The 144,179-nt window shown below is 37.1% G+C and overlaps 6 protein-coding genes and 1 pseudogene across 22 annotated transcripts; 5 read left to right on the forward strand and 2 right to left on the reverse strand.

Annotated features, from left to right (window-relative positions):
• The first annotated feature begins 3,666 nt into the window (after positions 1–3,666).
• Positions 3,667–4,147, forward strand: LOC148702777 (uncharacterized; annotated as a pseudogene).
• Positions 4,148–6,063: 1,916 nt separating this feature from the next.
• LOC103706318 (ARM repeat superfamily protein) lies at positions 6,064–72,754 on the forward strand. 6 transcript variants are annotated; one of them, XM_039124734.3, is made up of 35 exons: positions 6,064–6,385; positions 7,157–7,324; positions 7,423–7,512; positions 8,709–8,845; positions 8,930–9,020; positions 9,138–9,220; positions 9,321–9,427; positions 11,763–11,915; positions 13,285–13,349; positions 16,417–16,504; positions 16,647–16,725; positions 16,826–16,934; positions 21,557–21,616; positions 22,126–22,244; positions 27,604–27,985; positions 28,086–28,267; positions 28,377–28,449; positions 43,301–43,451; positions 43,562–43,731; positions 43,841–44,191; positions 45,838–46,005; positions 46,114–46,407; positions 47,844–48,020; positions 48,241–48,504; positions 51,636–51,734; positions 51,907–52,091; positions 54,359–54,694; positions 59,980–60,133; positions 60,324–60,434; positions 63,237–63,404; positions 68,502–68,628; positions 70,236–70,394; positions 70,493–70,599; positions 70,697–70,756; positions 72,321–72,754. In XM_039124734.3, exons 1-35 carry the CDS (start codon positions 6,197–6,199, stop codon positions 72,522–72,524), a joined length of 5,460 nt encoding a protein of 1,819 aa, XP_038980662.3. In that variant the 5' UTR covers positions 6,064–6,196; the 3' UTR covers positions 72,525–72,754. The 6 variants fall into 6 exon arrangements, with proteins under 6 accessions (XP_038980662.3, XP_088559339.2, XP_088559338.2 ...); XM_088703212.2 differs by lacking the exons at positions 6,064–6,385; positions 7,157–7,324; positions 7,423–7,512 and having other exon boundaries at positions 8,947–9,020; XM_088703213.2 differs by lacking the exons at positions 63,237–63,404; positions 68,502–68,628; positions 70,236–70,394; ... (1 more) ...; positions 70,697–70,756; positions 72,321–72,754 and adding an exon at positions 62,614–62,892.
• A 14,626-nt stretch (positions 72,755–87,380) lies between these two features.
• On the reverse strand, positions 87,381–92,682 carry LOC103706237 (10 kDa chaperonin, mitochondrial-like). Its single transcript, XM_008790287.6, has 3 exons — positions 92,401–92,682; positions 88,714–88,853; positions 87,381–87,702 (listed from the first exon to the last, which is right to left on the reverse strand). Exons 1-3 carry the CDS (start codon positions 92,503–92,505, stop codon positions 87,654–87,656), a joined length of 294 nt encoding a protein of 97 aa, XP_008788509.4. The 5' UTR covers positions 92,506–92,682; the 3' UTR covers positions 87,381–87,653.
• Positions 92,683–94,695: 2,013 nt separating this feature from the next.
• Positions 94,696–108,507, reverse strand: LOC103706236 (uncharacterized). Of its 8 annotated transcripts, none has more exons than XM_017842552.5 (9): positions 108,272–108,507; positions 106,034–106,201; positions 103,761–103,944; positions 101,763–101,942; positions 98,890–98,970; positions 98,634–98,797; positions 96,223–96,359; positions 95,284–95,399; positions 94,696–95,201 (listed from the first exon to the last, which is right to left on the reverse strand). In XM_017842552.5, the coding sequence occupies exons 2-9, from the start codon at positions 106,198–106,200 to the stop codon at positions 94,959–94,961; spliced, it is 1,272 nt and encodes a 423-aa protein (XP_017698041.4). In that variant the 5' UTR covers position 106,201; positions 108,272–108,507; the 3' UTR covers positions 94,696–94,958. The 8 variants fall into 8 exon arrangements, with proteins under 8 accessions (XP_017698041.4, XP_017698040.4, XP_038980665.3 ...); XM_017842551.5 differs by having other exon boundaries at positions 106,034–106,207; XM_039124737.3 differs by having other exon boundaries at positions 106,034–106,207; positions 107,889–108,279.
• Positions 108,508–113,040: 4,533 nt separating this feature from the next.
• Positions 113,041–122,361, forward strand: LOC103706234 (digalactosyldiacylglycerol synthase 2, chloroplastic-like). 5 transcript variants are annotated; one of them, XM_039124739.3, is made up of 6 exons: positions 113,041–113,412; positions 113,515–113,682; positions 115,859–116,241; positions 116,647–116,910; positions 120,645–120,994; positions 121,595–122,361. In XM_039124739.3, the coding sequence occupies exons 3-6, from the start codon at positions 115,960–115,962 to the stop codon at positions 122,106–122,108; spliced, it is 1,410 nt and encodes a 469-aa protein (XP_038980667.3). In that variant the 5' UTR covers positions 113,041–113,412; positions 113,515–113,682; positions 115,859–115,959; the 3' UTR covers positions 122,109–122,361. The 5 variants fall into 5 exon arrangements, with proteins under 5 accessions (XP_038980667.3, XP_038980669.3, XP_038980668.3 ...); XM_039124738.3 differs by having other exon boundaries at positions 113,246–113,412; positions 115,856–116,241; XM_039124741.3 differs by lacking the exon at positions 113,515–113,682.
• An 8,491-nt stretch (positions 122,362–130,852) lies between these two features.
• On the forward strand, positions 130,853–135,060 carry LOC103706233 (putative auxin efflux carrier component 1b). Its single transcript, XM_039124742.3, has 6 exons — positions 130,853–132,672; positions 133,208–133,496; positions 133,584–133,669; positions 133,832–133,989; positions 134,306–134,382; positions 134,674–135,060. The coding sequence occupies exons 1-6, from the start codon at positions 131,529–131,531 to the stop codon at positions 134,738–134,740; spliced, it is 1,821 nt and encodes a 606-aa protein (XP_038980670.2). The 5' UTR covers positions 130,853–131,528; the 3' UTR covers positions 134,741–135,060.
• A 5,752-nt stretch (positions 135,061–140,812) lies between these two features.
• Positions 140,813–142,708, forward strand: LOC103706232 (transcription factor bHLH106-like). The gene is made up of 2 exons (XM_008790279.5): positions 140,813–141,221; positions 141,786–142,708. The coding sequence occupies exons 1-2, from the start codon at positions 140,961–140,963 to the stop codon at positions 142,227–142,229; spliced, it is 705 nt and encodes a 234-aa protein (XP_008788501.1). The 5' UTR covers positions 140,813–140,960; the 3' UTR covers positions 142,230–142,708.
• The last annotated feature ends 1,471 nt before the right edge of the window (positions 142,709–144,179 follow it).

The following is a 144,179-nucleotide window of genomic DNA, read 5'->3' on the forward strand; positions in this document are numbered from 1 at the left end:
CCTCCATCGAACATATACAAAAGGAGGGCAGAGAAGATAAGAAAGAAGAACGCTTTTAACAGACTGAAAGACGACTTCTTCCTATTTTCTGATTACCACACTGACTTAGACACCGAAAGATCCCCCGCCATATATGTTCCATCCAGAGAATTTCTTTGCTCTGTGTTGTTTCGGGTCAGAGTGCTGCCATCCGACAAGATTGCGGTTGCAGTGATCAAGTGCCGCTCGCCTTCTTCAATTTTGACTGGAGCAACCGACCATCGAGCTCTCTAGCATCATCGCGCTTCTTGCCGCGGTGACTAGGGCTAGTCGGTTCTTAGTGGCAACACCTTCTATTTGCTTGGAGTTTTCAAAGAATTAAGATGAGAAAGTAGCTTCTCTTAGGATTAAAATTTTTATATTTTATGGAAGAGAAAAATCTCTATGGGATATGAGAAAGTTTAATTCCTATTTGCTAGAAATTGGAGTATTTTTTTCTAAAAGTATTTTTCTCATACCCTTCCCATCCGTGGTCCGGCTCGATTATTCCTCTTGGCTTCGTTGCGAACTCCGGTTTTGCTCAAGTATTCTTAAGCTTTTAGATAGGATAGATTTTTTTAATTAATAGCATAATAAGTATTTTATATTTTTTTTAAAAAAATAGATGCAGCAATTATTTTTGATCAACTAAATATATAAAAATTATTATTTTTAGACATTATGTGTGATAAATGCTTCCCCGAAACAAACAAGTCTCAGATATCCATGTACCATACAATAAGGGCATTTTAGTTATTTAACTAAAAGAGGCGCTTAAAACGTAATACCCGTTTGCCACCCCAGATCCATCTTTTCAAAAGTGAAAAGATCGCCGATTAGTCGCCGCGCTAATGTTCCATTCCACGTGGCACCCGACAGTCTACAGTTTCGAGATACTGCGTCTGCTGGATCTGCTCTCACCGGTCTCTTTTTCTTTCTTCAACAGATCATCTTAAAAGATACTCGGGGACCGTAGGATCAAGATTTGACGGACAGATGCCATGTAGAGAAGCACAGGTTCCATGCGGTTGATGGCCCTAACCACAGGGGAAGGATCTAATCACCAGCAATGTAGTCGGTTAAGTTTTAGCTTGCTTTGGCACGAATCTGACGCGTTTGGGTCCCCGGCTCAGCAATTACACGTGTGCAGGAGCCTCGTTTGTTATGGCGTGACCATTAGGCACGTGTACAAGCGGTGAGGACCATTGTAAGCAGCTCGTTTGTAAGCTCTCGGTTATCTCGTTTCATTTGAGCCTTTGAGGCGGTCCTGCAAGAAATGCAAAAAGGACCTCGCCAGAGCCCAGAATGTCAGTGAAATGACAGCCTTTCACTGACATTCTAGTAAATAAAATTTGACTGTTCTAGTAAATTTAATTTGATTTATAGCAGTAAGAGTTGCTTTCCTAATTATAATAGTGGTCGACTTGATATTAGCCAAACCTCATTGTTGATTTAATGTTGGCTTTTAACTATTAAGGGTGTCATAAGGATGACATATATTGCATATATTAATCGTAAGGATTTTTGATTGTGGTTTTAGTATTCTTGATCGATGCTATGCAAGTAAATGACAATCTTTCAATTTCCAAAAATTATATGAGGTATTTACAATTTGTTTTTCGAACAGTTCTACTATACTTACAGGTGACAACTTTTGTTTGAAATAGCTGCAAAGTATAAATTAGCATCCGCGCCGTAGGAAAAGAGAAGTAGAACTACTCCCACCAAATCGATGACCCAACGGGCTCCATAAAGGTGTCTCTATGTGCAATGATTAATCATAAATGTGCAAGTTAATGCATCTTTATAGTTCTATAAAAAAAGTGTGGGTTATTTGAACCATTCTTAGAAGAAATAATTTTTTCTTTGAAATAGCTGCAAAGTATAAATCAGCAAATGATAAAAGAAAAATAGATAGCAAACTAATGCTGCCTGTATGCTAGCATTTTGGTATGGATATTGTTACCAGTGGTTAATTAGGCAGATTGCTAAACGTAGCTCATCATATTCATGTCAGACTGCAACAGGACCCCATGCTGGATTTAATATTGGTTTTTAACTATTGGAGGTATGATAGGGGGATTTCATTTATTTTAGCTTCCGATCGAATTCATTGTAATTTGATCCGCTAATTCTAAATGGCTCATTTGATTTTGTTTGAAGATTATTTTAAGACAATTTCTATTTTATGTTGGTATCGAATGTTGGTAATTGGTGTTTATGTAAAAATTTGATCGATGCTATGCATGTGTGCAGTCTTGTTGGAGTTCACTTGTATATGAATTTTTGCCTTTGTTATAGAAGTTTGACAAGATGGCATGTGAATTTTTAAACATTTGGAAGTTTGGGATGTAGGATGATGACCTTTGAGGATGGGAGAACTTAGATGGATTTCATATTTCATTATCCATACCAGAAAATTAACTGGAGGTAAAATGGATGAAAATGAAGACATCATATGTTCAACTACTTAAATATAAGGTAACTCATATCCGCCCCTCATCTCTGTTGTAAATACGATTAATCTTCAATAAAAGCTGGGTGGCTCCTTTTGCCTCCCTCCCTTTACATCAAAAAAACTACTTAACTATAAGGATTTCTTAATATGTGTGGCCTAGAACCTTTCCCCTACCTGGCTAGTTTGGAGAGAAACTTGGACATGGTGGCTGGAACTTGTTTTCCAAAATGTAAGGTCGAACAGAGCTCCTTCTTTTATGAGAACCATATTGTGTTCAAACCTGCCTCATATTGTTGCAAAAGCATGTGGGATGGGGTTAGGAATCAATTCTTTCATTTGTACCCCATCTCTTGTCATCGATGGTTTTCTTGAGAAGAACTCTTATTGTCAATTGTGGAATTCAATATTTTTTGGACTTCATGCTCTGTAAAATTATAACCTGTTAGCTTTTACGTAAATCTGGATGATTGGTACAATCCAAGTTCCAAGATTTTGTTTTTGCCCTTAGTCATATGCTAACTGTGATTTTATTTTCTTAAGAAAATTGGTTTTATTCCCCTAAAAGATGCATTATTAATTCGAAGAAGAAAGTTTGTGAGATTATGTACATGAAATGTTGTGCAGCTGTCTATTCCAAAAATTGGTTTCTTCTCTATATATTGTAGAAGAACCTTGCATTAGAACAATATTTGATGTGGATGGTGCAACCACACTAAATTTTATGAGGGCTTTTAGTGCTGGACGACACTATGAGCTTTCATGTCAAAAATGCAGACTTTCTTGTCTCAAATCTACTTAAATGTCACGAAGATAGTTTGATCCAATTCCAGCTATCTGATAATGCCTTGTCACTGTGTATTCCTTATAAAAAGAGATATTAAGGTGGAAAATATGTATGCGTATCATGCTAGTAGGTTAAGCTCTAACAAAAATCTCTCTCTGGACTGCTTCTTTATATTTAATGTCTGATCCTGTTTATTTGGCAAAATGGCACTCAGGCATTATTAATTAAGTGGGAGGACTAGTGCTTGATTTGTGATAGACTTTTCTGTGTCTGGCAATTAAGGCTATGCGCATCATAGTTACATGGGAACATATGCAGAAGTACTAAGCTAGTTTCTTGATCTCAGGATGGAATCCAAAGACCTCAATCTGAAAACCAACATCCATCTGCCGCGGTCAATCCAGCAATGACCTCATGCTGAAAGAAGAAATCAGAGGATGCCACCTTTTTGCAAGACCTGAGAGATCATGTTGATGAGTTTATTCATGCTTCCATGGACAAGCACAAGACTTGCTTTAAGAAGACCATTCAAAAGGTAAAGTGGCAGTGAAAACTCATACTTCTACATTGTCATGTCAAGTAGCACTACTTATTTGTTTGCTTATTCTAAGAGAGAGCAAATAGGAATATTATTCGTGCATTTATTCCTCTTTTTTGATGTAGTAGTTCTGCATTTATTCAAAATCCCATTTGGTTCTTTGTTGCAGATGTTTGGAATGTCCAAGGTTGTTGCAGAAAGGACTGCAGAAGCTAAAGAGGTTGAAAGTTCTTTGTCCCTTCAGACAACCGTGTCTTTGTGGGAATCTGAAAGTTGGTTATGTTGGCTGTCTTGTTTCTTTACGTCCAACTTCCAGGGTGATAACGTTCTGTGCGTTTTTAAGCATTAGTACATGCAAGCAACTTGCATTTAAATTTTGTTGAGTATTACCATATGACACTTAATTTTGCTAGTTTCTTTTACTCGGTACTAATTTCCAATTAAGAGCTTGTTTGGATATTCTTATAGAATTGGGCTGACAAAAACAGAGCACAACAAAGCATGACACTTCTTTGCTGCAATTGGAATTTGGAGCAAATTACCTCATCATTCTAGAGTAAACTGCCTCCTTACAACCACCATAAGTTGGATTTTTTTCGAATATAGTCCCCACGCATAGCATTCAAAGACAAATACCTGAAACTGGTTATCAGGCTGGGACTCGATAAAACCTTAAAACCTTGGCAAGTTTAAAGGTTGAGGTTGCTATAGTAGACTAGGTGTTTTGTTCTTCTTCTTCTTTTACCCCCACAAGCAAGCCAAGAGGAAGAGAGCTCGATTACTTGTCTAGAGCAAGAGAGGAAGGGTAGATCTGAGATTGAGACAATCTATGAGAGAGAGGAGGGTGGAAGAGTTGCTGATGTGAGCTGGAACCTCAAAAAAACTCATCTAATTAGTATAAGTTACGGCAAATACTTGAAAATAGAAACCCAAAAGAAAAACACCCTAGAATTATTATTAGATTCCTTATTTAACTTTTTTCTTTTCAAAACATGTAAAGTCAATTTTAAACAATTTTTTTTAAATGCTTGAATTAAACATATAAAATGTAAGCTTCAAAAGTATTAAATATTATAAAATCAACTAGAGAAAGAAGTAAAAATTATACTCCATGCATCATACGGGTTATAAAGCTAGTGTATATATTATTTTTGAGGTTAGAGAGGGCATACTCTCCTTCCACCCCTCTCCCCCCAACAACCACATAGCTTTACCTACGTCTAGAAATACTTTCTAGTTTACTATTTTTTTCGATAGTATTAGGTATTTTTTTATTTTTTTAATACATATTTCCATATTGCAACCATTTTTTTTGATATATATATATATATATATATATATATATATATATAGAGAGAGAGAGAGAGAGAGAGAGAGAGAGAGAGAGAGAGAGAGAGAGTAACAAGGGGAGGACCATCAATGAAGGTTACCATAACCAAACACTTAGGCACGTAACGGAATCTCAACTCACAACCTGCTCCTAGATGGAAGGATTTAATTGTTGGCTGCAAACTTGCAGTCCATTTTAAATCTCAAAAGGCATTGTTGTCACCATTATCCTAATTCATCTAGTGGTATGTTCATCCTTATCTAATTCAGTCAAGCCATCCGCAATACATGAGTAATAGATGATTACGAAGGATCTCAATTTTACCACCAAGGTGGTAGCACGGTTGGAACGAGACTAAGATTCTACTGAAGTGATCCAGGTTCGAAACATACGGGTGTCGATTAAACGTGAGGACCAGATACTCCCTACTTGGTTTATCCGGTGGAGTCGCTATCTGATCCGTCGGTACTGAGGTGGCGCTAGATGTCGTACTCACATGTGGATAATGAACCTAGTGAGGAAAACCCACGGGTCAGAGAAGGTATGCGGAAACTTGTGGCCTGCATCAAACATTTTCTGATGGAGAGGGGTCCAGTAGGGGCTGCTACGCGGGTGAGGTTTCCTCTCCTCCTTCCTATTTTTTCAACCAAAGAAGAAGAAGAAGATCTCAATTTTAAGTTGTGCAATGTATGACACGAAGGATCTCAATTTTAAGTTGTGCGATGTATGACCGGGCCTTAACATTGTATGATATCTATGTGCTGCGTGATTGAACCTTAAATAATATCATACCATGGAATAACCCCTTACCCATCCCCGTCTCCCGCTCGTGCGCCGAGGCTCCCACGTGCAATCCTGGTCCCACCGAGGAGTCGTCCCCAGCCGCTCAGCCAGTCCTTCGTCAATTTTCCCTTCTTGGCACACGAATTTACGGTGTGCCATCGGGCAACCCCATAAATATGCCCGCCGAACGCCCAACTTTCGAGGGCTTCTCATCCAGCGTTCCATCTCGGTCTCTCCCACTATTCTTTTCTTGCAGCGGAAGAAGTGAGAAAGGAGGCGACAGAAATGGCGGAACCTTCTTCCTCCTCTTCGCCCGCGGCCGCGCAATCCGACGCGGAGAGGGAGGAGATGCTCGACCGGATGCTCACCCGCCTCGCCCTCGCCGACGACTCCAAGCTCGAGCCGTTGCTCTCCAAGATCCTCCCTTACTCAATCTCCTCACTCGCCTCTCCCTCCCCTTCCATCCGAAAAATGGTAACCTTCATCTCTTTTTTCGTGCTCTCTTCCCTTTTCTCTGAAATTATATTACTGTTTTTTATTTTATTTTTGTCACTCTTGCAATGTTGGGATGGGCTGTTGTTGAATAATTTCGTTCGATTTGGTCGAAAGTACGTTTTAGGGTTCCAGTTTAGGGAAAGATATTGGTTTCTGTTTTCCGATAGCGGTATGATTCCCATCTGTGCTGCTCTCGTATATCTTTTTAAAAAGTTAGTTCAATTGCTATTAGGTTCAGTTGAGCGCGTCTAGGTATTTGATTTTGAATAATTGGGTGGATTTCTTTATGTATAATTTATTAGAATTTAGGGATTTAAGTTCTTAACTCTCTATGCGTCCAACGCTTTGCTCTGTGCATAGGGCTTCATTGCTTTCTTTACAATCCGTGTCACCTTTGTTGTGTTGGGATTCACCATAGTTCCGTTTCATTTAAATTGTTGGAGGGGTTTGTTTTAGGGTGATGATTCAACAAAATACTGGTTTCTATTTCCTGGTAGCTGGGTAATCGCTAGAGTAATATGAATTGTGTTTATTTGTTTTTTTTTAGGTCACATATTTTTTGGAGATAACCGCTGTTTGGTTTTCTGGAGTATGTCCATGCATTTGATTTTTAATGATTGTTGAAATTCATTCATACTTAATTAATTTAAGGTTTTAAATTCTTAGTTCTCCATCAATTACGGTCTCACTTGTTGTTTATGTTCTCGATATAACTGAGTGCAGTCATGAATTTTCTTTGGTTTCCAATAGGTTTTGGAGATCCTGAGTCATGTCAACAAACGGGTGAAGCACCACCCAGAGATCGGACTGCCTATGTTGGAGTTGTGGAAGATCTATAATGAAGCTGATGCTTCCTCGATGGTTAAAAACTTCTGTATTGTTTATATTGAGATGTCATTTGAGCGTTTGTCTAGTGAGGTCAGTCATTTTCAATTTTATTTTTTTAAAATTATTCTGTGTCTCTATCTCTAATATGAACGTTCCCATTTATGCTTTAAAATGTCCTTCTATTTCAGGAGAAGGCAAATATGGCACCTGATCTTTTAGTTAGTGTTGCAAATCTTCCACTTCAACATCAAGGCATCATCTTGAGGATTGTTTCAAAGGTCAGATTGCAATCCCAATTCCCCCTCCCGTTCTCTTCCTTTTCCTTGATGCAGCAGTGCATTGACTTCACAGCTATTAAACTTCTTTGGTAGAATTGGTGGGCAGAAATCCAGACAAAATGATGGGTTAGATGCTTCCTTGACTAATGTCCAGCATCATCAGAGTAATCCAGCTCGTCACATGGGATTTTTTGGTAGCATCCAAAATTATACATTGTAGACATCCCAGATGTTTCCAGCATCTGCTTCATTGTTGGTCCATGACTTGGAAAATCATGATTTTTAGATTTACCTCTCTCGTATGTAAAAAAGATTTTTTTTTTTTGTGATAAAGCATTAAATGTTAAATATTAAATGTGATAAAGCACTGGTACCTGGGTGAATTGACCTGAGCTATCCCAAATAACCAGGTGCCAAATTGGCATCTCTCTGTATCACACAGTAGTCAGTACCACTGCGTTCTTCGGTTAGATGTTGGAGAACATCCTTTTCTTTTGAATTGGCATGGCATGATACTTGTATCATGCCATATATTGGCTGTCGACCAGCAAGGGTACTTGCACTAGTTTTTGAATCATTGGTTTCAGCAGCATTACTGAGTTTAAATAGGAGGTTTATAACTTTGCTAGTATTGGTCATGGTTTGTAGTGTCAGTGTTACGGTGCTAGATTTCAGATGTAAAAGTAGGCTATGGGTCAGTAAGATTGGGTCTTCAAAAGTGCCTGGTGGATTGGTTTGGGTCTAGTTGTCTCAACCTGATACCAGGTTGTCTTAGGTATGGGTAAAGATTGGAAAAGTTTTTATTCTAAGATGACTTGACCAAATCTGACCATTGCCATCCTTGTCCATCGCATCAGGAATAACAAACATACCAGTACTCCTACGCATCAGTGATTGCGAAATGCCAATTACTCTGCTTCCTGGAATCTTGTAGTGTTGGAACTTCTAATTGTTAAAGATCACCATAAGAGAGCTAGTCAAGTGCTATGGGATCATATGAAAGTGATAAAAGTTGAAACCAAGATTACAATAAAAATTCTTGTGGAAGCGTGTGTTAATTAAGATCTGAAGTGAAAATCTATTGAAAATCATAAGAATGTATTATATTTCTGCAATCCAGTTCCTGACCTTATTTTGTTCAATTTTTGAAATTCTCAGTTTGCATCTTATTATGCTTGATACCTTTTTGGTTGCAGGTGACCGGTGAATGCCATTCAAGTCAGGTTGTTGAAAATATTGGTGCGAAGTATAGAGATATCGGCGGTCGTAAAGATGGACAAGTTTTCATAGAGTTTTGCCTTCACACAATTTTGTATCAGCCACCGCCTCCAGGGTACGGCACTGGCATTACAATCTGTAAATTTTAATATCACATTGGTGCAAATTCTTTCAAATATGAATTCTATGTTCTTTCTAGTGTTGGATGCCCGACAGGTCTTTCAGCTGTTCAATCAGATCGTGTTACTGGGAAACTTCCATTGAAAGGTGACATGCTGATGATGAGAAAAGTAAGGCTTTTTTGTGTTTCTCAATCTTTGTGCTTTCAATAATTTGCAACTATCAAGCATTTCACTTTCTGTGCAAGAAATTTACTCATTGTGCTTACATTATAATCTCTTCTACAGCTTGGAATTTTGAATATCATAGAAGCTATGCAATTGGGTCCCGAGCATGTCTATCCTATTTATTTAGCTGCCTCCTCAGATAGGTACTTATTTCCGCGATAGTTTGATAAAGAAATGCTACATTATTACTCCTAACAGGCATTTTTAATTGCGTTGTGCTATTTGTTTTTTGTTTTGTTCAAGTCAAGAGCCTGTTGTTAAGAGAGGAGAGGAGCTCTTAAAACGTAAGGCTGCAGGTGTCAATTTAGATGATCCCGATCTCATAAAAAGACTATTTATGCTATTTAATGGTATGTGTTCTGTCATTTATTGACTGCTGCAAATTAATCCACAGCATATTTTGTTTATCCTTGACGCATATTCTAGAACTTGGTCTACTAGAAATGAATATACAAATTTATGATACTTGTTTCATTAAGATAATTGAAATTTAGTTATGAGGATACCAGATTTTTTGCATCTCCTTCCACTTGGATGTGTAAATTGAAGCCTTATGGTCAATCCCCCCAAACCCATGCAACTTGATGATTCCACTTATTTACAAAGATAGTTTTTTAAGACCTAATATGACAGCCTTCACACGAGTTTTGTCTGGATCTGCAGTTGTGTTAGGTGATATACTGGCAAGTTTTTGAGGTCAGGATGGGTAATATTCACTAAAATTACCCTTTTTTTTATTTATTCATTTATTGTTATTTGTTCTTCTGAATGAAGTTCACCAGTCATCGGAAAATAAGCAAGTGTTCCATGTGCAAATCTATAATTACAACAATAGCAAATCCTTTCTAATTTTTAAAAATTTCTTTTGTCAATCATATTGAATCCTTTTGCTATTAATTCAGACAAAGTCTTTTTAGATCTCTCCCTTTTCTGTTCAACTAAAAACTCGACATGCAATAGATTTCACAGGTGGTATATCTTGAGACTAGGTCCTTTGTTCACCAGTTCTCAAGAGACAGTTCTGAGACTGGATAAATATACAGAATTGGTATTTGATTCTGGGGTTTGGAAAGATCAGGATTATTCTCCTTTTTTGTTTTTTTAATCCTTATGTCACTTAAAAATACGAGGTAATTGAACTTTCAAGTGGCAATTCAAGGTTTTAAGTTTGGCTAACACCATCCAATTTTGGCTGAAATGGGTCAGTTTCATCTGAGATTGAATTGAAACTGACCCCCAGTATAAGCTTTTGGAAATTGACCAGGTTTTGGTTGTCTCGGCTCGTTTCAGCCAAAAAACATTTTAAAACTAACCATATATGCTTTTTATAAGCTCTATTTTGGTGTTTACTGTCATATCATTTCTGATAATTCTTTAAATATATAAGCTGCAGTGTTCCTTCTTTCTTGAGTTAAAGAAGGGGATAGATGATAAACATAACTTTTGATCAGCTAAGGACCTTGAAAGGACCCTTATTTATATATATATACTGGAGAAAGGAAAAGACCGTTATTATAGTACTTTAAAGATGAATGCAAACAACTAGATAGAAGATAGTACATGTATAGTAATAACATCTTTTTATATAAAATAAATATGACATTCTATAACTGCATGTAATTATCTGAATTGTTACTTACATTAGCAGAAAGAAATGTCCAAATTCATGTATTTGCAAATGCTACTAATAAAAATGATGAAAAAGCTCGAAATGCACGCAGCACAGGAAAGCTCTTAATTACTACGTACAACAAAATTTCAAACAATTAAAGTTCAAGAAGTAGATGATATATTCTCAGGTACAGAATACTAGTACATTTTTTGAATTTGCCTTATGATGCAATATTAACTTCGACATAAAACATAAAACTATTGTTCAAAACTGCATGAATAAAGATATGGGCACTCTAAATATGATGTTGTAACTTTTCTTGGTTTCTTTTATTTTCCTTAATTTGTTTTTGGACTTTTTTTAAAAGTTATTCCCTTTTTATGACCAAAAGTCTGGAAGTCACAGCAAAACTGTTGAGACTGCTGAAATTACTGACACCAAAACTCCAGAAGCTTGCCAGAGTTGCAACTGATTTCAAACCTTGTGGTGGAATTCTAGAAGATAACAAGGGAAGTAAATAAATTACTAAAAAGTGGGCAAAAGAATAATATATTAGGACGCTGCTAAACCGAGGTGTCATTCATTGGAATTATGTGAATCGTATACCGTGATTTGTGGTTGGATTGTGAACCTGTGGTTTGAGTTGAAATGCATTGCTTTGATATTCAGTCATGAAGCCAAGGTAGCACCTTTCTTTCTCTGACTAGACTGACAGGCATATGAAGGTGAGGCGAACATCTACAAAGTCAGGATGTTTATTTTTGGTTTGGCATATCAATATTTATATAGGTTCACACTTTGTCCACATGTAATCATGTACATTTCTCAGAGAGAATTGAACTGTTGTTTGGATACAGACATAAACATATTTCTTGTGGGTTTCATATTCTTGCTATTTTGCTTTTCACTTGTCTGGATTGAATATTTTGCCTACAAAGTACACCTTAATGTTTCTTTCCTTCAGTTTGGTATCACTTTTACTGTTAAGATGCTTCATGTAGCTGATCTTTGATTATTGTTTGTTTGTTGAGTTTTTATATTATAAATATTTGAATTTATTTCACTACTGGTAGGTACTGTTGGGGTTGAAAATATAGCAGTAGATTCCAGGGTTTCTCCAGCAAATTCTGCATTGCGAGTGCGACTAATGTCTGTTTTCTGCCGATCAATAACTGCAGCTAATGCTTTTCCTTCAACACTTCAATGCATCTTTTCCTGCATCTATGGTAAGCTTTTTCTTTTCTTTTCTTCCTTTTTTGTACCATGGATCTGCTTTTAGTTTTGCATATTATTCATTGAATCATTCTCATTAATGCAAGCTATTGATTTTTGTTCTGTGTTTCATCTAAGTAGCTGCATGGGAATCAATCAGTAGAGCTGGATATTATTTTGCTTTTCATTTATTAATTCTTCAGAAGTGGAAATGCTTCTTCACTCCACTCTTTTTACTGAGTCTTAACCCCTGATTTCTGTACAGTTCTAGTTTTTCTTCATTTTGAGAATGTCCTTAATGGGTTTCATGGAGGTCACAAGCAGTTGGACTCTGTTATGTGAGTGAGCCTCTTATGATCGAATACATCACATGCCCTTACTTGATTGAAAGCTATAAAATCTTTTAGAAGCAACATATCAAGAAACATAAAAAAAGAAAAAGATGAATTGAAACTAAGAACTCATTGCTATAATGATCTATGTTTATTCATATAGCAGTAAAACACCATTAATGAAGTTTTTGGGTTCTTCTAACATTTGAAATCAAATTGCCTATAACAAAATTTGGATGTTATGATAAAATTTGAAAACTGATGTTGCTTGGCACATGTCAGGATGCTTTAGACCAATGCTTCAAGTCTTGGTACTATGCCCTATACGGGTACCTTTTCAGTATGGCTTGGTATGGTATGGCAGCTTCTTGTATGGCCACATGGTACACTGTTGCGGCTGGCAGAACACCTTTACTGTGTATCATTATGTAGCATCTGGAGCCGATGTTGGGTTTGTATAGTATGTCCTGATTTTGCTTTAGACGGAATAATGGCAAGATTTGAGAAGCAATTTGCTTTTCTTGTTGTAAGCTCTTTAGGTGCTGACTGGTACTGTTCTTTTCTTTTTCCCCACTTGGAGATACCCTCACTAGCAATGTAATGTTGTATTATGCTTTTTTTCATTCTCTTTATTTTTGCTGTTCTCATGTTTCTTTTTTGCCTTACCATTCACCTGGATGAATGGAGAAACTTTACAGGAAAAATCTGCTTTAAATTTTAAAATGGGATTGGAATGTGAGAAAGGACTGTTAAATATAGAAAATGAAATTGAAGAAATGAAGAATTATTGTTGACAACTTTCTGAGCGCGGACAGATCATTATGTTTGAGAATTGACTTCTCAATTCTCACATTCGACAACGATAAATGTATCATGTACCTTGGCTTGAACATGATTCTCGCATTGCTATATTTTCGATATCATAGTCTTTGATTTTTTTTTTTTGGTTATAACTTGATTTTATCATAACAGTTGTCTTTTCATTGCTGATTATTTTTGAGGTTAATTTCCTAAGTTCTATTTGGTTCCTTTGAACTTCTTAATATGATAGGAAGTGGGACCACTTCAAGATTAAAGCAGTTGGGGATGGAATTCACTGTTTGGGTGTTTAAACATGTAAGGATTTGGTTTCCATGTATATATTTATTTTTATTTTATCTTTCTTTGCCTGTCAGTTTATTGTTTTTTGCTCTTTATTGGAGAGCATGTATTGATGCCTTATCGAAGGCAGCAGATGTGGTTATTAGCTACGAGTTAACAACATGTGGCAACTCTCTTTCTCTCTCTTCATCTATCTATCCATCTGTCATAAGTGTATGTGTTTTTATCTGAATAATGAATGCAGATCTGTGGTCAATACTGCAATTGCATGGTTAATTGGCTTGATAGTGGTATGTTAATCATGCCATTGGAAATGTAGAAGACTGCTTTAGGTATTACTATTTTCTTGTTGCATTCATAATTTAACTTTTCTGGACTTGTGAAGTGGCAACTTGCTAAACAGAAATTTAATTTTCGTGTCCTCGTATTTTACCTATTCAATTCAAGGTAGCCAAGGATTATAGTGCGTATATTTATTGTGCAATATCTATGGCAATACCATGCTGGTATCCTATATGGAAAAGTAGGAGTTTGTATTCTTTACCATTAGTGTCAACCTATATTGCTACATTTTAATCTGTGCTACTGCATCTCTGTTTAGTATATGTCCATACATACTGATTAGTAACAATATGTACTCGCACCCTACTTGTTTTACACCATGCCCAACCATCTAGAATTCTTACGCTCTTTTTCTTTTTTCTTGGATAGGAATTCTGGGTCGATCTATAAGTTAATGGCCCATTTCTTGAGCTGCAAGTTGACATATTTAGTTAAGATTTAGATCTCCTATGGGATCTGCAATGCAGTCAAAGATGGATTTTATCGATCTGCTGGTTGAGCTGCAAGTTAACTTATTTAGTAATATTTATATCTTTATGGGCTCTGTCGAATGGCAGTCTGTTTAGGATATTTTATGAGTCCAATTTGAGGGGACTCTGGACTGCTTTTGGACTCTGGACTGATTTTAGAGTTTCAAATGGACTCAATAAGGAAATTTTGCAGGGTCCACATGGCACAGAGGGACTGGTGTCATAGGTGGGAGGGAGGTGGTTGTTGAGTTGCTAGCCTAGCATTTTTTGGCCCAGCCAACTTTTCATGTGCACATAACTGGCACCCCAATGCATTTTCCTATAATTAGGAGAGCAAGTTGACAGGTCCAGTCTTTTATTAGTTCCTTCTGAAGTGTTCTAGTATATGCATAACTTGTGAGAGATCAATCCTCTTAAAAGGGGGAATAGGCAAGCTGTTTTCGGTAATGCGATGAGATATTATATAAGAAAGTTTAAGGGCTGCAGGTCTCTCTTTTCCCTTGTCTATGTATTTTCTTGTGGTATTCCTCTGTTCTTCTCTAAACTTTCTGAAAGTTTGTTCTTCATCTTCTTTCTACCTTCCCTTCTATCTATATTTATTTCCACCTTCTGCTGTGACAGGATTCTGCAGTATCAAGCAGAGTATTTGTGTTTTAGCATTTCTGAAACTAGATGAACAAAGCTGCTGCAACTTTCTTTACTCCAACAGTTCAGCAATCAAAATGGCAGCTATTTAAGATTTTAGTTGGGAAAGGATCGTAAATTTGTCAAAAAAATAAAGAAATCAACCTTTCATCAATGCTTGTAGCCACCTCCAATCTTTGGCTACATCATGACCCCAAGTGTCTTGGTGCTACAGTCTCCTGGAGTTTAAGATCCTTACTGATTCATTAACTTTATTAATATGACAACCCATATTTACATAAAAATATAATTTAATTGAACTTGAGGAGGAAAATTTCAAAGGTCAAGGATTTAAAACTCGATAGCAGTTAAAATATATGAAATCCAAACTAGTGGAAACAGAAATGCTTATGATGTTCAAATCAAAGTTGATGTTTAGTAGACAGCATGATAGTGGTTTAATCATTGTTGTTTTTCTGGGTCCATATTTTAGTCCAAAGAGATAGAGGAGGGCTTATCTTTCAGAATCAGAGCATAATGGATTAAGTGAAAGTATTTTTAATGGAATTGTGCAGTTTATGCGTGCCATCAAGATGCAATGTAAGATGTCAATAGGCGCATAGCGTAGGGTTTAGAATGTTGAGCAATAAAAATGGTCTAAACATAATACGAACATGGAGAGTATAATTATTTTGAGGTGGAGCAGTAAATCTAGGAAATGTAAAGAGAAATGAGTTAAGTTGTCTGCATCCCATCGAGGACCAAGTGGAGGTGAATCGGCTAAATGGTATCTTCGCATGCATGACAATAAGATGGAAAGTCCAACTCCCAACAGTCTATGGGATCTGCCTAGATTATCTATATGGCTCAAGCCAACGTACAGGCCATTGCTTTAACCAAACTCGTTCTGTTTGAACCTGAGTACTACTTGATGATACATATTGATTTTAGAGATATGGCTGATTGTCGGCAGACAAGTTGTCCAATTTGGTGTTTGATGGCAATCAACATACCAATGCACTGCCAATCAAATAGAAACATTCCAATAAGTTTGAATTGTTTGCTTGTACATTTGCAAACAATTTCTGTCAAACTAATCTTACATTCAGTATCTGCATAATGTACAAAAAGTGCAGCACACTTATGATTTTAAAACTGAGCTGCTTTACATCATATAACAAAGTTTTCCTTTTTTTAATAAAGTTGCCTTATAGCATTGGAGCCTTTAGGGCTTTTATTTTTTCTTCTACCAATTTACCCTGTTCAAGGTCTATTTGACCACATCCATCAATTTCATGGGAGCATTTTGTCTCCATCAACAGCTGCAAGCTTTGGTTCTCTTGTCTGGTTTCTTGTCACGTAAGCTAGGTCCCTGCCGTATCATGACCAGTTCAGACTGTAGTAATTGATGAGCAGTGTAGCTGAACATAGTCATTTGGACCTTACCTGCTTGAATTCCTTTATTAACCAAGAGCTTATAAGGAATACTACATGGTATTTTTTTTGTTGTCGTTATGCTGAATTGACTGACAATTTTCTACCATGCAATATCCCTTTAATTTTTTGCTATAGTGATTATTAGATCAATCTCCTTTGCAAGAAAAAGTTTTGGAACTGGAGAGATTTTCTTGTAATTCTTCATGCAGGCAGTTATGGATCAGTTGAAGCTTATGGGTCCTGTCATCTTGAGTGGGATTTTACGATCACTTGATGGTTCCTCAATCACGGAATCAGGTCAAGAATTTTTTATTTACTCTTATTTTTGCTTCTTGTCCCTGACACTTTTGTTGAAAGTCAGCTGCATGTCCGCTATATTATCTGCAAAAGACTCTAGGAAGTATTGTTCTTAATGCTTTTTTTTTTAAACTAATTTTAGAGGCTGCTGCTAGAGATGTCAAAATATTTGCTTATCAAGCAATTGGCTTGCTTGCATCTCGCATGCCTCATCTTTTCAGGCAAGTTTGCCTTTTAATTGTACTTTTATGCTTAGGTTACATAAGTTGCTACTGCAACCCAAAAATGATCTTACATCTTATCATTGTCCCTTTTTACCAGAGACAAAATTGACATGGCTGTTCGACTTTTCACTGCTTTGAAATTGGAGGATCAGTCGCTTCGTCTTACTATTCAAGAAGCAGTTACTTCCCTTGCAGTAGCCTACAAGGTACTTTAGTACTTCTTTAAGAGTTTGTCTTGTTTCATTCTTGTGGGTTCTGTTGCTGATATCATGCAATATAACTGTAGTTTTGTTACTTGTATTTTTTGTATTACTTGAAGTCTATGTTCTATGGGGGTTGTCTTTTCTTTTCTTTTTTTGTTTATGAAAGATGGAACCATACTTGTGATTGTTATTTTATATTGTCTTTGGCTTTGTGGTAGCTAACAAGTATAAAAGAAAGGTTCACATGTTAAATATGGTCATTCAAAGATTGTTACTTTGCCATTTGGGATCATAATGCCACCCACGAGTTGTAGTCTAGAGACTTTCATTGATAGCCAAATATAGTGCTAACAAATATTTGCTAATTACCATACAATCACTTATTTACAAACCTTTTGTGGGCCTCATAGTTTTCATTTTCCATGTCACGGATAACCCTTTTCGGTTATAGGGTCACCTTGTATTCTTGAACTGATAACCATTTTTCGTCTAACCTAGCCTCCTCTATCCCTTGGGACCAAGGGGTAGTACAGGAAGCCGAACTCCCCCTTCGCAACACCTACTTTTTTTCCTTCTTGAGAAGGGTGTCCTTGAAGCAAGAGGATTAAACATCTTATTCCTTGAGTTGACAAGATCAAAGTATTAGGTTTCCAGCCTAGCAGTTTATGGATAAGAGACGAGATTTGTCCATCCCCATGTATCTGATTCCTTCACCTATTAGGAAACCTGTAAGGCCAACTCCATTTTTAATTCCATTAATTACATGTCTATCAAAAAATTGGTTATGGTTTCAATAAAGATTTTTTTTTTCTGGAGTACCAAAAGCGAGCATGACGTTGTTATGAACATAAAGGCCCAATGTATGGAACTCGAGAAACAGGCTGGCCCAACTTAGATGAGATTTGATAGCTTCTTTATGGTCTAACGACGAATGATGAGAATCGATCCTGCGGATCGTAGATTCACAATCCATTGCCTTGATGCACTTCGTTACATCTGCCCTACTTTTTTTCCATTCATTATTGTATTTATTCTGACCTCCATAATTCGAAATAAAACTTCCTTTCAGCTCAGAATCAAAACATTCTATCCAGGGCAATCTTTCATTCAAAAAACACATTCCTTTCTTTTTTTTTTGATTCCAAGAAAAAAGAAACATGCCAAAAGAACTCGGCCTCCTCTATCCTCAACTTCTTCGAGAGCTTCTTGCAAGTCGGGCATATCAGCTGGAAGGACCACAACCTCCATTTTGTTTTCATTGACTTGTGTCTCTTGGGCCTCTCCAAATGGCCATTGAAGCTTCTAAGGTGTATGTGGGAATGTGGAGGGATTTCTTCAGACTCATTGGAGAAGTCTCCCAATGCGATCATCCTGAGGCTAGGCTAGATAGGCAATTCCATCTCTTCTGCTTCTGGAGTATCCTACTTTTATGTGATTTGTAGGGTTCAACAAGCAATTGAGTTTTCATGATCAAGGGTGTAGTACTGCTTATACTAGTGGTCCTTACATCTTCTATGTATTTCAACATTGATAGACTTATCTAAATGAATAGTTTGCTACTCCATATGACTAATTTTGCGATCTATGTGGGTACATTAATGACAGCATAATGTGTTAAATATACAGGTTTGTTATAAGGTGATATTGAATATAAAACCAGTTAATAATAGTAATACAAATAACCACCTCAATCGGCTGAAGGAGTCATTTCTCTCATATAATAGAATCCAGTTGCTTTAGTAAGGTCTGGACCAAGGTCCGCCGTAGCGGCACCGGTTGGCGTACCAGTACGGCAGTCGTATCGGCCGGTTTTCCAATGAAAAGCTTCCGGTACTGGATCCCATGCTGATCCGGTACCGGTCCGTACCAGCCGGTATGGGCCGGTACGACATACCTTGGTCTGGACAAAGTAAAAAAGAATTTCATCAAAATTGTTCACTCCTAGAAATTATACTATGCTCATAAAGTGCTTATCTATGTTCTATGTTTGCTTGGCTTTTCTTTGGTGCCTTGTTCTATATAGGATACGGCATTGTCACAATTATTAAGGACAAATTGAGAGAAGCATGGCTTAGATGGTTCGGACATGTACAACATACGTTGAGGGATGCACGTAAGAATGAATGATTTGATACATGTAAAAGAAAGGGGTGTAGAGGTAACCTAAAATCACATGCGAGAAAGTAGAAAGGAAGGACTTGATATCTCAACATCTTACAAATTGTATGGTCCTAAATTGAGTAGAATGGAGACATAGGATTCATGTGATGGACTCCAACTAGTTTGGGACAAAGGCTTAGTTAAGTAGTAGTTGTTCTTATGCCAGCCATGGGCCAACATAATTAACATACAGCATCTTGCACTGTTATTCTTTTACTTCCAACTACTTACATGGAAGTGCATAACGTTGCTCATAGCTATGTCATTAAATTTCTCTTCTTCTTCTTCTTCTTAGTGAGTTACATTGTTCTCTAGGGATATAAGGGGCTGTTTGGTTGCTTGCAATTCAATTACAGGTTGCAATTCAAAATGCCTGCAATTGGAATTGCAGTTGTAGAAAGGGTCCTTGTTTAGTTGTCTGTGAGTGAAATTGCAAATGCAATTGCAGTTATTTGGTTGGATGTTTGATATGAATAGAGATATGGTTACCCTATAATTGAGCTGGTAAGGTTACCCCCCTGAATCAGTGAACTTTTCACCTTTTTATTATATATTATGTATATTATATTATTTAAATTATAATAGAAAAATAATAATACTATTAAATTATCATTGCATTAGTATAAGAATATCTACTAAAATAATTGTGAATATAAAATATTTAATATTATAATAACTAGACATGTTATTTGTCATAATCATTAAAATAACTACTAGTTATTATATGTTATTTGTTATATGCAGTTATGATTATTATTATAATGTGAGATATAAGTTATAATATTATAATTATAGTATAATACTATAGTATTAATATTATAATAGTCTTATAATAATTTTATGTTGATAATATTATAATATTCCAGTAATTATAGTGATATCATAATATTATTGTAATATCCTAATAATATTTAGTATAATATATTTCACTACTATTATAAAATATAAATTATTATAAGAATATTATGTTACAGTAATAAGAATAATACTATAAATCTTATAACAGCATTATAATATTTTAGCAGTTGTTAGAATCATGATATTATTGTAATATTGTAATAGTAATAATACTGAATATAATATTGTTCTACTACTATTATAACAATAATGTAATATTATTCTAGTAATATATTATAACAATATCATATTATTATAGCGTAATAATATTATTATAATATAATAATAGTAGAGCATTATTATTAGTAGAATGATAATATAATATAGTATAATAATATTATACTATGGTACTAATATATTATGATATTACAATTTAATAGTAATATTAACTAAATATTATTATAACAATATTATATTACTATTAACATTACAATAATATAACACTAATAATATAATATGATAATAATATATAATACTATAGTATTATTATAATATTGCTGTTTATAATAAGGGAATGGTTGGAGTAGTGAGGGAATGCTTTTCAACGGCTTTCTCAATTACAAGATTCTATGCAGTTGGATATGTTGGCTGCTGTTCCAGTTGCAAATTTTGGAGCTTTTTTGCAGTTGAACTGCATACGAACACTTTTTTTGGGCATATGCAATTCAATTGCAGCCTATTGCAATTGCAGGCAACTAAATAGCCCCTAAATGCTTAATATTATCTCACCAACTTGTTTGACTCATCTTGATAGAAAAGTTTATGGAGGTCCTCACCAAACTTTCCCATTTCATTCACATCTCCTGCTAAAAGAATTTTTTCATACCAGTCCCTACTTCTATATTTGCAATTAATCCCTATCTTTTCAATATTTGTAATTTGATCCCCGAAATCTTGCAACCTATTGCTAACACATCCCTTAGGTTAAGTTAATTAGATGAGAATGGAGTATTCTACTTTTATTCTCCTAGCAGTGTTAACTTCACGTCTTTCTAGACATTTTTCCCTTAGACCTCATACTGAACGGACCTCTTAACCCATGCCCCTCCATTGTTGGTCTCCTAGTGGCAAAGTCCTGAGCATGAAGAGAGTGAAGTGAATGACAAAAGGCCAAATCATGAGTCTTACTGTTAAGAAAAGAGCATTTTTGTCCTTTTGGCAACCCTGGTTAACTTTAACCAGGTTATAGTCGATGAAAACTAGTTGAAGGATCGATTTGTACAAATAAAGAACTTTGTAAGGATTTTTGTCTTAATAAGAAAAAGACAGACTAATATGCAAATATGAAAGGTTATAGAGAGTAACCTGCAGAATACCCTATTTATCCTTTTATTTCTGGCAGCACCATTCTGCTACATGATATTAGATGGGATTTAAGTCAAACTACATGTTTGTCTTTAGTTTTGTACATTTTTCATATTGTAATTTACTGATCAGAGTAGTCAGGATTACTTTGCCTATGTATAATTTCATCATTATGTTATCATTCTTGATTACTATTAAGATATCCTCTTTTTAAGGAAATTTTCTTGGAAATATTTTATAAATCTTTCTTACTTGTACATTAGGGTGCTCCGGCAGCTGTCTTGAAGGATTTAGAGGCACTTCTGCTGGAAAATTCTCAAGTGGTAAGGTTATTCCTGGTTTAGTTTGTGCATGGATTCCTCATGTCATCATTCTTGCAAAACATTTTTTGAAGATATTCTGATATATGGTGGAGGGAAATTTTAATATTGGATTACAGCTATCTGCTAGTTGGTTTTCTTGATGTTGGAAACTTTAATAGCAGACATTCTGATATTCAGTAGATGGAAATTTTAAGTATTCATTAACATCATCTAGTTTGGAGGTTTCTTTAAATTCAACAATCACCGCAAGCTGTAGTAGGAAAGTGAATGGAATTTGGAAATGGTCCACATATGTATAAAGCCTTATCATGAGAAGTGCTTGTAGCGCATAAGACAGATGATGATCCATTTCTGGTCACTGTCTGAAGAAAATTGGACAGCACCAGGTGAACTTGTATGGGCAGTTTGCTGCTAGAACTTCTCTTAGTATTGTCTTTTGTAACTACTTGATGGCTAACACAATGATAGGCTATTTAATCTTTTCTAACCTTTCGTTCTATTTGTTAAAGGAACAAAGCGAGGTGCGATTTTGTGCTGTGAGGTGGGCAACATCTTTATTTTATTTGCAGCATTGCCCCAGCCGGTACATTTGCATGCTTGGTGCTGCAGATTCAAAGCTGGATATAAGGTCACTTGTGAATTTTTTATAACCACTAATTAGCTTGCCTTTTGTGCATTTGATTGATATCTGGATTTTTGTTCTTATTACTGTCTTTTAATATCTGGACTTTGTCTTTATTAGTCTTTTTTGATAATCGTTTTTGTGGGTTTCAGTTCTATTCTCTTTGAAATCCTCTTCATCGTAGGCTGTCTTTGTTTGGTGGGAGAGTACTCTTCTGTCACTGTGGTCATGTAATATTTGCTTAAAATGCTATTTCCTTGGTGAAAGTGCTTGCTTCCAAAGACTGGTATTCACATAATTAACAACTCAAGCCATTTCATTGACATCTCTTATCTGAAAATGTCTCATCCCTTCTTCTCTAACAGCGCTGTTGTAGTATATGATATCTATTGGGATTGAAATCAAACTACATATTTGCTTTTAATTTTATACATTTAATAGGGTAATTAACCTACCAGCTTGTTGTTGTTTAAGAAGAATAACAATCGGGGATGTTGTTATAAGTTTTAGTATGTGTGTAAGCTGTTATTCTCGAGGAGTCAAGTAATCATTTTCGCTGTGGTTCTCTTCATAAATGCTCTAAACAACTTTCAGACTGCAATTCAAAGCACTTTATATGGTTTTATTTTTGGCTCTGTGAGCATCCAAGAGTGGCCTCGCTGGTTGCTTATTGGATTGAATTCATCTAAAGTTGTCATTGGAAGAATTCAGCTCATTGTAAGTTTTCTAAGACATGCCAGACATGTGGCTTAAGTGTGGGGTATCTTTTCTTTTCTCTCTGCCTTCTGTCAGTGTGTGGGAATGGAAGCTTGTACTGTTCATATATCCATGTGCTAAGAACATTTGGCTCCAAATGCTTCCTAGTCAAAAACCATGAAAGACCTCTCAAATGAAAATCAGCATCATTGGTCATTATATATGACATTTAAAATACTTGGATACTATTTTTTTTTTATTTTTGAGGTCTCTTGCCTGTGCATCAAGCCAGCAAAAAAATGCACGATAAAATATAGCTAGTGACAAAAACATAACACAAATGTTATAACTTGTAATTCCAAACTGTTGATCTTGATCTGAATATTTTAAAACTTATGCATATCAAACTTAAGCTAATTTGGGTACACGGGCAAAAGACCTTAGAAATGCATGATTTTCTTTTCATTTGATGCGTTGGTAAAACACCTCAATGCATGATTTTTAATTTCTAGCCAATTCAAATGTCAGATCATGACCAACGGTGCTGATTTTCATTTTTGAGAGGATTTCACTGTTTTTGACAGGGAAGCATTTAGAGCTAAATGATCTTAGAAGCATCTTGGCCTAACTCCCTATATATATTATTTTTATCATCGATTAGTGTGCCTTTGGACACCTGCAGTTTGGAAATGCATGTAGTTGGGGTTACATGTGGTTGTAGTTGCTGCAGTTGAGACTGCATGCCCAAGATTTGGTTCAATGGGTTTGAAATTGTAGTAAAATAAAATCTGATGTTTGTTTGCCTGTAAATTAGAATTGTAACCATGGTATGCTGTACCGGTCAGTACCGATCCGTACCAGACGTACCGTACCCATACCGATGGGTACCGGTATCGGTACGCCAATGTCGGTACGCCTGGCGTACCGCATACCGTACCGTACCATACCGACACTCGGTACGCCTATAATAGTGCGGCACCGGTACGGAGTTCGGTACCGGTACGGCGAACCTCGATTATAACTATATTTGGTTGTACTATAAAAACAGCATTAGTTATGCCAGCACTAACCACAGTCATTGTTGTGACAAACCTATCATAAAGATGCCTTGAAAGCCTTTTCTAGTTGTAGTAGTTTGCCTTCTGGCAAATTTGGCCATAAGACAAAACTATCAAAGGGCCGCCAGGTGCAATTTTGCTTACATGATTTTGATCAGCTTATAGCAATCTGAACATTGAGTCCTGAAACTGGGGTTCGCTAACACCAAGTTGTATGTGTCCAAACACACCCTTAGTTGCAATCTAGGGTCAGATGCTATATGATAACCAGTTTGTTTAGTGATGCCCCGGTAAAAATGCAAATTGCAGCTAGATTCAACTCTCTTTCCCCTCTTTACTACTTCATGTTTATGCATTTATATTTAAATTAATATATTATATGTTTATCAGTTTTAACTTTTGGCATGGTGACCCACCCTCGGTTGACCTCAAAGTTTGACAATGTGGGATCCATGTACCCTGCGTGAACCAATCAGAGTCCAATTGTTACTGCTACTGGATGTTTAGACATGATCCTGTCTTTTGCAATTCGGTATCAACCATCATAAAATGCTGAAGCAACAATTTGGATATGATTTACCAATTGGACATTCAGTATGTAATTTAATTCTATATACCCACGGTGTTTGAAATAATTTTTATAAGTTTCATAATAGTGACCCAAACTATAAGGGTGATGCTTGTTGGTTATGCTTATGGTTCTGGCCTAATGGGTATGTCTTGCCTACTTGATTAGCTGTAATTTGTCCTATTTAATTTCTACAAATGAATATTTTATAAGTTTCGGTTAGTCAGGGATTATGTTGAACACAAACTGATACGTCAATTTTAAGTTATCTTTCTCGTCCATCTTACCCATCTTTCTTTTTCTTTCATGCCCCTTCTCTTTGCTTCTTCACCTTTCTATTTTCCTTCCTTTTCTCCCTTTTCTAGTTTCTTTTGTTCTTCTTAGAACATTATGCACCTATCTTGTTTGCCTCATCACCACCTAGGTATTTGAGTAACCCTCCCTGATCAACTGTTGGCTGACTTGGGAACCTTGAGCATTAGCTGCTGCTAAAATGTCAGCTGTTAATTAACTAGAAAAGTATGTTGCTAATTTAGATTTTGTCATTTATTTGCTAATCAATTCAATTTTGGTGGGTAAAAATTCCTCTGCCTCCAAATGAAATTAATGTGTCAATTGGTCAAAACCATGGACTGATGGAAGGTCACTTGTTTTAATGTTTAAACCATGATGAGAAGTTTGAGAAGCCAAACTTTTGGTACAGTTGGTTGCTAAAAACTGACAACTGGATTCTGTTATGCTGTCCTTATATCCTATATTTCCCTTATGCAAGCATGCGTGCAAATGACATGTTATTGTAGACTTCTTATTAGTTATCATGGCTATGCTGTTGTTGGAGATGGATGATTTTGTCCCCTTCTAGTCCATTGAGTGAAGTGCTGGGGGAAGCGGTAATGGCGATCTTCTGAAGGAGAGAGGGGACTTGTTGGTTTCTTGAAGAGTGATTTTGGTTGGCCTGAGTGTTGTTGTCTATTCTTCTGGTTCTACCTGAAGGCCAGGACTGCGATGCTTGTTAGAATAAGTTGTTGACTTCTTTAGCTTGCACGTTTTATCTATCTTGGTAAAAAGGCTTCGTTACACTCTCAGTCCAGCTGGTGGACCGTACTTCATGGATCTGTAAATTTAATGTTTCTTCATGCACAAGCTATGTTCTCTCTTGCTTTATGATCGCCCAGATTCTTTAATCTTTGCTTGGAACAATTAACTTGCAATGCGGATATTGTTTCTATTACTGTATACTTCATCTCACTCGTTGACCTATCGGTGGACTTTATCACTCTTCTTCTTCTTTTGCTTCTTCTCTTTCCTCTGCAATATGGTGGTAATGTGCCACCACCAAGATTTGAACCCTGGATCTCTCCTACAGGAAAGGTCTTACAAGCTCTTAGGAGACGAGTGTCAACTAACTGAACTAGCAGCTGTCAGCATCACTCTCTATTTTTGCAATAAACAATTAAAGTTACATAGACAAGGCTGAAATAGACAGTAATATGAGCAATGCCATTAGGTGATGGCTAAACAAGGACACAAACCGATGGAAATTGGCAGGTACCTTAGGAAAGGGCTAATCTAAAGAGATGGTTGTAACTTTTTTAATTTAATAGGTGACAAAACAGTTGATAGAGAAAGGAAAATTAAGGAATGAAACTTGCTTATACATAGTCACTTTGTGACATTTGTTCTTGTTTTGAAGGCCTAATATTCCTGTATTTCTTTTGAGGCTTCTATTTGTGGCATTTCTACCATTATGTCTATTTGACTGAACAACAATATTTTGAATTTTTGTTGCTTGTAAGGTATTATTTAGCAAAAAAGGGGTGCTTATGATAATAGAATTTCTTGCCTTCCATTATGCTTTTTGCTGTTCACTGCAAAATCTAGCAGTAGTTTATACCTGGAGGGCTTCTATTGGTTTTTCTTTTATTAGTAAATAAGCTAAAATTACATTTTATATCTTAGGCTTTATGTGGTCTAGCAACAAATCGTGTCATCTAAAATTTTGGTTTTAGGGTTTAGTCATAAGGCATAGCAAATTATTTTAGGCTTATTGGAAAATATGGTCTTTATTAAGGCCCATAAACTTGCCAGGCCCTTGTAGGAATTTAAACCTCACATATAGTTAGAAGTACACTTGGAGTCCTATCATGAGTGGGGCCATGGTACGCTGTACCATACTGAACCGGGTAGTACGGAACGTACTGTATTGTATCAATTCGGTACCAGTACACAATACGGATAGTGTACTGATACTCGGTATACCGAATTGCCCCGTACCATACTGTACTAATGTTAGTGTTAGCTGGCACTTGTATAGGGTTCGGTACCGAAACGGCATATCTTAGGTTGGTTTCATACATAGAAATCTATTTATACTTGGTTCAAGCCCCCCCCCTCTCTCTCTCGTCACAACTACAAAACCCTAAAGATACTCCCCATCAAGCCCGTGGTTGGAGAGTGGAGAAGGGCTTGGCCGTTTCTTGTGTAAGAATTGGAAATCATCAAGATTAATTAGCACCAGCAGGTATGTCTTAATCCCATTTTTTGTCCTATGCATCATCATGATAGATCCTGATAATACAGTTGCAACTTACATGATGTTCTAGTCTTTAATAATTGTAAGATGTTACAAAAAGGAAGCCTAAGGGACTTTTTGTGCAAAATCTGGTTTTGTTCCAACAACAATGTTGAAATCCCTTGGGTTACATTTCATCAATATTATCAAGAATTGACCAATGCTTTCAGTCTTCCTTCATATACTATTTCTTTGTTTGCATACATATATACATACATACGTGCACATGGACATCATGCATATGCACGTGCATGCATGCTACACCAAAGAAAAACCCACCTATCCTCTTACATACCCATACATGCAGACAGACATGCATTTGAATCTCACAGCGAGTCAGTTATGTTGTTATCCTTTGGTCTTAAACTGGATTATCCTTAGAGTTTGATGTTCCAGACCTTCTCTTTTTCATGCCAACTAGTTCAATATAAGTGATATATTTGTTCTCTTTTATTGTTTTCTACTTTTCAGGGAAATGGCTCTTGAAGGTCTTTATCTTATGAAAGATCAAGGACAGACATTTGGAACTGGTGCTGATCTCAAATATCCTGAGCTGAAGAAGATGCTAGACTATATCTGTAGCCAGCAACCAAAATTGTTAGATTCTACTGAACTAAGGGAAGAAAAACTTGTTTTTCCATCAAACACATATGTTGCCATGATTAAGTTCCTAATGAAGTGCTTTGAGGCAGATATTAGCATATACAATTCTGATATTGGTGCAGATATATCTTGTTCTCCGGTAGGAACAATGTGCCTGCTATTAGAACATGCTATGGCATTTGAAGGATCTGCTGAGTTGCATGCCACTGCATCGAAGGCATTAGTGGAAATTGGTTCTCATTTGCCTCAGGTTATCTTTTTTTTTTTTGGCTTTTCTGCTGAGATTTTGAGTTTTTCGTTTGCTCTTCTTTCAGCTGTACTTGCTTTTTAACACCTCTTTTCTCCTCCAGTTCATAGCATCACGATACGCGGATCGTATTGCTTGGTTGAAACCTTTACTAGGTCATATTGACTCTGACACTCGTGAATCTGCATCACGCTTGCTGGGAATGGCATGTTCTGCTATTTCTACTTCTGCAGCATCTGCTCTTATATCTGAGCTTGCTTCCTCTGTTACTGGTACTCACTTAAGGTTGGTGTGATAATTTCATGCATGTTTGCCAACCCCTGTATAGCTTTCAGTTTCCTTTAGTTGAATAGAGTTGGTCCTTTCTTAGTTGCTTTGTATGAATTTCTTCCAGATTTGAGAATCATCATGGGGCATTATGTGCCATAGGATATGTGACAGCAGAATGCATGAAAGAACCACCTAGTGTGAGTTTTCTTGCCCCTACAAAATAGTGTTCTTAATTTGATTTTACTAGCTTTTACATAACACATACATTTTGTATTTCTGGCAATTTATGTTCCAGTGTTCAACTTTGTTGGAAAGGTTGATATCCTGCATATTTTTCTTCCATCTGCAGAAGCATAAATGTTACGTGAATTTTTTTCTGTAAATTGCTTCTGCATTATTTTTTCCCTCTCTTGATTCAAACTCTTCTCTTTGTGTGGATGTGCATGTATTTGTGTGCATGCGCATGTGTATGTAACTAATTAATACTTTATGTTGAAACAAATGAACCGTGACAGGAGTTGATGATAGGTGCTTACTTTTTTCTACAGTTGCTAAATGAGAAATATCATATGCTGAAAGAAAAAGGTTGTACATGGTTTACCTATTTCAAGGTGATAACAGATTCTCAAAATGATACAACGATTTTACGTTTGTTTGCATGTAAAAACAAAAACCATCTCCTTGATTTTCTGGCCCCTGGTGCTTGAAATTTTCTTCATTTTGTCATATAATGAATATATTTTGTCAATGAGATAAAAGAGTTCATCTTTCACTTTTAATCACCTTTTGGCTTTAATGCTTTTCATGTGCTACTGTCCTCTGTATATGTCTTGAACACTACATCACGACACTTTTGTTTCATCTTGCTTGCGCTCCACTCATTCCTTCCTGTTGGAGTATGCAAGCAGCAGTGTTGCTACTTGCCTTCTTTTACTGTCCTATTACTTGAACTATATTCCTTTGACAAGTACTAGCAAAATTACCCACCCAACACTCTCACAACCTTCTAATTTGATGCACAGACCTTGCAATTCATGCATCTTTTGCTGTCATCAACATTGGTTGATAATGGGACTCTCTGGCAGGTACAAGTAGATTTTCCATGGGAGAGCATCCTTTTTCGATCAACTTCTCCAAGCACATGAGATAACATTATATTCAAAATCTATAACAAAGTTCTGTTGAATCTCACAAGTTCGGTGTTTTGTTATGTATTGTTCCTTAACAGCAGTGCTGAATGCAAGGTCCACAATAAGTGGTATGTCAATAGTCACAAGTACAACAGATTATGTATTGCTATGACAGCCCTTAAAGCATAGGTGAAAAGAGTATGCAAGGAGTTGTGCATGAGATATTTTAAATGGGCTGGGCTGGCCTTAGGCCAGGCCCAGGCCCAAGCATGGTCCCGGCCCGAGGTTTAAATCTCAGCCCGAGGCTAGCATGGCAGAAACTAGATTGCAGATATCGAGCCTGAATTGGCAGAATTATGGCGCTCCCCCTTCCTCCCTCTCTCCCTCTCTCTCTGTCTCTCTCTAGACAAGCTAGGCTCACATTGGAACTTGTCCATTTTTTTTTACTGAAATACTAAGCCCAGGCCTTGTCCAAGTTCATGCAAGTTTATAGGGCTCAGAAGTCAACTCTTTGGCCCAAGTACCTAAAACATGAGATTGGGGCTGGATGATTTTTAGTTGGGTCTTTTGGTTGGCTGGCCCCTTGACAACCCTATGCATGAGCATCCTGCAAGTGTAGCCATGTGAGAGAATCATCTAGGACTTGTCCGTTAACAATACTTCCATCACCTACTTAAACTTCTTTCATACCATATTGAATTGATAAGCAGACAATTCATGCTTGCGTAATGTCTTCTTAAATTGTGTGGTGTTTTACCCTCACCTGTGCACTTGTATTGCACCTTAAGTTCTAGTCTGAGTGCCACTAGGAGGGATTTTTCATGTGATGCCTTTTCTAGACAAACAAGTTTGCGATGACCTGTTTGGATGCAAGAATATCTTGTTAGACTGATAAGATCTTGGTGGTTCTTCAATTATGAAAATAGGATGGAAGTTGGGTAAATTGAAGAGATTAGGCAGCTGGGATGACAAGTAATCCCTATTTTCGAGGATAAGTGTTTCCTTCTCCAAAACGATTTATCAAATCTTAGAAATATAGGGATTATATATATGGCAGCCACCTCAATCTCTTTGAAGCTCCTTGTTTTGGTCACATGTTTACAACCGAAGAATTCCGGAAAGATCTTATTGGTCTGACTAGATCTTCTGGTGTCCAAACAAGCCCTAAGGTTGTTGCCTATACAAGGAAAAATATTTTTACTTTCTAACTTATAGTTTAAATAAATGGCATTATTATCTATACAAAGGGAAAAAAATTTATATTTATTTAATTTAAGCTCGCCGTCTCGGTACTGGACCCAACATGCTGGTACAATGTTGGGACGCTCAGTACGACGGTTAGTTTGGCGGACCGAGACTCGATATGCCATTCATACTAAGTTTTGGTTTGGTATTGGTTGTTAGCATCCCACATATGCCATGAAAATTCGAAATAATTTTCAGATTGCAGCGGAAAAATATATGCGGGATCCGTTCATCGCATGAACGTGTTTTAAAACCTTTTGTTTGTAGATAGATTAGAATTAAATTATTTTAAACCATTTTAAAATCATTAAGAAGATCAGATCTTCACCTTGTGCGGGTAGATGGTCTCCGCAAATCTGATTTACGTGGTATTTGATCAAGGCTCAGTGGAAGCCGCACACGCGTCCGGCCTCTACAGGTATCCACACGAAGTACTGACTCGATCGAAGCCTTTGGATCTCACCAGGGTGCTAGCTCCCTTGCAGAGATGGCTATGGATGGCTGAAGTCCTCTCCTTTGAATCAACCTTTGATTGGCTTGAGAGGAAGAAGAAGAAGGATGGATTTAGGAAGAAGAAAACAAGACCCGCAGCCTTTCTCTTTTTCTTCCTTTTTGGAACCAAGATGAAGAAGGAAGAGGGCGTCCCAAGCTTTTCTTTTTCTTCTCTTGATTGTGGCTCAAAGGAGGAAGATGGAGGAGGGTGCTCACGGCTGGAATGAGGAGAAAAACATTCATTTTGGCCGAAATTCCATGCTCCCTTTTTAATTGCAAAGGGATAAAGATTAGCTCCTATAAAATAGGAGCTCATCCTTATCTCTATTTCATGCCACCTAGGAGGGGCATGCGCCCCTCCTTTTTCTCCCACGCATGGCTCAAAGGGAGGGGCATATTCCCCTCCCTCTTATCCATTTAAATCTGCCACTTAATCAAATTAATGGGTGATTTAATTTGGGTCTAGTGCATGAGTCCAATCCTAGTCAAAATAGGACTTGTATGGACCTATTTCAATTTCCTCCCAATCCCAATCTAATTAGGACTTATTTGAACCATGACTCTATTGAACTCTTCAATCCTAATCCAATTAGGAGTCATGAAATTAATTAGATTAAATTTAAAATTAATTAGGACTTAAGAAAATCCTAATCTAATCAAGACTTGTTCAAATTTCAGCCCTAAGACAATTAGGACATTAGAAATCCTATTCCAAGTAGGACTCTAATTTAATTTGAAATCCTAATCCAATTAGGACTCCATGATTCCCACTCCAAGTAGGACTCATGATCAAGTCCAATTAATTAAATCCAATTAATTAAATTAAATTACAATCCGATTGCAATTATTCCTTCTTCTAGCCACTAACTCTTAGCGGGTTTTCATTTATCAATCTAATTGATTATTTGTGATTCCTAATCACATTCAACCATTGGATCGGTCAATACCTCTAATGTGTGTGACCCCATAGGTTCCATTCTGACTGGTAGTGAGATATATTATGATCTCTATCACAATATCATTGAAAACTCCTTTCAATGGGTTGAAATAATTCCAACTCAACTCACCAGGGATTATCGACCATCGAGATGATCCCTGTGAGTCTCACCATCCACCAGTGACACCTAGCAGTATGTAGTGGCCACCCAGCAGAATAGAATGATGAACCTCTAGGTGCAGCAATCGTATGATACAGTCCTTCTATCGTGGATCCCTACAGATCGGAGGTCATAGAAAACTCGTCAAACCCCGTCGTCTGTCATATTTCTAGATTTATTTGACTTGAGTTCGATAGTGAAAAACTCTTTCTCCCCTTTATATTTCTGCCCTGGCCAAGGTCTTAGAACTCAGTCTAACAAATCACATAGGATCACTCCTCTTCTATCAAGGTCGATAGATTCCATGTAAGTGCATACCCTACTCCTACGGTGAACTTACTGCAGCCAATCTACACTACAAGGACCCATATGGCTAGAGACCATGTATACGTGTAGTCAAACTACAATAACCTCACTGTGAGTAGCCGAAGCACCGCAGGTCAAAGGACCAGTCACACTACTGCAACATCAAGTAAGTCACTGACGAGTGGATAGACATCCAAGTGACTTCTTGTCTTGGTCACGCTCAGTACCCTTGTTCTCTAACAAGCACCTGCACTCTCACTTCAGTGTCCCTACACTGTGGACTCGAGTCTCGTCCATCCATAAGGAAAGCGATCTGTGCACTGATCGGATCGATCACCGTCCTCGTGATGATCCATTGATCAGGAGCATTTAGAAATTAATCACCAATGATACATGGCTCAAATTCTCAACTCTTGAGAATATGTATCATCATCTTATTAATTTCTTGGACGATTCATAGACACATAAACAATATGAATGAAAAGATGCCCATTTATTATTCAATAATAATAATAAAGTCAAGTACAAATTTATGTCCCAGAAAAAATAATGTGTCTGCCAGATTGGCTTCTAGGGCATACATCTAACAATCTCCCACTTGCACTAAAGCCAATCAGCCATATATCTAAGTCCTATCTTCTCAAGGTGGGCTTCAGTCTTCTGCTGATTTAACTGCTTAGTGAGCGGGTCCGCCACGTTGTCCGCGGAGTCTACTCTCTGCACCTCGACATATTTTTTCTCGAGGTATTCGCGTATGAGGTGAAAGCGCCGCTCTATGTGCTTGGACTTCTGATGAGACCTTGGCTCCTTAGCAAGAGCTATGGCGCCATTATTATCGCAGTAGAGTGTGATGGCATCTGATGGCATTACATCTAACTCTGCAATGAATTTCTTGAACCAGAAGGCTTCCTTTGCAGCTTCAGAGGCAGCGATATACTCAGCTTCCATGGTAGAATCAGCAATGATCGGTTGTTTGGAACTCTTCCAATTTACCGTACCACCATTGCACAAGAACACATATCCAGATGTAGACTTTCTATCATCAATATCAGTCATAAAGTCTGAATCTGTGTATCCTTCTACCTTTAGCTCCGATGCTCCTCCAAAGACCAAGAACAAATCTTTAGTTCTTCTTAAGTACTTAAGAATGTTCTTCACAGCTGTCCAGTGCTCTTCGCTTGGATTCGACTGATATCTGCTAGTGACACTCACAGCAAGGGCTATATCAGGTCGTGTACATAGCATGGCATACATGAGGCTCCCTATTGCAGAAGCATAAGGAATCCTGCTCATGCGTTGAATCTCTTCAGATGTGTTGGGGCACATCTTTTTGGAGAGATGAATCCCATGCCTAAGGGGTAATAGACCCCTCTTGGAGTTTTCCATACTGAACCTCTTCAGTACCTCCTCTATGTACATCTTCTGTGATAGGCCAAGCAACCTCTTAGATCTATCTCTATAGATCTTAATCCCCAAAATGTAGGATGCTTCCCCAAGGTCTTTCATGGAGAACTCTTTTGACAACCAGACCTTGACCGAGGTTAGCATGGGAACATCATTCCCAATCAAGAGGATGTCATCCACGTACAGTACGAGGAACACGACAGCACTCCCACTAACCTTCTTGTAAACACACGGTTCCTCTTCGTTCTTGATGAAATCAAACGATTTGATTGCATCATTGAAATGAGTATTCCAGCTCCGAGATGCTTGCTTGAGTCCATAGATGGACCTTTGCAGCTTGCAGGCCTTGTGATCTCTATCACTGGAAGTGAAACCCAAAGGCTGCTCCATATAGATATCTTCATCAAGATATCCATTCAGAAAAGCAGTTTTCACATCCATCTGCCATATTTCATAATCATGAAACGCTGCAATGGCAAGCAATGTTCGAATGGATTTTAGCATGGCTACAGGTGAAAAAGTCTCCTGATAGTCAATGCCTTCGCGCTGACTATACCCTTTCGCCACTAGCCTTGCCTTATAGGTCTCTACCTTCCCATCCGAACCTATCTTCCTTTTATAGATCCATTTGCATCCAATAGGTACTATACCTTCTGGTGGATCTACTAAGGTCCAGACTTGGTTGGAATACATGGAGTCTATCTCTGACTTCATGGCTTCCTGCCATTTCTCGGAATCGATATTAGATATCGCCTCATCGTAGGTATTGGGATCCTGTACATGTTCCCTATCTCCCATGAGGAACATTTCCTCGGTGTCCTCTACTAGTATACCTAAGTATCTATCGGGAGGATGGGAGACCCTACTAGATCTACGAGGTGGAGGAGGTACTACGTGTACTGGCTCTGTATGAATAGGTTCTATAGGATCCATGACTCATTGCTTTTCAGAGACTCTCTCTTCAAGCTCAATTTTTCTCCTACTGCCTCTATCAAGGATAAACTGTTTTTCCAAGAAGACGGCATGTCGGCTCACAAATACATTGTGATCCTCTGAGACGTAAAAATTGTATCCTAATGACTCTTTAGGATATCCAATGAAACGAGCACTTATGGTTCTAGACTCTAACTTGTCCGCCTGTAGTCGCTTGACGTGGGCCGGACATCCCCAAATCTTGAGATGACCAAGACTCGGCTTCTTACCATGCCATATCTCATACGGTGTGGTAGGAACGGATTTAGAGGGAACTCTATTCAATAAATAAATTGCGGATAATAAGGCATCTTCCCAAAGAAACATAGGTAGATCAGTGAAGCTCATCATGGATCGAACCATATCCAATAGAGTCTGATTCCTCCTTTCTGACACCCCGTTGAGTTGAGGTGTACCCGGAGGTGTCCATTGTGAGACTATGCCATTTTTCTTGAGATAATCCCGGAATTCCCCACTAAGGTATTCTCCTCCTCGATCTGATCGAAGAACCTTAAGGGTTTTTCCAGTCTGTTTTTCTACTTCATTTCTGAACTCTTTGAACTTTTCAAAAGACTCAGATTTGTATCTCATAAGATACACATACCCATATCGTGAATAATCATCGATAAAGGTAATGAAGTATGAATAACGACCCCTGGCTGACACATCAAATGGGCCACATACATCAGTATGAACCAGGGTAAGTATTTCAGTGGTCCTCTCCCCATGTCCTACAAAAGGTAATCTAGCCATTTTTCCTTGAAGACAGGACTCACAAACTGGATATGACTCAGAAGTCAATGGGCCAAGAAGCCTATCTTTCTCCATTTTGTTCATTCTGTCCTCTCCAATATGGTCAAGCCTGAGGTGCCACAAATACTTCTGGTTTATCTCATCTCTCGATCTTTTAGATCCTATGGCATCCACTACTTGCTCAGACACATTCACAGATACATCAATATGCAAGTGATAAAGACTGTCAATCATGAAACCACGTGCAACTAATTTATTTCTGAAATAAATAGAACAGCAGTCTTTGTCAAATGACAAAACATGACCATCCTGTGCTAAACATGAAACAAAAATCAAATTCCTGCTAGCAGCAGGGACATAATAACAGTCTTTGAGCAATAAACTAAATCCAGACGGTAATCGCAGAGGGTAGGTGCCTACAGCCACAGCAGCAACTCTTGCCCCGTTGCCAACCCGAAGGGTCACTGCACCTTCCGCCAGCCTCCTACTTTCCTTTAGACCCTGCATAGTAGTGCACAAATGAGCACTAGAACCAGAATCTATAACCCAACTAGAAGTAGAAGAAACCGTAAGATTAGTTTCAATTACGAGCAAATCTAACATACCTTCAGAAGGTGTGTCTGCCTTTTTGTTCTTCAGGCTCTCGAGGTATGAAGGGCAGTTCCTTTTCCAGTGGCCGTCGACGTTGCAGTGGAAACATTTTCCCTTGTCATTAGCCCTTTTCTTGTGAACTTCCTTCTTTGGCTTCTTGTCTTTCTTTTGCTTCTTAGCAGGCTTCTTTTTCTTCCAAGTAGACTTTCTCTTGGAACCAGAAGTCAGCTCAGCAGCCAGAACAGAGCCCCTTGAACCTTTCAAGGCCCCTTCAGCAATTACCAACATATTCAACAATTCGGTCTTTGTGCATTCAATTTTATTCATATGGTAGTTTACTATAAACTGACCAAATGAATCAGGAAGGGATTGCAGGATCAGATCTATCTGCAGTTCCTTATGCATGGACATACCGAGCTTCTCAAGTTCCTCGAGGTCCTTGATCATAGTCAAACAGTGATCGTGGACAGACTGCCCCTCACGCATTTTTGCCTTGAAGAGCCTCTTGGACACTTCAAAGCGTGCAGTGCGGCTCTGCTCACCATACAACTCTTGCAGATGAGCCAGTATTTTCCTAGCAGTCTTTATATTCTCATGCTGGCATTGAAGTTCGTTAGTCATGGATGCCATGATGTAGCACTTGACCCTAATGTCGTCATCAGTCCACTTCTGATGCGTCTCTTGCTGATCATCAGTAGGACGTGCTGGTAGCCTAGGGATATCATTCTCGAGCACATATCCTATTTTCTCACAATTCAGAACAATTTTCAGGTTCCTAAGCCAGTCTTTATAGTTGGTTCCGGTCAGTCTGTTGGTCTTAAGGATTCGGGTCAAAGGGTTTGAAGCTGACATTGTGATCTATAGAGAGTAAAGATTCTAGTTAGACTTTGTACTTGAACTTAATTTGTTCTAGGGACTTTTAAAACAAATATGCTCCCACTATTTTCTCGAATCCTTCATACTCCCCTGATGGAGAAACGAAAATCCTACGCGACTAGGATTTCTAGTGGGTACTGCGGTCTCACCGATTTATATGCCGCCTCACCTAACAGTTATTGGTGACATATAAATGGATGAGTGTACAACTCTTGTACAATGCTTCTCAAGCAAATTGCAGTGGTACTTGGTCTCTAAGTGATGAAGACCTCACCTAACAGTTATTGGTCCCATTACTTAGTTAAGTCATACCCACCGTATAACCGCAGAAATAAAGTCGTCATTGGGTCCTCACCTAACAGTTATTGGTGCCCAACCCCACCTTTACCCCACAACATCTCATGTCTAATAGAGAGGTCCAGTCCCCCGATGCAACTTGCCCACTGTGTCCAGCCGAGACAAATCAACGCCGGAAAGACCTTAGCAACTCTACTACGGTGGAAGACCTATGGACTTAATATTACATAATCAAGTCTTAGTGTTTGCAACTTGAGTTCTTCATAAGAGGTAATCGAACAATTGGCCAGGTAAGCAGGTGGGAGGCTCCCCTTACTCAGAGAGTAAGGTCCTAATTAAGTAACCACCTTATAGGCTTGCCTAGACACCAATTAGATCAATTAATCTAATATGACTAACTCATGTTGGTTCACCCTCGACTGATTAGGGAGGTTTCGATTTAGGTCTCACTCAATCGCGTATTCACATCTCATGCAAATATAAGTCTACCCGCATAATCATAAGCATTAAACATCCAGGCATTTATCAAAAATAAAATTAAATGGTGATGATCATGGATCCAGGATGGGGTCATTTTACAAGCACATGCACGTCAATTGGTTTGATCGTCTTCAACTCTTGACTCGATCTTGATCCTCTAGGTCCAATTGTGATCAACTCCTTGATCCATCTTTAATCAACCCTTGATCTCGATCTGCGCATGTTGAGCTTGTTGATGTACATATCGATCAACCATCGACGTGCAACACACATCACAGATTACATCCCAGATTGCTTTAAAAATTAAAATAAAATAAAAGAATAAATTACAACCCTTTTTCATGAGACACGCAGGTCTCTAATACATAAATTTAAGATGCACGCAGGCATCTGAAAATTAAAATTACATGCATCACAGAACATCGCAGAACATTTCAGCACATTCAAAGGGTCCATCCATGATCATCACCATACGCATCACATGCATAAAAATTATTTTTCAGATCTGATATTTAACTGATTATTTCATCTCATGACTTGCTGATCATGCTAGATTTGACTCTAAATATTTGTAATCACATTATCAAAGCTTTAGAATCATTAATCTAAGCATCTAAAAATTAGTATGCAGAAAAATCAGCAAGCTGAAAATTCTGCATACATAAATTTCAGCAAGCCTAATCCCTTAAATTTCAGATCTAAAATGCCTTGAAAAATTTAATTCTAATCTTAATCTACATAACCATGGCTCTGATACCACTGTTAGCATCCCACATATGCCATGAAAATTCGAAATAATTTTCAGATTGCAGCGGAAAAATATATGCGGGATCCGTTCATCACATGAACGTGTTTTAAAACATTTTGTTTGTAGATAGATTAGAATTAAATTATTTTAAACCATTTTAAAATCATTAAGAAGATCAGATCTTCACCTTGTGCGGGTAGATGGTCTCCGCAAATCTGATTTACGTGGTATTTGATCAAGGCTCAGTGGAAGCCGCACACGCGTCCGGCCTCTACAGGTAGCCACACGAAGTACTGACTCGATCGAAGCCTTTGGATCTCACCAGGGTGCTAGCTCCCTTGCAGAGATGGCTATGGATGGCTGAAGTCCTCTCCTTTGAATCAACCTTTGATTGGCTTGAGAGGAAGAAGAAGAAGGATGGATTTAGGAAGAAGAAAACAAGACCCGCAGCCTTTCTCTTTTTCTTCCTTTTTGGAACCAAGATGAAGAAGGAAGAGGGCGTCCCAAGCTTTTCTTTTTCTTCTCTTGATTGTGGCTCAAAGGAGGAAGATGGAGGAGGGTGCTCACGGCTGGAATGAGGAGAAAAACATTCATTTTGGCCGAAATTCCATGCTCCCTTTTTAATTGCAAAGGGATAAACATGAGCTCCTATTTTTTAGGAGCTCATCCTTATCTCTATTTCATGCCACCTAGGAGGGGCATGCGCCCCTCCTTTTTCTCCCACGCATGGCTCAAAGGGAGGGGCATATTCCCCTCCCTCTTATCCATTTAAATCTGCCACTTAATCAAATTAATGGGTGATTTAATTTGGGTCTAGTGCATGAGTCCAATCCTAGTCAAAATAGGACTTGTATGGACCTATTTCAATTTCCTCCCAATCCTAATCTAATTAGGACTTATTTGAACCATGACTCTATTGAACTCTTCAATCCTAATCCAATTAGGAGTCATGAAATTAATTAGATTAAATTTAAAATTAATTAGGACTTAAGAAAATCCTAATCTAATCAGGACTTGTTCAAATTTCAGCCCTAAGACAATTAGGACATTAGAAATCCTATTCCAAGTAGGACTCTAATTTAATTTGAAATTCTAATCCAATTAGGACTCCATGATTCCCACTCCAAGTAGGACTCATGATCAAGTCCAATTAATTAAATCCAATTAATTAAATTAAATTACAATCCGATTGCAATTATTCCTTCTTCTAGCCACTAACTTTTAGCGGGTTTTCATTTATCAATCTAATTGATTATTTGTGATTCCTAATCACATTCAACCATTGGATCGGTCAATACCTCTAATGTGTGTGACCCCATAGGTTCCATTCTGACTGGTAGTGAGATATATTATGATCTCTATCACAATATCATTGAAAACTCCTTTCAATGGGTTGAAACAATTCCAACTCAACTCACCAGGGATTATCGACCATCGAGATGATCCCTGTGAGTCTCACCATCCACCAGTGACACCTAGCAGTATGTAGTGGCCACCCAGCAGAATAGAATGATGAACCTCTAGGTGCAGCAATCGTATGATACAGTCCTTCTATCGTGGATCCCTACAGATCGGAGGTCATGGAAAACTCGTCAAACCCCGTCGTCTGTCATATTTCTAGATTTATTTGACTTGAGTTCGATAGTGAAAAACTCTTTCTCCACTTTATATTTCTGCCCTGGCCAAGGTCTTAGAACTCAGTCTAACAAATCACATAGGATCACTCCTCTTCTATCAAGGTCGATAGATTCCATGTAAGTGCATACCCTACTCCTACAGTGAACTTACTGCAGCCAATCTACACTACAAGGACCCATATGGCTAGAGACCATGTATACGTGTAGTCAAACTACAATAACCTCACTGTGAGTAGCCGAAGCACCGCAGGTCAAAGGACCAGTCACACTACTGCAACATCAAGTAAGTCACTGACGAGTGGATAGACATCCAAGTGACTTCTTGTCTTGGTCACGCTCAGTACCCTTGTTCTCTAACAAGCACCTGCACTCTCACTTCAGTGTCCCTACACTGTGGACTCGAGTCTCGTCCATCCATAAGGAAAGCGATCTGTGCACTGATCGGATCGATCACCGTCCTCGTGATGATCCATTGATCAGGAGCATTTAGAAATTAATCACCAATGATACATGGCTCAAATTCTCAACTCTTGAGAATATGTATCATCATCTTATTAATTTCTTGGACGATTCATAGACACATAAACAATATGAATGAAAAGATGCCCATTTATTATTCAATAATAATAAAGTCAAGTACAAATTTATGTCCCAGAAAAAATAATGTGTCTGCCAGATTGGCTTCTAGGGCATACATCTAACATTGGTATGGTACGGTACATTCGGTATGTTCGGTATGGGACGGTGCTCACCGATACGGTGAACCTTAGTTTAAATAAGTAGTTCATCATTCTAAGACATGCCATATAACTTTTTCTAGTTAGTCTTCAGTCATGGAATCATATTCACTAGATCTAAGGGTAGCCATTTTTGACCTGACCTATTTACCTAGACCAACTTTTAACCAACCTGCCTGAGCCATTAGGTTCATGGGTGGAGTACAGGTCAGCCAGGTGGGTTGGTTGTGTTTGGGTTATGGCCCAGGTATTTATTATATTATTTTTTACTCTCTTTATATATATATATATATAGGGGGATTGATTATGCTTCTCTTAAGAGGAGAGGTTATCCACTCCTCTCGACTCCAAAATCAATAATGGGGCATTCAAATTGACGATTCACACTTGATCAATATCTATATCACTAAAAATGCCTATAAATCATATATCACGTATTTTGGTAATCTCTAACCTATGTCATCATATGGCCAAAAAAAATGGTTTCCATTATGCTACTATGCTAAAATACATGACAAAGCATTTAATTTAAGATTGTGCCTTATTGATTATAGTCTACACATGTTAAAACATATATAGATTAAAAATCAATGAATTTTAATGCTTAGATGATAGTAAAACATGGTCTCATGTCATTTTAACTGTACAATGTTGTGGGCTGAATGTGAGCCATTGGATCAACCATCATATTAGCTTGTTTTAAAACTTGAGTTGATATGTAACATTTGTTTAGAGTTTTGTGATTTATATTGTTTTTTTACTTACTTTGTTATGCATATGATTCAGTACAAAAAATATGAAAAAATAACCTACCATACAACATGAAGCACTAAAATAGGCTTGAGATAAGGAAAACAGGTCAGTGGGTGGTCTGCAGGTTGAGTTTGGGTGAGGGTCTATGGGCCTTGATTTGTGATCTCAGCCCAACCTGAACCCATCCTGACTCACAGATTGCCAGCCCTAACTAGGACCAGGCATATCTGTTTGACACATGCTAGTAACCCTCTTCAGGTAGTGCCATATGATGAATGACATAGCACTTTCAAGTTGTTATAATTGTTAGTTTTGTTTCCTTTTTCAACTGTTGGTATTTATGAGCTAGAGCCTTTATCTGTTCTTGCAATACATAGTATGATTGTTTATTGAGTGGCCTGGCATTGTAAACTAGTCTGTCTCTGTTGTCTCATCCTAACAGTGTCAATGCTTTTTGGTGACACTTCAAGTCTTCTGTAGTAGATGAGGTGTGGTCCGCATACATCCACTGACAGCTTCAGAGTTCCACCTTCTCCACTGACAAGGATCCTTGTGTTGCAAAAAAGCATATGCCTTTTTATAATGGCATAGTGGATTTATGTCTGGCGCCTAAATACATATGCTGATCTTATGTATATGTCATTCTTCAATTTACATGCATTTGCTGATCTTATGTATATCTGGTTCTTCAGTTTTCATGCATTTGTAATAGCTTTACAAGAATTAATGGTCTGTATGAGATTTGGGATCATTAGCTAGAGCAAGCATAAACCTGTAGATTTGATCTTTCAAAAAAATTAACTGAAAATAGGAATAACTGAATCCTTACTCAGCCTATAATCTATTTTTGGAATGACATGGCTTGGCAGATATAATTAATTCCTCTTGCCTTTTATGTTCTGTTCAGATGTCGAGAAAGCAAGAAAAGAGAGAGTTAGATGGGACTATTCTTTTTCAATGTTTGGCAATGAAAATAAAATTCAATAAAATAGGAGGAAATCAAAGGCCAAATTTTTCTCAAAAAAGCCTAAATTTTGTTCCTTCTTCTGAAGATGAATCTAAGAGGCGAATTTGAGACAAGCAGATCTGGCCATTTCTCCCTTATCCATAACTTTGTCAGTGCAATCAAACAAGAGAAAATTCTTTACTTTCTTTTCATTTATTCCATAAAATTGTTCTTTAACTATTCAGCAGCCAGACAGGACTTTATGTTTCTGCAATATTTAGAATTTTTTATTTGGTGAGGCAATATTTAGTTTATTATTAATACTGCACATCCAGTGTATGTGAGTGTTGGTTGTGTGGTTTCAGTAGATGGCATGTCCAGCCTAAGTCTTGCCTCTTTGTGTACACTGTACAGTAAATGTGTCTATGTACCTAGTGTATATAGCATATACTTGGGAAATCATAGTGTCAGGCTTTTTCTGCCTGTTGAGCCTAAACAGCTTTTATAACCTTATGTAACATTGGTAGATGCACAACCTGTTTTATTATCTTTTTTTAGTGACCTGTATGTCAATGTTATTACAGATCACAGAGGCGCTGTTTGAGAGTACTGTTAATCTTCTTGTTCATGTGGTTGAGTCAGAAAGTACAGCATTGTCCTCGGCTGGAATGGAAGCACTTGGTCATATTGGCCTTCGTTGCCCATTGCCTACACTGAATCGTGATTCTGTTTCAGGTTCCTTCTTGTTCACTGATATTTTGTCAGGGATAGGCATGGCTTTGTGTGATATTATTATGCTTATTTCACAATTATGTTATATAATAAACTAATATTCATCACTGCAGCTGGAGTTTTGACAATTTTACATGAAAGATTGAGCAAACTACTTACTGGAAGTGATATCAAAGCAATTCAAAAGATTTTAGTTTCTCTGGGACATATTTCTGCAAGAGAAACTTCATTTTCACACTTGAGTAGTGCTCTTGATTTAATTTTTGGTCTCTGCCGATCAAAGGTGGGCGTGGTGTTATCCTTTGTAATAAACTCCGTACATGTTAGTGTAGTAGCTATTGACGCATAGTATTTTTCCCAAAAGTTTATGATATAAATTATGGAATCTTCAGGTTGAAGATATACTTTTTTCTGCTGGGGAGGCCCTATGTTTTATTTGGGGGGCAGTGCCTGTATCTGCAGATATGATACTCAAATCAAATTATCGTTCTCTTTCCCAGAGTTCTAACTATCTTACCGCTGAAATGCCATTATCCATAATACAAAGTAGCTCATCTGAGAGTTGTAACTCTGATGAGGAGTCACATGTCATGATCCAGGAAGCGATAACAAAAAAACTTTTCGATGATCTCCTTTACAGTAGCAGAAAAGAAGAGCGCTGTGCTGGAACTGTCTGGTTGTTGTCACTGCTAATGTATTGTGGGTATCATCAAAAGATCCAGCAACTTCTCCCTGAAATTCAGGTTTGTCACTTTGTGGGTTTAGCTTTACTTTTTAGAAGAGCACTGCGTTGTTATTCACAATCCTTTGTTTCTGTTGATATATATTTATGTGAGAAGATGTTAGTCAGTTGGGCATTGCGTGTGCAAGAAATGCTTGACATTCAAATTTTGTCTTCCCATTTGGAATAATGTCAGATGAAGGGGAGTGAAAGTGAGAGTCATCCTAATGTGGGAGCTTCAAACCTTCATTCCCATGAAATTTATAACTTTGGAGAATCTTAAAAAGTATTGATATTCACACCAAAGTTTTCGGTCCCGGCCAATACTAACCCACACCAGGCATCTCAGGTTGGACCTTAATCAACCTGGTCCTGGGACAGGTTTGAAACCCTGAAACCATAGAACCAAGACCAGCCAGGAGGTGTTGAAAAGGCCCAGCTGGCCCTTTTTTCTTTTGCTATGTGTTGCATCCAAAGGTGGAGAGGACGAAAGAAGAAGGGAAAAAGATGGGAAGAAGACCTCACACAAAAACACACATCTTAAAAAAAGGAAAAAAAGGCCAAATTGGTGCCTGGACATCAACGGGCATCTAAAAAGTGAAAAGACAAAAAAACAACAAAACAAACAAAAAGCCGTAATCAAACATAAAAAATCCTAAAGATCATTAACATGCATTAAACAAATTCAAAAACAAAAAGAAAAGAAAATAATTTGAGGTCCTGGTATGGTACTTGGATGCCACAGCATATTATGTTAGTACCTAGGCATCCTCATACCATACTGATGTACTGGTATGGGCACTGAGGCCAGGTATTAAAACCTTGCACTACACAGTGCTTGTTTCTATATAAGATGATTGTATTAACTAAACAAAACTAAAGAGGTAAAATTAAGAGCTTTTTAGTTGGAAGCATGATATGGTGGCCAGTAATCCAGCTAAAAACAAAAGAATGCTTGTAAATATTGTATGCAGGGCAACAATTTTTGCAGCCAATGGGCACCTAGAGTAAAAGTGTCCATGACTGTATCATCACACATCTGCTCAGGTGATGGGTGTGAATTGATTGTGAACTGATACTTTTGTGAATAAACCATCCAGATACCAGAAATGATTATTCAATGATAAAAAAGTGAGAAAAAAACTCAAGAAAATCAAGATACTAGATAGGTGAAGGTTCACATGTTATTTTTAATAGGATAGATGTAAAACATTTACAACACAAAGCGGTGATGACCAAAATAACCTACTACATGTATATTTAGCTTAACCTATCCTTACCATTATTAGATGATGAGATACATGATCTGTCATCAACATCAATATCAGAAGACAACTTTCAGGCTGATAAACTCATATTCCTGGCACTGTTATTCAGTTTAAACTGGAGGCTATAGTTTATTCCTACCTATGTTAAGTTTATCTGAAGCAGTTGGCTAAAAACCAAAAGAATATTGCATTGTTAGGAGGCTTTTGATAAATCTATCTTTGTTCTTTTTCTGCTACTGCTGCCTTTATCTCACAGTCAAATCTGCTAGCCTGATAATAGTAAGCTTCATCACGACACATCCTTGCAATGACATTAACACTTTATCTGCTTTAGAATATTGATTGGTTATATTAGATAAAGCAATTTTTTAAAATCTTATATGCTTAATTTTTTCTGCAGGAAGCCTTTTCTCACCTTCTTGGTGAACAGAATGATCTTACACAGGAGTTGGCTTCCCAAGGCATGAGCATTGTTTACGAACTAGGCGATCCATCTATGAAACAGAACCTCGTAAATGCTCTTGTAAGCACGTTGACTGGCTCAGGGAAAAGGAAAAGAGCTATCAAGGTGAAACACAATTCACCTTTGTTGTTTATTTCTCTCTTTTTCTTTTGTTTTCTACATGGTTTATTTTTTCCCAGAAGCTAGCATATTCATTTATTTTGTGGCATGCAGCTGACAGAAGATTCTGAAGTTTTTCAAGAAGGGGCCATTGGTGAAAGTCTTAGTGGTGGAAAACTAAGCTCTTATAAGGAACTTTGTAGCCTGGCTAATGAGATGGGTCAACCTGACTTAATATATAAATTCATGGATCTGGCTAATTATCAGGCTTCTCTAAATTCCAAGAGGGGTGCAGCCTATGGGTTTTCTAAGATAGCAAAGCAAGCTGGTGATGTGCTCCATCCACATCTACGCCTGTTGATCCCTAGGCTTGTCCGTTACCAGTATGACCCTGATAAAAATGTCCAGGTATTGAACCATCCATGTTCTTTATGGTAATTATCAGCTTCAAAATTCACTTGATATGTCTCTACATTCTATGCCATTTAGTTTGCATCTGTATCTGTGTTTCTGCATGATGTTCATTTCCACATTGTTGGTCAACCATGTCTCAAACTTTCACACCAGATATCAAAATATTATTGTAATCTAAAGCTGTTGTGCTAGACAGGTAGACAAAGTAGGATGTTAGAGAAGTCCTGAAGATAATCTTCAAGGAATTGTTTATGTAGGTTTTGGAATTAGAACGTGTTGACGACCAATGCTAAATTTATGGCGGTAATGACTCTCCCTCCATCCAATTGGAAGGCGTGATCTAATTTCTTGCTTCCCATTTTTCACTAACCACATCAGTGTTATTCAGGCATGTCAAACTTGGTACAGTGAATATCTCAACTGCCATAATTTAGCCTGCATTGAGTAATTAGTTAATTCCTCCTTAACCAACAAGTCCAGGATCTTCGACACCAATTTGAGAATTTAAAAAGAGGTTTACTAGCCCTTTAAACATATCAAAATATCATTCACTAGAATACTATCCAGTCATCTCTTTCTAAAGCCTGCTCTGGTGATGGTAAGATCAATACTGATTTGCCCCAGTTTGCACGTAGATGAATTCATAAGCACATATTTGTATATTTGGGTACAGCTTCACATGTTTATGCAATTTTTACATACTTACAAGAGTATGCTAAAGTTCACAATCTTGGTATCGGGCCTCGTACTGATGCCGTATTTGTATAGTGTCGGTACACCTGGTATGAGGGTCGGTTTGGCATACCAACACCCGGTACACTTCTGCACCGGGTATTGGTTTGGTACTGCAGTACACCTAGTACAAGGTGGTATGCACTGGTACTGTGAACATTGATGTATCATGTAGACAAATATTTTACATATTCTAGGCTAAATAATTATGTAGTATGCAATGTCTGTTTTCTGGAGTTAAATGATTTTTGTTGAATTTAAGACTAATATTAACCAGCTAATTATTGGTGTGCATCTTGGCCTTATGATAGGCACAAGTTCATTTTCTTGAGCTCCATGCATTTGTATTCACAAATTATGGTTTGAGCATGCGAAATGAATCCCTATGGTTAAAGTAATGATATCCAAAACCATACTGGTTGGGGACCATATAGGTACAGTTACCAATTGGAGTCCGATATGATACAGTTGAGATGCCTACCATGTGTCGATATGGTACAGACTGATGGGCATACCAAGTACTGATTCCCTATCAGTACAACACAGTATAGTCAGGGATGGACTGGTGCAAACCATTACTTGAATCCTAGATACCTTTACCTTTTTTTAACAGCGAGTTTAGCTTCCTTTTCTGTGTCACTGTTCTTTTAAACTGATGCATGCATTCCTGATCTGTTGAATCTTAACTTTGCTATTAGGATGCTATGGGACACATTTGGAAGTCAATTGTAGCAGATCCAAAGAAAACCATTGATGAATATTTTGATACTATTACTGATGATTTGTTGACACAATCTGGATCAAGACTCTGGCGCTCACGTGAAGCTTCATGTCTTGCCCTTGCAGACATTATCCAAGGCCGCAGATTTAGTCAGGTAAAAGTGTAGGCATTGGGTGACATGTGACTGCTACTTACAGTTTGAATAGGAAACACTGCTAGCTAATTCTCTAAGGCATAGCCACCATAGGCAGTTCTTCTTTATAGAATATCTTATTATTGGTAGTGCATCTTATAAATTTGTTTTTGACATCTGTACCATAAGCTGCAGCATTTTGTTATGTCTGTTATCGTCAATTGTTTCTTTTGTTATGCAGGTTTCTAAGCATTTGAGAAGAATATGGACTGCAGCATTTCGTGCTATGGATGACATAAAGGAAACTGTACGGAATTCTGGTGATAGTTTGTGCCGTGCTGTGAGCTCATTAACAATCAGGCTATGTGATGTCTCCCTTACTGCAGTCTCAGATGCAAGTGAAACACTGAATATTGTTTTGCCATTCTTGCTTGTTGAAGGGATAGTCAGTAAAGTTTCCAGCATACAAAAAGCAGCAATAAGCATGGTTATGAAGTTAGCAAAGGTAAAGGTCCTTTTTTATTGATTTAGTGGTTCTGTTTCAGGAATAAGTGCTTGACGGAGTGCATCTAATATATGTCTGTTATGGAAGTATATGTTCAATTGGTTATTTAATTTACAGTTCTTTCAGAATTTGTTTTCTGTATCGCTGTATGCTGTCTGCTATAAGTAATTAATTTTGTCTTCCTACTTATCATACTATGGATGCAAATGTTTATTCTGTGTTTCTTTTGTCTCCCTCTTTTTTTTTTGGTTTGGTTATTTTGCTGCTGTATTCGATACTAAGATGTGATGGTTTGTGCTTCATATGTGACAGACGTACAAATATGCACGTTTTCTGATATATACATGTACAGACATACTTCTATGTTGCAAGTATCCATGCATATGCATGCTACATAAATATTGTATATGCATGTATATGCAGACTGAAACTTTAACCTAACAAAGTTCCACTCCTGAACTGTCTGAGGAATTGATTTGATTGTGTAAATATCATAATGATTGATTTACTCAAATTGGACAATAACCATGACAAAATTATATAAATTTAATGATCCTGCAGCAATAAACGTAAAATGAAATAAATTTGATCGAGCTTATCTACGTATTGTAATAATTCTCAATTGTCTTCATTTCAATGCCTTTGTGGCCATATAAAATTTCTTATTTTTTAAGTTGATATGAGGTCTATTACCATCTTTTCTTTCCACCACCTCTCTTTTGAATGAACTTCAATAATGATGTATAATTCATGAAAGACTAGGTTGTTAGTGATGTGGCCCTCTACCTGAGGATTGGGATTTGAGATATAGTTTTAGTGCACCTATAATAGTGGAGAGTAAAATCTCAAGTTGTTTGTGCATTTTTTGATATTCAACAATGGACCATTCTATTAGATTCTATTTTTTCCTCTTCTGAAAATCATGAATTTTCCGACACCAAATGTCAGCAGCCTGTAGTTCATCATCTATGCACCAGGGCTTTGCCGAATTTGTTGTAAAATTAAAAATACAAGAAAAAATAAAATTAGAAATAGAAAAGTGAACATAAAATAAAGTAAATATTACAAACCATATTCCTCATGTCTCACCACCTCCCATCATATCCCTCACCTCTCACTCCCTTGCTTCTAAGAGAGTGATATCAAATCACGTGTTTGTGGGCTTTGAAAACGGGAAAAGTGGAGAAATTTTTGAAAGAGGGGTCATTGCCATACCGAACTCAAGGGAGACCAAGCCATAGAGGAGCCATCGTTACCCCATCTCATACAAAAGAATAGGAAGGCTTTCAAGCAATGCCTACCATGTTTCAAGCAAAAGAATAGGAGCCATTGTGACCCAAACCGCCCAGTTCTGCGCATACTGAGATAGTTCAGGTCGGGACATGTGCGAATTGTCCTAGACCACTCCAAACCGAGTGGAGCCAAGGGTTCCTCTCAATTTCTAGCAGTTCAACTCGGTTTGAGGGCTAGACTGGTCCAATTATCTTTAAACATTCCTCCATCCGGGTTCTCGCTTTATTGTGTGAGCCTCTCGGCTCGCGCTCATGGTCCTTCGCGAGATCGAGACCCTTGCTGCTAGGGTTTTCTGCTTTTTGTTGCCGCCGCCACCGCTGCCGACTAGGCTTATGCTGATGACCAGGCTGACGACTGGTACCCTTCCCTCTCTTGCTCTCCCTCCCTCTGTCCTTCAGTCTCTCTCCCTTCCTCTCTGTACATCAGTCTCTCTCCCTCCCTCTATCTCTCCCCTCTCCCTCTTCCTCCACTTGGTTCTGTTATGTGTCAAGTCAGCACAGTATGGACAAGTACCATACCCAAAGCCTGCTGGTTTGACCCGTAATACCGTTCGGCAAACAAGCTTTCAAGTTTTAAAGAGATATTGGTACATGGATTTCATATTAAAATACTTTATTTTTGGTGGCTATGATGCGGCTGAAACAAGGATACCTTAGGGAGAGAGGGAGCTTATGCACAGGATGGATGGAGTGCAAGCAATAGATGGGGAAGTGCATACAAGAGTTTTGTTTCCTTCCTCCCTTTTCTTCTCTTTATTTCCTAAGCTATGGGAAGCATTTAAGAAATGAAAGGTATTTTTCATCTAAAAAGTTGACCAACCAAGCAGGGGAATGTCCTAAATTTTGAAACCGTCTTGTTTTAATGTAGTACATATACACATTTGTATATTTGTTAGTGTATTCCTGACAATCAGATCAACCTGGACGCCATGAAAGCAGCACCCACTTTCCTAATATGGCTGAGAAATCTTTCCGGAAATGGTGATTGCTATCAACACATTGTAAAATTTTTAAATATTAAACCAACTGAAGGAAAGAAAACTCCAAAAAAAATCCTGAAATAGCATCAAATTGTTTAAAACATGGTCCGTTTAAGTCTACATGACATGAGGCACTAGGGTTTCTGACCACGGACCCTAGCTGGTTTGCAATGGCAAAGTGTTGCACTGACCTTTAAAGTCAGATGAAAGGTTTGCCTACGACCTCGGATTGCCTCCAAGCTAGGGGAATGACCATAGGCTTTGAGTGAGAACTTATACATGCATGGACACTCACATACATTCATACCTACACATACTTGATTTAACATTTCCTGAAGGTGCACGTGTGTATATGCACATTCATATCTTTGATGTAACATTTCTATTGGATGTTGTGAACAAGATTTAAAGTTTTTGTGTCATGATGGCCTCATTACACCTTGATATTATCTAATGCCTTCTGAGGCTTTGTATTGCTTAGTGGGGGCTGAAATAAATACAACATTTTTTATATGACGAACTATTACAAAATTTGAATATCTTTGTTCAGTGACTGGTCTTTGGGTACATTGTCTTTTTTATTTTGTATAGGTAAAGAGAGATGTAATCTGATATGGTGAGAACTTCTGAGAAAAATATGAAAAAGCTTATAGCAACACCAAAGAACACATTCATACATACATACATTCATACATTCATACATACGTACAGTTATTGTCATTGTCATCATAACCATCAAGCCTTTTTCCAACAATTATAGAATAACATATACTATGCAGGTATGGTATCTTCTTGTTCCTAGGTCTACTTTGATTCTTATTTTCAAAAATTATATCTAATCAGATAACTATTATTACAGAATGCTGGGCTTGCACTTCGAGTGCATTTGCCTGATCTTGTCTGTTGCATGCTGGAATCTTTATCAAGCCTTGAGGACCAGAGGCTCAATTATGTGGAGGTTTGGCCATGTCAAAACTGCCAATTCCTGATGTTGAATTTCTTTTTTTTTTCCAAAAGAATTTAGATATAAATAGCTCTTATTATTCTCCATCTTTAGGTGCACCTGACCTTTAATTAGAGGATTGCTCATGCATTATTGTTTTTTATCTTTTTTTTTATTTGGAGAATAGTTGCATGCAGCAAATGTTGGAATTCAAACTGAAAAACTTGAAAACTTGCGAATTGCTGTTGCTAAAGATTCTCCAATGTGGGAAACTCTGGATCTTTGTTTAAAAGTTGTTGATGCACACTCGTTGGATCTACTAGTTCCTCGCCTTGGACAGTTGGTCAGATCTGGAGTTGGCCTTAATACCAGGTACATTTCTATGCAAGTAAAATGCAGTGATCTATGTAAACTGTACTATTTGACAAAACATTTAGGTGCTTTTCCCAAATTCTCTCCGATGAAGTAACTTATTTTGAAAACCTACAAAAGCCATCTTATTGGTTTTTATTGTAGTTTTTCTAGATGGTCAGTAAAATTTTATTTTTAACTGCCTCTAGGAAGAGCAGGATTATACAATATTTAATTGTATAGTTCGCATTTTTAGGGGTTCATGGTTGTGCACTTCCTTGGAACTTATAGAAATAAATTTCATAGGGACCAAAACAACTTTTGTCTCATAGTACGTTTCATACATTATTCCCTTGGAAATTAAGAAGTTCATAGCAAGTTCTTATTGTTTTATGAGAGTTCAGGACATTTGTTGTGGCCTTTTGGAGCAACTATTTCTTTTGTCTCTTTATTGTTAATATCAGGCACGAAATCATGTATGTCTTCATATTTGTATTTTTACCTTGATTTTATTAAATTTAATATTTGGGGTTAAAAAATTCGATTTGCAGATGGAGATTGTTTTAAATTTTCAAGCATGTTATGGAGATTCATTAGAATGCGCTTTATATATTGCATGAAATGGTTTCTAACTGCCAGTCTGTGCCAGTCAGCCCTGGCTGTGCCAGGCCAGTACCAGCAGGCTGCACAGATCAGCATCTATAGCACCTATTTAACACTTTATATATATATATATATATATATATATATATATATATATTATAGTTTTAGAAAAGCTTTGAAACTTTTTGTCAACACAGTCAGCATACATGCCAACATAGCATGGCATGTACCTTGCCAATGGGTGATTTACCTGCAGGTGAACAGAATATCCTGTTGGCATCTATGCTCAAAACCTTGTTGCATGCTAAATGAAAATCTAACATCCAAGACTTGTGAGGTTCAAGTTTGTGTTTGTAACAACTATCAAGAACATGACTACAAATTTTGTTTTGATAGCAAGCATATTTAATCTCTTTTTCATCCTCCATTGAGTGTATTGAGTTACTGGCTTTCAAGTTTGCAGTATTTCAGTTCAATGAACCATGTCCAGTTCAATGATTAAACAACCAAAGTCAATCAAATCTTTTTTGGAGTCTTTTACCACCTAGAAATCTTCCTTCACCTTCCAGTGAAGTTACTGGTAGTACTTATTGGTTGGTCTTGCTTATCTACATTAATGGTTCTAATTGTCAAGACAGATATTGTAACAACGTAGCCTCCTTCTACTATAATTTCTTTTCTTGATTCCTTCCTGTTATCTTCCGTTTTTTTTTTTTCTTTGTGGGGGTGGGTTCTTTCATATGTCTGAGAAAATTCCTTAAGGTACTTGGTATATGTCTTAACTATTTCACACCTGTTTTTTTTTTTTAAAAAAAATGCAAGCGCATCATTTTTAGTTGCTTTCCTTTTTCTTACTTATGTAAATTTAATTTGCTTTATGTTTTGAAATACTTGATCGAAGTTTGAGTTACCTCTTACAGTTTCTTATCTCTGTCAGTTGCTTTCCTTTCTAATAATTGAAACATCATCTATAGGCCTATTCATTCTTGGTCTGCAAAATTTCGACTCTACAGTTGGTTGCATGGAGCCAAAGCAGGTTTAGGAGTGGGAGAAGGGAAGCCGAGCTCTAAAGAAGTTTTGATTAATTTTGGAAATGCCATATCTAGAAAATATGAGACATTACTTTTGTATACTGCTTGTAGACACTAAGTAGTGTCATTCCCTGCAGTATCAAATGATCAAAGAAAAATTCCTTTCAAAATTAACATTTACTTTACTGATCTGCCTTTGTTAAGATAAATGTATTAATCTAAAGAAGACAGTTGGAAACACTATCTTGTTTCATGATACCAGCTTATCCTTTTGCAATCTTATATCTGAATGATGTGTGATACAATATTGTAGCTTTCATGCATCACAGCTTTCACATTTTCATTACCTTTCTTATTGCAGTTTCAGTAATCACTAGCTTCATTAGGAGTAACCATTCCTTCCTGGACACTACGAACACTATCAATAGAACTATAGCATATGTGCATTTCAAAAGAAATGGTATTTCTCATACGCCATTGTAGAGGTTACTAAAATATCTGACTGTTTTTGAATGAAGAAGCAGGTGCTGTAATCACTGATCAGTATATTAATCACTTTAATCTCTTTCTCAAAAGAATCTCTATCTAGAATAATTTAGGTCTTTTAGGAAACTACCTTCTTAGTTTTCCTTTTGCTAACTGTTTCAATTGCAGAGTAGGTGTTGCCAGCTTCATCACCTTGTTGGTTCAACAAGTAGCTGCAGACATCAAGCCATTTACAAGCATGTTACTCAAGCTTGTTTATCATGCTGTTATAGAAGAAAGGAGTGGTGCAGCAAAACGAGCTTTTGCTGCTGCCTGTGCTGTCATTTTGAAGCATGCAAGCCCTTCTCAGGCCCAAAAATTGATTGAAGAGACAGCTGGTTTGAGTTTGGGTGAAAGAAATGCACAGATTTCTTGCGCAATTCTTCTGAAAAACTACTTAAATCTTGCAGCAGACGTTCTCAGTGGCTACCATGCCATAGTCATTCCCGTTGTTTTTGTTTCAAGGTTCGTATCTGACATTCCTGAACCTTTCAATTGATCTGTTAAATATGTTTCTGAAATGTTTATTCTATCATGATAGTAGCCGACACTTTGTGATATGCATCAATTTGGATTCACAAACCAGTTTGTTTTGGCATTCTATGTTAGACCGTACTTTCTGGTTGGTTTTATTCTGTGAACAAGGTCAAGATTTGATTTTGACTGTTACCACTGCTTGCTTGGCCGATGTGATCAGTAACATCATAAATAACACATCCTGCTGTGAAGACCAAACAATTATCTTCAGCACGAGCACAAGATAAGACAGCAAAGGAATCTATAAATTAAATACGGTCATGGAGAGGAAAACTAGAGATATGGATCAATTTACATGAGCTATGATAGAGGCTAAAGGGGTGGGGTTGGGGGGGGGGGGTGGGTTGAGAAATGAGGAAAAGTATCGAATGATAGAAATTCTAAGAATTGTTGAATGAAGACATTGCTAAAGGAGTTTGCTTATGAGAGGCACAATTTGGGCAGTTGCCAGCCATTCCTTCTCTATTTTTTTGTTATTTTTTAAAAATACAGATTGCTGAGAAATATTGGTTGAGCTATGTAAAATCATGGGGAATTGGGATAAATTGGTTAACTAAGGTTCTGTTTGGCTTCATTTTTGTTTTTGTGTTTTTGTTTCTTTACAAATTAGTGAAATATCGCATGGAGATTGGTGTTGAAGATAGCATTTGCACAGAACTTCTGCCATCCCTTGCTTTTTTTTTTTTTTCACTCTGCTTTGCATGCCATAAATCTTTGCTTCCAAAAGCTCTAGAGATTTTTTACAAACAGTTTGAAAATAAGAGCCATACCAAATGGGTTTCATCCAACGTTATTTAGTCTGTTTCATTTTTCTTTGGTTTTTTAAAACACAAAACAGAAAATAAGAGCCATACCAAATGGGCCCTAGTTTAGTGGGATTTTGAAAATACCAATTGATTGGAAGAGTGTATCATTGAGCTAATGTCTGAGAATAGAGCTGTACACAATATTGGATCAGCTATTGTGGAATTAAAACTTACAAGCCACACTATGAAGTTTTGGGAAATTAAGTCATCACTTAAGTTCTAGAAGAAGTCACCAGTCTAGGAAATGACCGACTTGTAGGGCTTTTGAACTAGCCTACAATGTTGGGATGGTTATATTTTTTTTAAAGATGGGAAGAAGGAATTACTTATCAAGTTCCATGCTTGTTTTGGCCATGGTTGGCGCACGCATGGCATAGGCTGGCGTTCCTTGGGCATAGTGCCATTGTATTAGCATGGTTCGGCACTATGGGCACATGCATGTTTTTTGATATCTTTCTAATTTGTATATTTTTTAGTATTGTTAAGATTTTTTTCATACAACAAAAAAAGTTCAAGCCATATAGTGTCATATAATCAAGAATGAAGGCATGTATTCATGATAAGCACTCAGTGTATTGAATAATGTGACATACTAACTGTAGTGCAACTATACAATATAAGTATGGTATAATATCGTATAACTATTATGATTATTTTCTAATAATAATAAATTACATAGAACCATGATATGCCGTACTGGCCTGAACCTGGCGGTACAGGGCATACCGTACCGTACCAGTTTGATACTGGTATCCAGTACGGATGGCATATCGATACTCGGAATACCAAAAAATTCTGTAATGTACCGACACTATGCTAGTGTGGCACTGGTATAGAGTCTTGTACCGAGATGGCGAACTTTGCATAGAACTAACGAATAGCTATATATTTACTGCAGTATTACTATAATGATTATTTTATAACTATATTACAACTATACACCCAATTGTGCTATAACTATTATGTAACTATGTTAAAACTGTGGAATAACTCTATGTATCTACATTGTAACTATAGCATATCTGTATTAGGCATATTATTAACAACTTCAATGTATCTATAATATTATAATCTTATATTATGTACTCATGTAACACGGATTGAGGAACCGGTGCCAGTTCCCATGCTAGCAACCAGCACCGAAATCTTTGCTATAGATTAGTTATATCATATCTCTATTCGATCTTCATATAACTATATTATAGCTATATTATAACCATGGTATGCTGAACCGACCGGTTCCGGTCGGTTCAACCTGTACCGAATCGGTGCCGACACGCACCGGTACGGTACGACATATAAAATCGGTTCCGACCCTTTGGGTCGGAACCGATCGGGGAAGAAGAAGAACTGGAAAGAAGAGGAAGAAAGAGGAAGAAAGAAGAGGAAGAAGAAGAAAAAGAGGAGGAGGAGAAGAAGAGGAAGAAGAAGAGAAAGAGTAGAAGAAGAGAAAGAGGAGACTTACCGGTACCAGGCCTCGTCGGGGTGATCCTCGTCGGGGCTTGCTCGCGGGAGAAGAGCGGAGGAGAGAGCATCCTTGTCGGGGCTTGCTCGCGGGAGAAGAGTGGAGAGAGGAGGAGAGCGGAGGAGAGAAGAGAAGACACCAGAAGGCTCGGGAAGAAGCAATCCGGCTCGCGAGGGAAATGCGCCTGCGAGGGAAACGGCGCGTGAAAACACGTTTGGGTTCCGGTTTTAAGTGGGGAAACGAGGACACGCGTTTCGTGAGCGCGGGGCCGCGCTCTCGCGTGTTGTGTCCCCAAACTGGGTTGGTACGATACCGGTACCATACCAGTATCCGTACCTACCGGTACATCGGTACGGCTGGTATCGCAGACCTTGATTATAATTATATCATATGTATGCCATAGCAACAATAGTATACCTATAATTGTTATAGCTATAATATGCTAAAGCATAACTATAGTATATTTAAGGAATAATTGGGTTTTGTTTATACAATAACTATCATGTACCATGAAAATGGAACTGCTCTTAGCTCTTTATAGCCATGAAACAACATTTCAATCCCTCTCCTAGGCAATGAAATGACAGGAAAAAAAGTGTTCAAACTTTTTTAGCTCGGTGTAGGTTAATATTGAGTTGTCTGACTGTATGAACCAGCTTGGTTTAATACATGGTGGCACAGTTTGATACCACTTGGTATCCTGGGTTTTCATGCCCTAGCCAATCCAAGCCTGGCATGCTATGTACTTGGCAACACTGACCAACATGGTTAGCATGTAGAACTTAGGTAGGAAAGGACATTGGGCAACCTGCCCTCTTTCCAAGGATAAGTCTCTAACCTAGAATCTTATAGGCAAGGTCACCGAACCGGTACTATAGGGGGTACTAGCTAGCGACCGGTTCGGTGCGGTACAGGTCCATATTGTGCCATTCTGGGGCATATTGATATGGGAGGAGGGAGAAGGAGAGAGGGAGGGATGAAACCCTAACCCTCGGAGTGAGTGCACGTGCGAGAGTGTGAGTGAAAGAGAGAGAGAGAGAGGGGGGGGGGGGGGGCTTACTGAGGTGGGGGGATGCTCTCTGCCTATTGCTAGCAGCCAGGGGGTGGGGAGTGAGTGTTGTTTACAATTGGGGGCAGGGGCCTCTTGAAGACTCGAACACCTTGAGTGCGAGCGAGGGGAATTTAAGCACAATTGAATCGGGATCTAAGCGAATCGGGATGGTTTGAGCGAACCAAGAGGGAGGGAGGGAGGGAGGGAGGGAGGGAGGGGGGGGGGGGGGGCTTTAGATGAACCAGGGTCCTATCTCATTTTAAAAGGCAAAAACTGTGCTAGCCCCGATTATTCCAGTTTGGTATGCCTCGAACCCGCTCATTCAGTACGGTTCAACATTCCTTGCTTATAGGTGCTTTATAAATGTATAGAAGAAGAAGAAAAGATATGTAGAGGAGGAAGTGGAGGGGGATATCGATGTTGCTTCTGATCATTGTTTGCTTAGTCACTTGTTTACATCTATATTTCTACAAATAATTCGAATATTACTGTATAAATGCTAAAGTATAAAAGTAGTCCGTTTTGCTTCTATTTTGCTGCTCTAAGGTGTTATGTGCTTTCATAACAACTAATGGCATCTCTAAAAATGCATTCATATAACAAACCAAAGGCAAAATTTTAGATCGGTTTTCAATATCACAGCCAAAGATTTAAATCTAGGCATTGGGCCCTGTCTTGATTCGCTTCTGGGACAGTACCATATCAGGATGGGAGAATAAAGTCGAGACTGACCAAAACAGCTAGTAACAACAACAATAGAAAGGAAAAATAAAAAAAATGCATCCTGGTCTCTCTTAACTGCCGTGGTATGTGACAAGTCGTGACACAACCAAGAGAGTTAGGACAGCCTAGTTCAAGAGAGGACTGGTATCCTGTAGTTGTTCTGATCCTAGTTTCCTGTTGGAATGGTATGCTAACCGGCGGTACCATCCCGTTTTGGTGGGAGTTAAATCCTTGACTATAGCACAATATATTTGTTTTGTATACTGATCATTATATATTTGCAATAGCACAAGGAGCAAGATGTTGGGTATCAGTCATGCTGTCATACTTAATTTGTGTAATGATAAATGTTCTGTTCTCAAATTCAGATTTAATTGGTATATAGGTCATATATCTGCAGATTTACATTTGACTGTGGCCATTGCTGGTGAGGTACTCATGCATGATGTCTAAAGAATTGGCTACCTATCCATTCACTAGATCTCAATGTAAAATGGTAGGAGCTTGCAAACCTTGTACATAGTACCTTGCCTATTACAATGTCGGTAGATATAGAAATGAGTGTTTGTCCATCAGCAAGCTAAACTTGCGAGCAGGATCATCGATGTTCAAATTTGTTTGGAATTTCACGAAATGCTCCTAATATATCTGGTTGTATGATGATTATTATAAGAAGGCATGTCTGCGTTCTGACAGTCTTATTAAAGTGGTTTAGGTGGTTAGTGTTCTTATCTTGGAGGCATTTTAACCCTTGCAAATCTACATAAGATGCTCTGGCTTTTTCTTGGAATTTCTTGTAAATCTTTCTTATGGGAGTTTCTGTATAATAGTTTTTTACTTTGTTGTGGAGCAAAATACTAGGTTAGCAATAAAAGTTGCCAGTGCTGGCCTTGACAATCACTGATCAATGCTCTTAAGATGATGGATTGTTATTACTGTGCACGTTGTATTGGACAGTCCTCTATATTCTTATTATGTTCTATCCTTTCAGAAGTATTTGATGTTCAAAAGATTCTTAACTTGTTGGTGCATCTTAAAACCATAATCACACTTAACCTCCAGCTTTTACTTCTGATTGACTGTCACATTCACCATTACCAGAGTAGATAAAGAAAGAACATACACTTTTCTCCATTATTTCAATTCTTATGAAGATTTGAATATGCAGATTTGAAGATGATAAGGATATTAGTACCTTATTTGAGGAGCTGTGGGAAGAGAACTCAAGTAGTGAAAGAGTTACCCTTCAGTTATATTTACCAGAAATTGTTACTCTTCTTTGTGATTGCATTGCGTCATCATCATGGGCAAGTAAAAGAAAGGTACAGTTTCTGTAACATTTTTCATCCTGTTATTTATACCTAAGTCTACAATATATATATATATATATATATATATATATATATATATAAAATCAGGAATTCATGGTAGTTTTATATGGATAATATATTTTATATTATCTTAACTTGATTTTCTGTCCTTGATATTGGTTTATTTCGTATACAATTGCAGTCAGCAAAGGCTATGAAGAAGCTGAGTGAAACCCTGGGTGAATCTCTTTCTTCGCATCATCACAATCTGCTCAATTGCCTTCTAAAAGAGCTACCCGGTCGTCTTTGGGAGGTATGCATTAATAGAATGCAAAATTAGAATGTTTTCCCCCACCTTGGAATGCAGATAACATGATTTATATACCTCTAATCCTGATTTATTTTCTATTACTTGAAGGAACATTAGTATCATGGATGTTAGGAAGACAACAGTTGTCTCAACAAACAGTGAAAGTATTGAAACCATTTTTTTGACAAAGAATTTTCTACATGTCTGTGTTTCCAGAATCCCTTCAGCAGACCATAGACCATCTTGTCAGATGTCCTAAATGTGATAAAAAACATAAACATAATTGTAATGCTACTGTCACAGTTTCTCTAATTTTTAAAATGTAATAGACTTTCCATGGTTCACTGCTACCCTTCTTCCAAGTAAATATATTCCTACTCAAATTCGATGATCAACTAATTTTAAATATTGTGGTCTTCCTATGTAGTACCCTGTCTTTTGCTTTTTTGCTTGACATTTTTAACCCAAAAATCCAGATAGAGTGGACATGCAATTGTTTCTATTTCCTCCTTTGTTTAACTATTTCTGATGAAAGAACAGTTCAAAAACAAATTGGTGGCTCGAGTTCTTACTTGCAGGCATATACACATTCTCCTTATTTTTTAAAATATAAGTTTAGGAGTTCTATACAGTAAAAAGAAAAAAAACTTAGTTCCATTCATCTTAATGCTTTTGGTTACAGATTGCTGGATCTTAGTAATTTGGTAGCTGGGATGTTTGTAAAATAATCAACATGTGATAATCGGATGCTGTGACTTGCCAAGGTTGGATCGTCTATAAAGACATATTCTTAATTATAAGCCTGTAAATTGTTAGACTTGCCAAGATTAATTATATCCAACCTCAACCTTTATATAATATAAAAGGAGACAACAATGTAGTATTTTGTCCAACTCTTTTTCAAGATTTCTGTCTTCCTATCAAAATTACCCAATATCTCCCTTGTTGGCCTCATCATCACATCCCAAAGGAGACTTGTTTCTAGAAAGCATTTTATGGCAGCAATAGCAAGTGGCATAGGGATTTAAAAATTTGCCAGTATCTCCAAGTAAGCTGGCAATTAGAGTGATCGAGTATATGACATCTTACAAACAAGCTCCTAAGCAAGGTGCAAGTTTTAATGAATCTGCTGATGATGTTTGATTCTTTGTCTATGATATAAATTAGTGGCAGCTAATATTCAGCTACAAGAGTAAGGCATATTGGTGTTGAAAGAAGGTAGCATGGCATATATACCATAATGCAGTAGTGATAGGACCCTATGTTGACCAATGAAGAAAGGAAGCAAGGAGTAAGAAGTTCCTAGGCTGGATGGCTTTTCTCTTATATTTTACCAGCATATTTAGTATGTTGTAAAATGCATATTTGATGGTTTGGCATTATATGTTGGATATCTTGTTGATTGGTGTTTAAAGATAACTTTTTGGGGAGCATTATCCTCTGTGAAATAAACTTTAACAAGTTTTACGAGAATCCTTCTGGTGATGTTACTTCTCCAACTTCCCTCGGATGAGAATCTAATCACATAGATATTCCTTAAAACATAAATAGTTAGTCCTATTGTCTTGTTCTTTCCACATTTAAGAAAAGAATGAATATATGGTCCATGGACAACTTGCAGCCATCCCTTCTCACATCATGAAGAGAAGTTTGTGCAAATATACAATCCCTGACAATCACTAAAGACTATTTTATATGAGTAATGGAACTGGACTCAGAACCAGTTGTTGCACCATAATACCAACTGCAAATTGATGGGACCTCTTTCATGGTAGCTTTTTTAATGTGCTGCAGCTCATTTCTTTAGCATTGACTACTCAGGTTATTCTAACCCAACACTTCACTATAATATCTTGCTCTGTCCTAATTTATTTAGTTTGTGAGAAATGATTCCTTGAATATAATTGACCATTAAATCCTGCTACTTATCTTCTCAATTTAGTTGTTAGACTTGCCATAAACAAATCCAGATTGCAGGTTCCTGAGGTCTTTGCTCCCTTTGGATCTATTTCTTCTCTTCATCCGTAATTCATCTTTCTTTTTTTTCCTATTCTTTCCTGAATCGAAGAGAACCATATTCCCCCACAAAAAAGGAAGAAAAAAAAAGAAGCGAAACACGATTAACTTTTCCAGAGTCTTTTTTGTACATACTCAGATCCTGTGGTTGAATTCGTGAGTGCAGATCCAAAGTAAGATGGAGGAAAATACGAAGAACAGCTTCCCTTAGAAGCACAACTGGTGATTGGCCAGTGAGGACCTTTGCTGCTCAGACTCAGCCCAGCCATCATATGACTTAGAAGGAATGACCCACTTTTTGGTACTATTTATTATGTTAATGAACTCAAGAATAATGAGTTCATTATGGGCTGATGATAACAGTGAGTTATTCATGTTGGGGCCTTAAAAGGTGCCCACTGCCAACCATTGCCATCTTCGGGTTCTAGAACTGCATTTCTACAAGGTGCAGGAAAAGCACAATTCCTCATAGCAGCATAATCAGTAAATGGATGAGTGCCATTAGGATGCAACTCAAATTATCCATTCAAATTTAAATATCAGAAAATTGTCTTGTTTTTCCTTGCAGTAGTAAATGTTGTTATCAAAACCATAAGAGCAGTGAAAATAGAAAGATTGCACATAAATATAGAAAAAAGAAGAAAAATATATGGCCTTCCATTTTGAAATGCATTTTAACAACATTAGAAGATTCAGTAAAGGTGATATTGTTTGTTGCCATAAGTTGACAAGTAGAATTTGATGTTATGTTCGTAAATTAACCATTGATGCTTTTTGCCCCATTTGCAGGGAAAAGATGTTATTTTATATGCAATTGCTTCAATCTGTTCATCTTGCCATGATGCAATATCATCTGAAGACTCTGCCACTCCAGCTGTTATTTTAACTGCCATTACTTCTGCATTCTCAAAAAAAGTAAAATCTTACCGTGAAGCAGCTTTCTCATGTCTACAACAAGTAATAATTGTGATTCTTATTTTTCTACCTTATTTCTTGAATCAAATTTTCTATTTAAGGTTTATGATTATATAGATGCTCACATGGAGACTAACAAATATTTATTTGCTCTTGTTTTTTTTTGTTTTATATCCGTAATTGTTGCTGCAATTGTTTGTCATTAACATTAGGAGAATGGGTTTAAGTGCTGGTTGGCATGCTTGGAATGGCATGATACATGCTGTGCTAGTGCCATGCCAGCATGCAACCCCAGCATGCTACCAGCTTCTTGCCAATATTTGGCATGTTGCTATGACTGAGCATGTCAAACACTAGAATATAATGGCACTGCACAACATGCTACCAGCATGTAATAGTTCACTCCTTCATTAAAAGCAAAATCCAGTGACAATGGGTAAGTTCAAATCAAGGCATTGGGTTTGCTTAGTAATGCAGCCTTCTCAATGAGATAGCGTAAATCAAGTTCTTGTAAACTAAAGGGAAAGAATCACATTGCAATTTATAGGAACAAGCCAGGCATGTTGTATCAGAGAACTGACAGGAAATAATATTTATGAGACATACTATTGCATTGTCATGCAATGGAAAAAGGTTACTGCATCAAGGTTGTGGTCCAAATGTGGCGATAAGGATTTTAGGGAACCAAGTTTCCTTCTAGGAGTATCAGTTGATAATGTTTGCTTGCACTAACAACCCTACCTGATAACCTGATTACATATACCAGATGCGCACTGCCCAATTCAGATATTAGCAAATAGATAAACCACATAAAAGTTGATAGTGAATCAGATTAGGAAGTGAAAACTGGTGCTGTAAAGCCTTTAATGAAGCTCAGTTAGTTATCAAGCATGCAGATGTCTGTCTAGGAAGGTCAATTAGATAACAGCTATAACTCCAATGGGAAAGTGCCATAGGAAGACTCGATAACTAGGAAGCAATGGAGAGGGCCATGGTGGACGTCAGGTCTCCAGTTGACTCTAAGTTTATTGCTTGTAATGGACAAAACTTTGTGCATCGCATGAAAACTTTCAATGTTTAATATGGCAGCATATAGAAAGAGGATCATGATGTCCCATGCTAGTATCATAAAAGAGCATGATGATTGATGATGCTGGCTCTCAGTTAAACCTGCAAAATGGATAATGATTTGGAAATTTTTAATGTGGTCCGGGTGTATAGTTGATACAATCTTCCCAATATGAATTTGACAGCAAGATCCAAATAATGAATATGTCAAAGATTGCAAATCTCCACTTATGGCTACTACAACTTTAGATGTGGTTAGGCCTTGACTCCTGAGAGGAATGGAAGGGTGCGAGAAAAGATAGAACTGGGGAGAATATGGTGAAATTAAAGCAATCAACACATGCCAGCTTTAGATAACAAAACAATGGAATCATGTTAGCATCGCTTAGATGAGGTGGGCCAGCTGTTTTTGTACAGAACACTCGCTATTAGAAGAACTATATCATATTTCATTTTTGTGTAGGCTATAGTTCCTATTGTATTTCTTCTCCTTTGTAGCAACATATTAGCAGGTCAAAAGTGGTGTCAGAGAACACTCACAGTGAATGGAAGCTATAATAAAGCTTTAAGGGGTGGAAATTGTAAGATTCAAGAAAATATCCTTTGAAAGAAAGCTGAAATATGACTTAAACTATGTCCATACTTAACAAAGTTATGTGCCAAAAAGAGGAAAAGGAAAAGAATTGTATGGCTTAAGGTCAAGAAAATTTAAAAGAAGCACAAATAGTGAAGAGAGAATTAGAGATTAGATAAACCCACAAGAGTATTTAATGTGATTTAGATTAGAGTCTGATCCAAGATAGTGATGTTAGCGCTGCTATTCTGTCAAGTACCAAAGTTCGTCGTACCAACGTATCGGTACCGGTACGGTACTATATCGTACTGAAATGCCACAGCGCGTGGCTTTAGCCATGCGCTCTCTCCCGTGAAGAACACCCCCCGTACTGGTGCGAACCGACTGGTACGGATATGTACCGGTGGACCCGAGCCGGTTTGCACCGGTTCAAGCTATGAACCGATCGGTTCGGACCCGATTGGATCGGAACCGATTTCAATAGCCGTACCGTATCGGTGCCTGTTGGTACCGGTACGGTACGGGTTAAACCGACTGGTACCGGTCGGTCCAGCATACCATGTGTCAACACTATCCTTGAATATTTGCAAGCTTAGTTCCATTGCCCCATGAGATTTTAGAAACAATATAGTAGGCACCCTTCAAGCCATTCTGATTTATGATAATGTAGAGATGAACTGGAAATTTTACCAAGGTGTAGCCTATCCTTGTCAAGGTAGGCAAGGCCCAGCTATCAGTGTCACTAGCCATCTGAAAAATTCTGGCTAAAAATAGCAATTCACCAATAAATAAATTTGATGACAAATTGATTTGCAGATGATGCCGTATTGATCAAACCAGAAGTTGGTTATGATTATTCTATACTAAACATCAATCTTTGAAGTGGATGGTGAGAGCCCCAATCTTAAGCCATATAACTTGAGACGTGAGGATTAGTTGCAAAAACGCAATAAGATCAACTTAGAGAACCATATCAGTACATACAGTAACAATTGGATATGGATGTCTCATGAGGCATGCAATTATAGTACAGATACAAACAAATAAGATGGGAACACATCAAATATGATATAATACAACATTGCCCATTGTGGTCAATATTTTAGGAGTCATTATTGAGGACTATATTTTGTAGTGAGTGATTTCTAGATATGGTTTTCTTTTCTGTGCACCAAATACTGTGTACATACCACCATATATCAAATTGTTGTCAAAGTGGTATCTAGTTCCATATCTCAGAATTCTAAGCTTCGTTTGATGAGGACAAAAATTCTGGACAAACTGAGAGGTCAGGAACATGCAAAAATCATGATAATTAATAGAAAGAAATTAAAAAAAATAAAGGAGAAGCATGTAGTAAGAAAGGACTTTTTGATTGACTTGCTATGGTTCATGAAATCTAAATATATATGCAAAATTTAAAAAAATGTTTTTTTAAAGTACAGATAAAAACATGTGTTAATTAGAACAAATCTTTTTTTAAAAAATCAGTATTGTTAATTATCTGATGAATATGAGTCATGACTATTGAAGGTTGTTGCCTTGTAGGTGATCTTTGTATGTACACTTTGTCACTTGTATTTGTATCTCTGGCGAATGCTTGTCATTCTTGTAACATGCCATTGAACTTAAACTAATCATTGGACAACGTCCTAATTTAGCAACAGAAAACACCATTCAGTCTACAAACTTGCTATTCCTATGATTGCTTAGTTGATGATTCTACATTCTTGTTTCATCTTTTGCTATCTTAAATCATTTCATTTGCAAAGAGATGAACAATAATCAATTAAACTTACTCTCATGTATAATCATAAGATAATGGATAGACAACAATGAGCATAACCAAGGTTGGACCAGTCCGTACCTTACTGAACTGCGGCATATTGGAACCACGGGGTGGAGAGGAAGAAGGGGAGGGAGAGAGAGGGGGACTCACTTGGACCGAATCCAGAGGCCTTCGATGGATCCGGTGAAGGACATGCCATGACGGCGATGAGGTCAGGGACCAGATCTAGGGTCGGATGATGGTGGGGGAGAGAGGCTGCAACGTCAACAATGAGGCCAGTCCCTAACGTCCATGACAAAGGCCTTCGCCCCATTGTGTGAGAGAGTGGCCATGGAGCCATGGAGGTAGGCTGATGACGAGCAAGACGACATGGAGGAGGGATTGTGAGGTGGAGAGAGTGGAGAGAGCTTTGGGTTAGGGTTTCGAAATGAGGGAGAAGTGAAGCGTAGTGAATTGAAGAATGGGGAGGGCGATACTTATATTTTCCGAACCGAAGTCTTGAATCATGCCAATAACCGACCGGTCCAGTTCAGTATGGTTCGGTTAACCTAGAGCATAATCATGATGACAAGAATTGCTCGATGTAATTGGGGTTGACTGTGTGAATCCTTTTTATCAATTATTTTTAACGTCTTATTAGGAGCTAATCTGTTGACAGTGAATGTTTTTGAGTCCTTACTAGGTAGTAGCAACAAGCAACTATTATCCATAATATTGTCAAGCGTTCCATTTTTCTTTCTTCATTCCTGGGACAAATCTAAGTCCTTTTTACCAAGGCCTCCTTATTTTCTTCTGCCCATGACCAAATAATGTAACAGTCTAAATTTTTAACCACTTACTTCTCTATTGTTAGGACTGTTATACTTCCTCTTATGTACTCATTCTCGTTTTATTTCCATACTTTTGCCACACATTTGGATATTGCTGCATCTTTTAGAAAGTGAGCCCTAAACAGAGCAGAATAGAGGAAAAGGATTTACGTAGTTGGCCCTGACTAGTTTGGGATGAAGGCTTAGTTGAGTTGAGTCGAGACTTTTGCCACACATCTACATGAGTATTATCTACCTTGCTCATCTCATATACTTGGATCCTCTTGATTGCCAACATTTTGGGCACAGGCTGTATTACCTTCATATATAAAGTTTTCCTTTTATTCTTAAAACCTTGTTGTTTCAAACTTCTCACTCTAGGTGTACTTCTCTACTTCATCCAGTTAGAAGTAGTACTTGTTTCCAATGATGAGCTAGATAAAAGTGATATGTTCATTTCCTGATATAGTTTTTTTTTTCTTTTTTTTGGAGGTTCTCTTTTGTGTCCTTTTTTCTTATTTTTCGTATTTTAAGTGAATTTTTATCTTGATGAAAAACTCTAATTGTTTGCTTACTATATTTACCACTAGAGGGTTATCCAAATAAGCACCATTTTGGTCACAAGCATTATGCATGCTCTGACTTCTTGAGACACCTAGCTAGTACATATTAGGATGTTGTAGAGATGCAACTAAATTATTTGTTTGTGAATTCAATATTTGGTTATATCGACCAATTTTTATGACCGTAAGCTGTCTGACAAACCTGTTTTTCAAGCAATTCTATGGCTCTTGTATGAAGCACAACATTCAATTGTCGTGTTTCTGTTTAACATGGTTTGCTTAGAATTTTTGCCCTGATTTCTTCTCATTTTTTATTTCATTTCCATCAAATTTCAGGTTATAACAGCATTTAGCAACCCTGATTCTTTCAACACTGTTTTCCCCATGCTATATGAGGTTTGCAGTAAAGCTGGTGTCTCCAAGACTGTGAATGCCCCTTTAGTAAGCTCTGCCATGGGTACAGGTAATGCCAAAGTTTCAGTGTTGGCTGCACAAGGGTTAGCATGCTAAAAAATACTTTTATGGGAAATATCAAATCTAATTGTGGATAAAATGTAGTATGATTTAAGTTACGCATCTGTCATATTGATTCTGAACAGTGCTGATGGTAAATAGTTCAACATGCTTTCATACTAGGGATATGAAGCTTGAAAATGTGTCCTTTTCTTTTTCTATATAATTTGTGCATCGTTTATTAACACGAGAAAATTATCACCCTTTGCATTAATAATGAAATGGAATTTTATTTTTCATCTGATATGCAAGCATGTCATTGTTTAGTCATTAAACTCTTCTTTTCAATACTAGGTTTATTTCTTCAAAGTAACAGTATCCTATCGTGAGAAATATTTATTTGATATTAACTTGCTGTGCTTCTTTATGCATTTGAAATTTGAATGAATTGCAAAAATAAACAAAGGATATCACTGGAGCATAAGAATGAGCAAAAAATTTATATAACATTGTATTCACAAGAGTGGCAAAAAGGTAATGTGTCTCTGATTGAAAGAAGAGGACAACTTCAAATATGGTGGAGTGTCTCAGATTTGATAGTTATTTCAATTTCCATCCATCATTGTTCCTCCATCTATATCATCATAAAACTGATAGAAGCTAAAGCATAAACATTATATTGAGATTGTATAAACATGTCTCCAGTCAATGTACATGTAGTGCTTTCTCCATTTGTTTCCAAATATAAAATTCTTATATGGCACACTACAATTTGTCAATATTCTCCCACAAACTTCTACTTTCCAGTGAAATGCAGGTTTTAAATGCATAGAAGCAAGAGCTTGGGGTATTTGGCTGATGCCACAAATTCCTGATTTATTAAATATTGGCAATTTGGCATAGACTTAAACATTTATGGTGCTGCACCAGTTATTTTATGTAGCATGTTCTGGATTCAGGGAATGTGATATACGTGACATCTCTCTATGTCCAAGGCCATGATGTGTTGGCTGACACATGATACAAAATTAGTTTTATTCATGGTCACAATGATATCCATCTTCTTCTTAATCTGTTTGTACCAAGTACAAATAATGGATACAATTTTGATCAGCACTGATGCTCGTGTCATGACATAATTTGGTTTTTGTAGGAAGAACCGCTTCCCTCCTTGTTTCAGTCCCCTACCATCAGGGACAGAGCGTTGTGTAGTCACGCATAGGAAATTTGATCGTGAGATTAGGATAAATAGCAACATGCAAATGTTATGACCAGAATGACAACATTTGTGTTAGACAACTCTTTCCTGCCTGGTGAACGATATGAGCAATCCTTCAAAATTGTGACCAGTTACTAAAGCATCATGTTCAACGGGACATTTATGAAACAAACCTGTGATACTGAAATCTCCATATGATGTTTTCTTCTTTCATTGCATAAATATTTTGTGGTTAGGTATGGATATATTGTGGAAGCAGTTTTTATAATTGACTTGATCACTGTGACTTGTGATAGTCACTGATAGTAGAGATACGTAAAATGGAGCTCAATCTTGACTGATCAAATTAGTTGTAATGCTGTAATTAAATTTGTATTTTTAAAATTTTCTTGCTGCAGAAGAAAGCAGCACTGAAGATTTCTCTGCTCCTCTTGAAAAGGTTCTAGATTGTGTGGCATCTTGTATCCATGTAGCTCATCTTCAGGATGCTTTGAAACAAAAAGAAAAATTATTATATGTCTTTTCAAGTTCCCTGTCACCTGGATTCAATTGGACAGGTATTTTGCAATCTGTACTGACATTAAATTTGTTAATAGTGCACTTTAGTTGATACAGACTTGGATATTTACCTATTTTTACATAACTTGATGGACAGTTAAATTGTCAGTTTTTTCATCAATTGGAGAGTTATGTTCAAAGTTTCACCCCATTTCCAATGGTACTCCTGTTTATTCTCATGATGCAACTGCTTTACTTTATGAGGTAATGTTGATATCCTGGCGACTGCATCTTTCAGCAAATCTTTTTCTAACAAATTCTTTCTGGCGGCTTCACTTTTTTCTCTCTCTCTTTAATTCAGTTATTTCACTCTGTGGCGCCAAAAATAGTTGATTGCATTCGCTTGGTAAAGATTTCTCAGGTATCCATTCTCTTATGCTGATTTTTCCAAAATTGCATAGTTGTTTGGCTTCTGTTTTTTACTAAATTATTGTCCAACAATACATAAAGGTGGATGAACATAAGTCTTCTGTTTCATTACTTCAAAGTTTTCATCTTCACAGGGGTCTTATCTCTCAGATTTTCATTATTGTATTCTTCCCTTTTCTATGATCTTTATATTAAGGGGATCATAAAACTTGCAGCCACTTTCTTGTTTCCAATAACCTATCCACTGAGATTTGCTTGTCACTGGATATTGGTGAGTTTACTGATTAGAGGTCAGGTAGAGCTACAAGTTGTTAGATAATAAAAATTCTTTCCAAGATTAAAAAAACACTCTGAAGAGATAAAGGCATGTCCTTGATGCATGATTTCATCCTCTTAGTAAATTCTCATAAGGGGTGAAGTGGAAAGTTTTCCTTCATTTCGGACAAAGTGGATGTTCTCTGCTGCAGTATTGATGAAGAAAAGGAGCAAACCAAATATTATTTGTGGCATATTTTGGATAGTTGATATTCCATAAGGAGAAATGGAGGCAGGAGTTAGGGTGTTTATACCAGCCTTAAAGGCATAATGAGAAGTCCCAACTTTGTCTTCAAAATTTACATTTTAAATCTACAATTTAACAAGAATAGCTTGGCTTATTTCCCTTTTTTTTCTTTGATATTTTATGATGTGGTTTCTGGATTATGCTACTCAGATCTGGTCAAGTCTACATTGGATAATAGGAGTCCCATATCGATGAGCCGATCTATAAAATGTGATCTACTATCTCTAAATTGCTTACATACAAAAAATCATGTGATTTAGAGACCCCTAGCCTATGCATCAAGTGATCAAAAGAAATATATAATTCAATGTTATTTAGGTTGTCCAATTTTTGACCACTTGATACATAGGCTAGGGGTCTCCAAATCACATGATTTTTGATAGATAAGCTAGTAGAGGTAGTAGACATATCCAATAGCTCGGATCATCAATGTAGGACCCTCATCGTTCAATCTAGACCTAACCGAGTTTGCAGATTAGCTTCTACTGCTTATGCATTGTTCTGGTAATTAGAAATGAAGCGGACTTTTATCTGTTGATATCGAATTGCTTGTCTGACTAGTGCATCATCTGTCGATGTAGACTCAAAATTTGTAATTCCTGAAATCTTCTACTTGTCATGATCTTCTAACAAGTCTGTTGGTTTTTAAAACTTTGCTGCCTGGTAACTGTATTAAATATTGAAGATGTGTTTTGGTATGCGACATGAGCATAGCTTAAGTTCTAATAACAGAATGGCTTGCTAAATATACTTTTGTAAGTAGAGTATGTTCCATTGGATATTTCCTTGCCATCATCCTGTTTTATTCTCTTCAATGGATAACGATATTCTTTGCTGAAGGCCATGGATCGGTTATTGATTCCTAGAGGGCCTCTTTGCCAACTGTTATTCTGTCATCAACCAATTAAGAACATTCAGTAGATATAACCAGTTTTAAAATTAATTATCATCTGCATTCACTTGCTGTAAAATTCCTGCTGCTTTCCGTTTACAGGTCCATACTGCTGCTTCAGAGTGCCTACTGAAGATAAGCAGACTCTATAGAGATATTCCTTTGACACACAGAAAAGATATTGAGTTCAAGGATGAGCTTATACATCTATGTGAGGTGGAAAAAAGCGAGCAAGCAAAGACATTGCTTAAAAAGTGCATTGCCATTTTTGAAGATCTTGATCGAGAAATAACACCTATGAACTAAGTTGGGAGGACCTATACCAAATTCTTTCCACATGGTGATATACCATCATCGATCAGCATTTGCTCTCTTGCCCTTCTCTTATTTTCTTGCCATCATTTTTTGAGTGAAAAGTCATCTAATATCCTGCAATCCAGAAGATCTTTTTTCTTTCTTTCTTTGTATTATGCTCATATTTTATGATATGTTGTAACAATTTTTTTTTTAGCAAAATAGTTCATATGTTTCAGAAATTGCACTTCTGAGTAATTTCTAGTAGATTTAATGCTTGAAAAAATTACCAGCTGAAGTTGCATTGACAAATTTGTTTTGATGGAACTCTTAGCCTATGAAATCAGGGGCTAAGAAAAGCAACACTGGAACTTAATTGTCACGGAAAACAATTAGTGTATGCTGTTTGTGAAGCGATGGTAAGGATTCTGCTTCTTGTCCTATGGGTGCTACAGTGACCAGCAAGGGGGAAATAGTAATATCCACGTTCTCATTAAAATACTTGCACATCTCTTGGAACCAAGGCATTGCATTTATGCTCCTAACTATCCAATATGACCTGCAGATATTTTCTTCTAATAGTAAATATGAAATGCAATAAAAGCCCTCCAAAATTCAGGTTGCTGTTCTTCAGGTTTGCTAGTTATGCTAATCCATGACACGTTGGTGTTTGAAAGTTGTAGAATGTTTTCCTATCTATTTGTCGTCATCCTGAATGTATTTGGCCTCCAAACCTCAAGACATAATTTTGCAATATTATGTCTGTGTTATTTTGTTGTCGTCGCATGCAGTTCTGCATGACAAAACTGGCGTCCGGCTAGTGGGATCTGAAACCGACGCATGGAGTCTCAAGAAGGAAATGTGGTGGACTTTGGTTCCAAGCTTCTAGCAGATCCAGATCAAATGTAGGACTGGTTCAGCGATGAAGTTTTATAGCAGGAGAAGCTCGGTTGGTTATAGGATGCATCGAGTTTAGGAGAAATTCAAGGAAAGATTGATCAGATCAAGGATCCATTTAATCTAGAAAAAAATCGAGGGTAAGAGGAGACTAATCAAATAGATATTATATCAAACTCAGAAGAGATTGTAATTCAAGAGGTAATTGATTTTATGGTTGCTTAGAAGAGACAAAGAATGCTACATGATCCAGTTATGGGGATCCATATTGAAGAGCCAAATCATGTAGATGATAACTATGCAGGAGCTATCTGACATGTGGATGTTCCTTTTGAAGATTTAATCAGCCTTAAGGCCGATAAGCCGAAGCATATAGATGAGGCCCATGCAAAATTGCCCTGGATATGGAGGTTCTTAGCAGTGATGTAATTATCCATGAGATGGAAAAGCTAGCTAATTTTATAACTTCTCAAATGGAGGCATATAAATATGACCAAAGTTTTATGATTGATTCTATGATGAACAGTGATTGCAATTGACACCATTTGTGTCAACTAGATATTCGAAGGAACTTTGGTGTAATGATCATGGAGTTGATGCTAAGAGAGAGTTGTTAGAGAATATTGTCGACTCCAACACATGTACTGAAGAGTTATTATGCGAACCAATAATAAAGTTATATTATTTAATTATTGGTTCGGCAAATTGTTACATGTTACTATCGCTGTGGTACTAACTGCAATGGTTAATGCTGTGTTTCATGGTGTTGATAAATTCAATATAGTTAGCATGGAGCTCAACATGCAGCGGCATGCTGAAATAATTATGAACCTTCTAAACTGTATTAGATAGTTTATTTATTTATTTTTAACTAAAGTTGGTGCTAGTTCATGTTAGTTAGGTTGAGCATTAGATTTAATTGACAAAGTCTAATTCTAATAAGAAAAGACTTTTAGTCGAGTTTAGTTAACAATAAAATAATTAGTTTTCGTCCGTTAGTGGGAAAGCGATGCTTGTTTCAACGAGTTCGGTGCATTTCTGTTTTCTGGAAGAAAAAAAAAAAAGGTGTTCCATTTGGTGAGAGAGATATGAAGATGTCGGAAAGTGTCAACCCCTGAGGCGTCTACAAGGGAACCGAGCTACCGTTCCACTTTCTTCGTCTTTTTAATAAAAGTTCTTTCTTCTCTGTTCAAGAAGATTTCTTATATATACGTTTTTTTATTACTGCTGCTTGATTTATATAAATTGTTTTGGAGCTTTGACCGTTACATTTTTTCTGCACCGAAAAATATGCCATTCCACGACCATCACTAATAGGGCTTTAAGCTTTTCAGCAGCCAGATCAAGAACATACGAGCTCATGTAAGGCCCATCTGGTGCTTAACAATAAGGGACCAAAAGGCAAATAGTTTTTTCGCCATAAAAGATAAAATTACTTTCATATCTGCAGTTTCATTATATATTAAAGGATTATCGTTAATTACTTTTTTGGGCAGAATCCCCTGAGATAACTTAAATCTCGTTTGGCAAAACTTTTGGAAGCAGAGTTTTTAGAGCTTTTGACAGTAGAGCTTTTGAAAAGTAGAGATTTTGGAACACAGAACTTGTGGGACGTTGAGCTTCTTCGAAATAAACGTCAAAGCCAAAATAATTTTCATATTTTTCACCAAACATCGCAATAACCAGCTAAAGTATTTTTGAAGGGCCTGAAAATACTTTCCGATTCTCCAAAAAATTTTGATAAATAGGGCATATATTAAAAAAAACATGCAGTTGTTAGCTTGCCATCCTTTCTCCAATCACGAGCACAAATTAAATTTCCTCTAGAATCTTCTCCATTTTATCCCATCACAAATTGAATTTCCTTTAAGCAACAAAGCATCGACAAAGTTGCATCAGAACTTAACATTGAGAAAATCCTATTGTTAAGTGCGGTCTGTTGCAATCTAACGAGTTGATCATTATTTTGTCCAATTTGATTGCTAACAAAATACTCAGAAAAATAACCCAGAAAAGTCACTCAGCTGTCTTGCACCATTCACTTCTGCTCTATTTCTTGTCACAAATCACTATGCCAATTTAAAAATGCAACTCATAATGTCAGGTATTAGCTGTTATTGGATACATATCCATTGTATGACAACTGAATACTAGTTATACAGAGAGCCAATTCTTGCGACCATCAGGTGCTGACTGCAAACTAGGGGTAAATAAAAGAGTCGTCCAAGACGAAACGCCAGCCGCCTGTCTACCAAAAACAATAAAAAGGTCGTCTCATTGAGAAAGACCATCTATATGCTTTCTTTCATAAACATCTAATATTTATCACAATATTTACATTGTGTACTGTTCCCGTGCATTGCACCATTCCACAACTGTCACCTGCAAACTGATTTTTTCATGATCAGCGGCAATATCTCTTTTTTTTTATTTTTTTTCCATTATGACAGATTTGTAGGTCATAAGAGCTATACAACATAAGAAAAATATTCTCCTTCAATCTGGATAAAGGTAAGGATGGAACTTCCTTATTTCTTTCTACCTTTCTTTCCCATGACAAGTCTTGAGTATAACTGACGAGACATTATCAGCTTGGTAGGTGTTGAGGAATGATAGTCCCACAACAACTAGATTAGGGATTTTTGTGATGCTTATATACTCTTGAATCCATCCATCTAAACGTCTGATTACGGATAGAATTTTAACATAGTATTAAACACCTAAGTAAACACTTTCCATATTATAATAAAATATTTTTTGTAAAATAGAAAATGCAGCCATCCATGCATCACCTCACATGGATTGCACGTGTGCAACACTAGGAATTTCAACAAATTATCTGATTGATGAAGCATTCATCAGACGGTTGATATGGCATTGTTAAGTTGAAGGTCCACCATTTATAAAACGGTCAATCTCAGCTAGAGGCATCCGAAAGATGAATCCAAGAAGCTCCATGGAAGAGCACCACTTCCAACACCTTATTGATCGCTTTCTGGTCGTTCGTTTTCGTTACTACTGCGTAACCTATGCTCCCACCTTCTTTTTGTTCTTTTCTTTTTAAAATCTTTTGTCATTGTTTGCGGGTTTTTTTTTGCGCCATTTTCATTCCATTCTTGATGCATTTGTTTGTTCAAGTAATGTGGATTTTGTTCTTTTTGTTTACTTATAATTAAGATAAATTATAGAGCACTACTTAGTGTTCCTCAAATTGATTTATAGAAGTGTGAATTCACAAAGACATCGTAGCAAGCCAATTCATTGAATGGTGGGTAAATAAGGAAAAGTAAATCTATGAGGGTAAAGAAAGAAAATTGAATATGGGTCTCAATCGGTTTTATACCAATGAAAAGACGGTTGATGTGGCATCATTAAGTTGAAGGTTTACTATTTCAGGCAGTTATAAAACGGCCAATCGTAGTTAGAGGCATCCAAAAGACGAATTCAAGAAGCTCCATGGAAGAGCGCCACTTCCGACGTCTTCTTGACCGCTTCCCGGTTGTCCGTTCTCGTTACTACTGTGTAATCTGTGCTCCCATCTTCTCTTTGTTCTTTTCTTTTAAAACAAATCTTTGGTCAATTTCTGCGGATTTCTTTTTGCACTATTTTCATTTTTTTCTTGATTCATTTGTTTGTTCAAGTAATGTGGATTTTGTTCTTTTTCTTTACTTATAATTAAAGTAAATTATAGAACACTATTTGGTGTTCTTGAAATTGACTTATAGAAGTGTGAATTCAGAAAATTATGGTAGCTAGCCAATTCCTTAAATGGTAAGGAAAAGCAAATCTATGAGGGTAAAAGAAGGAAAATGAATGGGTCTCAATTGGTTTTTTGCCAATGAAAAGAACTTACATATGCATTTGCCCTTTTTTCTGTTGTTAGAATTGATGTTCCCAAACTTAAATTTTCTGATTATTCTTATTATCATATATAATATATTGCATGATAATTTTCTGATGTTCCCAAACTTAAATTTTCTGATCATTCTTATTAACTTATTTTTGGCTACAATTACAAAACATGGGCTAATTAATCACCACGGTGATTTTGTTGTCCGTCGACTGGTTATTGATTTTTTTTTATTTACTTAATGTTTGGATTCCAAGAAATTGATCTTGAAAACTTGTGGATCTTTAGAACTAGTTTCTGCATATGCTATATCATGTAACATAAATGCCTGGTAGCTTTTCTTTCCTTTCTAAATGGGTTGGAAGTTGGTATGATGTGTGATTAATCTTCGTCACAAAAACTTGAGAGATATATCCATCGGTTGAGACCTCGCCTTGGTTTTCATCAAGGTTCTTGCATAAATACTCTCTTTGCTTTTGATGAAACGCCACTCTAGAAATAAGTATCATTTGAGAAGAAGCTCTTTGCTGTTCATGTATATCTTGTATGAGAAGTATCTATATATTGGAATTTCCAAGGGTTTCTCTTGTCCATCTGCAAGTGCAAGACCTCCTTTGTGAATGTGAGAAAGTATTATCTTAAACTTCTTTCAACAACCAACTAGTATCAGCAGTGAAACTTTTTATATATCTGTCTTCTAAGATTAATTAATTTCTTTGACTTATAGAATGATCAATTCATCACTGTTAAAGTTCCAAGACATCAGATTGATGGTCTCCCTTAAAATTTTTGACTTTCAACAGTAAAGAAAAACTAATTGCTTAGAGTTGTCTCTTCTATTGTTTTTAAAAATTCGGTCCCGTCTATGGTCCCTTAACCTCAGGAAAATGGATTTCAATAAGTCTACTATATTTTTTAGTGGGTTTTGGAAGAAAAATATAGTCACCTTTTCATTCAATATCGTTTTTCTATTTTTGTAGGTTTGGTACAGATTTTTGAAAATAGGAAAAATTGCCCTTGGCCCTTCAACATTAGCTCACCAACCCATAATGCTGGTCTAGATTGCAGTAGTTCTAAGTCCAATTTGCGCAAATGTTTGAACAACTGATTTTAGCATATAGTTAGTATAATAGAAAACCTGCATGTATCGATCTTATGCAAGTTCGTCGATATTATAGCTTTATACTTTACCTATTTGTTGTGCTCTAACAACTTGTAGCATTGGTTGTTTATTTTTTTATTTATTATTGATTAATTTTATAATGGATTATTAAACTTTGTCCTTTACAAATCTATGTAAATCCTATTCAAAAATTGTGTCAAAGTTATTTAAAAAAATGTGCAAATTTTCAACAGGCCAACATAGCAAGGAAAAAAAGATCTAACTTGGAAGGGCTAGGGGCACCCCTCTGCAGTAGCTTACCAATGCTCAAGTTCGTCTAGGTTGCACAAGTTCTGAAGGCAATTTGCACAAAGTCTTGAATAACTGATTTTAGAATGCGTTAGCATAATAGAAAACTCACATGGATATTGTGCAAGTTTGTCAATATATTAGTACTCATCTATTGTGCCCTAACAAGTTGTAGTATTAGTTATTTATTCTTTATATTTATTGCTGAACAATTTTATAAACCAATTGTCATGTTAGATGCTTTTTTGAACTCTGTTCTTTACAAAATTGCATAAATACCTTTTTAAAACTTGTATAAAGGGTATTAAAAACTTACACAAGTTTTTCATTTCTACGGATCAGGCATTTCTGTTTCTGGAGGACAAATTGGTTATTTTATATTCATGGAGCAACGAATTATTGGGCCGAGCTGGATTTGAACCAGCGTAGACATATCGTCAACGAATTTACGTATGAAATGTCAATTCTCACATGAAGCATTCTGAATCGAAATGTTGACATGACAAAATCAAAAATTAAACCCAACCTGAAAGGTCTGGGGGACAGCATTGTCCAGATTTTGAAACACTATAAATCTGCAAAACGATAAAAATGATTTTGAATTTGCAAAATGGAAAAGCGGGTGTATTATCCTTGCAAAATCCTCTTTTTTTGTTCAAGTAGCTCAAATTGAAATACTATATTGACCTATATGGTGGAATAAACCTCTATTGATTAATCAAGCATATTGTTTATTTCTTGGACATGATATTTATGAGCTTATGGCTGTTCAAAAGTGATTTTTTCTTGTCCCTATATGATGGCTTCTTACCCATTATCCATTCAGACCACCATGTTATGTATGCATTTTGCCTCACATGTTGTTTCAACTCTGTATTTTGTCCTCAAAACAAATCACAAAGAATCTTGCAGATTGCAATCTCGCCCACGATACGATTTGATTCAACCTTCTATAATTATGATACAATCCCAATCAGAACAAGATTGGTCCTTGCGACATGACTCAAAATAATGATTTTCATTGCTATATAGGATAAAAGGCTATTTGACTTGGATGGTGTACTAAACCTTGATTATTTATCTTAGACAATTTCTTTTTTATTAAAGATCATAATTGCATATATTTTGGGTTCATGGCATAGGCATTATGTGGCAATAATTATTGAATTCACATGCTTTTGTATTTCCTTTTTTTTTTAAGCAATAGACTTTCCATCTTATTTCAATATATTTAACCATTTCCAGAATCACCACAAAGCATCATAAGTACTTGGAAAATTAATTGTGCTCTCTGTGAAGCCATCTGTTTTGATGTTGTTTGGCTGAAACCAGTGCTTTGCCAGCATAGCATCCATCCTAGTATTATAATATGCTGAGCCATAGAATGATGATATGATGCAACAATTTGAGTCCTAATGGGAAACCGAGTTAGCACTAAGTTAGTACCTAATGATCCATATTATGAATGAAAACTAATTACTGCCGTGGCCTTGAAAGCCTATATTGCACACACTGCACATAATAATTTTCCACAATACGATCTTCTTTTGATACTGACCTAGACACCTTCTCGGATTTACTGGAATTTATATTTAACCATTTCCAGAATCACCACAAAGCATCATAAGTACTTGGAAAATTAATTGTGCTCTCTGTGAAGCCATCTGTTTTGATGTCGTTTGACTGAAACCAGTGCTTTGCCAGCATAGCATCCATCCTAGTATTATAATATGCTGAGCCATAGAATGATGATATGATGCAACAATTTGAGTCCTGATGGGAAACCAAGTTAGCACTAAGTTAGTACCTAATGATCCATATTATGAATGAAAACTAATTGCTGCTGTGGCTTTGAAAGCCTATATTGCACACACTGCACATAATAATTTGCCACAATACGATCTTCTTTTAATACTGACCTAGACACCTTCTCGGATTTACTGGCATTTTTTAGCTTTAGTATCAAATTTTCATGTTTAGAAAAGTGGGATTTCCTTGAAGGAAAAAAAAAGGACAAAAGAATGTATCCTTATAACGAATTTCAGTTGTTTTTTACTTAATAATGGTGTGATTGTGTTTCTTATTCAGAATGCTTGTTCCTTTCTTTTTCTATATGCTTTTGTCCTACTGATCTTAATGAAACTTCAGGCGGACACAGAAAGAGAATCATGTTCCCATTCAGCAAAGAATGAGGTTTTAAAATTGCATCTGTTTACTCTCTTTTTTTTTTTGTTGGACTTCGTATATTTGTTGCTTATTAGCAGACTTATATATAATTGTGTTACAGATAGCAAGCTGTAGATATGCCCAGAATAAGGTGGTCAAGAAAGATGATTTAGCTAAAACTAGTGATGAAGGTATCTCCTTATGCGTAACATGTATGTGCATAGTTTAGTACTCGGTGATTTTTCTTATAGTCATGCAATTATTAGAGCTTCTATTAGTGACTGGTTAATTTAAGTTGAAGACTTGATAACATTGTATATCAATGTAAAAATGCATTGTTAGATATCTCACCTTTGGATGGATTACAATTAGAAGCTTTACTTCTCTAACCATGTAGACATTCGATATATTTGTATATTATAATTATTAATGTAGTAGCCCAGTGTGAAAATGCATCAGTAGATAGCTCATGTTTGGATGGATTGAAATTATAATCATTGCATGTAACTTTTTTTAACCATTCACATGCAATATATTTGTATGGTTATAATTACTAGTGATAGTACACCCTTCTTAGTAACCTATCTTCTCTCGGTCTTTATCAATGATTAATCATGAATTTTTCACCTTTAAGAGCAAAAATTCTATTTAGGATGCGGCATCCACCTCAAGGAAAATTACTCTTACTCTTACACCTGCTTCTTAACAGGTTCCTTTTTTTTTTTATTTATTTCTAGAGATCTGCTTGCCTACATTTGTACCTATTTCAGATAACTAAGGTTCCACGACTGCCCTCTCTCCTTGCCTTTGCCCATTGTTCTCTCATCCATCCCATCTATTACATTATTCCTCCATTGAACATAGACTAGAGAGCATGATTTGCAATACTGACCTAGACTATTGAGTACCGAGCATACCTTACCATACTTGAATGATACTCAAGTTTGATATCGTATAGGGGCCGAACTAGCCTGCACCATGTGGAAACAACTAGTTTCGCCCAGTTTCATATTGTACCAACTTGTACTATCCGGTTTCGAGCGGCATCATGTTTGGCGTGCGACAAGGGTCTCTGGACCCTATGCAGTATGAAAGGTTATACCATATGATATCAGGTGTACCTTATCATACTAGTAAGAAAATAGTATAATACCCGGTACTGGTATAGTAAACTATGCTAGAAAGTTTGTTTACTAAAAAGCAAATTATCTGTCATAGGTTAGATAAAATGGGTAACCTATCTTTTATTTATATTATCTGCATTCATTTGGAGATGGAATCTATAATTTAAGCCAATAAATTTGAAATTTCTTTCATGGAAATAGAAATACACACATTCCGTTGTGGCAAACAACACATATGTGAATGGTTTAGGTTCGTTTAGCATATAACTCAATAAGGACTCACTCAATAAGTAATTAATTCACAATTGAGAAAAACACACACCCTCCACCCACCCATACAAATACAAGTGCACCTGCACATTGTATGATTAATATAAGCATATGTAACTTGAATAGAATCTCACTCATTGGATGAAGCATTTCCTATGGTTAAAGAAATATTTTTAATCTTAAATCAAAAAAATAATGAGGTGATTATTGAGCTCTTCTTCAACAGTTCATGTGGAACTTAATTTTAATAGAGAAGCTCAAGCTCAGCTCAATTACCAAAGTGAGTCATGGAATGCTTGATGAACTGCTAGTCAGCGCCTCATTTGTAACCCAATATTAATTGAGTTGAGCTCAGGATCAGCTCAATAAGCATTGAGTGTAGCTCGAGCTTTAGCAAGGTTTGGCTTGCTTAGGATCATCTCTACATCCCTATGTGCCTATTAAAACCTTCTTAGCATAGAATGGAGGAGCATGTAAAGGTGCAATTCTTCTGCATGCATTTGTTTGGTGAAGTTGAGAGATCCAATTGCTGTCTTTAAGATTTGATAAAAATATCCATTTGCAGTGGCTTCCCAATGTTTATTTTTCACTAGATGTGAATAATGTTGGTGTAGGAGAAAAAATATCCATTGGCCTAAGTTGAACAAGCAGGATGATTGAGCTAACATCCTCGTGTTCTTCACATTCTGATTCATAAAATTCTAATTGTTTTTATTTATTTAACAGATCCGTTTTGGCAGAAACTAAGAGTAGCAGCTGAAAAAAAGGTGCGTTACATTATTTATATTCAGCATTTATCTGCTTCTCTAAGAACTGCAGAGTTAGCATGTTATACCTATTAGAAGAGCTTCCATTGCTCATGTAGACCATTAGAGATATTTTTGTTATTGTTAGAAGTCCGTAAAAGACAGAAAAAATGGTGTTTTGTTCTTAGATTCCTTAAATTATGCTGCATCATGTAGTTAAGTGTACATTTTTTTTGCATCTAAATTTTCAGTACAGTCATGAATTAATGTGCGCGCGCACACATATTACAAATATGCACAAATATATATATATATATATATATATATATATATATATATATATATATATATATATATATATATATATATATATATATATATATATATATGTGCGTGTGTGCGTGCAAAAGCACGTTTGTTATTGAAATGAGACTGAACAACACCATTAAACTAATCAAGTGGGATGGGCTGAGATATTTAGTTCCTCACACCTTCATTCTTTGTTTGAGTCTATATGTACCGCATTGGTAGTTCTAAAGCATTATTAGGTTGGCAAGTGAAATGTAACAATATCTCAACCAGCTTTAGCTAACTTACGTCAACCTTTTTGATTTGCACTAGGTCCATCTAACATGAACCGTGGACCATGTAATTTGCTACTTTTTCATGATTAACCAAACATGCCAAAATCATGGCATCATACTGTCAAAATTTATGTTTTCAGAAAAAATATTTTAGTAAGAAAGAAAATTTTGGAAACCAAACGAGTCCTTAAAAAACTAAGGTACCTCATTGCTGGATTTTTGTTAAAAACAAGTCCTTAAAATTTTTTTGGATTTTGTCATGTCTAACGGAATTATTGAAATTTTTAGAAATTAGAAACTATTACGTGAAACCTTGAAACCTCTATGTCATCGGATCGTAGCTCGTCCTATAAGAGATCTCTTTTTTTTTTAGGGAATTTATTTTTCTATCTCATTTGCATTACCTGTTACTTTTCTGACCACCTTGTAACCAAATATTACACATCTGATGCATGAAGCAGTGATTAAGATGTCTCTATGTTTCAGGTAGGTCCAGCGAAGGCACGGAATTTTTGCAGGGCATTTCAAAGCATCCACAAGCAACTTGTATGCTCTTCCACTTAACCATCAAACTATTTTTCTTGTTCAGCTGAAGTAGTTCCTAAACTTTCCGAATTTAATGGATGGAATATGCATACATCTCAGGTTTACAAAGAACTTAGTCTTGAAGCTGCTCAAATATTCATTGATGCAGAAATAAATTGATGTGGCGATCCAGCATCGAACTTCCATTTGAGGAAATGCATATATCCAGCCACCATCTTGATTTTCTTTTTCCTTGAAGTTCTTTCTGAAAGTTATTCTGCAACTGGAACATCAGAATACATTTTATATCACATTAGCTCTATATTCATTTTGTGTGAATATCCCACCACTTATTCCGTCTATCAAATACGAACTAGAGAACGAGAGCGAGATGCACCTAATCACGCTGCAAATACCTAAGTTTAGATCCTTCTGCTTCTTCTATAAAGTAATGTTCCGTTGCAGAATAAATTTTGGATGGGATATCCAACATATTATTGGAGGGATAAACCTATTCTGCAAATAAAAACATTTTGGTATTTGATTGGAGGGAGCAGTGCAAGGAACAAGTTGCCAAAATGAGGTGCATTTGATTCAAATTCGGTTTTGAGATATTTTAAATTTTATCACAAAAACAAATTTGCCTTCCTACTTTTTTTTATGTTTAAAGAGTGGATAAAGGCAAAAAGGCATTTGATGGAATAAGGACAAGCTTCTTCCGAGGAGTAATCCTATTAAACCAAAAAGATGGGATAAAATAACACCATGTTGGCCCTCTTATACTCTAACATGGTATACGTCCCTATTCCGCCTCTCAATTGTTCTGCAATACCTCTAAACGTGTATTTGGATGCTGATTAAGTGGAGGGATATCCCCCTACTAAATACCAAAGCAGGATCAAGAATAGGACCTTATACCGCATGAAGGTCTGAGTGGGCCTACAAGTCATAGCTCTATTTCATTATTTAGGTGGAATAGACTTATACCATGGAAGAGAGGAAGCTTATTTCATCCTAATTACTGTTTTACCCCTATCCAATCTCTGAACACTCAAAAAAGTAAGAGGGCAATTTATCTGCCATGAAGTCCGCTAAGTTTAGTGCATATTAAATCCCATATTTCCTGCAATCATCCATTAAGCCAAATGCTAGAAAGTATCTTATTCTGCGCTTTTGAATAGGAGAAGGGATATCTCCCATAAAATTCCAATTTTTTTGGGCCAACAGAAGCCACACAAACACGCGCACACATCTTACTCCAGCAATTACCGGGGCGTTCTAAATTCACTTTCTGGGATTAATTCTAATTAGTACGGATAAAGAAACAGAGAATCTTTCATTCCTTGCTAATTAAAATTATCCAAATTCTCCACTCATGTCATGGCCTAATTACCTCCTAAAATCTCTCTAGTTTGGCTCCCTCTCTAATTCTATCTACAACTACTGCTATCATTGTTAAATTGTACTTGTTTATTCATTTTTTGCATTCTTGATCTAAGAAACAAACATAAGAAATCTATACTGAATAAAAATAGACTAGAAATGTCAAATTCCATTAGAGAAGGAAAGATGTTTTAAATTAAACGGCTGCTCATATGATTCCTTACGTCCATTCAACGAACATTAGGAAAAGAGAAGTAGAAACAAATTTGCCAGAGTATCTCTCTTAATCCTCCATGCCTCTCTCTTAGGAAGACTTGCGACTCTGTAATAATGGCAACGGATTCAAGCAATTCTTTCTTTTCCATTGCAATGATTTGAAGGCATAATAATTTTATGCATTGTCGATTTCCTTTCTTGTCATCAATGCTAAACTTCATTATTCTTTTTTTTTTCGACAACAATATATTGATTACTTTCTAAATTGTATAATGGTAAAGATAAATTTGTAAGTCCTAATCGGTAATTCTTGCTCTTCTTAAATTTATTCTCCGAAGGAGTCAAACGTAACTGTTTTATTCATGACATATCTACTTCTAGTTATCCTATTGTAACATGAAGAGGCCTTGATGTCAAAGCATCCACGCCTTTTTTTCCTGAACTGTTGGAATACTAGAAATTGCAATTTAGCCATTTAGATATTCCCCACAATTATAACCATTTAGATAGATGATTCTATGCTCAGAAGAATAATTAGTTATGGAAATTCTTTCAATATTAATGATAATCATGATATTAAAATGTATATGAAGTACAGACCTGTTTCGCATTGCTCTATTTGTTGTTTTTTATTTTAAAAATAAAATCATAAAAATAAAGATAAAAAAATATTTGCCAATATTATTATAATCTTCTGCCTTTCAAAATATCATTAACAAAATATTTTATTTTCATTATTTTCAAAAGTAAAAATTATATGAAAAAAAAATCTATTCCATACCAACATATATCACTTACCAATAAACCCTATCAATTAACATTACATTAAAAAAAATCAGTTAATTATTAGGAAGTAACTCCTATTTATCAAAAAAAAAAAATCATAAAAGCTTCACAAAGATTTAATCATTATCTCCACCATCATCACTTCGTCCACCCGCCCATTATCACCCACCCATCCCCCCCAACACACAACCAAACATTTATAATTTACAAATTTTAAAAAATATTTTTTCTCTTTTTCAATTTATAAAAAAATAAAGGCAATGCCAAAGAGCACATAAGATTTATTTTTAAATAAAACTTCGATTGTTAAGCAAAAAAAAAATAATAATAAGACTTCTATTAAGTAAGCTTTTTTTTTTTTGCTGAAAATTAAGTAAGCTTTTTCAGTAAACTGTAAAATATGCTGGTTCCGTGGTATATCCACACACCACACTATAATCATCCAACTTCAAATACTGAAATACAACTCCAAAACTAAAACCCACAGCCTGTGCGAGCCCCGAGCCTCATGGTCAGGCCCCAGTTCCCCATCATGAACCTACACCTTGCGCCGGGGGGGGGGGGGGGGGGGGGGGGGGTGCGAATCACGAGATATTTAAAGGGCGAGGGAGACAGCAAATTTACGATCGTTAGAATCTACAAGTGCACAAAAGCAAGATTAAAATAGATTTACTTCACAAAACATGCAAAAAAAAGGGGCCAGAAACAGATCTACCATGCTTTGCAACCCTGAAAATGACACGAATGCTTGACAAAAGCACTTTGGTTGACTTTCGCAAGGAAGATGCCGATGACAAATGCACTTCCTTGGAAGCATTCAGAAGATATATCCAGGTTCATGCAGACTGCATATTTTGTACTGAATCCTGCCCATAAAAAAAAAACCATCAAACTCAAAAGGCCACCAATATGAATTGGTACTGCTTCAATAAGTATCCGGTTCTAATGTAAGTTCGAAGAAACAAACACTTGGACCACTTTCAATGGCCAATTAAACAAACAACGCTCTCAATGCAAGCATTTAGTTTTGTGCATCAAAATTGACATGAAAGTCTCCTGATCATGTTTTCGAAATTTTGTTTTTAAGAGGACTATTTCAAGTCCAAGCATGATACATCTCACTCGATTTGACAACCAGAAAACATAAAGCTAATAATGTGAATCTGGTTAGCTGCTGCACGGATCACTCGCGGAGGATTCCGAGTATGTCGTCATCCCTGAACAGATGATACCTGAAAGGAAATCAACAAAAATACAGAGTGTTCAATAAAGTGAGTTCTGAATCTAAAAACTTTAGCATACCAGCATAAGAAAAACCATTCATTTTTTTATCCACATGATGTGTCATCATCAAAATATATATTTTATATATCTAAATATTTAGTGGTATAGACCATGATCAATACTATAAATCTTTGATTTGCATGCTCCATTACTGACTTTGAAATCAAGTGGAGATCCTCTTGAGAGGAGCAGCATCCATCTCTCTCTATAATAAAGCCTATTATTTTAAATTGAAGTGCTAATATAACATGGCAAAATCAAACTGCAGGATTGTTTGTTTCACGTTACACTATTCACCACGAGTCAATGCAATGTCTTGCAACCTTGGACAGAAAAGAAGTACGTTTGCAAACAAAAGGCCCATGCACACTCGCATATCCTGTCATCGCGCACTTAAAACTAAAAGCAAAGGTCACAGCTGCGGAACATTAAAAATCTTTCCAGAACAGATTAAATATTTGCACATATAATCCACTAATTATACGATCAAAACAAATCACTCAACTATTTTCAGTTTGCTGGGTCCAGGGGATGTATGAACCTTTGTCCTACATAATTTTAGTATTAAATAGGTGCACGTCTATACATATTTCTATTTTTTTTAATTAATAGTGAAGAAAAACTTAAACAAACATACAAAGGGATTCACACACACACACACACACACACACACACACACACACACACACAGAGAGAGAGAGAGAGAGAGAGAGAGAGAGAGAGAGAGAGAGAGAGAGAGAGAGTACAAGCCCTGTCCAAATACCAATATGAAAGGATGGTGCCTGTGATCCCCAAAACTGCTGATATGATTGGTCCATGTGCGTAACCCAATAAAAACACACGAACCAGCTACCAATTACAAATAAATTTTCTACCTAATATGAAGTCCGATTTTTAATACAAACATTCTCTTGGAATTATGATGTAAAAGAAGTGGTAAAAAAAGAAATTAAGCTTACTCCTTGTCAGCGAGCTTTACTTCAGTTCCTCCATACTCAGGTAAAAGAACTACATCTCCTTCCTTCACAGAAACAGGGATAAAGTTCCCATTCCTGTCACGCGCACCAGGGCCTACTGCTACAACTTTTCCAGAGTTCAACTAAAACAAAGGATAAAAAGATAAACAAATTAACAATGATAAAAATAATAATGAGCATGTCCATTCATGTCTACATTGAGAAAATGACAAAAAATACCTAAAATTTTGATAAAAAAACAAATAGGGCATTTACTAATCATTCAGACCAATAATGGAGCAAAACAACCCTAAATATAATGGTGTCAGGGGCTTTAATAAGAAAATATTTTCAAGACCAAACAAGATTATCCTGCATTTAAGATGGTTTTCTGCATGTTGACAGCCACCATGACGTCCAAAAAGGAAACCAGCAGCAGCGGTAACTATCAGTTAAGGTAACCTAAGGAAGAACTGCAAGAGAAGTGAATCTGTAATTTGGTTGTCTTCCATGATGTACCTCATAATACCTTGCAAGGGTTTCTTATTTCTTACATAAGTCATGTTTAGAGAACTCTGAAGGTGGGCCATCCTAAAGAGAGAAGAAGGGGGGGTACCATTTCTTGAGCCTGTTTAATTCTTTTGAAGAGACCTACCAAAATTCTGAGTTATAGGCCACTGAGTAGGATAGAAGAAGCTAAGACAGCAGGGTGCATGAAATCGGATTCTAGAGGGCACTTTGGTTTTAGTTTATGGCTTTGGCTTATTAAACAGTGCTAAAATCAGCAAGGGACTTTTCTTCTCTCTCCAAACTTTGTATAAATGTTTTCCAGCATTTTTGGGCCAAAATGGATTGGTTTCAGCCGAGATTAATGCGCCATATTGGCCCAAACTGACTGAAACTACTTTCTTTATTAAGCATGTAGCTTAACATTATCAAATGTTTCCTAAAATTTGGCAATAATATTCAATATAGCATTTATCTAAGGCTCTAACAATCTAATCTACATTATTTTTGGCTAAGCTTTATTAGGGCAAGATGCAATCATGATGCAGGTCTTCACTATTTAGAAATCATTATGTGTTCATATAATTCTTCTTTTTTCTTACTCAAATGAGTTTTTTCTCTTTTTCAGAATAAAATGATATTAAAATGAACCAATGAAATAAATGGGTTTTTATTTAAATAGCTTATTTTTCTTGCTTACATACGTGAATGAAATAGAATGAAATATAATTAGGTAGGCTTAGAATATGATATGCTCAGATGGGACTTTTCTTGTTTAGATGGGTTTCTAAAATGAAATAGAACAAAGTATGCTTAGACAGATTTTTCTTAAAGAGTTATCAAAACCAAATATAATGAAATATGGTTAAAGAAAATGTTTACTTAAATGCAAAAATTAGAGAAAATATGAAAAATTACAAAAATAGAGGAGGAAAAATAAAAAGTAGATGAAGGTGTGATATATTTAATGCACTAAGCTTTTAAACAGTTTAGTTTCAGCATAAAGATACCCAAATTACACAAAGAACAATCCTTGATAACTGAAAACATAATAGAATAATGTGAAATAACATTTCTGATTTTTCCCTTAATTTTGTTAGTTCTTAGATCGTTTCTGACTTTTATGACCAAAAATTACAAAACTGGGAGTGAATAGCCAAAATCACGGAAACTGCCAAAACTAAAAATTCAATCATGAGTCAAAACCCATCTAAATCCTTGATCGAGAGTACTGCATGCAAGAATCGGTAAAGAAACAAACATGGTAATTTATTGGACTTTCCTTCTCTCTTTTTTCAAAGAGATAAGGATGACAGTCCCAAAAGATAAAAATATTGGCAATTCACATACACATATGCCATGAGTGCATGCATACATTGAAGGAGGGGTTTTGTGTGCCAACCCTTGCCCTCAACCAACCCCACCCCTCCACCCCCCAAGAAAAAACAAAAAAAAAGAAGAAAGAAACAAGATAAAAAGAATAAAAATCCCAACACCCACAGTGTGCCGATGTGAAATAAGCTAAGCGTTTAACCATCCAGACTTACCAACCCCGCACCGCCCCTCTAGTGTGTATGCATATACATATACATATACATATATAAAACAATGTTCTCAATAAAATCTTCCCTCTATATCACTATAACTAATACTTTTTTTAAAAAAAAATCCCATTCTCTATCCATGCCCACCTCTATGACAATGCTCTCAATCAAATCCCACCAACTAAATTCTCATTAAAATTTAAAAAGGAGAAAAAAGAAAGAATATTCTATATTTCCAGGCTTTCCCACCATAGTAACGAAGCTGACAGCCAAATTTCACCTCCATTATCATCCCTTGCCAATTTAAACTCATAAGTTGCATATCAACCAGAGCTCCCAACATATAGCATGTCCATCAAGTTCCCGCTTGGGGTAATTTTGTTAACAGTTACATGAACAATTATCTAAAGCATCTTATAGTGGCATGACCAAGACTTTGGTAACATCTCTCATCGACATAATTAATTAAGTATCAAAATATTAAGTCAACCTCCAAGGAGAAGCTACATAACCCTGCAGTTGCAGGGGAGCAATCCTGTCAAATTTCTCATATCTCAAAAATCTTCCAAACCAATAATCATCATGTGCTAGAGCCTCCATCTCTAAGGCCAAAAGATAGTATAAGGAAAGCAGCAACCAAGATATTAACAAAACATTGTATTACAAATATCTCATCCTCATTCAATCGCTCTTCTGAACCACAAACCAACACATGCTTAAGGCATCTAGTAAAGGCCAGATCATTGAAACAATAAATAAATAACCAAAGAACCAGCAGCTTATAGATGGTTAAAGACAATCTTTAAGTTCAAAAGGAATGTTATAACTTCAGAAAATTATGGAATACCAATCAAGATAAATTTAAACCTTTAAAATCCACAAGAAACCATCAATGTCTGCAACGTTTAACATTGTTGAATCACACATCAGTTGATTGTTTGTATATAGTTGTCAAGGTCAAGGTCTTCGGACTAAAATAATGAGCAACCAATAAAGAAATGACATGAAAATCGCACCGATTTAGCAAAACAAACAGTTCCAAACAACAACGAACAAAGTGCCCGACTTTTTAAAAAAAATAATAATAAAATACAAGAGGAGGAGGTTAATGTTAAAAGTTCAAATAGAACAATACATTCACTAAACCCCTGCGAAGCCAAAGCATGAACTAGTAATTGCCTATGCACTACAGCTAACAGAATGTACCTAAAACATAAATTTTTTTGACTATAAACCTTCGACCTCACATCCAGATACAATTGCAACTGGGTGACAATAAACACATATTGGCACGCGATAGGTCATTTAAATGATAGTAACAAATAATACCATCCCATGAGCCTTGGGTATGGGAGGCATAAAACCAATCTATCAGGCACAAAAACTAATCAAATGCTGTCAGAAATGTTAAGCCAACCAGCCAATACTCAATAACCTAAACTAGAAACAGCTCAAGATTAACAATAAAAGAGTGGGTTTTTTTCATTATTTGAGAGCAAAAACAGGGCCTAAAGAAGGGAAATCACAACAAAATCAGATAAAAAAATTATAAAAAAGAAAACAGTTCAAACAAAATCCAGAAGCAGGAAAGGTAGATTAGGCGAGACTTCAAAGGAAGAAAGCGGTCTAGAGATGTCACCTTGGTGGTCTTCTCAGGGAGCAAGATTCCGGAATTGGTCCTGGAAGGGGGGATGATCTTCTCAATGAGAACGCGATTGAGGGAAGGAATCAGACGCTTGGCCATCGGCAATGATCGACGAGAAGCTTGGAAAGATGTTGCTTCCCTGGAGGAGAGAATGGCTCTCGGACGACGGAGATTGGGGCGGATAGGGTTTAAGGAGAGGCTTTTATCGGGAAGGGTAGGGTTTTGAGAAGGTTCTCGAATGGCCTCTTCGAAATTAGAAATTGTAATAAGAGGAACGTTCTGGAACTTCTGTTTCGGGGACTTGGGGTTAAAACCCGGCAAAGTACTACATGGGTGGCTAAAGTTCGAGGCACGGGTCGACGCACACGCGTGAATTAAAAGACTTGGTTGGGCTCGGGTTACCCGGTTTTAACAGCCGTTATCTTTCACTGGTTTCTTTTTCTAAATAAAGGCTTTTTTAGGGGTTGGGGGAGGGGGAGGGGTGAGGTGACCCCTGATTGTTTATCACTTTTTTTTAATCAAAAAAATAGATATTTTAAATTCAAATTATATCAAATTTTTATAATCAAATAAATATTTATCTTGTTATTATCAAATTAGTATATGTTATAAAAAGAGTTGTTCCCACGAGTGCTGTCAGTGCTTCATTGTAGGCTTAGTATATATTTTCCTCGGTTGGAGATTGGTGCTGTAATAAAAAGTATATGTAGATTTTTCTCGAAACTTTATATGAATATATTGGTTCAAAATTAATAATCTATTTTTGTATTTAAATTTATCCAAGTATATATATAAATTTCAGTAATATCCGTGCGTGCATCTATAACCATATTTATCATAAAACAGAACATGAATATGGATCTATAATTATGAACTATTTGATCTGTATTTAAATATTCAATTTTGCCTATACTTTTATCTAACATAATACCAGCATTTTATACATGCTAGGATAAAAATTTTTATGTTAAAAATATGTCTTAATTTATATTTTTAATCCGCGAATCTATTTGATTATAGAAGTCTAGTCCTAATCAAAAAATATTGGGATCGGTGAAACTTCTAATCAAAGAAGGTAAATTAGATAACTCTTAGTTTGGTAGAATTCTAGAAAATATATTCTTCAGGAGAAGAATAGTCTAGTTAGTTTGATGTGGCATGCTCAATTTTTTGGAAATTTTTCTAAATTTTTTTCTAAATTTTGGAGAAAGTAGAACTTTCTCTCTTCTATTTATTTAATAGGTATAGGAAGGATATAACTCTCATAAACTTTAAAAAAAAATAAGCGACAAATTTTTATATTTTTAACTAAAATACGTTCCATGATATTTTTGGTTTATAAAATTTAATTATCTAATTTATATTCATATTTATAATTATACTATCAATGTCTATTTTGTATCCTTATTCCCTATCCTTGATATAGATATGAGTTTTAACATGCAATTAATATTTATATTTATGTTCATCACCTGAAAACGGATATAGATATACTGATACCAAATCCATATCCCATTTGCTTTTAACCCTATAAGCAAAGCGTTTTGCTTCTGCTGTATAATGGCATAAAGGAACCTTCAAAGACTGTCTTCAGCACGAGATTTAAGACTGACAGGCTAACTAGCTGGTCAGCTAAATCCAGAGTGACCCGCCCTGCTACCACCTAGACAAAACATATTTTCTTCAGCAACCAACCATCCTAACACATGATACTTTTTTGCGCTAAAAAACCAACCTATTGTATTTCTCATGCAGAGTACAAGTCTAACCTGCTAGGAGATGAGCCAGCATTTGGATCAATCCTTGTTGATTCAGATTATCGAGGTTGACTTCATCAAAACTCGAGAAGCAACAGCCAGACATCTAGCATACTTTCTCACGAGTACTTTGTAATGGTGGTATGAATATGATACTTGTCAGCTGGCTATCCAAATTATGACCTGCTTCTTCAGGAGTACATAGCTCAGGCATAATTTGGGGTTTCATTATAACCTCAATTTTCTGATGGTTCCCTTCCAACATGTCACAATCAATTAAGTTATCAGGTCGAAAAGTATGAGCCGATCAATTTGCTGGAAAAAAAAAAACACAGACTCAATTTGGATTGCAAAATATTTGCAACCCATGCGCTGTATGCTTCTCGAGCGCCTTTACTCTAAAGAAACTGAAATTTATGCTGAGCACTCAAGCTAATATTCTGAATGCAATGTTTCCAAAATGAATCACTCTGGAAACAGTAGTAGAGTTTGAATGGTTCTAGCAAGAATCAGAAATAGTGAAGCACCTGGCAACCTCGAATCCTACATATAGATTGATATATTTCACTTCAATGAAGCTGATGATGGTATACATGGGTCCTGTTATGAACCTTCAGAGCTTGCGTTACATTAATTTAATTTGTATACGGAACATATAGCAGGAAGATTGCTTGCCCATCAGATGACTGGAGTTTCTTTCCTCAAGAGCAATTATTGACCGTATATGTGATGTATTTGCCCACAAGAAGTTCACTAAGATAATAGATGACCCCCTTGTATCATTTTTAATTATATCTAAGAGGCATCTGCTGTAATCCGGCTCAGAGCAATGGCAGTTTTTGACCCAGACTGACGCTCCAAATGCTTGCAGATGAAGTCACCAGCAGCCATTAGCTTGCTCAGGTCCACATTGGTCTTTATGCCTAGCCCATGGAGCATGTAGACAACATCCTCAGTGGCAACATTTCCTGAAGCGCCCTTTGCATAGGGGCAACCTCCCAGTCCCGCAACAGAAGAGTCTACAGTACTGATCCCCATCTGTAAAGTGATAGCTAAGTTACTCAAATGTAGAGCTGACTAAATTTGGTTTTATGGCTCAAGATCAAAGGAAGTCGCTCACTTGGAGGGAGACCAGAATATTTGCGAGAGACTGGCCATATGTATCATGAAAATGGACAGCAAGCTTCTCTACAGGAATGACAGACATGACAGCTTCAAGCATTGGAGTAACTGTGCCTTTACAGCCAAAAAAAAGAACAAAGCTGTTATACGAAAGTTGAAAGATACAAAGTATGATGTCACACTAGCGACAACATCTAATCAGCAAACATCTGTGGCAATGATTTTATTTTTTTAATGGAAACAAAAGGCATGCAAGGATGTTTTAATATTTTGAAATTAGTGACGATTGGTTGAAGAGTATACAGTGATCTGATGTAACAGATCTGCAAAGTTCCTCTCTTGGAGTTCCTTTTGTCCAAAACTTGTGAGAAACGGAGCTCAAGCTACGTACAAGAATTTAGTATTGCTAATCGTAAATCCATAATACATTACTCAAATGTCAGCCTAAAGCTTCGAGTGCTGAAGTGGAGATCTCTACTATCTTCAGTAATAAACTGTGCAAGAGTATCACGAATAGAATGCTATTGTTTTATGCAGTATATCCTCTAATTAACTGCTTGATCGTGCTATTGGAGACTAATCTACTGCTTTTGTGAACATTTCTTGTTTGCAAGTGTCTCACTTTTATTGTCTCAGTACAACATCCCAGTGTTAAAAGGAATACACATGTTTAAGTGGTTGTAGATTCAATTCTGAGTATAATGTTTTCCCAAAAAAAGTGGACCTTGGGGAACCAGGTCCCTCCACCCTCCACCCCCACCCCCACCCCCACCCCCAAAAGCAGTTCCTCCTTTACATATAGAATGTGTTGACACAGAATAGTACCGACAAATCTTCAGACATGCATATGCAATCCTAGTCTATCAGTATTTCGTAGATCTTTACATCAAGATTGCAAACATGATTATGATTGAGCAAAAGTTGGCCAAAGCCTTACCTGGAGTGCCAACTCCAATTGTATCACCAAGTGAAATCTCGTAGCAGCCCATGTCATAAAGCTCTTTTGCCACATATGCCACCTTTGATGGAGGCACTGATCCTTCTACTGGACACCCGACAACACATGACACATACCTATCAATTACAAATTGACAACTTAAAATCAAAAATTACATTAAAACTTCTATTCTTCAGGTGCTACTACTTTCAGTTAAATGCTTTACAATTTAGATACATGAATTTAATTGCAAGACTATTGCTCAATGACATACTCCAGCACTATGAAATAGATTGGGCACCTAATTGATATTTGCATAACTCAAAGGGACCATAAATATTGATTTTAACTAAGCAAGCTGATTGGACTTTAATGTTAAAAGTAATGATCTGATGTTGGAATATATTGATTTTAGATCCATGCCCTGTCATGATTTAACATTGGAATCCATATGTCTTTACATCATTGCAGATCAACTCTTAAATTCATGCATATGAGTTTCTTAGTTTCAATTTACGTATCTTCTTTTTTATTCTATTTTTCCTGCAAATGCTTTTTTTTTTCTTGTTCTTATATTGGCTTTTAATTGTTTCCGCTGATGCGATAAGAGTTGGCCGTATTGCCCCAAACCACCCGATTCGGGGCATGCCGAACTGAACCGACAGAGAACCAGGACAAAATCTTTCTTTTCTTATTTTTTCTTTTCTATTTATTTTTTTTTGAGAGAGAGGGAAAGAAAGAGAGGGAGATCCACCCATGCTATAAATATCTAGGTCCCAGTAATTGGGGATGCACCATATAGGATTTGAACCCAGAACCTTTGGTTGCTAAGATCGGTCATGTTCCTTTCCCTGTGTCTTCAAGACTTCATATGAATGTTATATCAGCGATAGCCAAAGAACCATCCAATATATTTGACATTGCTCCACTACTTCATTTACTTCATTCCCTGGAAAACAAATCTTCATCTCTTCTCCGAACAATATCACCAAAGCAAAATTACTTCTTGAGCATGGTAAAAAGACATGCAGACCCAATCAATAGAAATTGACTGTTCAATCTGTTAAATTAGCATGGTGTTACAATGTTAACTAAGGTCCTACAGTAGTAATCTAAAAATTATATATTTTTGAAATTTAATAGATTACTTACCTATTTCTTCTTTTCCATACACTCTTCTTTTTCGTTTTTCCTTCTAGTCTCTCACTCCCCTTTCCTACTCTTCGTATCCAAATTATAAAATTACAAACTATAACTTTGAAATGTTTTGGGAATTAAATAGCAAGGTTTGACATAGTTTTCTTTTAAGCACCTGACTTTACATTGTATTAGGAACAATCAATCTAAGAGTCAAATAATTGGCATCCCAACGTGAAAGCATGTTTGTATAGACTCTTATGATACTTTTCGTATCTGCTATCCATGTTATTCCATTAGATTACTTACCTATTTCTTCTCCATGAACTCTTCTTTTGATCTCTTTTTTCTTTCTACTCTTTCAATCCCCTTTTCTTCCCCTTCATATCCAAATAATGGAATTACAAAGTATAAATTTGATCCATGTTAGGAACCAAATAGTTAGGTTTGGCTTTGTTTTCTTCAAACCACCTGACCTATTTGTTGTATGAGGAACTCATCTCCCTAAGATTCATTCGATTAATAAGATAATAGGTAGATAGATTTAGATACATACATGAACATATGTGTGTGTCTATGTCTGTATGTAGTCTAGATCAAGTTTGGACTAATTTACTCAAAAGAAGCAGACAATTCCAGTCCATAAAACATCACAACAATAATTTTCGTGCAAGATAATTGATATAAACTCTGTCTGATATGGAGCAGCATTACTATGCAGATGTATTGTCAATCAAGGTATCACCAAATGACCATGTAGTAAGATAATTTTCATATGGATGTGAGAGCATAATTATGCAGAGATGTCGGTGTAATATTATAGCAACACAACTACACGATTTGCATTACTGTTCACAGTCTATCACTTTATAAATCAAATTAAAGATGTCCTGATGCTGAAAAGGGTTCAATCTGTTTGGATTCATATGTCAAAAATTAGTTAAAATGATTCACAAAAGATCTGGAATTATCACTTACAAGAATATAGTGATCTATATCTACAGATGATACATTAAAATATCTATATATTGTCTTAAGCATCTACATTATAGATCGATCTTCAAATTTACTTTCCGAAGAAAATAGCCAAAATATGGGCATGACAATTCCGTAATCACAAGGTCATCTAAAATCCAAGCCCACATTGGACAAACAGTAATTACAGTGGTCCACTAACAATTAGCTGCAGCCATGGTTCAATAAGTAATGCTGATTGATGAAATACTTTGGCATGCAGGGATATTTTTTATAGAAAATCAGTAAGCAAAACCTACCCACGAACAGGAATTGAAAGTCTTTTTGCAGCGTGGGTGACATCACGATAACGATTGAGACTCTCTTCTATGCTACAATTGATGTTTGACAAAGAAAAGGACTCAGATGCTGAGGCAAAAACTGCTACTTCCTTTGCACCTGATGCAACAGCTGCCTCAAATCCCTGAAATGTATGATGCATAACTATCAACTTTTCCACTGATAAAGATAAAGAAATTATGTTATTTAATTCAGAATTTTTTCAATAAGACCTACTTTAAGGTTGGGAGTTAAGACTGGAAACCGTGCACCCTCTACATCTTTAATTGCTTTCATGACATCCTTTGCATCTGCCAGCTATACATCAAAAATTGAATTAATAACATAATAAGCCAAGAGGTAGAATTTGCAATTAAAGTCAACAAATACTTGTAATTAGGTTCTTGGAACAGCCAAACATGCTATATTACCGTTATAACAATAATGAAATAATAGTAATAATAACAATAAACCCTAAGCTTTACAAATTTTATTGAGAACTAACTCATGGTAGCGCCAAAAATAATACAGGACATAATTTAATCTACTAGACTGCAGTCTCAGCTTAAAAGTCCATCTCAAAAATTATAATTTGTGAAAACTGTAGCAAGCAGTTTGGACTTTTTACTTTTGGCTTACTAGTTAAGCAATTAATGCATAAGTCTTCAAGTGGTTTTTGTGGCATTTGAAAAGTTTGATAAATGCAAATCACAAAATCATATTCTGTTTCTAGGCATAGTGTGTGTGTGTGTGTAAGTTGGACAATACATTTCTCATCAATTCTTTGGTAGTGGAGTTAACAAACCTTTGGCTGTTGATGTGCAACATAAAGGGTGGTAAAGGGTGGTATGATGGATCTTTTAAACACAAACTAAATTTGATATCATACTCCATAGGTCAGCCTCCAACCTCCCATGTTAATTGTTGTCTTAGAAATTTAATCTTCATATTTCAAGTTAAAGGAAGTTTAAGATTCAGCATGAAATCTCCAGAAGCCAAAGTTTAGCTTCTTGCTATCATAAACCACGCCAATTCCCCAACATCCATGTCTTAATAGATTCATGCGTCAAAGGCAAAGGCCTGAAATATATTAAGATATATCTTGCTTGAAGAGTTCACCAAAGACTTGCAAAGTGGTGGACGAAAATCCTAGTATAAGCGGTGGAGTGTGTGAAGTGTGAACTACTGAATTGCTGTCTGGCTAATATGTTTATGGCCCTTGTATTACAGTCTAGCAAGCAACCTGCAACTTTCTTGTGTAGACTCATGCTACAACATGCTTCTATTATTCAACGGCCAAACTTTACATGTTTGATCAGCCATGAAATTGAAATTGGGGTGTAATATTAGTCTAAAGTTTTGTCTCTTCATGATCACACATTGTTTGTCCATGGATTTTACTTATTGACCCACTGTAATAATTTATATAGGGATATTTGCCACATCAGTGGAGTGGAGACACATTTCACAATCTACAACATTCCATCACTTGGCTTCTCAAAATTCAAGTGTAAACCAGAGTCCTCTTTCTGGCTTACAAATTCATATATGTTATGATGGATCAAATTACTCTTTAATCTCATTCAATAATTTTGAAAGAGTATAAATCTATGATCACTTAGAGCACTTCCAGATATATACATTCAAGTAAGGTGTTTGTAACCATCTTGTGTTCGGTACAAAAATTTTCTCAAGTAAATGAGACAAGCTCTAGCCTTGGAAGTTAGCTTGCAACACAAACAAGCCAAGCTTGATCTTGTCTTTGAACGCTTGTGCAAGCTTGATCTTCTCTCTCTATCTCTATATATCTATCTATCCCTCTATACATATATGCAAATATGTATATACATGTAATATATATGCACATGCAAACACATATATCCACATATGTATACATATAAAATCAGTTATTAATAGGTGTTTATAAATAAAAAACTGCAATTTATATCCATTTATTTATTTAATATTGAAGTTATAAACATTTTGATCAATAAGGGAATGTACCTTAGCCATCAGACTTAACAGGTGAAACATATATTAACTTCAGCCATTAGACTGACATCTAACTTCTGGGATTCACCCAACTCAGTAATCATAAATAAGCAGGGCATAAAATCAAATCCCTTCACATCTCAATTGATGCCAACCAGTTCGAAATACCGGTTTTGGTACGTGTACTGATATCTTATTGGTACAGTGTCAATGACTGTCAGTTCAGCATACTCTATGCTGAGTATCAGTTCAGTGCCAGTACAATATGATATGCTCAATACGGGGTGGCATGCACTAGTACAGCAAACCTTGATGCCAACCTTTCTATAATTTATATTACCTTCCTCCTTCAAATCATTCCCCAACTAACTTTGCTAGTTTCTACAGCTACCTCAGGCCCTCGAGGCCTCCGTCCCCCAACCGCCGCCCCCCCTCCTTCCCAACTAACAACCAAAAAAAAAATCCCCAAAGTCCTTTCCTTGCCAACAAAGAAGAAGACAACAAGGACCTAATTTTCCCATCCATTCCTTCTCTTGGTCCTAATCTCTCCTTCCTCACTGCTTTTTGCAACTCTAACCTAAACTCTGAGGCTTCTCAACTGCTCCTGCTATCTTTACCCATCACCCACCCACCCTTTCACCTCCTCTCCACAACACCCAACTTTTTTCTTAAGCTAGCACCGAGCATACCTCATCACAAATTTTGATCCTAAGCAAACTAAGCTCATGGTGGCTCAAGTGGAGCTTGAGCTGGGTCTACACACTTGTGATAAAATGGCTGATCTCAAGCCAGCCATGCTGATTGTCAAGTAAAACTCAAGCTGGGCCTACCTTCCCTAAACATGATTTACACCTTAAGGTTTTATGGTTTGTCCATTATAGTTCTGCTAGCCTCTATCAACCACATATTAGCAAGCTTTTTGTGTACATAACATTCCATGTAAGATCACTGAAAGCATGCCAAGACTCATGCCAGTAGATCCAAACATGGAGCAAATTCAGAATTTTGTTTAACTCCAATAGCATTATTCTGTAAGAGAGGATAACCAAATGAATATACTGAATTTCAAGGAACAAAAAAGAGGTCCATATAGTGATGGGAAGAGAATTGAAGATTACCTGTGGTACCCATTTTGGAGAGACAAAACTCGTAGCCTCTACGACAGGCAATCCAGAGGACGCCAACTTCTGTATCAATTCAATCTTTATAGATGTGGATATGGTGATCTTTTCATTTTGTAAACCATCCCTTGGACCAACTTCCACTATCTTTACAAATTTTGGCAGACCTCTTAAAAACTGTAAATGCCACATGAAATAATCCAAAGATGCTCCCATGAATAAAATAGAAACTGATAACAAACAAGCATCATGATGACATCAGTAATAGAAAGTTCCAGAAGGCATAGTGAAAACAGTGCAGCAAATATATATATATAAAGAAGAGTATACAAAAGAGAGCCAGAGAGAGAGATAAAATTCTGCAACAATGATAACTTTTGAATAAAGCACATTATTTTGAACCAAATTGAAAGCTACACCATTTTCTCACATTTAGCTTTTCTCCATCTTGTCCATATCATGGTCAATAGTAAGCAGTAATTGGCAGAGGTTTATTTCTTGATATTGACTTGAAATGTTTTGTACATCTACCCAAAAGTAGTAAGTTCTATGGTTTTATCAAACAAAAGTACATAATATAGCAGTTCTAGATCCTCATAGTAGTGGCCAAACATAATTACCTATTGGTAATGATCATGACACAAGTCTTGTTGCTACCGATTGCCAGACATCTTAAGTAACAAACCTCGAGAAGTCTACACAATTTTAGAAGCTTTTTCATGGTCGCTCTAATTACTTTTATGGGAAGAACAGCTTAAGTATAGATCTTCAAAAGTCATCACAGACAGGTTTAGCATGAAGTTGGTCAAGGAAGTAAAAATGAAAGATGGAAGGGGAAACTTGTTTGACGGAGGTAAGTAGGAAAATATGGCAGACAAACTGGACAATAGATCTGACAAGAATATACATCTACATAGATAAAGTGGGGATACACATATTAGAATAAGCATCTGTGGACCTTTCAAGCACATTTTTTACCATTATTCCATTATCTTTTTGTTTATAAATCGATGTTAACTTTGAAAAAATATTGATGGAGGATTAAATCACCTGAGCGGATTGTAATCATATGGTAAGGACCATACAACTTAAAGGATGAAAAGATGTTACATCATAAATAAGATCAAAGATTCCTTTATATGGATTTGAATAAACAAATAGTGCATAAGAATATAAATAAAGTCCACACATCCATGCATCAACATGCACACAAACCCACGTGTGCACACACATGCATGCACACACACAGAGGGCTTAGGGTTTACACACATGCACGAACATGCACATAGAGGGTGAAGTTGTAATACACATAAGGTGTGAATAGAGGACTTTACACCAACTGCAAAATTCATTTTTTTTTTTGTGTGTGTGTGTGTTGGGGGGGGGGGGGGTATGCAAAATGCAAATTGAATCATTACACGTCTTTTATAAGTCCTGAAATGCCTACGCACAAAAAATCACATATTTTAGAGGTCTCTTGCCTATGCATCAAGACCTCCCATATACAGTTTCAGTACCATAATATTGTGCATTGATTTCGGGGTGACTTGACACATAGGCAAGAGGTCTCCCAAACATAAGGCTTTTTGTACATAGGCTTTTTGGAACTTAACATTAGGTTTACATTTTTCAACCCTTAACATTGAATTTTGCAGTGAGTGTAAAGTCCTTTTTTTACACTCTAAGTTTCTATCCTTGCGTGCATAAGATTACATCCAACAGTTCGGATATACATTTCTCAGCCTTTAATATTGAATTTTGCAGTGGGTGTAACATCCTCTCTTTACACCCTACCCTATGTGTATTACTGCACCAAAATTTGTACATACTGTATGTGCATGCACGTACATCTGCATGTGCTTGCGCATGTGCGCGCACATATTTTCTGAATTATGAAAGTTCCCAACAAATATGGAATAATTAATATGTCAAGCCAAAGCCAGAAATCAATCAAACCTTTTAACTTTTAAGACAAAAAAGAATATTATAGGTCACCTTGTTTGCTAGACCTCTTATTTCTGTGTTATTGCATGATGAACTATAGCAATGATCTTGCAGACGCCATGAATCACAAACACTGTCAAAGACCATTCGACTTTTACCAATGCATGAGGCCTTCAAAATTATGGGATCTCTGCCAAACTTATCCCTTGGCTGCCTTCTCCAGGCATATTCTTCACTGCAAGGACAATAAAAATCATATGACATTTGTCTTTTTTAAAAATAATCTAACATGAAATAAAATATATGGAAGAAGAAACCAAACAATACAGAAATCAAAAGGCAAATTATGGTAGCGAAAGAATAAAAAATAGATATGATTAACAAAACTTACAAAAATAACTAAATGGTAACAACAATATCAAGATGTTCTATGTTTCATCTGTTTTAGAGGTTTTTACAAAGCCAGTATGAACAAAAGTTTGTTTGAATAACAAACCCAGGTGCTCAAGTGACCATTGAGATTTGAGAGGGAGAAATGACAAGAAATTTGGGAACACATATCTTCTAATGGATTGCATCAACATGGGAATTCTTCATGAGATTTAACAAGTATATCTTCCTTACATTTCCTACCAGTTGGTCACAGATCATGTTCCATTGTGCATCACTTTATCCAGACAACTGAATAAAATGCCACATTCACTGGTTCACAAAAGATAAACTACATACTGCATATGGAAAAGCCAAGATTTAATGTTTTCAGGATCTAGGTGGTATAGTAAGTACAAAGAATCCTCTACCTGGTTCTCCAATAGATTGTTCACAAACTCTGTGGAACCATCACTTGTTAACTTCTTATTCTAATCACAGTTGGAGCTCTGTGACTTTAGTGGAACTAATTGTCTAAAAGACCCTATAAGTTGGCATTTTACAACTTGATTCTGCATCTTTTACAGAGACAATCTGATCTCTCCAAAAAGCAAGAAGCAAACTATCATCACTTGCTCCAATTTCAAGAACATGTATAGTGCAATGTTTGCCTTGCAATAAATCTTTATTTTCACTGGATCTCTCCAGTGTGGGGCATCACATAATCTGTTCCCATAACTCTCTGAAACAGTGACCAAAGTGTTGTCCAATTAAAAATATATATACAAGTATGTAAGGCACATGAAGGTTAACAAGCACTTTGCTTGCCACTCCTGTGGAATTATCAGTTTGCTATTTTCTTGTCATGCATCTACTCTTTTCGGTAGATCACAAACTTCTATGCAATAACATATAGAACTTGCACTTCTAATAGCTTCTAGTATGAGTTTAGTTTTTTCTGCTTTTGAGAAGAGTGGTGCTCAAATATTTGTCATACTATTTGTATTGAATAAATACAAATATCATAGACTAGGTCATGTTTAAATTATAAGTGAGGGTTACAGTTTAGTATGGTGTATAATTTAGGTATACTCTCATAATGGATAAATTTAGTATTATAATCCAACACCTGCTCCTCAAGAATGAGGACAACGTTCAAATTAAAGATTAAACCCAAGGAGAAAAAACAAAAAAAAACAGAGATTAATCAACCATAACCATAAACTATTTGTTTATCAATCTTAAACAGTAGTGTTCCTACAAATGCACATTAATCAAACAGTTAAGGAAATGCGAAATATTTTGGTCCTTCATATTTTGTTGTTCTGGAATTGAATTTTAAACTTATCTATGCATGGAGTCTGTTGAATAAAGTTTCATGTGTAAGAAGATGAGGTCATTTTGAGGACAACCTCCTTATTACGCAACTATTAGAAATGATTTTAGTCCAAACAATTCCACTAAAAAGTGTCCTTTTTCTTAAATAAAAGAAGCCTATATTTCACTTGGCAACTTATTTGATAATCTACTCTCTCCTTTTCTCTATTTTTGCTGCCCACATGTTGATCATGTCTTTTCCACTTTCAGTAATTACTAGATCATTATCAACTAATAAGTGTACATAAATTGATTTTGCTCACAAGTTCCTTGAACCATACAGGCATTGTTCACAAGTTATATATGTATTTTAGTCTTGAATGCCAGAAGAATGGAAGAGGATTTAATGGCAAAGATTATCTGATTGTTGGAATTTATAATGTGCCTCCGTGTCTGTGTTTGGGGGGCAGGGGGATTGATCTCATAATCATGTCCTTGTGAAAGAAGATAATTTAGGCCAACGGCATTAAACTGTTCGATATAATTGTAAACAATGGAAACATTATGAATCATAAAAACTTAATAGAAATTACTAGATGATCAATGACAATTTAAGCGCAAAAGGAGCAAGAACTTACTCGCAGCTGTTAGAAGAGCTGCATTCTCCGCCTTCAATCAAGCAATTACCCATTTCTGTTTCATTTAATCTAGGCCTGCAACCACTAGAAGTGCATCTTTGAAGCCTACCAACATAGTTCAAATTTGGCAGGTTATCGAGACCTATCGGCTCCTCTAAGCTGGACATTCTGGAACTAGATGTCAAAAAGGAAACTGGTATAAATGCACATGACAAGTAGGTCGTCCACCACAAACATTTAGATAAAATTCTTGATGTCAGCATTATATCAACACCAGTGCAGCAAAGATAGGCACACCACAGAAATTAGCAATATGCAAGAGTTCAAGTACCTGATTATAGTGCAACCAGATTGCATAAGAAGTAACAAATTTTGCCAACCGTACATGCACAAATAAAAACTTGATAGCACCCGTAAAGTAACAGCAGTATATATCAAACTATGTTCACAAATCAAAGGACTAGTCCTCACTGACATGCAAAAATGACGCATTTTAAGATATATATCAAACTAGCAGGTTCACAAGTCAAATGACTGGTCCTCACTGAAATGCAAAAATGATGCATTTTAAGAAACCATTTTAGTCCTAGCTGATATTTCTCAAAGAGGGATGCAAGACACATTGCAACACAGAACCAGAGAATATTAAGAAGACCAAGGATGGCTGCATTTTCACATTTACATTCTACTCTAATACTGCTACTTTGATGAGCACATGATATAAGATTCAATGAACAATCCAGCAGCCAGTTTTGTAGTCAATTTCATCTCTTGAAGGAAACGGTCATGGTTATTACTTTATGAAAGTGAAGTTTTACACAATGACATCAGGAGTTGGAAATATTAATTCAAACTGAATCACTTTGGGTGCTGGCATTAGGCACGCGTGCATGCTGTGATACCCTGCATATCGCAAGGTATTGACTCGTGCACAACTCGATATGGCTCGGTATCACCAGGCACCAAGCCAATTTTTCATCATTTTTTATTTGTCTTGGCAGATCTAGCATGGCCATCAGCATTGACATTTGAATTCTTGTTATTAACATACCTATGCTTAACCAGGCCTTATTAACAATATGGACTCGTTTGGTTCACGGAAAGATAAGGAGGAAAAGTGTGGTCAACGGAAAAACAAAGAAATGCCTCTTGTTTGGTTGGAGTTTTCAAAGGAGAGAGATGGATAAGTAGCATTCCCATGGGAATAAGATTTCCATGTTTCATGAAAAAGAAAAACCCATGAGAGATATAGAAAAAATACTTCCCCAAGCATTGAGAATCGGAGTCCCTTTTTTCCAAAAATACCCTTAAGCCATCAAAATCCATGGGTAAAGTATTTCCCTTTATTAAGCGTATAATAGATATTTCATACAATTTTCTCAAAAAACTAGATTCTCAACCAAACATAAGCCACTCTAGGATATGCCACTTTCCCATAATTAACCAAACATGCTAAAATTATTTTTCTAGGCATCATATTCCTAAAAATCATCTTTTCAGAAAAAATATTCCATATAAGAATTAATGAAGTCGATTATAGAACTAGCAAAAGCCATAGTTATGAGGAAACCATCCAAGATGGAGGGTTTAGCAGACTCCTAGCTGTAATTGATACATGAAATGTACATATTAGATATGTCAAACCAGAAACAAGGATTCCCAGATCATAAGACAGACTTATTGTCCATTTAAATTACATTATATACAATGATTGAACATACATAAATATTGTGGCCAACCTTGCCTGGTATATGCTTAATTTAGCTGCTCGACATGACCAACTTCTTACATGATCAAGGCATTAAACTTATAATTCAGCAGCTACCACCAATTACAGAGAACACATTTAACGAACCTGCCAAACAGACCACTTGCATTGATCCAACAACTTAACTTCCACAGATCTAATTATACAAGCATGCTCAGCTGAAGCAAAATCAAGAACCGAGGTGAAACTGTGAAATTAAAATATATCTCAGCAAAAGAAGGGAGGCAACGCACAATCAGTACTTTCAGCAGAAATTGAACCAGATACATCCTCTCACAAAATTCTCACCAATCAACTCAAATTAGCAGCTACACCGGATCCATTTAAGGAAAGAAAGCAACTAACATTCAACAAAAGCTGAAATCATCAGCCAATAACCATCACAAGCCCTTATGCCCTATAATCATGTCCAAAAAGATCGACTCAAGAGGTAAAACCTCAAATCAAAAAAGAAGAAGAAAACTGCTGACCTGAAACCAAGAAGAGATCTACAAACAAGGTGATCGATACGAACAAGAAATACGGGTCTAAAATTTGACCAAATAGTTGTTTTGAATTTCTATTTCTTTGAATTAAAGGGAGAGTTTGGGATTGGATGGGTTAGTTGGGGAGAAGGGAAGATGGTGTAAACGCGTCAAGAAAGGAAGGTAGCTGAGCGGTCCGCTCGCTTTCCCTTTTCCTCTTTCCCGGCGCTTACGAGTGAGACAGAGGGACGGGCCGGGGTTGGTAGGTATTTAATTGTTGTGCGCCTCGCCCCGATCTCTGCTTTAACTCGGCGATTCGATTTATTTTAACTTAAATTTTTTTTCCCATGAATACCTCTAAAAATTTAGATTTATATAAATTTTTTTTTTCAAAATGTATATTTATTTCTGTATTTTATAAAATATTATTTTTTCCCAATATTCCCTTCCACCATTATTAATAAAAATCATATTTATTTTAATTAAAAATGAAATAAAAATTTATAATTACTTTTTTGTTCTTCATCGCGGACATCTTATAATTTTTTTTACACATCTATCCATTAAAAAAATATTTTAATCATTTTAATTTAAAATTGTTAATTTTTAACAGCTTTATTTAGCGATGTATGTAAAAATAAAGATTAAAAAAAATAAAATAACAAAATAAGTATTTTATAAAAATATACATGCATATATCAATTTTAAAAAGTATTTATATAAAATTTAATATTTAGAAACATATTCATTAAAAAAACCCATAATCTAATTCTGGTTGAAGATTATCTGACCCTACGCTGGGATGCCCAATCCAACCGTTCGGAGCTCAGGATGGTAGGATCTGGACGGCGGATGATGTACTCAATCAGCGACGGACGGCTATTATTTGAGTTAGTTGATGTCCTAGACTGAGTGCAGATTAGTATATTATTAATGGGCCAAAAGAGACAGGAAACACGAAGACAAAACGACACGCGGAGATGTCAAGATTTTTTTTTTTTTTCATGGGCAAGACCGGCTACACTTGGGACTGTCGACGAACGGCTTGTTTTAAGGGACTCGGCGGCGAGGGAATTTCATAAAAAAAAAAAAATCATAAAATATGAAAATTATATTTTTATAAAAATATATATATTTTTTTTTTGAAAACTTCAATCGGATCTCACTACTTTTCCGTTGACTATACTTTTCTCCTCCTTTTCTCGCGAACCAAATGAGCCCTGAAAATTTTTGCATTGTTTTAAGGGACTTTTTAGAAACCATATATTGCATTCAATAAACTAACTTTAGCTTAATTAGACCAAGCAATAAGTTTATTTTGGTTCTTTGGGCCAAGCACCAATAAACTATGCAAATCTCAAGTCTCATGTTATGTACTACTTATGCTCAAGCCATACTTCAAGCTAAGCATGAATTATTATGACTAGCCATATTATAGCTCACAATACTTTCAATTTTATTTGAAAAAGAAATGCATATGAGTAGGGGTGTCAATATACATGCTCAAGAGTCGCAATAACTCAAATGATAGTGTGTCCATACTATTATTTTAGGAAGTAGCAATGATAAGCTCCCCACCATTGACATGCCATAGAGCATAATAGAATATAAGTTCTAGATTACAACGCTATCATGTCATCGTAAAAAATTCATGAATTGCATCCATCCTCTCTTGCCCTAACAACATGGAGCTTCTGTTTGATACTAGAGTAGTTGGGCTGCTGGCATTATTAATTCTTTCAAAAAAAATTTATCTTATTGAGCATGGATATAGTGTGTCGGTGAGGCATCTCGTATATACGAAATTAATAATGGTTCGAATGGTCTCCCTACTACTGAACTTTTGTTCAAATTGTCGTCGAGGATTCGATTCTAGTTGGCCTCAAGAGGAGGGGCAGGAATAAGCATAGAAACATAGCAATTAACCCTTCCTAATCTCAAAAATAATTTTTTTATTGGAAGGAAAGTGAAAAATAAAATTAAAAAAAAAATTGTCCATGCACCCTACACTTTGCTTTTGCTAAAGCATCCAAAGAATAAGAAAGTGTATGTGATTTTAGGATCCACACAAACCCTCCAAGGATGATATATACTTTTTAGGTGCACTTCTAATTTGCACCTACATACGTAATAGATTCTTTCTAGGTGCACCTGGCACTCTAGAAATAAAAAAAATGGGCACTTGGTTGAGGTTACATCCAGCAGGATCTAACATATTCATGATGGACGTCCACCCTCGAAAGTTTGATGCTTGAAAATAGCAAGCTCTCTTCTAGAAAAAGAAAGAAAGAAAGAAAGCTCACTAACATCATAAGCTGTGATATAGAATGAGAAACTGGAAGTGCTTAGTTTTATTTAGGAAGTGCTTCCTTCTTGGGGGTTCTCTCTTTAGTGCTTCCAATGAGCAGCATTAGCAGTAGCACTGATAGTAGTTTCTACGTTTCAAGACAAGGGTGTTTTTGTGGTCATGTTTCAAGAAATGACCTGCTTGGTTAGCAAACAGTCTGGTGGCAAGAGTTTCAGGATACTTTTGGGCTGAAACAAGATAGAATTATAGAAGAACTAATTTGGACCACTTCAGTAGTTTTCACCAACTAATATTAAACCTTAGGACCAAGTAAAAAGTCAGAAACTTGAATGGTTCTTTAAGATGCCAAATTAGGGGAAATCTATCTATAATTAGTCCCTCTTGGAGACACCATGGGCATCCTTTGAACCTAGAGGTTCGAGAGGTATATTTCCTCAACGCTTTTGCTTTACGATCATTTCCATCTTCGATAAGAAATACTCAAGACTCTTGTAAGCTGTCGTCCATGCAATAGCTCTTGAATCAACATTAAGAAATGAGTAAACTAGCACAATCTATAGTTTTAGACCTTCCACAGCTTCGCTCATTTGGAGGGATGTATTGAATTTAATCCAAAAATAAGATCTTTATAACGTTGGACTCATCATGGATTGATATAGCAAAAAATTGAGCCCAACGATGTGGCACTATCGGATTCATCTAGATCACAACTGCCATGGAAAATGATATATACTCTAGAACTTCTCGATATAGTTGGGCCTAGTCAACTCCAACCTAAGAGCCAGTCTGAGCAGACTAGAAGCGATTGACCTGTAAGGTTACATGCTATCCAACATCTAGGATTAAGTCTGGTAGCTTGGCCGGGCAATCATTCAACTCCGCAATTGCTCTAAACCGACCTAAGCCCTCCTATCTTATACAATAGCTCCACTACCTCATGCGAAAATACACTCCTTCCACTGCATTAAGAATTAAAACCCATAATAATGCCTTTGGGGATAGTGATAGCAGGATTCCAACAGTTACAACGTATCTTAAGACATCTATGATGCAATCCTGAATGATTACTATACGTCTCTCAGCAGTTATCATATAATTGCAATCCGTTACAAGTACAACACAACCTTTAGAAGATTCCAGACCCCCATAACTATATATACATTCAGAGTCTTTGCATTAAGGGGAAAACTATTAGAAGTCTCTCATTCCCCTCATTATTGCTAATTTCCTCCTCTTTCCTGCTCCAAATATTCCTTCTCTGACTTAAGTATCCGAGGACCCAGTCAGAGCAAGCTTTGACGAGTTCTTTAACCCATTGTTGTTCTGTAGATCGATAGAGATACTCCACATCAGCAATCCAAAGATCAACTGCAACATAAATGAAGCAAACAAACCTAATTCAACTTGACTAAAGACAAACCCGTATAACCAAAATTCGATATATATCTATTAAAGGATGACTTGAATTTGAATCTAAGCATAAAACTTGAAGCTAATTCGATCAAATCCACATGAAACTAGACCTATACCCAATCCAACTCAGTTGTTAATAGTTAAATCACCATTTATTAAAATTACTTCTTCAAATATTTGCAAGTTAATATCAACAATATTCGAGCACCAAAGGCATGTAGCCAATTGGCTATGACATTCTTGCCACTTGTATATAGTTTGTGCATTGTAGGAAGTTAGATTGAAATGCGAGCATTAATGAAATCTTTTGTCTAATCCAAAAAAAAAAAAAAACCTGTCAATCCAGGCTTGACCCAATAACTAAATTGATCAAGAAATTCAAAAACAAAAAACAACTTGTTTAGTAAACAGACAGCTAGACCCAACATGTATAACCTGTTTAATAAACAAGTCAAACCAGATCTTAAACCATTTAAATTAGTTTTAAATCGATTGTATTGTATACTTATGGATTGATCAATTATTAAATAGGCCAAACTAAATAAGACAACTCAAGATTTTATATTTAAATTCACTCCATTTAATAAATATATTAGGTCGAGTCAGCTCACCTATGACCTAAATCTATTTAAGCTCAACTTAACCTACTTATCTCGGATAATTTAGGCCAGGTTAGTAGGTTTGGTCATAAATCATGACTCTTAATTGCATATCTAATCTTCGACGAGCTAAAAATTGCCCTCTTAGTAATAGGTGGTAATTTGGCTTGGGGTCATAAAAGAGCCAACCTAACTTAACCCGACCGTACATGAGTTGGGTTCAAGCTTGCAATCTTTTCATCCCATTTAATAATTCGATTGAGCTGACAAGATCTTAAATTAAACATATTTAAGATATGTTTAGCTTTTTTTAGCTGCTAGCTTGTTTAAAATCTATTTAATCCTGTTAAATAGGTTTTGATGGTTGCACTGGATTTCTTACTTAATAAATAAGTAATATTTAATTTTATATTTTTTGATTTATATGTCCTATGAACCCAATCTCATGCCAAATTGCCAAGCCCTCCCTATTCGGGTGGCCTTAATGGGGCTTTCCTCGACCTCTAACCACCCTGGGCAGTTTGGCGGAAGCGGCGGACCGGACCGGGACCCGTTCCGCGACATGGCCGGATTCTGTCTCCGAGCTGGACGAATCACCTTCGCCTCTCTGGCCCCTTGCCTCTGACGCCTATCTCCGTTTCGGCGGACAAATAAAAAAATGGCCCCTCCCCCTCTCTGCCATCCGTTCCCCTGTGGCGAGCCCCCTCCGCCGCCGCCGCCGCCGCCACCGCCGCCGCAGCGACCCCCCTCCGGCGACCAAACCGACGCCGCTTCGGAGCCAAGCAAACCAAGCTTGAAAGGAGGGGCTTCGGGAGAGTACGCTTACCGTAAGTGCCCATACCCCCTTTTTTTTCCCTCCTACCATTCTTCAAGAATGTTCTCGCGTACAACTAACAACTTGCTCTTTTCCCGCATTTGACCCATAAAAGAAACGAAGAATAGAGGATTAGAAAGGCTCCCCCATTTGTCTTTTCCTTTCTTTTCTATTCTTTGTCCTTCAAACAATTATCCGGCAATTGGAGGATTTATTCCTTGTTCTCGGATAATCGCTTGGTCCAATCCAATCCTGGCCTTGGATTATCTTGTTCTCTCACAAGGTATGTTCATAAATATTTCTTTTCTTTCTCGTTATAGATGCTAGATTCGTTTCTCAGGATTTCTTGCTTCTTTTCCTGAACATGTTTGATCTATTTATTCTGCTTTTATGCTTTTGTTATATATCTGTTGTTATAAATGCTTATTGGAACCTTGTGTGGAAATTTGCTGCCATTTGTTTTGCATCAAAACTGGGAAGGTGGTGATTGTAAGTGCAAGATTGCAAATTAGAGTTTTTGCTCTGCAAGGAATATCGCAAGGAAGATCTTTTCTTTTCTTTTTCCTGTTTCTTTTTTCCCCTTTTTCGCCTCTTTTCTTTTTTTTTTCTGAGGCTTTGTATATTCACTTGTAATTGTGCTATTATTTGGCAGGAAGTAGATTTTTCTAGAGGCAATATGTATGGAATCGTGGGATGCAAAAATTGGAAGGAAAATAATGACAAGAGCTAATGAAAGTAGGAGTAATTACTTCCCGCCCTTTAACTACAGTCTAAAAATTGTGCAGTTTGGTGGTGCGTAATGAGATTATTCCCAAGAAGACAAGAATAGGGAGGATGCACGAGTATTGCTATCTGAAATTTGGATGACTGCAATGAAGATGGTTCTAAAAGGTGCAAAGTGATATGGAGTTATGAAGAAATGGAATTCCAAAAAAAAAAAAGTATGGAAAATCATGGATATATTAGATTTTATGTGGCTTATTGGGAGAATAAAACTACGAGCCACTTTATGGAGTTATAAGAGAGGGCAGAGAATCAATTATTCGTAAAAATCACAAATTCCTCCTAGTTTGAATTGGCTCTTTGCGAAAGAAAAGTAACCAGGGAGATTATTTTCTTAGGTAATTGATGGAAAGATTTTTAGTTGGTTGGATGAAATTGATTATCTATGTAAAGTAACCATATCACAGGGTGCCAAGAGAGGTAACTCGCTAAGTCAAAATTAAAGCAAAAAGTGTATTGAAGATATAACTAGAACTAGCTAAGGTTATGCATGGAGAGTGCCTATGTTAGCCAGAAGTTACCTTGACATGACTAGAAGTTCTAGATTTGGTCCTATGCACCAAATTGTCAGTTCTATGTTATTTTCTCTTTAAGATTATCATAGATGAATTGAAGAGCGATATTTGGGAGGAGATGCTTGGTGTTTTAATTGTTACTTGTAAGTGCTATTATGCTAAATTGTTGAACTCAATCGAATTGGTTGGACCTGTGCAGGAATGCTTTGAATGATTATGTGGTTTAAATATCAAAACAAATAAAATGAATTGAATTTGATTATCAGTGGAAACATCATGAACAATTAACCTCCAGTCAATTTGCAGCCTAAGAGAATCATACTCTTATTAATTTCATTAATTAGATCTACTGTATAGAAGAATGAAGACAAATGCTTGGGTTGATGAAGTGAAAGAGTGGTTTTGCAGTCACGCAAGATCATTAATGGTAAACTTTGTAAGACAGAGATAAGGCTAGAATGGCTTAATTTATGACAATGGAGATAGTCTTGGTTCCAGAGATGAGCATTTTAAAAATACTAAACTTGAGACATTTTTGGTAGGACTAGGAAAAATATATTTAGAGATATGTACATCAGAAGAAGCATCAGCAGAACCTAATTTTAAAGTATTTTATATTGTGTAAGTATCAATCAAATCCAGATTTCTCTTATCATACAGTGAATATTGGCACAAATTATCATGCGCTCTAAAGGCATGAAAAGAGACACGATAGAAATCTTTGTTTTGATTTTTTTAACTTGGCGATGATGAAAAGTTTTACACCCTAAATTATATAAGGCTTAGGTGTACTAAACATTCTCAACAGTTATAACCGATAACCAACATTTGAGTAACCCTATAAGGTAATAAATAAGTCAAAGTGCTGAAGTAGACAAGAACAAGAACCACTCTCATCTATGAGGGTAAGAGTGTTAAACTTTCACCAAATAAGATGTAAGAATGATTTATGTACTATTTTTGGTTAGAGTAACTGGTAATTTGGACTCTCTCTCTCTCTCTCTCTCTCTCTCTCTTATAAGGCAAATTTTTGAAGGAAAATAAATTATTTTGATTTCTCTCCTATTAAGTGCATCTAATCACATTCTAGTTGAGATATTGTGAATTCTTGAAGATATTGTTCTCTAATGGTGCATAGTCTCATTTTTGCAAATGCAGCAGTTAATCAACATCCTTATCAAGGTGTCTGTGTCTCACAATGTGTTAATACGAGTGCAAGTTCAGTACAATAGCCTTCACTGTCAGCTCGACCTGATGATATAATGTCTAGAAAGCAGCATATTGCAATATTCACAACCGCCAGTCTTCCATGGATGACTGGAACTGCTGTGAACCCTTTATTTCGTGCCGCTTATCTTGCAAAGAATGGTGACAGGGAAGTTACTTTGGTGATTCCTTGGCTCTCCTTGAAGGATCAAGAATTAGTTTATCCAAACAAAATTACATTCGATTCACCATCCGAACATGAAGGCTATGTTCGTCAGTGGCTTGAGGAGAGGACTGATTTTATATCTAGTTTCAGAATAAACTTCTATCCTGGAAAGGTAATTAATGCTCTTATATCAATGCTGTCAAATTTTGGAAAAAAATAATTTTATATCCTGTAAATGTATTTTGTTGCTCGTGATTTTTTAACCTACAATAATGATTCAAAGGTAGGCCATGTTTTGCACAGATGTATAGGTGATTTACAAAACACATGTTGTTCAAAACCCTTGTTTCAGATACTTGGCACGAACAACTGAGCTCGAGACTTAGCTGGTTGGTCTTTGTTAAGAAATGGTGACTTATTGTTACCTAATTTAACAATTTCATCCTTAAAATGAGAAACTTTCTGATAGAATTTTCTTTGAGTTAGGATCTAAGCCACAAGCATTCCTTTAGCCACCAGCTTTTTGATTCTTGTCATCGTTCGAAAGAAAATTTGGCTTACTTTTACTATCATGCAGTTCTCCATAGAAATGAGGAGCATTCTACCTGTTGGTGATATCACAGAGAGCATTCCTGATGAAGAGGCAGATATTGCTGTTCTTGAGGAGCCTGAGCATCTTACTTGGTACCATCATGGAAAAAAGTGGAAAACCAAATTTTGGCGAGTAATAGGTGTTGTCCACACCAATTATTTGGAGTATGTGAAGAGAGAGAGAAATGGCCTGATAGCCTTTTTTGTGAAATATGCCAGTAGTTGGGTTACACGTATCTACTGCCACAAGGTATGTTTCTTAAAAAGATAAAGTCTGCACGTTTTTAGTTTTTGTTATAGATGGAAAAATTAATTTTAATGTCTGTGCAGCATTTTTATTTTTTGAACCTGTAAATGCACACACAGCACATAGAGGGACAAATAATGGTGAATTATTAGCTAAGATCATGGTATGCCATACCGGTACGTACCGGCCGGCCTGGGACCGGTACCGGATCAGCGTGGAATCCGGTACTAGTAGTTTATTGCTAAAGGACCGGTACGGGACCGGTTTCGTACCGGACCGGTACGCCGACCGGTACCGGTACGGCGGACCTTGGCTAAGATAGTCGATATCCTAATTCTTGATTGACAACCTCCATGTGGTCTTGCACCTTTCAATGATTCCGTTCTATACAATCTTATTGGTTGTGCTTATCTGACTTTTCAAGGAATAATTTTTCTAGCGACACTAAGGACTGATAGTTCACTCAATGACAAAAACCTGGTTAATTGGTTCTGTTGCATTCATTGTTAACCATCTAATGCTTGCAGTGTGGGGATAGGGAAGCGCCATAAGTGGACTATAGAAGGACTAGCGACTTTGTCGAGAATAAATTGCCCTTATAGGATGGCTAAACTCATATTTTCACAGCTTTAGTAATTAGTATCGCATTGTTGAAAATGAGTAATGGTAAAACATAGAACTTTTTTGTTCAATTAGTTTGATTCAGGACACTATGATTCAAGCTGTAGATATCTATGGACAGTGTATGCAATATAAAAAGATGGACAGTATTCACTTATGAATTAAAAGAGGTTTGGAGTCTCACTTATCCTGCTATCAGATATTAGTTGGTATTTGGTAGGATACCCCTACTGTGCCGGTTGTGTTGGATGCTTAGCATGCTTAGGCCTAGAAGGAAAATAGCCTTATCAATTGGGTATACACAATAACATGAAGATAAACAAATTTGCACCCCCCCCCCCCCCCCCCCCTCTTAATATTGGCGTTTTTGGATGGTTCTACAGTTAGGGGTGTACCTATGGAAGCTTTTGAGCTGTTTTAGTTGTTTTGGCATCTTATAATAAAACCATTTTCTCCCTAAAGAACTGTTGTAATCTCCTCCACAGTTCCTGTCCGTGCCTCACTATTGCAAAATCTTTTTATTTCATTCCTCACTTCTGTGAACTTCATTGCGCCACCACTTACTGAGAGCCACTTCTTCCTAATTGTAGCAAGTTGGTTCTACATTCTTCCCTTTCTGTCCAAAAGGGTGACTTTGTAGTTTAGAAAGTGTCTAAAGTTGAGATTGACGTGACCATCTAATTGGTAGATTTAAGAAATCTCATGGGGATGGAAGAAGATCATCTAGGTCACTGCAGATCCAAGTGATTTTTTCAGTTCAGCATGCTGAGTCATAAGGTCATTTTCCCAATAAAAAAATAGAGAAGTTCCACCTACTTGGACTGATATGGTTTGAGTGAACTTGTTCTAAAATCTCAAAATATCAAATAGTGCTTCTATGGTTTCATTCCCCTGCTCTGTGGGCCTCTTGACTTTGTACCATGTTCTTTCTAAGTTATGGCTCCAATTAAATCAACTTGAAGTGAAATGCATCTGTGATTATTTGAATTTGTTACTTTTTTATGGATTTGAGGCTTTGTTCATAACTATCAAGCAGAAATAGAGTTCACTATGATCATTGTATCTGCATCTCTGAATCAATTGCTAATTGCTAATCACCATTTTATGATTTGTGATTCCTGCTTTGCTGGTATTCTGTAATGTTTTTGTTCTTGAAGTAGATGCTAATGTCAGGTGGACCGAAACCTAATGGTAAAAGAAGACAACAAAGAGGAAAAAGAGTTGAAACCTTCACTCATTCTTGAATCCCTCTCTAATAGCAGAATCTTGAAAATTTTATAGTTGCCGCTGTTTTGGTTTCAAGGAAAAACTCTTTTTAAGATGTCCACTTGGACATCTGCTTGAGGATTTTGTTCCAAAAGCTGACTGCATCAGTCTTTTACATGTTTCACTGTAACTCTGATAACATCTCTATACTCTCTCCTTTTAAATATTGTGATATTTGGAGAGGACCTGCATGGTTGCTTGCCTGCTTCTTATTATGCATTATTAGTTTTGTCAGATTGAAAGTTTGAGACACCACTTCTGCAATGGAAACCCACATACAAAAAACAACCCATCTCAGCCATTGTTTTTTTTTGCTTTTTTTCTGTATGCATGTATGGTAGCGCTTGTGCCTATAATAGGGGCGGCAACAGTTGGGTTCAGCTTGGGTTTGGCTATATCCATACCTAAAACAAAATTACATGCGGAAAACATAAATCCAATATCATACCTGTCTATAATCCTAAACATACCTAACAATAGATTCAAAAATAATATGGCGCTGATTGGGTTTCAGATTGTCATTGGATACTTGTTAGGTTATTTTGGGACCTACCTTTGTCATGAGGTGAAGCAGAAGGGCAAGATTAAGGATAGACTGGCAGATGAGCAAGGGATAAAAAAGAGTCACCATGAATTATTTTCCTCCTATTTGTCGCACCAATGCTTACTGGCACTGTTGTCAGCTGTCACCACCTTAATTGTAAGAGGAAAGGAGGAATTTTAGAATGCTGTTAACAATACAAGCAAGGTGAGAACTATTTCTCGATTGAGTGAATGAGAACAGGAAAGGAGGAGGAATTTTAGGATGCTCTCAAGAGTATAAAGTGAGAAATATTTCTAATTAAGTGAATGAGAAGAGGAATATCATAAAAGACACTTACGTGCACACACACAAACCCATCCCAATAGCTTATCAGGTATATATTTTAGACCTAGACATGAGGTTTGGTTAGTGGGCTACCAGTCCTCATTGCCACCTCTAGCTACTAGCGGTCATGTTGTGCTCATCTTGTGATAACTGTTTTCTTTCTGCTCAGGTGCAGGGCTTTGATCTTCCATATGCACTTTTAAGTTCTTCTGCTCCTTTCCTATGCTAAATGAAACCAATCCAAACTGTAGCTTTAAAATACAAGTTTAAATTTTGCTCAGAAGAATCTCTAATAAGTGAACATTCACGTCATATCCCAAAGACATAAATGTTCCCCTATTGGCTCAAATAAATAAATGGATAAATAACAAAAAGCTTCTCATTTTTTCTTGCCCCTCTTCCTATTCGAAAGATCTATGTTCTTTGAACCAGTTACCTTCCCCAGTTATTCATTCAGGTTGCTTTTCAAATTGTTACCTATCATTTGACTTCCAGAATCTCTAAATGAGTGAACATTCTATATAAAAGATGTAGCATGATTTAACCTAGTTTGTAGATCTTAATTAAAAATCATGAAAGAAAGCTATAAAAGAATGGGAAATTATCTTGTTGGTTTTGCTTCACTATAATGAACCTTAAGCATAACCATGCCTTAGCTCAAAGATTTCAGGTTGCCACAAGAAGTGAATTATAATAAAAAAAGAATTATGAAAGCTCTGGTCCATGTGTTAGATACTTTCCTGAGATAATCATCTTCTTTCCTTTTTTAGTACAAGAATCGTTGTCATGCTGTCTGGTTGGTCTTCATGCTGTTACATACAAATGTATCCTCAGTGTGCTGTTACATACAAATGTGCCCTCAGTGTAATAGATAAATTACAAAATACATGGATAAGTTATACATGCAGAGTCTAAATTAGAAGTTTGTTAGTCTATTGCAGCACTGGTGCTAATTTAAAATAAATAACCCATGTTATCATAGGTTATCAGATTATCAGGTGCTACCCAAAATTTCCCAAGATCCATCATCTGCAATGTTCATGGTGTCAACCCAAAATTTCTTGATGTTGGCAAGGTAAAGCTTGGGCAGCTACAGAAGGGGGAGCAAGCCTTTACCAAGGGTGCCTACTATATTGGTAAGATGGTGTGGAATAAGGGCTACAGAGAGCTTCTTCAACTACTCTCAAAACACCAAGACAAATTATCTGGACTTCAAGTGGATTTATATGGAAATGGAGAAGACTCTGAAGAAGTTCAACAAGCTGCAAATAAATTGAGTTTGCCTGTAAGAGTTTACCCTGGTCGTGATCATGCTGATCCTTTATTTCATGAGTAAGTCACCTGATTTTATCGATTTGAATTTTCCTACTGGTAGGGGACACAGCTTGCATGCATATATACTATATACTACTGGATAATCTAATTTGTTTGTCTTTGGAGATGGCAATATTGCTGTCATTTCTCAATATGAGTAGCATGACATGCTTTATGACATGAATGTAAACTAACCACCGGACGCAAAAGCTTAAGCTGTTTGGGAAGGAGTCAACAATATATATCAGGCCTTAACGCATCCTCTTACATGCAGCCCGGACCAACCAGGGACAAATCAACTGGAAACAATTCAAGAGAAAATTCAAGAAAAATATTGGATAAAATTGGCCTGAATAGGGATTTGAACTCATGATCTTTGCCTCTCATACGATGTTAACTTATCACTAGACACGAAAAGCTTAAGCTATTAGCAAGGAGTCAACAATGTATATCAGGTTTTAACAATGAAATCATTACTTACAATAGTTCCCAATTTATAACTTGTGTGTAAAGCATGCTTCTAAAGTTCCAATATAATGATTCAGTATAGATGGATTGCAAAGACATGTAATTACTTTGTCTGTTATCAATAATATTGATTTGTTTCTGTACACGCAGCTACAAGGTGTTTCTGAATCCAAGCACCACTGATGTGGTCTGTACAACCACGGCAGAAGCACTGGCAATGGGAAAAATTGTCATCTGTGCCAACCACCCTTCAAATGAGTTTTTCAAGCAGTTTCCCAATTGCCACATATATAATAGCAGCGATGAATTTGTGAAATTAACTGTCAAAGCTCTGGCTGAAGATCCTGCTCCACTGATAGATGATTTGAGGCATGAGCTGTCATGGGAAGCAGCCACGGAAAGATTTGTGGCAGCTGCTGAGCTAAACCAGGTTGTTTCTGAGGAGGTTCCCCCTTCTTCATCCAATCCTTTTGCATCAACCTCTTTTAAATCTCGTAAATTGAGTGTGGAGGAAGCCACTGCATCCTTGCATCAAACCATTTCTGGAATCGAGTCAGCACGTCGTGCATTCGGTGCAATCCCGAAGAGTTTGCAACCTGATGAGCAACAGTGTAAGGAGCTTGGGTTAGTTATTCCAGAACGGAAGGGAAGTTCTAGACGTTGATGCTGCAGATTGAAATCAACACACATATCAACAGTGACATTGAGGTTTCGGTTTGTAATTCATATTCTCAATTCAAATCTAGCAGCTCATTTAAGAGAGAGAGAGAGAGAGAGAGAGAGAGAGAGAGAGAGAGATCTAATTGTATTTTTGTGATGTGAGTTGTAACATATCTGGGATATCGAGAATTCTAGCATCATTCCAAAGCAATGTATTTCACAACAGGAATCTTTTACTTAATATATTAGAATTGCAATGTATTTGTGCAATGGTGATTACAGCTGATGTGCTATCATCAGTTGTTATGTTAATTCATTAGGATTTTTTTTTTAACATTCTTGAGGCAATTGAAACAATTGGTACTTAATATTGTTGCAGTATATTTTGTATTTACAGTAAACTTCTCTCGGGTTCAACTTTTGGTTTGAAATTTTGTGTTCCTGTAGTTTGATAAGGTACAAAGCTCCTGCATATAAATATTCTCCCTAAATCTGTATTATCTAAGTTTGGCTTGAATTGCATTGCTGGTCCAATATGATGGTTTGTATTCTAGTTCTTGAAAGTTTAGGCATCAGAACTTGTACATTTCTCAATGCATCTGAGCAGGAATATGATGTTTAAAGGCTTGCAGCTGAGGATTCAGTACCTCAATTAGAAATACTTGTACATACCAGATAGCCTCTGTTCTGCACCATGCTCCATGAGGATATTGGCTCTGCTTTTGGATCTCTGCAGGTAGTGATGTACATGGGCTGGACATCAGCTCCAATTTCATAATGTTAGTGCCTGGTTGTTGCAGTGATCCTATGGAAAGCTTTAGATATTCTTGGTTCAGGCTTGGTCCATGTTGCATCTCTCTATTTGCAAGAGGTATCCCGAGGATTCCGAAGATTGGTGATTCAATCTGGGATGGGTGCAAATTGGCAGGTCTGGTGTGGCAAATAATCCAAGGTTTGCCATGTACCTAGAGCTTTGAGGGACATTTTGTTTTCAGATTTTCTTAGATGTATTCGCACCCAATTTTCTTAGCTGCATGGCCTGCTCCTGGTTTATGCAAAAGGTATAAAGCTACAACTACACAACCATGCTGATACCAAATGTGCAAGGATAGATGCATGTGAAAATGAGATTTAGTTATCCTTGCTGATTATGATATTTTGCTAGCTTGAAGAGGGCCAAATGTTGTTTTGTTAATAATGCGAAATCTGTGGCAAGATTACTAAAATATGCATGGTGGTTAAAAAATGATTTTTCCGACCTAGTATCCATTCTTGGTTGGTCTAAGTTAGCTAGAAGTGGGAAAAGATATAGCAAAATGTTTGTTTTTTTCCTCTCCTCATCCCCTTAGTTCAGATTTTGTTAAATAGGAACATCACACTTTTAGGTTTAAACAACTAATCTACAAATTCTATGCTTATGCCTAGAGAACAATTAGTAGAAGTGCTCATAGATAAAGATACCTACATGCGGTATGCGACAAATGTATACCTCTTATTTTGTTTGCTCGCTCCATTGGAACTTGATAAGAAATGCACAAAAATTTACAAAAGTCATATAGTGCATCTCCCATGTGGATAGCTCAGCAATATTTTTTTATAATCAAAAATATTGGGACTTTTTGGTTAGCACCATTTCTTAGTGCGTGTGCTAGGAAAAGTTTCATTTATAAAACCAAGTGGTGGCACTCCTACCATTATTCTCAAAAAAGTATTAAAAAAAGTAAAAATTATGATACATCTATGCAAATCAAACCACAAAAAGGAATAAGAAAAAAAGATTTGTAAGTATCTAACTATGCACATACATGTTTATTTTTTTGGTAGAATCTCCATGCAACAAAAGAAATTATAGATGAAAAGCGTTAGTTGGAGCATCTCATGCAATAACCAATAGAAGAGCCAAAAAGTGCTTTCAAACTTAATTTCTGTAGGTAATTAAAGTCTAGATGTTTGTTCATGCCGAAAGTGGGTATGCTTCTAGATCATTAAAAAAAAAAAGTAATCTTTCATTAGACAAAATATATGTTACAACCAATTAGGTATTGGGTTATGCCTTGCCTCTCCCATTGTTTATGGTACTAAGATTTTGTGCTGCCTGAAGAGACTTGCCCCACATCATGTAAAAGTGGAGTTTGTAAAGAAAATAGAAAAAAGAAGCTATAAAGTAAGAAGAGATTGATTCTTTTTTCGAATATATAGATACACTTTTATATATAGTGCAATCCATTCTTGATTTGCTTTCAGTTAATTGCTCACATGTCGATGACTATGGAGTATCTCTACTATACAAAACTTTAAAAAACATACAAATTGATCATGAACTAGGGAGAAACCTAAACCCTCTCCTTGATGAACACACTCAATTGTAAATATACTCCTTGATGTCCTACCTCTCCACATTTGATTGATAAAGAAAAAGAGAATATATTGAAAGAACATGTCCGTAAATCCAAAACTATTTTTCCCATGCAATTCTAGTACAATATTTTGCATTATCTATTATAACTTCTAAGGCAATCTTCAATATAACTTCTAAGACAATCAATTTTTATCACAAAGGGCCCTCTATTTAATTGACTTCATGTCCATAAAATTTTAAAGCAAATTGAAAAGGAGCTATGAACATTTGGATGAACTATTGATTGATGAATATTATTGAAACTGTTAAACAAGTTGACACAGGCTCTCCTTGTTCCATGAGTATGATGTTTAAAAATACTCGACAAGTAAACTAGAAATACCATTACTAGCATCATACTCTTAGCGCTTAGCTAGAAGAGCTTTTGGATTTAAATCCAGCTGGTGATTCTCTCACCATTATTGTGTAATTAAGAAGAAAAAAAAACAACTCCCCCAATCAAATCACAAGAGAGGGAGAGATCAGTATGGGGGGTTAAAGAATTGAGGTATCATTTGATCATGCACAAATCTAGTTTTTTGTTTGCTCGAATCAGCTCTTAACACGGAAGATCGTCGGTTTTATAAAAGTGTATGGTCGGAGCATTTAGTGAAACAAACCAATGAAAGCATCAAAAAATGTGTTGAAGTCTTATCTGTTTAGGATTCAAATTCTGATTGCTTCTTTATGCCGAAAGTAGATGTTCTTCTAGAATAGGGAAAAAGTTACTACCCTTCTGTTCATCCATATGCATGTTGAAACCCAATTACAATTTAGAATGTGCATTAGCTCTGATTATTTATATGTGTTAGCTTTTCTGTTTCTAGATGTTAGAAAGAATAAATGATAGAATGGAGTTGCATCAAATCATGCGAGCAATAGAGAGAGATATACGTAAAAGATGGCAAAAGGAAGGTATAAAGTAAGAAAAGATTGATTCAAAGCTGACAATCTTTTCTATAATATATGATATATCATGATATGAGGCATAGTCTATGTTCACTTTGCCTCCAACTGAATTTTTCACCTAACTTGTGTTGTTGACTGTCAAGTATCTCTATCATATAAAACTTGAACTGCACACAAACTGGCAATGAAATAGGTGAGCCCTAAAACCTCTCTTTGATGAACATACTGAAACACAAATATACATATTAATGCCATACATCTTTAAATATTACTGATAGAGAAAAGAGAGACATATCGAGAGAATGTTCTTGTAAATCTAATAATATGTTTCCATATGCAATTCAAATCTAGCATTTGCAGTTGTTCATTGTAAGACAATTAGTTTCTTTTTGGAGGTGACACTCTATTTGCAAAATCAAAATCAACTTTTTCAACATAAGCTAGCTTGCTGGCCATTGAAAATTATGTTCCTTTGGAGCCTATTTGGATACTCCTGTAAGAATATCTTATAGGACTCGGGCCTATTGGCCCACTCAACCCAACATCTTATAAAAGTCTATCAAAGTCCGAATCTAAATCTCAGTATGTAGATCTCTTGGTCTGCAGGAGGAAGAAAAAATCTATGGAGATTTTTTTCTAGGGATGACAATAGGTCTGGTATGGGTCAAGTAGGTAGATAGGTTGGGGGGGTAGAGTTAGATAGAGAAGATTCGACAGATCTTCTTAAGTAAAGCTACAAAAATTAATTTTTTTTTGCATATTAGTTTTTTTTTTTTACTTCACAAAGAAAATTTGCGAAGAGTTATATATATCAGAGTTAAGTTCGGAACAGATTTTACCCTCTCTTTGAATCCGCTAAGGGTCAGGTGCTTGATGAGGTGGAGTAAATTACCACTCCTATTTTTTTCTTCCAATAAGATTCAGGCCGAGGATTGTTGGGTTTAGAGTCATGCTTAAATGAGCTTTACAGTCTATAAATTCATTATAAAAATTAGCACAAATGCTGTTAGATTACACGAACAAGCTCTTAATGTAATTTTATAATAAAAGAAAGTTTTATCAAAATTTAGATAAATTATGGTGTTAAGTACAATTGGATCCATTAAACAGGCTGATCTGGGTTCACCTACATAATGACATTAGCAACCTAGTTACTTTAGAACCCAACTACCTTGACATTTTAGTATTCTTCTCCTTTCTTCAAATGATGCCCAAAGGTCTTCTAGAGCAGGCGATCCATCAGACTATCACTACTTAGCAGGCAGCAGGGGCACTCATTCTCTCCTCTTCCTCTCTTTTGAGTTATTTTTATTCTTTATTTTTAATAGATGAACATATAAGGAATTCTATATCCTAAGCTATTTAATTAATATTTATATCTAACATCATATAAATAAATCATCTTATATCATTTTAAAAGTCTTCAAAAACATACGATTCCAAAATCTCAAACGGATAGGAAATGATTTAACAAACGAAAATCCTTCAATATATATAACCTCAAAATCTTGGGCTAATAAATAATCGATTAACAATTCTAATAAATTATATAAAATTTAATGCATAGTGCTTATATTATTTTATTTTTTTTTAAAATTATATGATTCCAAAATATTTAACAACATAAAATCCTTCAAAATATTGAGCTAATAAACAATGGATTATATTATAAGTTTTCAAAACTATATAATTTCAAAATCTAAAGGTGACAGGAAATGATTCAACAACAATTTTTTTTAAAAAAAGCTAATTATAAAACTTTAGAGTAGATAAAATTAATAAAGCTGGAGCACAAAAGCGCATAAAATTGAGAAGAAGCAAGGATCGTAGAGAAAAAATCCAATCTATCCTACCATTTATCTATCCATAAACATGCATAGATTTGGAAAACTTGGGCTAGCAAATAATGATCACCAAGTTTTATAATTTGTTCAAAACTCTAATGCATATCCTACGATACATTAAGAAACTATTTGTCTTTGGGTTGAGTAATCAATGATGGGAGAAGGTGGACGAGTTTTTTTTTTTTTTTTTTCTCTTTCCATCTTCCAAATTTATTATTTTCTCTCTGTTCGAGGCATGGCGAATACAGCAAAGAACCAGCTGCATCCGACCGGGCTAAAGGGAGAGAAATTGATTACTTTTCTTTCTGGTTTTCTTTATTTAAATCTTCTTTGACATACGGAAAAAGGGTCTCTTCCTTTTTGCAGCCGCGAATGATGCGGTTGCCGTCCAATTTATTTTTTCCTCGACACAAAAGCACTCGGAAAAATAATGGCTTCCACCCTCCGCCCTCTGCTCTCCCTTCTGAGAGCGGCGCCGCCTGCCTTCACCCCCATAATTAAAGGAGAGAAAAGGAGAGGAAAGAGAATGCCATAAAGCTAGAAAAATAATAATATAAAAGCGAGGCTCCCATGGCATGCGAGGAATAATGGATGGCTTGCGAGATTCCCTGCCCTTCTCTGGGACAGCTGCCTCGTACCTCTCGCTGCCCACATCATCATGTGGTCTCTCAGGTGGACTTGGTTTCTCTCTTTTTCTTTTGAGGTGTGAGAGGAGTTGGGGAACAAGGTGTTGGAGGGAATGGTGACATGTAAGCTTTTTGTCTAGGGCTTGAAGAGCTTCAATGCATTTTGTGGCTTGTGGCAAGCAGGACTAGGGTTGGTAAATGTCCATACACTTGGCTTCATCAATTTGCCTGGCTAGGGTTTGTGATTGTGGTCAATCAAACAACTCCAAGGACTGGCTTGGTTGGACCACATAGTAATTATGAACATTTGGCATTGGTGTTATGCATATCGATTTCATTGGATTTAGATTCGTGTTATGTATCCGATAGATTGGAGATGCTAGTGGACTTGACCTGTACCTGGTCCGATTTGAGGATTCGAGTCAGATGTATAATTAGGGTACGTGGATGGGGCATAAGTTTGCCTGTTGTTGCTGCTGCTGTTGTTAAACCGACTACTTTATAGAGTCCTTGAATAAATCCACTCGATCGCATCTGCCATCGATGTATCTTCAAGACAATCTGGTAATTCAGGTGAGGTACCCCGCAACTCAAATATCCACTGTGATCTTGCCAAATTATATGCCAATTATGAACATTTGATATTCACATTATGCAAATCTATATGGCTGAATTCAAATTGCAATTATGTGGGTTGGTGGAATGGAGATGCAATTGGGGGTGGGGTGGACCTGCTCATACCCAAAGGTATGATATGCATGTGGGCTATAGGTTTTAAAACTTCGTCTTGATCGGATATTGATCTATCAAATTACAACCAAGCCAATTACATCCATTAGATTTTGATTAAACATGATGGAAAAATAAATTTAAAAACCTTTTTGAGCCTATAATGCGGCATGGCAAGCTAAAAAATTCAGTTTATCTAGATGGACCAGAAGTCCATTGGAGTTGGTCCGTATTTAATTGAGCTTGAACCCAACCACCAACCCCTTGCAGTTCTAAATTATGATAATGACTAACATGAGTGCCTCAACAGTCCGGCAAAAATTGCTTGGTTGTAAATGATGTAAAAAAATTCATCTAACGATTGAAAAGAAATCATCTTAGTTTGTTAGATTTGCTTGATTGTTTTTGTAGAAATTTTAATCCTAACATGCTATAAAACAACAATAACATCCATTACCTTGGTTGGACTAAATTTTAAAGTTTAGATTTTTTTTTTTTAGTAAAGAAAAGACCCCAAACCAGCGTAGATCCTCTTTAGCTATTGAAGTGTCTGTCTAGTTGGATGGCCTCCCATTGGTATTCCCATATCTGCTAAATAAACTCTTGGTCAAGCTTTTCTGGTTCTCAAGTCTCATGGAGATGCACATATTTTGTTTGGATTAGTAAATAGATCTTCACCATGTTCAATCTCTAACAAATGGCTATAGCAATATGCATGAAATATAACAGGGAGGATATTTATTAAATTTACTCAAAAGTAATTATGATTAGTAAGATCTCAACTCAGACATGGATATGTGGAGGTCAACTTGATGTTTATTGAGTGTCTTGAGTCCTTTTCTCTTACTTTTCACAAAAGGTGAGGAGTAACACCCCTAATTATTTCCAATATAAAGACATCCCCAAGATATAAAACATATGATAGCTGCATCCAAGTTTGGATGGGAATCCTAGCATTCTTTCCATATGCACCAGCAAACCACCACCACGGATGGTTGGTCCTAAGCTTTTAGAAAAAAGTCCGAGGACAAAGAAAGAATTCACCTTTCTTTACACAAATCTACCATTGGATCATCCACTAGTTGCTATGAGATCTACACACATAGATGGATGATAGAATTCAGAGCGCCTTGAGATATATAGTGGGTGATTCAATGGTAGATTTACATAAGTAAATCTTTTTTTCATGCAAAAGATACACCCCTGATCACTACGAATACAACCCTAAAAGATGCATCATATTAGTGGTGCATCATAGGAATAAACTGGGACGAGTGCAATATGTATGGAGTCCATAAGAATCGAGATGCATGATTGATGCGGTGCACTACCACCAGTATAATATCTCTAAAGAAAGGAACACAAATTCCATTCTTTCTCCAATCTCCAAATAGAGGATTGGGGCCTTTAATACCCAAGCAATATTAAAGACAGCCCTAGCCCCTAGATCAATTTTACCCAGTGTAGAAGGAGATGATTGATACTTTCAGGAGAGACCGCAGAAAATGTAGCTCTGGTCGATTTGTCATCCCTCCCAGGTATCCATTCTCTAATCTGCAGCTTATCTTTCAATGCCAACCACATGAATACCTTGGCTATCTTCATGTTACGGAGCCATGCTTGATCCAAAGACCTGGTCTCTAATCTGCCAGCTCACAAGACCTGGTCTGACCCCAACCACCAACCAGCAACAAATGCTACAGAGAGAAAGAATATGGGCAAATCTAATTTGGTCATATCATAGTTATGGGATGTTGGGTGACCCATGACTTGAAAGACTTGCAATTGACCCCAGTCAGAGCCGATGACCCCTAGTCAGAACCGATGACCCATGACTTCTAACCAAGTCGGTCTATAAGCCAAATTTCATATCATACTATTTTTTATCAATATGACTGATTGGACGGAACCTGGTGTCTCCCTGCTCCCCTCTCAGGAGGACAAAAAAAATCCCAGGCCTTCTTCCAAAATCCAATTCCATTGCAGAAAACTGGCACATGACCCATATTTAGTTCAGTGTTCCCTCACTTTCTCCCTTCAAAAGTTAAAAGAAACAAAAACCAAAAAAACGGAAGAAAGAAAAAAAAAAAAGCCAGCTGCTGAGACACGAGAGGTATCAACAGTGTAGTAGATCGAGAGAGAATCCTGACGGGCCGAGGTTCCTTTGGATTCTGTGAACCTATGCTTGTTGCTATCCTTCCACACTTGAACCCTACTCCCCTTAGGGCTTTTCTTTCTCATTGGCTGGCATTTCCCCATCCCTTTAGAGAATAATAAGGCCATGGGAGCAAGCTAATAAGTTCCTAAGAAGCCCATATCTCCTTCCTGTCTGCCTTGAAAACCCGGCATAATTTCACTTAAAAACGACCAATAGTACCACCACCCTCACACACACAAAAAAAGAAGAGACTCTCTTGCTTGTTATCACAAAGCAAACTCATTTCTCTGAGCTTTTGCTGGATTTTAGGTGCCTTTGTGCAGCCTTTATTCTGATTTTGTTTCTCTTTTTCTGTTTCCATTACCACCAACTCGGTGCTGTTAAAGCCACCTACTTAGCATCATTTCTGGTCCTTGGACAAGCCACCTTCTTTCCAACTCAAACCACCAGTCCTCTCTCTCTTTCTCTCTTCTGGGCCCAAGAGATTCTGAAGCAGAGCGCAACTGTGTGGAGCTCCTGTCTTCTTCTTCTTCTTCTTCTTCTTCTTCTGGCACAAGAACATATCTGAGATAGCTCCCATTCATTAAAGAAACCATCTTGGGTCTGCTTCTCTGGCTTTCTTGCTGGTATACCTGTCCCGAGTTAAACCAAAAGCTTGAGAGCTCGGCGTTTGGGTTTCCTTCTGTTTTGCTCTGTCGTTTGAAGCCAAATCGATAGCTCATTTTCTTCTCCAACTTCTCTTCCGAACCTCGTCGACAGGATGATCTCAGCTGCCGATCTCTACCACGTCCTCACGGCGGTAGTCCCGCTCTACGTCGCCATGATCCTGGCCTATGGCTCCGTCAAATGGTGGAGGATATTCAGCCCCGACCAGTGCTCCGGCATCAACCGCTTCGTCGCGCTCTTCGCCGTCCCCCTCCTCTCATTCCACTTCATCTCCACCAACAACCCATACGCCATGAACTACCGCTTCATCGCTGCCGACTCCCTCCAGAAGCTCATCGTCCTCACGGTCTTGGCCATTTGGGCCAAAGCCAGCTCCAGAGGCTGCTTGGAGTGGACTATAACACTCTTCTCGCTTGCCACGCTTCCAAACACCCTGGTGATGGGCATTCCCTTGTTGAAGGGAATGTATGGCTCGGATTCGGGGAGCCTCATGGTCCAAATCGTTGTCCTCCAATGCATAATTTGGTATACATTGATGCTCTTCTTGTTTGAGTACAGGGGAGCTAAGCTTCTGATCACCGAGCAGTTCCCCGACACGGCCGGCTCGATAATTTCCTTCCGGGTGGACTCCGACATCATCTCCCTCGACGGCAAGGAGCCGCTGCAGACCGAGGCCGAGGTTGGGGAGGATGGCAAGCTCCACGTCACGGTGAGGAAGTCGACGAGCTCGCGCTCGGAGATATACTCCCGGCGATCCCACGGGCTGAATTCCGGCGTCTCCATCACTCCCCGCCCGTCCAATTTATCCAATGCCGAGATATATTCCCTTCAGTCGTCGAGAAACCCGACGCCGAGGGGGTCTAGTTTCAATCACACCGATTTCTATTCGATGGTGAACGGGAGGAACGCTAGTGGTGTGAGCCCTAGGCATTCTAACTTCGGGAATGCGGGCTTCGACGAGGAGAGCGGTGGGGCGGCGGCGGCGGCGGTGGCGGCGGGGTTTCCGAAGGCGAATGGGGTGGCGGGCGGCTATCCGGCGCCGCCGGGCACCGGGATATTCTCTCCCGTGGGGCCGAAGAAGAAGGTGGCTGGGGGTGAGGGGGGGAAGGACTTGCACATGTTTGTCTGGAGCTCGAGCGCATCGCCGGTGTCGGAGGGAGGGATTCACGTGTTTAGAGGGGGGGAATTTGGAAATGAGCATGGGGGAGCAGCTCACCCGACCGATCACCACCCAAAAGGTGACCACTTGGTGCTCTGTTTTATGCCGTAGATATATGTTTTCTGTCTGTTGTTGTTGAAGTTTGTGCTTTGGGTGTTTTGTTGCCTTTGGACGTTTTAAGATTTGTTCCATGGCTTGTGTTTCTCTCTAGATATCGCATGATCTCTTGTCTGTGGACCCTTTGGTCTGTTGTTATTGGTGGTAAATATCATGGTTATTCTTGTGGGCTTGGAATATCAACAGATATTATTAGTTTCGTGGGATGGGAATCAAACAAGCAAAATGAATTGCATTTCTCTGCTTTTCCATTTCAAAGGAGGACATCAACATAGAGCTCTAATGTTACAAAATTTGTTCTTTGTTTATTAGCTTCTGCACTTGACAACAGCATTCACATATGATTGTAGGGGAAGAAAAAAAGAAATAAAAAGCCATGATGTTGCTTATTTGAGTTGCTTAAACTTGTGGGGTGCAATTTTTATCTCTGCATTCTTTTCTAATTCCCATATGATTACTTTATGCTGCTTATTGATGTTGCGTTTCTCTGATCTTAGATGCCTATGATGTATACGGTCGCGATGACTTCAGCTTCCAGAACAGAGCTGGTACTCAGGGAATGGACTCTCTGCAGAAGGATGGGCCTAGTCTCTCGAAGCTCGGTTCCAATTCCACAGCTGAACTCCACCCAAAATCTGGGGCTGATGAGGAAATCAAGCCGACTTCAATGCCTCCTGCCAGTGTGATGACCAGGCTTATTTTGATCATGGTCTGGCGAAAGCTGATTAGAAATCCAAACACCTACTCCAGCCTGATTGGTGTCATCTGGTCTCTAGTTTCTTTCAGGTTATGGTCACCCCAAAACAAGCTTTTCTCTTATTTCTCGAATTCGCTCATGCATGAATCCTAGAATCTTGTCGCTACTTTTTGCAGGTGGAATATTGAAATGCCGGCAATTATCGCTCACTCAATCTCCATTCTATCCGATGCAGGGCTTGGAATGGCCATGTTCAGTCTTGGTATATCAAGTTTCTAACTTGTAGCATGTTTAATTTCATTTTTATCCCTAATTGTGATCCTTAATGATGGAAGTTGTCCGTGCACTTTCCAACCGAAATTTTTATGGCTACCATCTCTTCAGTCTGAAACTTGTGTTAAGGAAATCGGTTTTATTACCGCAGGTTTATTTATGGCATTGCAACCAAGGATTATTGCCTGTGGCAATTCAGTTGCTGCATTTGCAATGGCTGTCAGATTTGTTACAGGACCTGCTGTCATGGCTGCGGCCTCAATTGCTGTTGGACTTAGAGGCGTTCTCTTACATATCGGCATCGTGCAGGTAAACAAATTTAACGCAGAAATGTCATGTTTGAAGAGATAAGTAATGAGTTTGGAAACATCAAATTTATGCTAGAGGATTAGTCTAACTCAATTGTGTCCTTTGTCTTTCTATTCTTTGATGTGAATGACTGGAAACTAGCATGGAACTAAACTTAACATTTCATTGCTAAGCTAAGAGGAAGACATCGACTAAGAAATTTAACCACACAAAATTTCCTTCGCGTGCTTGCCGCCATTTGGTTGGCTATAGTTGGTACTAATGAGCCAATGAGAGATGGTAGTTGCTGTAATAAATTATTCACTTTTAACTGCAGGCAGCTCTTCCTCAAGGAATTGTTCCATTTGTTTTTGCCAAGGAGTACAACGTGCATCCTGATATTCTTAGCACAGGGTACATACTCTAACTTCGCTCTTTCTTCATCCTGCTTTATTAAGAGCTCAAATGCCTCTTCGATCCTACGTTGTAACATTTACAGCTTGCTATGTGTACTGACTCCTGTTTCAATTGAATGGTGTTGGTTGGTGGCATTGGTCTTAGATCTGACAGTTTTATGCTTGAGAAATTCATTGACTAGTCTGAGCTTTGAATCACAATTTTTCTTATCTGTTAAAGTACTCCATAATTTGCATCTCTCTCAATTTATATGGTACATGTTTCTGATAGAATGCTTAATGATTTCAGGGTAATCTTTGGAATGCTGATTGCGCTCCCCATCACGCTGGTTTACTACATATTGCTGGGACTCTAAAGCTCGATGGACCTTTTGCATTCATCAACAGAGCCAAGGTCAAAAGGTTTCTGTAAAGATTTTTAACTTATCTGGTAGTTTTGTATTCCCTAGTCTGACTGAGATAGCCGAGGTTTTGTTAGCTATGTATTTGGCAAAAAAGAAGTCTCAATTTAGGGACTAGTGGCTTAGATAGTTTAAATGATCAGGCTTCATGTAACTCTTTTATTTTATTTGAAGACTTTTGCAGCTGGTGTAAAAGGTCATATTAGTAACTTGATCTTTGTTTCGGTCCAACATGGATTTCATTCTGGCATTTTCAGTGCCCGAAGTTGGTGGAAGTTTTAGTTATGTGCATCCCTTGATTACTACCATTTCTTTTAAAACGAATGCACCTTCTGAATCATTGTAATAGTTACCAGACGAACTGATCAATATGTGTCGTAGTCAGAGGCAGGAAACAGTTTCTTTGAAAATATACGTAGCCATTTCAGAACTTTGGCACCAATCTCCCATACCTTTATATGAGTTTGATTCGACTTTCTGAAACTCTGAATCTATTGCATCTGCAAACACTGAATTAGAGGCAGGTCTACCAGGTGAATCTAACTGTTCAGAAAGGTGAAGGATTAATATTTTCGGATCCTGTGTATTAATTCAATATCGTTTTAAACAGGTTACGAGGGTCTGGCAATTTACGAGTCCTTAATAGATTTAGAAGAACAGCAACAGTTCTCTGAGTTTCTGCAAGCTCTCAGACCTGCTCTTCTGCCCTTGGGACTGCCAAACTTTTCATGAAGATCAAACTGGGGGACTTCTATATGTCAATCCCTCACCCTTCTTAGGTTTCAATGAATGGTGACATGGGAGGGGTTTTCATGAGAATATCCACAAGGAGGTATGGATGGGATGTCATTGAAGGGCGCTTGAGGGGTCCTACCACCACAGGGGTCCGCTAGTTCTTAAACGAAATCATGAACGGTTGAATCAATTTGAACCTGAACTGCTAGGTTGCACATGCTGAGAGCCATCAAGTGAAATCATTGTAGGTCATTATAGTGAATATAATGGACAGTTGTAAAGCTAAAAGGTGGACAAGAATATTATTTTTAGATAACAGTGATTTAACTTCATTTTTTTTATATATCTAATGTGAAAAAACTGAAAATTATCAAAGGAAATACCTTTTTTATATGTCTAAATTAGTTTACATATCCGTACATAGAAACAAACATGCATTTAAGTTTAGAATGTTGCAATATAAATCTCCAAGTTTCTAGGTATGAAAAATTAGTAAATTTCAAATGGAAGCCGCATGGGCCATTTCTCCCTAAGGTGCCGTTAGAGCAGCCTTGGCATATATAATATTTGATATGTGACAACCTGTTATGATAGTTATGATGTATCAGGTCCAAGCTACAGATGTAGCAGGTCCAAGCACACCTCACCCTGTTCTTGGTCCAACATCTCACACCCAACTGCTGCTAACTGAGATCAGACTAGAATTAGGCAGGCTCAAGTATTGGATAATATCTTTCCTCCATAGAGTTATATGGAGTGTCAAATTTCACTTATAGAGGAGAGAAATCTCCCTTCAATGAAGACCAACGTTTTGTGATGCGATTCAACAATAGAAAAAAACTACTAGATAGATCAGATTTAAATCTATCCATGGAAATAGTTTGTACGTTTTATCTATGGAGATCGACCTGTACGTCATGCATACTTAAAAAATTCTTATTATCATCAGCAATGGTAGCGTTTCAATCTGTCGTAATTAAGTGTCACAAGTGACTCGTTACATATTTGATAGCTATTTGTCCTTGGCAAAAACTATGCTTACGTGCCATTCATGTGTTTTCCACGTGCATGCATGCGTGCATGGAGAGAGAGAGAGAGAGAGAGAGAGAGAGAGATTCCTTCTTAATTTACACAAGATATAGAATTTATGGTATATAGAGGGCTTTGTTGAACGTGAAAGCTGACCAAACACGTAAAATCTAGGAGGGCAGTAACAAGAGGGTTCAATCTCTTCAACCTCAGAGAGAGAGAGAGAGATCTTTGCAAGTACTTAAACATCTAGAATTATTTTTGATGCATTAATATATAGCAACTTTCCTTTTTCCTTTTGTGATAATTGACGACTTTCTCAGGCGCTGCATGAACGCCACTATCACATAATTTTGCATGCATGCAGGCACAAAGATCTACGTAAATATTTTTCTACCAAAAAACAAAAAACGTAAATACTTTTCCACAAAGCTGCATGCCAACATTTGGGCTATGGGACATCAAGTGTCAAACTCATAGGAACAGTCTCAACCCAGCCCACACAGCTTCCAACATTGTCACGCTAACTGGGATCCGGCCTTCCTCAGAAAGAGTACATCGTGAGCAGAGAGGATTCCTCCCTTCAACCAAGACTAATATTTTATCAATGCAATTGGATAAAAATTACTAGAAAGTTTCATATTCAAATTAAACTAGATTTAAGGGATAGTTTCCAAATTAAACTAGAGTCGACCAATACTTATGGAAATGCTATGAGGTAGGTGCATGGCACTTCACGCGGGGTTCGACCGACCCTCGTGATTCCACCAAACCTTTCTTGCCCTGTGGCACGAGAATTATTTCATGCGATCAACCAGTTCCTCGTAGTATTCTCTTGCTTGAATAATAGGGGTTGCAATTACAATTATGATGTATATAATTCACATGATATGTCATACTATGTAAACTTCATGTTGGGTCAGGCCAAGACAATCCAAGCATAGCTCAAGTGTGAAACTTGTGATGTAAGCGTAGAATAGTTCGAATATATGTGTGTCCAGCCTGCTTGGAAAGCAGGCAAGGCCAAGTCATTTATTGGCCTTGAATTGATGCACATCTTCCTAATGAGGATTTTTTTGTGCATACATATGAGATTCTTTAATTTCCTTTGGTTGGAGGTGGGGTGGTATCGTCGAGCAAAAAGTAATATGGAGTACGTAGTGAGAATAAGTGCCTCCCAACTCAATGATGAAAGCTGGATTGAATTATATGAACAGGCGGCAATTCACCTTCTACATGACTTCTCCCCTTCTATCATATATATACATTATAAGCAAAAGAAGGGTTCAATTAAGTCATTGTTCCGTTATCTATTTTCAAATATAAATAATATAAAATATCATGAAATAATCATAAATTCTTCTCTATTTACATTAGGTGGGATCAAAAGGTTTTAGGCACTACAAAATTGAAGTTTCGAGATTGTTAATAAAAAATTAAGCCATTGGATTCTATCTAAAATATTTTAGCTCGATCTCCATTTGTTGACATTACTCTCTATATGTGAGAGATCTAGAGTTTAAACCCTGGTGATGGTAAACCCATCATATTTCTCGGAAAAAGAAAAAAAAAACTTCCTAGATTTAAAACAGAAAAATGTGTTGTGAAGGCCCGGTTTAAGCCCGATCTACTCAATTAACCCGACCTGAGGCTTGGCCCATGGAGTGGCCAAGTGCGTGTTTTGCGCATGACAAGAGTGGAAGATTCCCTCCAACTAAGAATCAAGAGTCATAGGGCCCGAGACCCTATGGCTCCTCTATAAAGGGAAAGCTCTCTCCCTCAAGCGCTCTCCATCTCGAGCAATGCTCATCTTCCCTCTCCTTTTTCCTCCCTTTTTTCGTTGAGTTTGCAGCTGCTCGTCATTGTGCTCGCCGAAAATTGGGGCCACCGGACACCACTGGAGCCGAGGTAACACTTTGATCTTCTTCCCCTTTCCTTCTTCTTCTTCCCACGACCTAGAATCATGGTCATCGACCGAGCAATTGGCCAAAAATCAATCGGAAATCAAACCCCCTTATTTTTTGGTTTTTGGCCGAAATTTTTCTTCCTTTCTTACCATCGCCACCATTGGTGTTTGTTGTCGAGGGCCTTAGCCCCTTCCTTGCATCGATCTCTGGCCGAAACCAGACTCCCCAACTGCCGGTGAGCGAATTGGGATCCGAGATCGACTGAGCCAAGACTTGCTGTTCGGCTCTCCTCTTGGGTTGATTCTCTGCCAATAGCCGCCGCTGGCTGTCCTCTGCCACATATCTCTACTGCCTGCTGCCACCTCACCGGACCATCATGGCCACCGGTCCACCCTCTTCCTTCCCCTATTTGCCAATAAAAGAAAAAGAAGAAAGAAAGAAAAGAAGAGATGAAGAAGAGGAGGAGAAGAGAGTGCCCATCCCTCTCTTTCTCTCTCTTTATTTTTTCTCTTATCTATCTATTTCTCTCTCCAAACAAACCCATGAATCATAGGATCTGTCATGGGTATAAGATGACCGTAGCATGAATATTTGTGAGCAATATTTTGAATTATAATATGACTAAATGACAGAAAGATGATTTATGTATTTATTTGCAAGATGAACTTAGAACCATATTTACGAAATATGGATGATTTATGCATGCATGATTGGATTTATGACTTGTTTTAATATACTGTACTATAAAATGCTTTATTTTGTTATATTTGTTATCTTTCTTAAATGATGCCTTGATATAAAAAAAACTTATGTCTGATCTGATAAGGTAATGTAAAATTTACTTATTGAGCTGTATCGCTCATATAGTTTTATTTTTATTTTTCTTTCTCCAGATGAATAGAGTCAATAGAAACGAAGGATAATCCAGGTTTGGAGATCGTGCTAGCAAGATTAGCAATTTGTAACAGAATTTTAGTTCTTTAGTTGGTTATAAATTTGTAGCGTAGTAATTTTCTAAATGTTATGACTTATGGGTTGGGTATTTATGTTTAAATATAGATGTTCTAAACCGATGTTGACTTTGTTATTTGAATAAGATGATGAATTTATATTTCTATATTTTGTTTGATATAGATATAGAAGCTAAATGAAATATTTGGTTTCGTATTATCATGTGTTGTACCCCTCAGTAACATAGCTGTATTATATCCCGAATTTGGGACATAACAGGTGTGCTTTGGAAGATTGCTTTATGTGTGTCCCATCATGCCAAAATAACAATCTTATGGCACAATACAATGTTTTGAAATAACATGAACATGAAGGTTTCAAAAAAAAAAAAAATACAGTTGTCTATTTATAGACATTTCAGATGCAGCAAATCAAAGAGACCTTACATTTTTGTTTTGCAACCTCCATCTTTGAATTTAAAACTGTATATAAACTCTGCTTTTATTGTTTTCTACGCTTTGTGCGTTATAACTCTATATGTATACATATAATTTGCAACATGTGAATCTCTACAACTCACAAGGTCCATGAACACAACAAAACAAATTTAGCTTCAGCTTCTTAGACTTAATTTGGTCACTGCACAAGTTGTGCAAGATAATACTTCTTTAAAACTATTTTTGATTAATTGAGACTCATAAAATTGAATGTACACACTTTTTTTTTAGTAATTCTTTGGCAATGTTGATAGAGAAAAAAAAAAATCAACTTGACTAAATCACATACAAATTTTATATTCATTAATGAGTCAGGTGGGTAGGACACAAAGTATATGTGCATGCCTAACTAAAATATAGAAAGAGAAATGCTTGGAGACTACTTAGCAGCACCCAAGTCTTGGCACGATGGATCAAATTAATAAATATTTTCACCTCCTCCACTTATTTTGACCATGATTGTGTCAGCTATTTCATAGTTGGGTGCCATAAGTTGGCGTCCCTTGTACTTCACAATCTTAAATTTTGTTAAAAAAAGGCCTCGACCCTGAGCGTAGCCAGAACCGGACATGTACACATTCCAGCGGACCAACCGTAGCCAATATGAACTCAACAACCGCAGTACATTACAGTATATATCTCGGTGCACGAGCGGATCAGCTGCAACCAATCGTGTACAACCTATCACCCACCCCTACACGAATGCCACGTCAGCCCACTCGAAACACCAGACACCACTCCACCCAAGAACATTGGTCCCAAGTTCCAACCTAAGTCCATACGCATTTCGATGGATCATTTGCTGGTTTTACAGTCCCATGCACAGCATCACCCAGCTGATCTCTATCCTCCTTCTCTCTCTCTCTCTCTCTCTCTCTCTTTCTCTGTAGCATTGTCTATTTGTCTCTAAATACTGTCCACTCGATCTTTCTCGCGCGACAAACGCGGCAAAGTGGGAACAACACCCGCACTCGCACATATATTCCCTTCTCGGTCCGACGACAGCGCTCTCTGGGATCGACCACAATCTCATTTTGACCGTAGGAGACGTCCGACATGTATCGGAGCTTGTCGGGTAGCCACCGGGACGGGGGCAACGCCGGTGGGAGCGCCGCCGCCGTGGCGATGCCGGGCTACTTCATGGCGTCGTTCTACCCGGTGGAGATGGGCGGCGGAGGCGGCGGCGGTGGCGGTGATGCACCCACGGACCGGGCCCTCATCGCCTCCCGGAACCACCGCGAGGCCGAGAAGCGAAGAAGGGAGCGGATCAAGTCCCATCTCGATCGTCTTCGGACCATTCTTGCCTGCGACCCTAAGGTTCGCTCTAAGAATTGCACCACACTTTCCCTTCCTCTCTTCTCGATCTTGGATTTGTAAGATTAGGTTCAGGGTTACGATATCTAACCTTTTCCTCCTTTCTTTTTCTATTTAACTTATTCTTAACTTCTAAAATAGCAGTTTTTTTTTTTTATCTCAATATTTGGTGGGTTTTGTGCAGTGATATATGATAGAATCAGTATATTTGGCAACTGGAGAAGCTCATAGTGTACAACACTTGGAAGGGTTTGTCATGGTAGAACCGTGGACTTCTTCATGTTAAAGATATAAAGAATTTTCTAGCGTCAGGGTTTGGGAAAGTCACTAGTTAGGGTTTCACGTAATTCCTGAGATTGCAGTATTTCTTCCAAAGTGGAATTTCGATTTATTTCCTCGCAACGAAACCATTTCACAAGGATTAGGGTTTTGAAGAGAACTAGCTTAATAGGATAGATAGGTTTTTTCCTATTGGCTTCAAGAACAGCTTTACCTTCTAGTTTTTTATTTGGCTTTGTTCAGTTCCTTCTGTTTGTCTTCAATTCTTGTTTTCTATTTCCTCCATAGACAGATAAAGCATCCCTCTTGGCAAAGGCAGTAGAACGCGTTAGAGATTTAAAGCAGCGAACAGCGGATATCACAGAGACCCAGCTCTTCCCCACTGAAAACGATGAGATCGTTGTGCTTCCCTCCTCCAGCTCCAATGGCGAAAGGTCAGTGTTTGAGGCCTCGCTGTGCTGCGAGGACCGGTCTGATCTGCTTCCGGAACTTATAGAGACCCTCCGGTCCCTCCGCCTCAAGACTCTGAGAGCCGAGATTGCAACGCTTGGAGGAAGGGTGCGCAACGTGCTGGTCCTTGCCAAAGAGAAAGAAGAGTATGAGGAGGAGGCGGAGGAGGGCGAGGGTTCCGGTGGTGCCTTCCTCAGGGATGCTCTCAAGGCTTTGGTGGACCGCCCAGTCTCCGATGACCGATCCAAACGTCGTCGAGTCGTGGACCGGGGTTTGGCCTGAGGAACCTCCTCCTTCCTTGTGCTGGTGTTTGTTTGGGCTTCGCGTTTGGATACTTGGAGCTTTTGCTTCTTGATGGTGGTGTTTTAGGGTTTGTTATGGGTGCCAAGGTTAATTGGAGACAGACCCGCAAGGAAGAATATCCTTGTTATAAGCTATTATTAATTTCCTGTAATAACAATATGGTGACAATCTGCACTAGCTAGTGTTGATGGAACGAGGTATGTAGCTTAAGGTTAGTTTTAGAGCTGCAGAGAATGGGAGATAATATAGTTTATCAGGCATGGGCATCCGCATGGAATGCCTGTTGTTTTGACATCCTTTTTTCTTCCTTATCTTATTGCCCTTTCTTGAAAAAGGAAGAGGGGTTTGAACTAGATATCACATCAGATGCGTGCTAAATATTTGTGAGTTGGATGATGGCAGTTTCCATGGATTATTGTTTCGGGCAGATGATCCTATATGAACATTCATTTTCTCAAGTTGTTTAGACTACCTTGGAATGCTAATGATGAGTATGTGGGAGGACATTTTTGATGAGCTTTGCTTATATTTTTATTTAGGTTGCAATTGGAGTGAAGGAGAGATTTAAGACTAGAGATGGAAGAGAAGCTGCGTGTGGTGAATATTAGAGTATAGGATATTCAAGTTGGTCCTAGCTGCCTTATTGTTTTGGTATTCTTTGCTCTTTGGAGAGATGAAAGCTTCATCTGGCTGGCTGGTTTCTACAACAGAACTTCTTGCAGTCTATGTAAAAAGATTTCCTTACACTGATTACAGATCATTACAGTCCATAATTAGGGTTGTTCATGTGCAACTATCTTGAGAAGATCAAGGGCATGGAATCGAATCTAATTCATTGAGTAGAAGAGGCATGTGAAACCATATGCTGACATGTTCTGGTGCAAAAAGTGCGAAGAAATTAAGGGGCAACCATCCAAGAAGTCGAGCACTTGCTGAGGCCAAGACATTGACGCTACAGTAAAAGGAGTTATAGGTAGCAACCAACGATTCAGGAACGCAGCAAGCAGTGGATTGGCTCGGCTTTTGATAGCTTTGCTTTGGTGTGTACTGCCATCATATATGCGTCCTCCTTTATGATTCTCCCACCGCTGAAAACTTAATACCAGCAGCCTTCGAGAATATCATCATAACAAAGCCATGGACTCTACAGTAGTAGAAATAGAAATCTCATGCATGTTCCCACTCCTTTACTCATTGATTGTTCTGGTGATTATGGCCCAGATGCAGCTCGGTCAAACGCACACAAAGTAGGTGTTACAAAGTAATGGAAATATACAAATGAGCATGAGAGATCGAGGTTGCAATGATAGTATATATATATGATATCTCAAAAAAAAAAAAAAAAAAAAACTTCAACAATCAATGACAAGTACAGTCATTGAAGTTTCTAACTTACGTAAGAACATTACCCCAATGAGAAATAAACTTATGAAGAAAATATTATTACCCGAGGAGGTTTCAGGTGACGAAGAGACCCTAGCAGAGCACCCATGGTCACCATCTCTCGTCCATGGCCTATGGGCGAGGGACCACCTCACCTACCTTTGACCCAGGAATGTGAGATCTTGAGCCCGCCCGACGATGGCGTGCACGGGGCCCGGCGCGCGTGCCGGACCGATGTCAGAGCCCGCAATCATGCGTGACCCAGAGAAAGCCAGACAAAAGACGGAGACTTTCCTCCATATGTATGGCCTAGCACATGTGTGCCCCAACGCATGGGCACTTCTCTTTTTTTTTTTTCTCCCATTCCTTCTGTTCCTACCTCCTTTATATATGTATTATTATTATGCGAGCTAGGCTTTTCTTGTATATTTTTATGTTAACTTTTTCATCCAAGGGAGGAGGGGTGGGGAGGGTGAAGGCTCGAAACTAGAAAGGATGGGAGCTTTTGACATGCACGCTTGAGAACAATGATTAAGTGCGTGGGAG

Source organism: Phoenix dactylifera, chromosome 8, assembly GCF_051530095.1.
Source record: "Phoenix dactylifera cultivar Ajwa chromosome 8, Ajwa_hap1_PhDact_Kaust_v1.1, whole genome shotgun sequence".
NCBI lineage: Eukaryota > Viridiplantae > Streptophyta > Magnoliopsida > Arecales > Arecaceae > Phoenix > Phoenix dactylifera.

Coding starts and splice junctions, on each gene's coding strand:
- LOC103706237 (XM_008790287.6), bottom strand. CDS start 92,505: ATGGCCAAGCGTCTGATTCCTTCCCTCAATCGCGTTCTCATTGAGAAG. Junction 88,854..92,400: donor TCCCTGAGAAGACCACCAAG/GTGACATCTCTA, acceptor CCTTTGTTTTAG/TTGAACTCTGGAAAAGTTGT. Junction 87,703..88,713: donor GTAAAGCTCGCTGACAAGGA/GTAAGCTTAATT, acceptor ATTTCCTTTCAG/GTATCATCTGTTCAGGGATG.
- LOC103706318 (XM_039124734.3), top strand. CDS start 6,197: ATGGCGGAACCTTCTTCCTCCTCTTCGCCCGCGGCCGCGCAATCCGAC. Junction 9,221..9,320: donor TTAGCTGCCTCCTCAGATAG/GTACTTATTTCC, acceptor GTTTTGTTCAAG/TCAAGAGCCTGTTGTTAAGA. Junction 28,450..43,300: donor GCATGAAAGAACCACCTAGT/GTGAGTTTTCTT, acceptor ATGTTATTACAG/ATCACAGAGGCGCTGTTTGA.
- LOC103706234 (XM_039124739.3), top strand. CDS start 115,960: ATGTCTAGAAAGCAGCATATTGCAATATTCACAACCGCCAGTCTTCCA. Junction 116,242..116,646: donor TAAACTTCTATCCTGGAAAG/GTAATTAATGCT, acceptor ACTATCATGCAG/TTCTCCATAGAAATGAGGAG. Junction 120,995..121,594: donor GCTGATCCTTTATTTCATGA/GTAAGTCACCTG, acceptor CTGTACACGCAG/CTACAAGGTGTTTCTGAATC.
- LOC103706233 (XM_039124742.3), top strand. CDS start 131,529: ATGATCTCAGCTGCCGATCTCTACCACGTCCTCACGGCGGTAGTCCCG. Junction 133,990..134,305: donor TACATATCGGCATCGTGCAG/GTAAACAAATTT, acceptor TTTTAACTGCAG/GCAGCTCTTCCTCAAGGAAT. Junction 134,383..134,673: donor CCTGATATTCTTAGCACAGG/GTACATACTCTA, acceptor TAATGATTTCAG/GGTAATCTTTGGAATGCTGA.
- LOC103706232 (XM_008790279.5), top strand. CDS start 140,961: ATGTATCGGAGCTTGTCGGGTAGCCACCGGGACGGGGGCAACGCCGGT. Junction 141,222..141,785: donor TTCTTGCCTGCGACCCTAAG/GTTCGCTCTAAG, acceptor TTTCCTCCATAG/ACAGATAAAGCATCCCTCTT.
- LOC103706236 (XM_088703217.2), bottom strand. CDS start 106,296: ATGCTGACATCAAGAATTTTATCTAAATGTTTGTGGTGGACGACCTAC. Junction 103,945..106,033: donor AGCTCTTCTAACAGCTGCGA/GTAAGTTCTTGC, acceptor TTGTCCTTGCAG/TGAAGAATATGCCTGGAGAA. Junction 101,943..103,760: donor TAAGAGGTCTAGCAAACAAG/GTGACCTATAAT, acceptor TGGCATTTACAG/TTTTTAAGAGGTCTGCCAAA.